At 39.9% G+C, this 144,179-nt stretch overlaps 1 protein-coding gene and 1 long non-coding RNA gene across 9 annotated transcripts; one reads left to right on the top strand and one right to left on the bottom strand.

The window, feature by feature from the left end:
• Nucleotides 1-31,644: 31,644 nt before the first annotated feature.
• Nucleotides 31,645-122,333, bottom strand: EMSY (EMSY transcriptional repressor, BRCA2 interacting). 8 transcript variants are annotated; one of them, XR_002325120.2, is made up of 23 exons: nt 122,121-122,333; nt 119,243-119,351; nt 114,212-114,311; nt 108,761-108,835; nt 107,309-107,350; nt 103,038-103,213; nt 101,288-101,440; nt 99,397-99,656; nt 93,963-94,239; nt 85,108-85,362; nt 82,702-82,851; nt 79,653-79,826; nt 71,862-71,998; nt 64,806-64,979; nt 61,249-61,447; nt 49,266-49,430; nt 46,160-46,315; nt 44,882-44,923; nt 41,647-41,801; nt 38,233-38,805; nt 36,785-37,282; nt 36,082-36,154; nt 33,262-33,349 (listed from the first exon to the last, which is right to left on the bottom strand). XR_002325120.2 is itself a non-coding variant. In XM_020989525.2 (22 exons), the coding sequence occupies exons 2-22, from the start codon at nt 119,310-119,312 to the stop codon at nt 33,155-33,157; spliced, it is 4,026 nt and encodes a 1,341-aa protein (XP_020845184.1). In that variant the 5' UTR covers nt 119,313-119,351; nt 122,121-122,333; the 3' UTR covers nt 31,645-33,154. The 8 variants fall into 8 exon arrangements, 7 of the variants coding, with proteins under 7 accessions (XP_020845184.1, XP_020845185.1, XP_020845189.1 ...); XM_020989525.2 differs by lacking the exon at nt 36,082-36,154 and having other exon boundaries at nt 31,645-33,349; XM_020989526.2 differs by lacking the exon at nt 36,082-36,154 and having other exon boundaries at nt 31,645-33,349; nt 101,288-101,437.
• Nucleotides 122,334-122,739: 406 nt separating this feature from the next.
• Nucleotides 122,740-135,252, top strand: LOC144458213 (uncharacterized). The gene is made up of 2 exons (XR_013487790.1): nt 122,740-122,851; nt 134,702-135,252. It is a non-coding gene; the product is annotated as an uncharacterized LOC144458213 (long non-coding RNA).
• The last annotated feature ends 8,927 nt before the right edge of the window (nt 135,253-144,179 follow it).

Below are 144,179 nucleotides of genomic sequence, written 5' to 3'. Positions count from 1 at the left end.
AAAAATCTACTTTTTTTAAGTCTCATGACCATTCACTAGGACATAGTCTAGTGTAGAGAATGAGCACAGGATTAGGAATCAGTGAATCCAGGAAAATTCAGGCTCAGATTTGGAAAGGTGGAGGAAGGGAAAAAAAGAGGAAGGGAAGAGGAAAGAAAAGAGAAGGAGGGAAAAGGAAGGAAAGAAGAGAGAGGAGGGAGGAAGGAAGGACAAATAGAAGAGAGGGAGGGTGGAAGGAAAAAGGGAGGGAAGAAGGAAGAAAAGAAGAGAGGGAGGGAGGAATGAAAGAGAGAGAGAAGGAAGGAAGAAGGGGAGGAGGGAGTGAGAAAAGAAGGAAGGAAGGAGGGAGAAAAGATAATTTAATAAAACATTTGGAAAGTATATAGAATAAAGGAAGACAAAGATGGCACAGTAATCAGGGAGCTACCTATGGAGCCAGGAAGACCAGGGTTCGAATCCTGCCTCTGATATGTACTGATGGTGATTCTGGGAGAGTCACTTACATTCTCAGCAAGACAATGCCAACCTGCATGGTTCTATCAATGAAATCACAGCTTGATCTCTATCCCTACATAAGAAAACAAAAAGAAATTTAGAAGGGGACACAAACAAATGATAATTTTATCAACACCAGAGTAGATTTAATACATACTTTACAAAAACCTACGTAACAGATATTGGTTTCATATACAATCTTTTTTTCCCTCTATGTATACTGAAATATTCATGGTTGTGAATGAGTATTACATTCATGATTTTAAAAAATTAACTTTTGAAAAAGGTGAAGGGGTTGCATTAAATGATCTCTAAGGTCCATTCCAGCTCCAAACCCTATGATCTGTAGTGGCTGAACCTGAGCTAGAAGGTCTCCTGGCTTCCAGGCCAATGATCTTTCAACACCTCCAAAAATCTTAGGAGCAGAACTCTCTAGAGCTGGGAGGCCAGCAAAGTCCACCTCACCCCCCATTTTAAAGATGATGAAGCCCTAGGATCAGGGTAGGAGGTTTGATGATGTTTGTTCAGTTGTGCCTGTTAGAAAGTTATTTATATCCTGTTGAAACCTTCCTGTTTGTAACCACACCCAAACACACACACACACACACACACCACACACACACACACACACCCTACTGCCACTGCCATTGCCACCACCCCTGCTGCCATCACTGAATCCTGGTTCTGCCCTCTGGGACCAAGCAGGACAAGATGGTTCCTACTGTCCCTGCCCAACAATTTGGATCTTTTCTTGACCTAAGATGTCATTTAATCCAAGGCTGTCTGGGATGGTGATGTATGAATCCCTTTCCTACAATATTCCCTACAGGTTGTATTGGTATTCTCAAGGCAGTCTGTTCAATCAGAAAACCAGTTCTACAGCCACATTTTGAGGAACATTGACAAACCAGAGGCTTTCAAGAGGAGTAATGCCAGGAGGAAGAGTCAATGGGAAGCCAATCCATACAGTTGAAGAAACTCAGAATGTCTACCTGGAAAAGAGAAGACTTATGGAAGGATCACTGTTTTTGAGTAGTTAAACAAGGATTACATTATGAATATTTCCCCTACACCCCTTGTCCTCCAAACTTCCCCATTTTTATTGACAGTGTCACCATCTTTCTAGCACCATCCCAGCTTACAACCTTGTGATTGTCTTTGACTTCTTCCCTCACCCTCAAATTCCACATCTGATCAGTTGCCCAGTCTCGTCATCCCTACTTGTACAATATCCCTCATATCCACACACTTAGTATTTTTCTTTATAAAATGGGGATTATAATACTTACATTACACAGAGTTGTTGTGAGGAAAATGCTTTGCAAAACTCAAAGTGTCATAAATATGTTTCTTAAAGTCTAAGTTCCTTTTGAACTCTGATATTCAATGTTTTAATGTCCTTCCCAACTTCAACATTCTATGTGCTAAGGGCCCTTCCAACTCTTTCACCTTCTATGCTCTATTATCCCTCAAGATGTCAAGGACTGGTCTTTGCCAATCTAGAGTTCTGGCTATTTTTAATTATCCCTGAGTTTTGAAATTATTGGGCCAAGGAGAGTGGGGAAGAGGAGGGAGGGATAAAGGGAGAGGGAGAGAGGGGGAAGTAGGGAGAGAAAGAGAGAGAGAGAGAGAATGAGGGAGGAAGGGGAGTGAGAGAGAAAGAAAGAACAAGATGGAGAGGAGGGAAGGAAGAGGAGAGAGAGAAACAGAGAGAAAAAGATAAAGAGGGAGGAAAGGGGAGAGAAAGAAGGAAGGAAGTAGGGAAAGGGAGGGGGAGAGGGAGAGGGAGAGAGGGAGAGAGAGAAAGAGAGAGAGAGAGAGAGAGAGAGAGAGAGAGAGAGAGAGAGAGAGAGTGTGTGTGTGTGTGTGTGTGTGTGTGTGTGTGTTAGTTGTATGGAAGGGGAATGGAGAAGGAATAGTGATGATGAAATTCTTTGGAATAAGGGAGAGTCCTTGAATTTAAGGAGTTTATAATAAGATTTGGGACAAAGAACCCACATAAAGAAGCATCTCAGATTCAACATGTCCAAAACAGAACTCATTCTGTCCCACCCTACCCTCCAGTCTCCCAGACCCATCATCCTCATTTTCGCTCACCCTGCATATCCAATCCATGGCCACATCTTGTCCTTCCCACCTTCACAACAACTCATATAAATCCACTTGTCTCTACTCACAGCCAACACCTTAAATTCAGGCCCTTATCACCTCTCTCCTGGACTATTGCAAGGACCTTCAAATCTGTCCCCCTGTTACAAGCTTCTTCTCACTCCAATCCACCCTCCATTCATTCTACTGTCAAGGTGAAGGTCGACCCATGTCACTCTCCTCATCCCCCACAACCCCAACGAGCTGCTAATCCTTCCAGGATCAAACACAAGTCCTTCTGTTTGGCGTTTAAAGCCTTTCATAACCTGGCCACTTTCCACCTTTCCAATCTTTCTACGCTTTGTTCTCCTCCATGTCCCCTGCAATCCATCTACATGGGCTTACTTGCTTCTTTCAAATCCGTCATTATGTCTCCCATCTCCTTGCTTTTGCACTGGCTATCCCTCATGCCTGTAATTCTCTGCTCTCACCTTACCCTTTTAATTTCCCCGATTCCTTTCAAGACTCAGCTCAAATCTCACCTTCTGCAAAAGGCCTTTCCCAGCCTCCCTGACCCTCCCCCTCCCATCTCCATCTCTCCCCTCTCAGATTGCCTTCCATTTACTCTGTTTATATCTTGTATGTAACTATTTATTTACATGTTTTCTCTCTCATTCTCCTTGAGGTCAGAAACTGCTTTTGCCTTTCTTGATATCCTCAGAGTTAAATACAGCGCCTGGAATATATAGTAAGTGTTAAATAAATGCTTGTTGAAAGACTGGCTAACTGCAGGGCTATCAAGGTTTTGTCCCAGTGTGCCAAAGTTTAAAGGGCATTGGCATGACTTGTACTCCTTCAGTAGGTTGAAATAAGTGAGCTTAGCACAAAGTTAAAATTAATTAGAAGCCACCACCAGATGATTAAGCACCTCCTCTGTCTGCTGCAGCATCGCAGTGAGCTCCTGCTCTCCTATCTCCTCCATTGGTGACGAGCACTGGAGCCCTGGGAGCCAGAATGGCAACTTACCAACCTGGCTCTGCCTCCATGCCTGAAATACTCTCCTAGCTGGGCCAGGCAAGCCATGCTATGTAACTACCAGATGGCTGAAAGTGCTGGAGATTAGGGCAGGAAGTTCCTCTCACTGAGAGTATCTCCTTTCCACCTGCTGAAATCCTCATCCTTCAAAGCTCAGGTGGTCACCACCTCCAAGGAGTCTTCCCTAGTGTCTCCTGTCCTGAGTAATCTCTCCCTCTACGAGCAAAGGAGGGTCGGGAGAGGATAATTTTTGATGTTGCTTAAGACTGAGACTAGTTATTGGACATTGCAGATTAACATATCTGACCAGTCCATGAACATTAGAGTCCTGCCTCTAACCACCTTCTGTCTGGATTATTGCAAGAGTCTCCTAACCGGCATTCCAAATTCCACTCTCTGCCTCCTCTAATCCCTCTCTCATATGGCTACCAGCATCATTTTTTTTTAACGTGTAAATATGATCACATTACTCTTCTACTCCAAAGTCTTCAGCGGACCCTTATTGTCTACTAAATAAAGTTCAGATACATTAGCCTGGCATCCAAGGACCTTTCCATTTGGGCAGTACCTTTTCAGCTTCAGTTCTTTATTTCCCTCTTTATTCTCTACCTTCCACCCCCTACTATACTCTAACCAAACTGGCCTCTAGCATGTCCCGAGCACTCCAGCTTCCAGCCCTTTGTTTTCAGGGCTTGGAACATGCCCCTTCCTTATTATCCTCTGTCGAATTCCTCCACAGCCTGTAAAGCCCAGCTGAAATGTGCTCTCTCCCAGGGGTCCTCACCCTCTGAGACTCATGTCCTGAACACACATTACTGACTCTATAATCACATGGGTGGAAAGCTAGCACATCCTCATGGGCTGGGGGTTTAATATGGCTTGCACCAGTGAAATAAAGCCCAAGGTCAGATTCTAGACAGAGCCAAAGCCAGGGCTCAAGGTACCAGGAAAGAGAACTCATCCAGAAGGGAAGGACCACACAGAACAAATATCAATAGGGTTCTAGGGGCTTTGTGAGATAACAGAAAATGGCCATAAAGAGTTAGGCCGGATTCACTGGGGAAAGAGTGAAAAAAATTGATGTTTATAGATGCTATATGAAATAATATTACTGGGCCATAAAAACAACAAATATGAGGAATTAAGAAAAAATGGAGAGGCTTATATGAACTGTGGAAGAGTGAAGAAAGCATTGCTAGGACAACAATATACACAATTACCATTATTATATAAATGGAAAAAAAAAACTTAAGGCATCAGAACTAAGATTAAGGGGTAGAATGGTGGACATGGAGTTTGGAAGACCTGAGTTCATATCCAGCTTCAGAAACTTCACTATCTGTGTGACCCTGGGCAAGTCACTTTATCTCCATAGGCCTCTGTTTCTGCAACTATAAAATGGGATAATAGCGCCTACTTTCCAAGGTTGTTGTGAGGATCAAAGAAGATATTTGTAAAGTTTGCAAACCTTAATGCGTCATGTAAATGCTAGCTGTTATTATTATTAGCTATTAAATGCAATGTCCCATCTTGGTTCCAGAGGATAGAAAATGAAATCCTTCCCTCCCCTATGTAGATAAGGTGGGGTACTAGGGGTGTAGAATGTTGAATACATATTCAGATTCAATTGCTGTGTTGGTAGTTTTAACTGTTTGTCTTTGTTACAAGGGAAGATTCAAAAGGGAAGGAGCATAGTGGGAAGCGGCTTGTAAAAAAAAAAAAAGACCTTAATAATTTTTCTTGTTTAAAAGATCCAGGATGGCTACGTGGCTTATTAAGATTGAGAGCCGGAACCAGGAGAACTGGGCTCAAATCTGAGCTCTGCTATTTACTACTCAAATGATTTTGGACAAGATTCTTACTCTTTAGAAGCTCAATTTCCCCCTCCATAAAATGAGGGGGCTGGGCTCAATGATCAAAGGGTCCTTTGAGCCGGAGGTGTTATGAGGTTAAAATGAGATAACAGATATAAAAGACTTTGCAAATCTTAAAGCTTTACATGAATTTCAGTTATTGTTATTCAATCACCAGGCCTTCTGTCTAATGACCTGACCCTTCTCTTACATTCCTGTTGACCTAAAGCAATGTTCATAGAGCCACACCCTGATGTACATGAGGCAGCCAGGTGGCTCAGTGGATAGAGCACTAGGCCAGGAGTCAGGAAGACCTGAGTTCAAATTCAGCCTCAGACAATCATTAGCTGTGTGACCCTGGGCAAGTCACTTAACCTCTCTTTACTGTAATCCACTGGAGAAGGAAATGGCAAACCATTCCAGTATCTTTGCCAAGAAAACTTCATAGATACTACGGTCCATGGGGACATGAAGAGTCAAATGTGACTAAACAACTGAAGAAGAAGATGGGTGTGCTAGTAAATGTTTAACAACCAGGCTCTCTGGTGGGGGGGGAATGTATGCACATACACTTTTAAATTTAATTTGCATGATTAACATTTTCTCTATCATTTTCTAAAGCCTAGATAATCCATAACACTGTAAATCAAGCTTTGACTTGTAGTGATTGGTCATTTCTGAGACATAAATACTCACACTGAAAATTTAACAAATGGCTTTCCTCTACCCATCAGAGCTGATCGCAGTACTTAAACCTACCAGCTTCCAGCTCTTAAAATTATGTGCTCTATGTTCTAACACGTTCCAAAGTCCTTCTAGCTGTGACATTTTGTGCTCCCTATTCTCAGGTTCCTTATCGCTCAACATTCCCACGACTTAAGGTCAGTTTGTCCAAGGCAGAATTTACAGGTGGTGTGAAAGAAAGGGCCCTGATCTCAGCCACTGGTTGATGCTGCCTAAATCATCGTGATAACAATGTGACTAATACAATTACCATTCCTGCAGCACACTGAGGTCTGCAAAATGCTTTACTCAAAACAACCTTGGTATAGAAGGAAGTACAAGTGTTATTACTCCCATTTTACAGGTGAGGAAAATGAGTGTCAGAAATAAAGTGACTTCCCCAAGATCCCAGCAGATCATAAATGCCAAGGCCTGCCCTTGAACCCACCTCTCTTGATATCAAGGTTAGTGTACTTTCCTACCCTATTGCAAAATGAGGAGGTTGGACAAGATAAAAGGTTTGTAGCCTTGGGCCTATAAACGTGTTTGTTTGTTTTTAATATAGTTAGACAACTGTATTTCAATATAATTGAGTCTCCTTTGCAATCCTCTATGTTTTGTTTTAGGCATTTCAAAGCAGGATTCTGAGAAGGGGTCCCCAGGCTTCACCAATTATCAAAGAGGGCTGAGACAAAAATAGGTGATGGATGAACCCCTGAACTAAACGATCTCCTTGATTCCTTGCAGCTCTAACATTCTGTGATTCCATTAGCATTCTGTTCCATGGGCTCTGTAGAGATGGATTCCCTTTAGAACTTCAGAGATCAGGTGTTTGAGCAGTGTCATCAGGTCATACCCCACTAGTCTGTGCCCTGCCTCCCCCCACCTCCCACTCCACTACTGAGTAGCAAGCTTCATAAGTTGCTGTGGTTGGGAAAAATATCATCCCCATTGGCATCCAACCCTCTGGTACTTGGCTAGGCTAGACCTTGGATACAGACACAGAGTCTGGTGGGGGTGCCTCCAGCTGGGTAGAGCCTTCCAGACATCTTTGAGCGCTTAGGGTCCCCTCCACACCGTCATGAGACATCCAAGAATGACGTCAGGGAAGGAGCGGAAAACATTATGATTTCCTTTTTTACAAATTGGGGATAATAGCGAGGGATGGAGCCAATCAGGGTGGCATCACTGGAGGTCTTTCACGGAGCACATGAGTACAATAGCTCCCAGCTCTAGAGCGGTTTGTGGCTTAAAGCATTTTCCCTTCAGAACAGCTTTGGCCCTGTTTCACAGATGAGGACACTGAAGCTCAGAAAGGTTGGGCGACTTGTCCACAAGTCACACTGGGCTGAGACTTGAAGGCCAGTGTGTTTTCTATTCAATTATGCTGCCTTTCACAGTGATGTAAAGTTGCTTCTTCTTCCTACAAATAAACAATGTTTAAGCACTTTTGGTTGGCTTGGGGGGTAGATAAAGAGAAATAAGGAGCTGCCATAAGCTTCTGAGTGTCAAGGGAAGGTTAGGAGATGTCTTAGACTAGGAACCAGAAAACAAAGGAGAACTCTGACCTTGGAAATGATTAGCGATTGAGCCTGAGGGGGATAAAAGCCCTGGGCAGATTGTTCCCATCCGGGCTAGGTCTAGGGGCACTACCCTGCCCAAGGGGGAAAAAAGAGTCTTCAAGGCTATAGATGAAGAGTGGGGAGGGAATTCAGAGATCACATCCTAGTCCAACTCCACTTGTTTTACGGATGAGGAAACTGAGGCCCAGGCCCTCTGGCTTCATAGCCAGCATTCCTTCCCCTTCAATGTGCCTCTAATCTAATAGCACCCTCCTTTACATCACCATCATTTCCCACACTTTAACCCTTTCCCACACATTGCTTATACTTGTCCTTGTGTATTTGTGCCCATGTTCTATCTTCTCCCTCCAACTAGACTGTGAGCTCCTTGAGGACAGGGACTCAGTGCTTCATTCATCTTTGCACCCTCCTTGATGCCTCAGCCTGGGCCCTGTACATACCACAGTGAGGGCTTAGATGTTTGTTGTTGCTTTTAACTAATGCAGCCAGGAAAGGCTTCCTGGAGGAGGGGGCAGTTGAGTTGGACCTCCACGAGCAGGTGAGATGTGTATCCATTGAGGGTAGAACTTGCTGAGAGAGACCATGGTTCAGTGGAATGATGACTAGGGAGACAATCAGAGGACTAGGGAGTGTTAGACCTGGCAACCTCCTCATCGTATAACTGAAGCCCCAAAAGGGAAAGCGATTTGGTCAGGGTCACACAAGTAATAGGGGCCAGACTGGGACTAAAACCCAAATACTATGACTTCAAGACTAATGCCCTTTCCCTTAGACCTGGGTTCAAATCCTAGCTCCACCACTTTTCTTGGGTCCTTTAAAATCTCCGGGCCTCAGTTTCCTCCTGTGTACATTAAGAAGGTTGGATTCACCCTAAATGTATGCCCCAAATAGCTACGATCCTACGTTCTTGTTGAGGGGCTACCCCACCTCACCAGTCCTGGATGGAGGCCCTCTGAGGCCCCGACACCAAATCCCCGGCCTTCCTGGACAGGGTGGGGTTTCAAAGCTCCATTCTACCCTCCATTCTACCACCTTGGCTGTGACTGTTTCTGACAGGTGTGGGGAGGGCTCACTTAACGCTTACAATGAGGGCCTGGGTCCTGGAGACACGGTATTGTTGACTGCCTAGGAGTCACTTTTGTTCTCAGGTGGGTTCTGGATAGAAGAGGCTGGATGAGGTAATCAGTGGACAGATGCCAGGACCCAAACTCAGGCCTCCTGCCTTCAAGTCCTGTCCTCCATTTTACTGTACCTTGCTGTCTGAGACATACCATAACTCACTAAACGGATGTTTGTTGAGGGCCTATTGTGTGCTTGGGGCTTTGAGAAAAACAGAGATGAAGCGCAAGCACCCAAACGGAGGACCTGTACTGACTAGAGACCCTCCAGCCATCAGTCAGAGCCCATGGATATGCTTTACACATAGTCCTAACAGGCTTCATTATTTAGGTTTCCAGCTCACAGAAAATTAAAAAAGAGATGGAAGGGAAATGAGAAGTGATGGTGGATGGTTTGGAACCAAGTGCAGAGACAGGAAAACACCAAAAAGCAGACCCGAGTCCTCAAAAAGCCTGGCTACATCAATTCAGGGGAAAGTAGTACTAACACCTCAGTAATAATGATAATAATGATAATAATAGCTAACAGCTAATGGTGGCTACTATGTGCTAGGCACTGTGCTAAAAGCTTTACAATTATTATCTTATTTGATCCTCACAACCCTGGAAGGGAGGTGCTATTATTATCCCCATTTTACAGATTAGAAAACTGAGGCAGACAGAGGTTGAAGTGCCTTGCCCAGGAGCACATAGCTAGTAAGTATCTGAGACTGGATTTGAAATTCAGGCCTCCTTGACTCCACGTCTAGAGCACTAGCCACTGTGTCACCTAGCTTCCTCTAAAAGAGGTGACATATACAACATCTGCCTCATTCTGCATATTCAGTCCACTATCTCTCTAACAAAAAGATGGAGAGATGCTTGAGAACCAGGCCTCTTATGTCAACATTGGCCTCTGAATTGACCAGAGGTCAGATGTCTTTTGATGCTGTTTTCCTTCAAATCATCACCAACCCCTTCACTTTGACAGAGAACTGAAGGAAGGCCCAGAGCAGGGATAGAGACATGTCTTACTTAAAGTCACACAGGTAGTAAAGTGTGGTGCCAGGACCCAAACTCAGGCCTCCTGCCTTCAAGTCCTGTCCTTCATTTACTGTACCTTGCTGTCTGAGACATACCATAACTCACTAAACGGATGTTTGTTGAGGGCCTACTGTGTGCTTGGAGCTTTGAGAAAAACAGAGATGAAGAAGACATGGTTCTTGTCCCGAAAGAACCCAAACCAAGCCTCGAATAGATATGAATACAAATAACTCGAAACCATGTACAGTGTGATTGCCCCAAAGGTACCAACACAAGACTGTGAGAGGTCAGAGGAGATAGAAATCACTTTCTACTGAGGACATTCTGGAATCATCTCTGGAGAACACAATGTTACAGCTGGTCCTTGAAGGGTGGGTAGAACATCAATGGCACGAAATAGGAATGGGGGCAGCTAGGTGGTGCAGTGGATAGAGCGCCGGCCAGGGAGTCAAGAGGACCTGAGTTCAAATCCAGCCTCACATACTTGACACCTACTAGCTGTGTTACCTCGGGCAAGTCACTTGACCCCATTGCCTAGCAAAAAGAAAAAGAAATAGGAGGGAGGACATTCTAGGCCTAGGAAATAGCATAAGCAAAAGCTCATGGCACATTGGGAACATATGGACATGATAATAATAATACTTCCTATTTCTATAGTGCTCTTGAGGAGGGAGTGCAAGAATTATTATCTGCATTCTATAGAGGAGGCAGCTGAGGCTGAGAAGGATGTGGAGGCTTATCCTAGGTGACACAGCCAGTAAGCAGCAGATAGGAGTTGAACGGATCCACGTCTTCTGGCTCCAATTTCCAGTCGTTTTTTTTTTTTAACTACCCAGGTTTTTCCTGTGCCTGAAAAGACTAAAAGAAAGAATGAGTGATGGGCAGAGTTGACTGAGTCAAGAATTACTAACATGTCCAAGCAACTTTCATGTCTCAAATGAAGACGCTGCTTTTGCAGGCGGCTTGGGAGGGTGGGGGTTAGTCACAAAGGGGGAGCACCTGTGTGCAGATGCAGGCTCTGTGCTTCGGGACACACCCAGGTGGACAGATAGTCATGCTCCCTTTCTCTGGATGGGGGATGGGGAGAAGCAGGAGGATGAACCGTAACTTAAACAAGTGTATTCTGCAGCTGGAGGCACTGAGGTAGAGACAGGGGATGTGATTTGCCCCAAATCACATAGTGAGTTAGTGTGAGAGGGAGGACTGGATGTTAGGACATATGCCTCCTCATACAAGGCTCTTTCTAGGATGCTTTTCTATATCAGACAGAAATAATATATTGTGGAGAGAGCCTGGGGTTCAAATCCTGCTCAGCCACTTATTATGACCTCCACATGCAATGTATTATAGTCATGGTGTGTGTCCGACCCTCTTATAAGGCTGTGTGCTCCATGAAGCCAGGGACCTTGTCTTATCTAACCTTTGTATTGCCCCCAGAACTTAGCTCGGTGCTCTGTATTTGGGAAATATTTGTAGCACTGAATTGAATTGCCCTACAGTTGGATATTTTACTTTGATCTTTAGTTTCCTCTTATGAAAAAGGGAAATGACACCTCCCAGGGATGTCCTGGGTCCAAAGAGATAATGGCCATCAAAGTACTTGACAAAGCAAAACACAGGCTCCATAGTGGGAGCATTGTTCCCCCCAAAGTATCAGACAGGCAGTCATTAGAAAGCCGCAGTGGGCTCATTCTATTTGGATTTTTCCCCTCTCCATAGCCCCACCCCAGCTCCTTGGCAGCATCCAATCAGCTGTCTCGTCAATTCTACGTCATTGTCCCTCGTATCTCCCATTCTCTGACACATATGCCCAATCAATAGCAGAGTTCTGGTTCTCATGCCCTCTCACCTGGACTACTAATAATATGCCCCTAAATGTTCTCTTTGCCTCCAATCTCTTCCAATTTTAATCCATCCTTGAGACCCTTCCCACCAAAATGGAAGCTTATCCTTCATATGTCTGCCAAAATAATTTTTCTTTTACTCAGGTTTGACCATGCCACAGCCCTGCTAAAAAAATTTTGGTTGTTCCCTGTTGCCTTTCAGATAAACTACAAACTCCTCCTTTTGGCACATGAGGCCTTCCACATTCTGATTCCAATCTGCCTTTCCATGTTTATTTCATATGATCCCCCATGATTTAACCGGGGAAAGAGTAGCAGGCTGATCTTGCCAGCTTCACAACAGCTGGTAAGGAAGGGCAAAGATGACTAATTTCATTTTATAGAGAAGAAAACTGAAAAAAACAGCCTGCTCAAGGTGACACAGCAGTTGTCAGAGGCCTGACTAGGACTTCCCCAGGCTTTCTGACCCTTAGGTTTAGTTTTTTTTTTTAGGCAATTGGGATTAAGTGACTTGCCCAGGGTCACACAGCTAGTAAGTGTCAAGTGATTGGTCTGAGTCTGGATTTGAACTCAGGTCCTCCTGACTTCAGGGCCAGTGCTCTATCCACTGCACCACCCAGCTGCCCGATGACCCTTGATTTTGTACTCCTCCTATCTCACAACTAGCTCTTTTCGAATTCAACCTGCCATCTCCACCTCTGAGAACTGAGACCTACTTATTTCTGGTATCTAGATGGTTCACTCCCCTCATTCGTGCCTGTCAGAGTCTTTCAATTCTTTCAAGGCTCAGCTCAAGGGTGACTTCCTCCAAGAAGTCTTTTTTCTTCCCATAGCTGAAAATATTCTCCCCTTCAAATTTTCCTATAGCACTTTGTTCAAATCTTCCTTTTGTCCTCCTCACACTCCACCTTGTATGGGACTTATCCATGCACATGTTTTATCCTTGCTAGTAAAATGTAAGCTCCCCAAGGGCAGGGGTTGTTAATTTTATCTTTGTATTCCCAGCACTGAGCACAAAGTAGCTAGTAAAGCAAATTCCTTAAATTTCCTAAACCTGTTTATTCTATTTTCAAATGGTGGTAATAACACTTGCACCAGTCACCTCAGAGGGATGTGAGCTGTTATTATTATATAAACAGGAGGTGCTATGATTATCGTTCTGAGGCAGGACTTATTTTGGTGGAAAGTGAGTTATTAAGAGTAACAAATGCTTAAATATTGGCTAAAAAGCAGGCCCTTAATAAATACTTGTCTAATTAAATTGAACATGGGACAAAGAACAAATTGCCTGGGGCAAGGGGGGGTGTCAGGGATGGAGAGGGAGAGAATGGAAAGATCTCAGCTCTGTATAAGGGCAGACTTTCAAATGACAGTTGTCTATATGTCTCCTCCTCTCCACTCACACAGTTGCCACCTTGATGCAGGCCTTCATCACTTATTCCTATACTATTACAACAGCCTGTCTGGCAGATCCACCTGCCTAGAGTATTTCCTGACCCCAATCCATCCTCTACCTGGCTGCCATTGTGATCTTGAAGACAGACAGGAAGATCTATTTTCTCAACTCTTCTCCAAGACCAAATTGGGTCATTATTATTGTATGGCCTTCAAGTTCACTTCATTGTTTTTCATACTTTTATGGTCATCTTGTACGTGTATAATTTTTGGTTCTTCATATGACATCTTTCCACACTCCTCTGAATCCTTCATATTCATTGTTACTGAAGACAGATTAATAGTCCAGTAATATACCACTATAATCTATTTGGTCATTTCAAAATTAATGGATAGCTACTTTTTCCTAGTTCCTTGCTACCATGAAATTGCTGCTATGAATATTTTGGTATACATGTGACCTTTCTTTCTATCTTTGATCTAGCAATGGGATGGATCAATGGATATGGACATTCTAGTTACTCCCCCCCCCCCAATATCATGTCAATTCAACAAACACTTATCAAACACTATGTGCTAGGCACTGTACTAAGCACTTGGAATACAACGACAAAAAAAAAAATTCCCTGCTTTCAAGGAGCATCACTCTAAATTCCTTTCCAGATGTAACTAGACTGATTCCTGGTTCCACTAATGGCGTATTAATGTGCCTGTTTCCTCATAATCTCCTGCTCTCTGCCAACATCAATTACTTATGTGCTTGTCATCTTTGCCAATTTTGTAGATGACAGGTAAAACCTCAGCTATAACTGATTTGCTTGTCTCTTAGTGATTTGAAGCAATCTTTCATATGATTATTAAATAGTGTATAATTCTTAGGAAAGAATCTCCTATTTGATAAGAACTGCTGGGAAAACTAGAAAGCAGATGGGCAGAAATTAGGCTCAGATCAACATCTTACACCATATTCCATAATACATTCAAATTGGATATATGACTTGAAAATTCAAGATCACTCCATAAAAAAAAAAATTAGAAGAGATGTAGATCCTTTCAGAACTATGGATAGGGGATGAATCCTAAACCTAATCCTAAACAAGGGATAGAAGCAATTACAAAAGATAAAACAGATAATTTTGATCGCAAGAAATTGAAAAGCTTTGTACAACCAAAATCAACACATTTAGAATAAGAATCAGCAGTCACCTGGGGGAAAATATTTGTATAAAATATAAGGGTTTGATAGCTAAGATATACAAACAATTAACAGAAACATGTGACCAAAAGTCATTCCTCAGTAAAGAAATGGTCAAAGAATAAGAACAAACAGTTTCTCAAAAGAATTCCAAACTACTAACAACCACAAAAAGGAATGCTGCAAATCACTAATAATAAGAAAAATGCAAATCCAAACAACCCTGATACTTTAAAAACCGGCAAAGATGATAAAAAAAAAAACAGGAACTATCAATATTGGAGAAGTTGTAGAGAAATCAGTCCACTAATGAGTTACTGATAGAGCTGTGAATTGGTATAAATATTTTGGAAAGTATTTTGGAATTATGCAAATAAAATTACTAAAATGTTCATAAACCTTTAACCCAGGGATTCCACTGCTAGAAATGTACTCCAAAGAAGTCACTGACAGAGAGGCTCTATATACACCAAAATATTTGACAAGCATGGAAAAACTTTCATGAACTGATGTAAATGAAATAAGCAGGATTAGAAAACAATATATACAATAACTGCAACAGTGAAAATAAAAAGATCAACCACTTACAAGCAATGGAGACTGGATATAACAAAATTATAATGACTATGCTTGACCCTCAAAGAAATGTTATGAAAAGATATCTTCCTGGCCCAGCTATACCAGATCTCAAATTATATTACAGAGTGGTAATCTTCAAAACAACCTGGCTAAGAAATAAAGTGGTAAATCAATGGAATAGATTAGGTACAAGATACACAGTAATAAAGGACCATAGTAACCTAGTGTTAGATAAACCCAAAGATCCAAGTTTTTAGGACAAGATCTCACTATTCAGCAAAACTGCTGGGAAAACTGGAAACTAGTTTGGCAGAATATAGGCATAGCCCAACATCTCACACCACATATCAAGATAAGGTTAAAATGGATACATGATTTAGACCAAGGATGATGCCATAAGCAAATTAGGGAAGCATGGAATAGTTTACTACATAGTCAGATCTAAAAATAAGGGAAGAATTTGGGACCAAACAAGAGCTAGAGAACATTGTGAGGTATAAAAATGGATAATTTTGATTATATGAAATTAAAAAGGTTTTGCACAAGCAAAACCAATGCAGCCAAGATTAGAAGGAAAGCAGAAAGTTGGGAAAAAAATATTTACAGCAAGTATCTCTGATAAAGGCCTCATTTCTCAAATATGTAGAGAACTGAGTCACATGTATAAGATATGAGTCATTTCCCAATTGATAAATCATCAAAGAATATGAATATGAAATTTTCAGATGAAGAAATCAAAGCTATCTACTCTTGGTTAGGGAAATGCAAATTAAAAGAATTCTGAAATACCATCTCACATCAATCAGATTGGCTAATATGACATAAAAGGAAAATGATAAATGTTGAAGAGAATATGGGGAAGTTGGCACTGTTGGTGGAGTTGTGAACTGATCCAACCATTCTAGAGAGCAATTTGGAATTATGCCCAAAGGGCAACCAAATTGTGCATGCCCTTTGATCCAGCAATACCATTACTAGGTCTGTATCACAAAGAGATCATAAAAAGGGGAAAAGGACCTACTTGTGCAAAAATATTTATAGCAGCCTTATTTGTGGTGGCAAAATATTGGAAATCCAAGAGGTACCCATCAATTGGAGAATGGCTGAACAAGCTGTGGTATATGAATGTAATGGAATACTATTGTGCTATAAGAAATGATGAACAGGTTGATGTCAGAAAAACCTGGAAAGACTTGAACAAAATAATGCAAAGTGAAATGAGCAGAACCAGGAAAACACTGTACACAACCATGAGCCACATTGTGTGATGATCAACTGTTACTCAGCTTTTCTCAGCAACACACTGATCCAAGACAAGTACAAAGGATTCACAAAGGAAAATGCTTTCCATATCCAGATAAAGAATGGATGGACTCTGAATGCAGATCGAAGCTTATTTTTTTCTCTTTATTCTTTCTCATGTTTTTTTTCCTTTTAATCTGTTTCTTTTTCCACAACTGTGACAAACATGGAAATGTTTTACCTGATAGCACATGTATAAACTATATCAACTGTCTACTATTTTCAGGGGAGGGCAGGGGAGGAAGAAAAATTTGAAACTCAAAATCTTGTAAAAATAAATGCTAAAAATTTTCTTAACATGTAATTGAGGGAGAAAAATAAAATACTGTTTAAAAAAATTTCTTAAGGTTTTACATAAGCAAAACCAATGCAGCCAAGATTAGAAGGAAAGCAGAAAGCTGGGAAAAATATTTACAGCAAGTGTCTCTGTTATAGGCTTCATTTCGGCTTAGATTCTTAAAATCTAACCACTGCTCAGATTCTTATAATATAGCTAATAGCTCACTAATGCAGACTCCTAAAGAGTCTACCCAATATGACGGATGTTCTAATAAACCTTATCTTTGGCTGAAAGAAGACTTGAGTTGAATGCTTTGGGATAGGATCCACATGTTGTGATTTTGGGTCCCAGCAACCCTAAACCCCCAAACCTTAACATTTTGGTGGCCCATACGGGGAAACTGGCTAACCCCAAGTTCTTCTCCAGCCAAGACTGGAAGGTATGTAAGTCTCCCTCCCTTCCCTTTTTTGCTCTGCAGTTAGGGTCATTCTCCAAGCACCAAGGCTTGGAGGTGCTTTTCAGGCAGACAGTTATGAGGCTGTCTCACACTCAGCATAGAGGACAAGGACAGACTCCCTATCTGGAAGTGTATGCCCAATTCTATCAATTCTCTCAGTGCTAGGGAATTGGGGAAAACTGCAGTTGCTTTTTGGCTCCCTGAGGCTTATTTACTCCCTTCCCTCTACACCCCTGAATCCTCCTTCATGGAGGTTACAAAGAAAAGTCAGAACAGCTAAAAATATCTTGGCAGAATCTGGAGGTTTTGTGATTAAAGAGTTTTGAAACTCTTCCTTACAACCCTGGTCACTCCTTTCTCCCACTCCCTTCCCTTGAGTCAAGAGGGTATCTGTTAACCTCTCATAGGAGAAGAGAGTTTCACCCTTTACTCCTCACCTTTGATTTCTCCCTTCCCCCACCTGGGAAAGGAAGGAGGGGGGAGCGGCATCAGCTACAGCATGGGCCCCCCTGGCAATGGCCTTGGATCCTAGGGCAACTTTTGCCTGGAAGCATCACCCAGGTTCAGCACATCCTGCTCAAAGTAAAGAAGCTAGCCTCCGAAGTCAAGTAAGCATGCTTTTTGAAAGTTGTAGTTTTAACTGTTAATAAGATGTTGATTCTCTGTGTAAAGTAATCTGGAAACGCATTTAACAAAATTGAAGTCACTTGATTGGTAATGGGTTTGTTTCAAGTTTTTCTATCAGTTATGTCAAGCAACTTTTCATAATTTGGTGATCGCTAAAATAATTTGGCTATTGCTGGTTGTCGTAATGTGTAAACTTGCCAAAAAGCTTGTTTGGGTTTTGTTTTGCTGAGAATTTGCAAGTATATAGAAATAATCTCTAACGATTGGATTTTTACACCAGGACAAATTTAAATTTTAGATGTAAATCCTGGAAAAGTTTTTCCTAAGCTGTGATTAGTGAAACTTGTTATGTAAGGTAAAAGCTCATAGGATTTTATTTTGAGTTGTCTGATGGATCATAATAATACATCGATAATCAATAATCCACCATCTGAGAGAAATTCCACAAACTACTCAGAGAATGTGATACTGGTGGGAAGTCAGCATCAGGAAAAGCTGAGAGGACAATTTTGGCCTCAGTCAAAGATGCAATCCTGACTCAGTTTCCCCATCATGTTCCTTTTGAAAGAGAATATTACCCACCTGGCTATTCTGAATCCAAACAGAGTTAAGGATGTTTTATCCTGTTATCTGGGCCCTGCAGTCTTTTCTGTCAGATTTGTGTCTTCCAGACTATAGGCTATTCACCTATAGTTGATAGCAAACAATGGGTACCAGCCAATGTCCCCTCATCATTCCCTGGTTGCAGGGACAGCTCTACGCCCCTTGCCAGCAGGAAGCAGTTTCAGAAGCCAAGACTTTTGTCCCTTACCCCAAAAGAATTTGGGTCCCATTTGTTTGAGGGGGGAATGATGAGGATGGCATCTAGACCCCAAAAATGAAAAACCCTGGACTTTCCCACATGGCCAAATCTCTGGTGTTCCCATCAACTATAATCCCATCAACTAGCCTTTCATTGTGGTTACGCCCAACCAATTCTCCATTACCCTTACCTAGACTAGCCCTCCATTGTCTTAGCTCCCTATGGCCACTTCCCACCCTTAATCCTATCTAGGTTCCATTATCCCCTGGCCAAATGGTCCAGGTTGGTCCCTGGCATACTATTACCTCATAGTCTTCCCCCTCTCCCCCTCCCCCCTAAGACTATTTGGCCACTCTTAGATCCCTCCCATAGTCTTTCTGTATATAAGGCCCATCTTGTCTCCATTAAGGTATTTAGATTCTTAAAATCTAGCCACTGCTCAGATTCTTATAATCTAGCCAATAGCTCACTAATGTTCAGACTCTTTAAGAGTCTGCCCAATATGATGGATGTTCTAGTAAACTTTGTCTTCGTCTGAAAAAAAAAAAGGCTTCATTTATCAAACATGTAGAGAACTGAGTCAAAGTTATGAGTCATTCCCCAACTGATAGTCAAAGGATATGAACATGAAATTTTCAGATGAAGAAATCAAAGCCATCTATAATCATATAAAAAAATGCTCTAAATCACTATTGATTAGGAAAATGCAAATTAAAACAATTCTGAGGTACTACCTCACACCTACCAGATTGGCCAATATGACAGAAAAGGAACATGACAGATGTTGGAGGGGATGTGGGAAAATTGGGACACTAATTCACAGCTGGTGGAGTTGTGAACTGATCCAACTCTTCTGGAGAGCAATTTGGAACTAATCCCAAAGGGTTATAAATCTGTGCACACCCTTTGACCCAGTGATACCACTACTAGGTCTGTATCCCAAAAAGATTTTTAAAAAGAAAGAAAAGGACTTACTTGTACAAAGATATTTATGGCAGCCTTTTTTTTTTGTGGCTGCAAAGAATTAGAAATTGAGGAGATATCCATCAACTGGAGAATGGCTGAATAAGAAGTGGCATATGATTGTAATGAAATACTATTGTGTTATAAGAAATGACAAGCAGGATGCTTTCAATAAAACCTGGAAAGACTTACGTGAACTGATGCAGCCTGAAGGGGGCAGAACCAGAACACTATACACAGCAACAGCAATATTGTATGATGACAATCTGTGAATGCCTTAGCTCAGGTTGGGGAACCTGAAGCCTCTAGGTCCTCAAATGTGACCCTTTGACTGGGTCCAAATTTTGCAGAACAAATCCTTCAACTAAGAGGATTTGTTCTGTGAAGTTTGGATTCAAGGCTGCAGTTTCCCCATCCCTACCTTAACTGTTTTCAGCAATACAATGATCCAAGATAATTCCAAAGGACTTACAATGAAAAATGCTATCCATTTCCAGAGAAAGAACTAGTGGAGTCTGAATGCAGATTGAAGCATATTATTTTTCACTTTCTTTAATTTTTCGGTCTGTGTTTTCTTTCAAAATCTGACTAATATGGAAATGTTTTGCATGGTAGCACATGTATAACCTATATTAAATTGCTTGCCTTCCCAATGAGGAGGGAGGGGAGAGAGAGAGGGAGGGAATTTGAAACTCAAAATTATAATAAATGAATGTTAAAAATTGTTTTTACATGTAATTGGGAAAAATGAAATTTTATTTAATATTAAAAGAGAAAGTTTTACTTCTTGTCCTAGTTGCACTGGTTTTGTTTATACAAATGCTTTTAATTTCATTTAATCAAATTTATCTATTTTATCTTTTGTCACATTCTTAACTCTTGTTTAAGAATTCCTTCTCCTAGATGCAGTTATGAAGGATATTTTTAAACATTTTCCTCCAACTTTTTTATGCTAACCTTTTTTTTTTATTAAGTCAAGTATTCATTTGGAATTTATTGCAGTATGTAATTTAACATGCTAGTCTAATTGTATATTTTACCATGTTGCTTTCTAATATTCCTCATTTTTGCCAGATAGGGATTTCTTCCTCAAGTAGTTTACATTCTTGGGTTTATCTAACACTGCTATTGAGTTCAATTGTTTCTAATTCTTGCTTATCTAGTTTGTTCCACTAATATACTTTTCTATTTTTAACCAGTACTAAATAATTTTGATGATTACTACTTCATGAGGTCTGGAAGTACCAGTCTCCTTTCTTTTCAGTTTTTTCTTTTCATTATTTAAGATTCAAGATCTTTTGTTCCTCCATATGAATTTTGCTGTATTTTGTGTAGCTCTATAAAGTACCTGATATAAAGTTTAATTGGTAAAGTATTAAACTTATAGATTAATTTAGATAGTATTATAAGTGTTATTATACCAGGACACATATAGGTTGGCAGTCACTTCAAGATGAAGTTCAGTTATATCTTTCTGACATTAAGGAAATTTTAACATTGGTTAGGTCACTGTTCTGTGGGACACACCTGTACATTTTAGAAAGATTCTCACAAGTTTTTCACATTTAGAATAAGGTCTTATGCACAGCGGGCACTCAATAAATGTTTTGGTATTTATTAGCTGAGAAGTAGACTGGGAAAGGTTGGAGGGCTGGCCTTTGAGACGGGAAGATTAGAATTCAAGTCCTAGTTCTGACTCTATGGACAAGTCTAGTGCCGCAAGGAGCTCTTTTTGAATTATTGGTAGACTACAGTGTTCCATAACGCAGCCATGGTTGGTTGTTGTCCTTTGTTCTCAAAGAGTACCAAAACGACATCATTACGTTGGGGTCAAGGTCCAATGTGTTCAACTTGGCTGATGAGACTAACACAAGCTCAGAGGACTCTACCACAGGTAGAAATATCCATACGAACATTTGGAGTGGAGATGTCTCTAAATTTGCACATCTCACATTTCTTTTGAGCTACCAACATTCTGCTTAGCTCAAAGAGTGTGGCACCTTCTTTGATGCTGGCATGCCATGCTGGATGCTCTTGTGTCAGTGTCTCCCATGTTTCACAACTGATTCCAAAGTTCTTCAGAGAGATCTGGACAGTGTCCTTGTTTCATTTCTTCTGACCTCCTTGTGAGTGCTTGCCTTGTGTTAGTTCTCAGTAAAACAGTCTTTTAGGCAAACATAACATTTGGCATTCAAATAACATGGTCAGCCTATCTGAGTTGAGCTCTGCAGTAGTTTGAATGCCTGGCAATTGAGCTTGAGAAAGGGCCCATCGTCCCATACCTTACCTGGCTAGGTGATCTCCAGAATCTTCCTAAGACAATTCAAATGGAAGCAATTCAGTTTCTTGGCATGGCACTGGTAGACTGTCCAGGTTTCACAGGCATACAACAATGAGGTCAGCACAAAGGCTCTGTAGACCTTCAGTTTGGTAGGCAGTTTAATAGCTCTTCTCTCCCACACTTTCCTTTGGAGCCTCCCAAATAATGATCTAGCTCTCTCAATGTGTGCGTCAATCTCTATGACGTATACTGCCAAGTATACTGGAAAATATACTGCCAAGATAAGTAAATTTATCCACAGCATTCAAAATTTCTCCATTTCTTGTACCAATGATTCCACATATGGATGGTGTGGTACTGGTGGAGAACCTGTGGGGTTTTTTTGGGAGGTGTGTGTTAATTGTTAGGCTAATATTAGCATAAGCAACAGAGAATCCATACTTCGTTGAATCTCAGTCTCAGAGGCTGCAAAACTTCTTCAGTTGGAAGTTCGGTTAGAGGGGGACTGACTTCAACCTGAGGTTGAATGGCTTAAGCATTGATTGAGGATGGTCTGTTGAGAACACCATCAAAATGTTATGCCAATCTCTCCAGGATCATATCCTTATCACTAATCAATGTGGCTCCATCAGCACTGAGTAGCTCAGATGCACCATAGGTCTTTGACCCACAAATAGCCTTTAGAGCATCATAAAAGTACTTTGAATTGTAACTATCAGTGTAAAACTGAGTTTCATCTGCCTTTTTACTGAGCATCTCTCTAAGCTTCACTTGCACTTTACTTTTGATGGAGTTCCTTCTTAGAGATGGATGAATTATCCTGTTGGTAAATCCTGTGGAGTTCTCATTTTTCATTTAGCAACTTCTGAATTTTCCCATCATTTCCATCAAACCAATTTTGATGTTTGTGAGCGTTCTGGCCCAGATGAGTAAATGTGATGCTGTACACCAAATCTCTTGAAAGTTGCCTGTTCCTTTTCTGCTCCACTGTTGCCAACCATGCATTGGCTCAGCTTTCCCTCCAAGTTAGCAACAAACTACTCACTCTTAGAAAAACACTCTAATCTGTTGACATTAAGTCTTCTAGTAGTCATCTTACCTTGGAGCCACCATTTTTGTTGAATGTCAATGTTTAACTTGGAGAGGATAAGTCTATGATTGGTCCAGCATTCTGCACCATACATTGCCTTCATGACTCTCACATCCTGTCTCTCTTCTTCTTACAATAACACAGTCTATTAAATGCCAATGTTTGCCGCAAGGGTGCATTCATCAAATTTTATTGCATTTATGCAAACAGAAGACAGTGTTGGTGATGAGAAGGTCATGAGATACACAATTCTTCAGTGGTGACTGCTGCTGTTGCTGTTTCTGACTCCATTCCTCCCAAGGACTCCCTTGACATATCTGATAGTTTTTGCCTACTCTGGCATTTAAGTCACTCCAAATTATAAGCTTTTGGCACACTGCTGATGAGGGTCTCTAGGTCTTCATAAAATTTTTCTTTGACCTCCTCAAGGTGCTTCATGGTGGGAGCATACATAATGCATTGATAGTGGCACAGCACTTTCCTACAAGTGGCAATCACATTGTCATGAGTCTGTCATTCACTCCTTTTGGCAGGCATATAAGCTTGCTGACTAGATTCATTTTGATTGCAAACCTACACCAGCTTCCCCATCACTGTGGCCACTCCAGAAAAACATACATCTAGCTCTGACTTTGGTAAGTTGGCCTTTGTTTGCCAGCCTTCTTTCACTCAGAGTTGCTATATGGATGCAATAACTTCTGAGTTCTCTCACAATAAGAGCTGTTCACCTTTTAGGTCTACCAGATTTCCTGTTGTCCATAAGTATAAGCATATTCCATATACTGATAGAATGGAATCATCTTCACAAAAACTTTTTGTACATTTGTGTATGTGTGTGTGTGTGTGTGTGTGTGTGTGTGTGTGTGTGTGTTTCTACCATAGGGTGGATCCCTGTGTGCCACAGTAAGCAGGCCAGGGTTGGGTGAATGAGAATTTGTAGGGTAACTTTTCTAGCCCCTTCCTCATGTCAGAAGGTGAATAGTGAAGTCCTTTAAAAAGGCTGCTCAGACACCCAGGGGGCTACCGAATCCCACTGCTGCTTCAGTCCATGGAGAAGACAAAGCTATGTTGTGGGTTGCTTGTGTGCAGGGTTGAGACTATAGCTCCCAGAGTACTTGTACCCGCTGCTTCATCACTTGCCTGTTGCCACAGGACTTTGAAGTAGGTAAAAATGGTAAAATGGCATGGATGATGTCTTTTGACTCACAGTACACAAATTAGATTTAAGTGAGGCAGAGTTGCATGAAGTCATTGGTCTCACTCTTCTAAAGTCATCAGAGTTCAGTGGGAAGACAAAAATCAAGATGCCTGGTGATGACTCAGGATGCAGTGGATGATGCTGGCATCTAACATCTAACCAAGATCTCTGCACTCCACAGTGCCTACTTCAGCCACCTTCATGGCCATTAGAACAAATTGTTGTTCTCACCTGCCCATTCTGCTGGAGGAAATCTTCACATACTTGGTGTAGACATCCCAGTAACTCACTAATGGGTTTGAGATCCTTTGGTTACCCTCAACCTGGTTTAGCTTATCTGCCAAAATGGTTTGCTTGGGTGTGGTCACTGCACATGCTACAGCTTCTTAGAGCCACAGGTGAAAGTTGGGTGAATCTCATGGACACCCAAAGTGGAAAGCAGCCCTGAAAAAGGCTCAGGCAGCCCTCATACCAGAGGGCTTTAATCTTTCACCTTTTTCACCCTTTTATCTTTTGCCTTTAATGTAGCCATACAACATCAATGAAAGAATATTGGTTTAGAAGGATGGGCCCTTGTTTCAAAGAGAAACTCAAGATTATTTTAAAAATTTGGAAACTTCCCAAATGCAATCTGACTAATGGTGTTCAGTCATTCTCCTATTTGGGGCCCAATTCTTTTTTCAGTGTCCTGTTTTTAGTGTCCAAGAGATATTTTCTGATGGAGAAGCTCTAAAGGTTATTTATTCAACTGCCTATCATTCTGGACAACAGGTATTCTTCATCCACTTGGTTCTTCCTGTATGGATAACTCAGACTTTCAGAATGATTACTGATCTCAATTAAGATGAGATGATCACAATTTTACCTTGGAATGAAGAGGTATATCACACTTGAAGTGCATCACCTACAGAGAAACAAAGGAGCATCTAGTTGGCAAATATGTTTAGTTAAAATAATGAGCTGCCAACCAGGATAACTTCTCCACTTCTTCATCTTAAGCCCCAACTCTCAGTGGAGTGGCCTCCCAGCAGCATCTCCAATCAAGTATCTTTGGGTCTGTCTCCTCTGTAGCTCAATTAAGGGTATATTTTGTGTCACTTACCCTGGGGACAAAAACTCCTACCTTTCCAGTTATAGCTCTGACAAGGTCTTCCCCACTCATCTTCTATAGTTCCACATGCTTGCAATGACCAATACCCCATCTCCCCCTCCACACACTCCTGTCAGGTTCCAACCATCTCAACCAACTCAACACAGCTATTTGAGTTATAAAGCACTTCCTTATCAATAACCCTATAAAGCAGGAAGCACAGGTATTATCTCCATTTTACAGATGAAGAAACTAAGACTCTGAGAAGATGAGTTATTTGCCCATAATCACACAACAGGAGGATTTGAATTCAGGTCTCCTGACTCTGGGCAGAACACAATGTTATTTGATCCCTCCCTCCTGGCATTTTTTACTCCTTTGGGCACTTACCATATTTCAATTTGAATTTGAGCCTAGTAAGTAGGTTGATGACAGGACATGGAATCAAGAGAAATGAGTTTAAATTCTCTATCAGATACCAACTAGTTGTGTGATAATCAATAAGTCATTTAGCCCTCCAGGGTCTGTTTTCTCATGTGTTAAATGGGGATAATAATGCTTGCACCTGGGGGCAGCTAGGTGGTGCAGTGGATAGAGCATAGGTCCTGGAGTCATGAGGATTTGAGCTCAAATTTGACCTCAGACACATGATACTCACTAGCTGTGTGACCCTGGGTAAGTTACTTAACCCCGACTGTCTCACCAAAAACAAAACAAAACATAATTGATTTGGGGCAGCTAGGTGATGCAGTGGATAGAGCACCAGCCCTGGAGTCAGTAGGACCTGAGTTCAAATCCAGCCTCAGACACTTGACACTTAATAACTGTGTGACCCTGGGCAAGTCACTTAACCCCACTGCCTAGCCAAACAAAACAACAACAAAAAACCCCCAAAATAATGCTTGCACCAAGTGCTTTGTAAAACTCAGCATTCTAGATTTGAGTTGCTCTATTTATTCATATCTTATCTTCCTTTCTTAATGATAAACTCCTTGAGAACAAAGGCTTAGCCAAGTATAGTCCTTTCTTGCAGCATCCGCACTTATTTTTCTGTGTGCTGTCATCTTAAGAGTCTTGGACTTAGAAGAATCAGGAGGTTGGGGTCCAAGACTCACTTAGCTCAGATACTTGCAAGATTTGTGATCCTGGACAAATTTTCTATCTCTCTGAGCCCATTTCTCATCTGTAAAATAAAAGTTATTGCAATGAAATTATTTTGTAAACCTTAAAGCACTCGACAAGTGGGAGTTTGCATTATTATCTCTATCTTCCTATAGTGCCTAGCATGGGGCTCTGTATATGATAGATGCTTAACAAATGTTGAATGAACAGTGCACTTATTATTTAGATGTCAAATTCTCTTTTTGAATAACCACGTGGGAAATCAAGCAATAACTTTTTTTTAAAAATCTCATCAGAATCTTTGTTGTTGGTTAAACACCTTCTTTTCCTAATTCACTGTAATTTCCTTTTACAACTTAAGAATCCCCAGAGACTTAGCTTTATTTACTAAGAGGAAAACAAGGAAGAGACTTCCCGATTTAGTAAGGATCAGACTCTGAGTTCAGCTGGGTGGAGCAATGCATAAAGCACACTGGACCAGAAGTGAGGAAGACCCAAGTTCTAATCTAGTCTTATTTACTTGCTATGTGACTTTGAGCAAGTCACCTGACCTCTGTTTGCCTCAGTTTCCTCTACTGTAAAATAGGGATAATGATAGCACTTATTTCAGAGTTGTTGTGATGACTTAATGAGACAATATTGGTAAAGTGCTTAACAGAGTGACTGGTACATAGTCAGTGCTAAACAATTCCCTTCCAATTCTGAGATTCTCTAAGTCTGTGGTCTATCTCTTCCTAGGCACATGACAGAAAAAACTAAGAACATCACTAGGAGAAAATAACATATTCAAATTCCACCTGTCACAAAGCACACTTACCATCTGGCTGTCCCCCATGCCTGGAATTCTCTCTCCTCCACTCCCAACTCCTGACCTCACTGGCTTCCTTTAAGTCCCAACTAAAATCCCACCTTCTACAGGAAGCCTTTCCCAACCCCTCTAAATTCCACTGTCTTCCCTCTGTTAATGATTCCTATTTATCCTGTATTATAGCTTGCCTTGTATATATTTGTTTGCATGTTGTATCCCACATTAGACTGTAAACTCCTTGAGGGTTTTTGCCTTTTTTTTTTATCCCCAGCACTTAGCACAGTGCCTGTGTATGTAATACATACATACATGCAGTAGGTGCTTAATAAATTGTTGATTGAGCATCCTTCCCCCCATACCTATTTTTCTTCACTTGTTTCTACTGATGGCACTGCCCAGTTACACAAGACTTCCATCTCTCATCTTTGACTCTTCTCTCTCTCTCTCTCTGTCCCTCTCTCTCTTTCCCTCCCTCCTCCCCAATCAGATTCCAAATCCTGTCAACTCTACCTTCCACAGTATCTCTCACACCCACTGCCCCCCTCCATTCACAAACCCACCCCTGTACTCTTCATGCCCTTATCACTCCTCTCCTAGACTGCTCTTGCCAGCCTCTCAGTATCCAGTCTCCCGTCTTCAATCCATCCTGGGCACATTGCCAATAATGCCGCTTAATGCACAGACAGCACTAATCACACCACAGCCCTACTCAAAAGCCTCCAATAGCTCCCCCTGGGTCTACATATCAAGTCCGAACTCATTATCCTGGCATTTGAAGCCTTCTCCAAGATAGAAGTGTGATAGAGTGGAGAGATCACTGGACTTAGACTGAGAACCGGGGTTTGACACCTGGCTATTTTCTTCTGGGGTGACCATGTAATTCACTTTCCATCTTTGAACCTGTTTTCTCACTTGTCACACTGAGGTGGAAGGGGGTAGATTGGTTCTAAGGGCCCTTACAGCTCTAAATTCTAGGATCTTGACTTTTGTTGTCTTATCACACATTGCTCCTTTTCATAAGCTCCATCCAAATGTGACTTCTCTACTTTCCAAATACACCCAGTGCTTTCCATCTCTGAAGCTCATGCCATTTCCCAGGAATGGAAAACCCTCTTCTTCTAACTCTATCTGCTGAAATCCTAGCCATCTCTCAAAGGCTGATTTATCTGTAAAATGAGGGTTTTAGACTAGAGGATCTTTAAGATAACTCCTAGGTTTAAATGGATCATATGATCAGTTAGAGTGGGAAGGAATCTTAACCAACATGCTCTACAGTTGAGGAAAGTAAAGTCTAGGTTAGGTGAAGTGACTTACCCAAGATCACACAAGCAGATCTGGGATTAGAACCCAGGCTCTGACTCCAAAACCAGCACCCTATTCTTTTCACTACACCACCCAATGCTATGAGCCTAGGAAAAAAATAGAAATAGAGTAGTGAAAGCAGCACTATTGTGCTAAGTACAAATATCTTTCATAAAAGTTTCCCAATCAAGTGATGGGGGTTTTGTTCTTCCTAAGGACAGACTCAAAACAGGTCCTTAATTCATAGTGGGGTGGAGGGAGTGGGAGGAAAGTAACATGAAATAAAGAAAAAAAACAACAATCTTCTAATTTGCAGCAACTTCTTATACAAAGCAAGACTCTCTCCACGATACACTTCTCAGAAAATCCTTAGGTACAGTCAAAACCCATCTGGAGTACTGCATACACTTCTGGGACCAAATTTTAGGAAGAGAAGGTGGGGAAAGTCCAGAGGATAACCAGGTAGGGAAGTAGAGGGGCTGTGAAACCATAAGGTTCAGTTGAAGGAAAAGAGAATGATAAGTCTACAAAGAATGACAGGAATAAAATTGCTGTTTTCAAATAACTAGAGGGCTGCTATGGGGCAAGAAGAGCAGATATTTGTTCTGTGCAACTCAGAGGGCAGAATTAGGAACAATGTGGGGGGCAGGGAGGTGAGGTGAGATGATAGGGAAACATAGTTCTGCTCCATATAAGGAAAAGTTTCCTAATAATCAGGGATGTCCAAATATGGAAGGGGTTGCTTCAGGAAGTAGTAAGTTCCCCTTCAGTAGATGTGGTCAAGTAAGGCCGAATGATCACTTGTTGGGATGCTACTGAGAGGACTGATCCATTGGATAGAAAGTTGGATGAAATACCCTCTGAGATCCTCTCTGATCTAGGATTCTATGAGAAACATGAGACCACATGGTAAAAAATGATAAATCAACACAAATATGTACTCAACTCAAAAAATTGGGGGGGGGTAAGTTTTGAATTGTAGGGAAAAAAACAGAAAAGCCAAACTCAAGGCAAAGTTTAACCAGAAACACTTTTATATGACTTAAGCAACTGGCTGTCCATTTATGGGTTAGTACTAAAAATAACCTAGTTACTTCCTTTTCCATAGCCTTGAAAACGGGAAGAAACTACTTGGTTAAGTCACCTAGAAGATGACCTTAGAGAAGTGGGTAGAGGGCATAACATAGGACAAACACTATTTCTGAATTTGAATTTTGACATAACCTACCTCAAATGCTTGTGAGAACCGAATGAGATAATGTATGTAAAGAACTTCATGCAGAAAAAGTACCATATAAATGTAACATATATGTATATGTGTGGATAAATGTATACATACATATATACACACATATATATGTTACGTTTCCGTATGGACCCTTGAGTTCATTAGAAAAGGAATTCCCAGTGCGCAAACTCCTTTGCCCAATGGAGATATTCAACTTTTTTCTAATTTATAGTCTTAGTTACCTGAGGTCCTGAGAATATAAATGACTTGTCATTGGTCACATAGCTAGTTAAATATAACTGAGGCAGGATTTGAATACATTCCTGACTCCAAGTCCAGCATTCTAACCTCTACTCCACAGTACCCCTTTAACAGCATGTAGAAGTAAAAAACCCTGGACTGACAGTCAGAAAACTTGAATTTTGGTTCTAACTTTGTCACTGACTCTAATGACTATAACTTTAGGCAAGGGTTTCCTTATCTATGAGTAAAGGGATGACACCTAGATGCACCTTAGTGGCCATCTAGCATAACCTGTACATGAAAACAAACCCCTTCTATAACACCCAGACAAGCGATCATCCAAACTTTGATTAAAGACTTTCAGCAAGGAGAAATCTGCTCCTTCTTAAGGCACCCATTCCACTTTGGGACAACTCTAATTGTTAACAAGTTGTCTCCTATATCGAGCCTAAAAATGATATTGCAATTTCTACTGACTACTCTTTGTTTTAGGGGCAGTAGGTGGCACAACAGATAGAGTGCTGGGCCTGGAGTCAGGAAAACTCAACTTCGTGAGTTCACATTTGATCTCAGATACTAACTATGTGACCCTGGGCAGGTCACTTAACTCCATTTGCCTCAGTATTCTCATCTATAAAATGATCTGGAAAAGGAAATGGTAGCAGCACCTAGGTGGCACAGTGGATAGAACACCGGCACTGGAGTAAGGAGGACCTGAGTTCAAATCCAGCCTCCGGCACATGATACTCACGAGCTGTGTGACTCTAGGCAAGTCACTTAATCCTGATTGCCTCACCAAAAAAAGAAAAAAAAAGGAAATGGCAAACCACTCCAGTGTCTCTACCAAGAAAACCCCAAATGGGGTCACAGAGAATCAAAAACGACTTAACAAAAATAAAATAACTCTTTGTTTTGCCTTCTGAGGCCAAAGAGTGCAAATCTAATCTTTCTTCTATATGACTGCCTTTCAAGAAAGTCTCACGTCTCCCCTATCCCCAGCCTTCTCCTCCAGGCTAAAGATCCCCATTTCCTTCAGCCAATAACTTGTATGGCATAGACTTGAAGCTCTTCACTTTCCTGGTTACCCTCTGGCTTATCTATGCTTTCCACAAATGTGGTGCCAGGAACTCAAACACAGAGTTCCACACATGCTCTTACCAGGGTAAAGAACAACAGGACTGTCCCCCAGAGTCCAAAGTTATATAAGCTCTCTTGGATGTCACATCTGCTAGGGACTCATCACCTCATATTTGAGAAACTGACTTCATAGCTGTAAAACTTTACATTGATCCTTACTAAATTTCATCTTCAATTCAGTCAAACGTCTGAGCCTGTCAACATTTTCTTAAATAATGTCTGAGGTTAGCATTCGTGCTAGTATCATCATCTGAAAATCTGAGAAGTATGCTATCCATACCTTTATTCTCTTCCATGGTTCTGATAAAAATACCAAACATATTCCTTTCAGCATTAACATTAGGTGTTCTAAGGTCCCTTCTAGCTCTGATAATCCATATCCTAAGGTCTCTTCAAGTTTTAAGGTTCTATGACTCTAATTTGACAATATCAGTATTAAAAAATAGAAACTATGGCCCACAGTAGGTCCATTTGGCACAACAATTCAAAATCTATTAAGGCTAAACTCTAAGTAGGAGATAATGTTAGAGCATATTAATTCTTTAGAACACTATGATGTTGCTTGTAATTGAGATCTAAACATGGTATAGTAGAAAGAGCCCTGGATTGGTACTCAGAGGATCTAAATTCTTTTTCCACTTATTAGAACCAGAGTTTCAAAGACTTTTATGACTAGTGTCAACAGATTTAAATGATATACAATAGCTCCATCTATAGGTTACTCAGTCAAATTATTACTTAATTAGAAATAGCTACAATCACCAAAAAACCAACAAAACAGTATATCTTCTGAATTCTTGTATTTGAATCCTCAGTGTTCCTTTAGTTGGAATTTATTAACTACAATATCACAGTTTAAAAAAAATGTAGACGCAAAAATTAGGAGACTGCTGATGAATTCTACTTACAGTACTTCAGCACCAAAAAATTGGGCAGTTATGCTGATACATGTATATACAGGTCAACAATGTGTCAAAGTCTTAAAATGCTTATTTATAGTGAAATCTATATAAAACCATTAAAAACTTATTTTATTTACATTATTTTAAAAAATGAAAAGTACTGTCTCCTTTTCCACAACTTGTCAAAACTGACTCTCTAACCCTCCAGTCCATTTCCCTTCCCCTCCCACCCCCTTTCTATCTGTGACATACAGTGATCACAAGACCCAAACATATTGCTTGAATAGACTGTGCCCTAAGAAGGTAGAACACCTTTAAAACATAGTAAGCTTAGAATAGCAACTGAACATTGGTACATTCACAAGGGAGTAGACGACAACATGAAAGAGGTGAGTGTGTGAGTATACATATGTATGTGTGTTTTCCCAAAGCCTAGATTCAATATAAATGTGCAATTTCACAGTAAGAACTCATCCTGTAAATGATTATGATTTTTCCTAATTTGAACAAACATTTTCTTTAGGCTCAAGAAGTTTCTTTCCCTCTACATCACAGTGAAACATTCTCTCAGGTGTCTTCAAAAAATGTGTTCCTAGTTAAAAGGAATATGTCAAAAGGGGCAAGGCCTGTTTTGAAATCTTTACATTTAAACAGAAAGTGAATAGTGCTGCTTGTGGCTTTAAGAATATTGTTTTGTAAATAAATTAGCATACAACTTGTGAAAGTACACAAGCCTCAAAGACAGCCACCAAATCCACATGTGAACAACTGAACCTCTTTTAAGGATCCCAAAAGAAATTTAGCGCTAATATTTTTCTAACTTTTTTAGTAATTCAATATGAATTGGGCCAAGTGCAAAATCATCACCAGCTCAACATTTCCTGGGGCTTTGCAAAAAAAAAAAAAGAGAGAGAGAGAGACAGAGAAAGAGAGAGAGAGATTTAAAACTGTCCCTGGTGTGCTTTTCCAAAAACACAATGTCCATTCAACAGTCCTTTCCAATGATGTTTTGTTTAGCAGATGCCAACTGAGAAACAAAAACAGGAAAAGTCTCTCTTCACTGCTGGACAAAGTTTTGTATCTGGTTATAGTCCAAGAGAAGTTCAGACATCAGGACTCAAATTGTTGCAGATCTGAATTTTTTTTCCTTTTCCTTTTCTTTTTTTTATTTTCTTTTATTCTTTTTTTAAAAAAGACATTCCACCCTTGTGAGCTTCAACTCAAGTTTTAAAATGGTGCTTTGGCAGCAACATCTTGGTGAAATGCACCTGTCATTTCAGGATCCACGGCATAACTAACTGCAAAGTGCTCTCTATACATCAAAATACAAGGGATTCCCACCTGGGAAGGGTACCCAGCAGGTTTTAAAGTGCACTCTGGTGTCCAAAACACTAGGACCGTTCGGCTGAATTCTGGGAAGGGCTGGGTTCTGTCCCCTCCTCTGTGCTGCTGTCCAAGTCCTGCTCCAGTACTGTCTCATCTTCATCCAGCTGTTGACTAGTGAAGTTATTGAGTTCCAGAAACCCACTGGGCTCTACCACCACATTGGAGCTGGAGTGACAAGGAATGGAATACTGAGGGATGGTCTGTAACAGAAGACACACATGACAAGGTTTTAACTTCTGCAATAGCCCAGGGGATGGGGTGGGGTGGGGTAGGGGTCTTGAGGAGTAAAGACTAAAGAGATGGTGGCCTCAATAGGAGACCAGCATGGGGACTGGATGATGAATGTTTTTCAGAGGCATCTTCTAGAGGTTATTAATCAAGGCAGCCTGGTATGGCAGAAAAGGCACAAGACTAGAAGACAGGAAAGAGCTGGAGATGCAGTTCTGATCTTACAATCACAGAATCTTAGAGCTGGAGGTGACTTTGGAGATCATCTAGTCTGACAGTCTCATTCTATAGATGAAGATGAAGAAATTGAGGCCTACAGGGGGAAAATGTCTCACCTGTCATACAGTGAGATGATGGCAGAGACATACTAGATTAGATGTTCTCCAAGATCCCTTCCAGGGCCAGAATTATATTTTATACTTTATATATGTGTGTGTGTGTTATGAGCATCAAATCTTAAAACTGAGGCCAGGGCTACTGTGTTTAACTAAAGAACTATATGTAAATAATCTTTAAAAAACATTACTATAATAGCACTTATACTAAGATATACTGCCTTAGCTGACTCTTTTAGTTCATATTTATTGATAAGGGTAAAAAACAACAGATGTTTAAAGTCAAAAAGCCAAACCTGAAATATGCAGACTGCTATTCTAAGGAGCCAGAGACAATTCAAGATATAAGAAAATATATATTAGATACAAGTGAATTATGTACTAGATCATATTCTGATGGCAACTCAACACACTCAAGTGCTGGTTCTGCTTTATCTTATATTCTCTGTGGCCAAAGACACTGGAAAAAGTCTAGTGCTAGAGAATTATCACCTGCCTGGGAGTCAGGTTATCTTACTAACTCAATGCAGGAACTTACAAGGGCTAACCCCCTCTCTCAGGGTCTCAGTTATTCCATATATAAAATGAGGTGATTGTGCTAGCTTAATTAAAAGGCCCTTTAAAGTTCTAAACTATTATTTATGTTCAGACTGCCTACATATTCATAAGATGGCAACATGCCCTTTTAAACTTATGAAAATGCTATTCCTCCTAAATATGTAGTAACACCACATATTGTCTAAGTAGCACTTTCAAATGAGATAATATATATAAAGCACTTTGCAAACCTTAGAATACTATAAAAATACCAGCTACTACTATTATTATTCCCTTAGAGAAAGCAAAGTGCTTTTATAAATATCTTTCATTAATCCTCAAGGACCTTTTACTGAATTCTAAATTGGCGATTCTACTGCTTAACAGAAAATATAAGTATGTGCCACCAATATCCCTGTGAAAACTGAAGCCAATTCATGGACTGGTTGTTAAGAGTTGAAAGGGACCTCAGAGATCACCTAGTTAAATCCATTCCTTTTAAAGGTGAATAGACAGAGGAGCCAAGTGGGGAAGGGACTTGCCCAGTATGAGCAGCAGGGCAGAAGCAGTGCCAGAACTAAAGCCTAAGTCTTAACTCCCAGCATAGTCCTCTTTCTGCTACATAAAGCTTCTTAAACATCTGCTATTACAAAGCACAGTGTGGACAATTCAAATCACTTCTACTTAGTTTTGGAATACATTTTGAGTCCTGTTTTTCCCCATGGTCCATTTACCCACTTAGTTACATTTTTCTTGAGCTAACATTAATTAGTATTCTCACAAATGGTGATGGGCAGGAGGGCACAGACCAGAAGAACAGTAAGCAGCAGGGAAAGGACTGAAATTACAATGTCATCAAAGAGGATGACTCAGAGTGAGTGATTATGGCTCACTTTACTCTAAAACCTTAATTAACTGGAATCCATTTAACCCAATCTTTGACTGAGACACCCCTAGACTCTTACCTACTCCATGCCCTCTGAGAGCAATGGTTTTGGAGTTAGAGGACCCGGATTCAAATATCAGCTCTGCCACTTACTGACTGGCTTCCCCTTTCTGAGACTTCATGAGTTTTCTCATTTGTAAAATGATCATTGAGGTCTCTTTCAATCTTAAATCCAATGAACCAATGCGCCCTTGGTATTCTAGTTTAAGAACCAGAAAGTTGCAAATCAAAAGAAAACAAAAAGTAACATCAAGAATTCAGATTGCTTCCTCCCATCCCCACCTATACACTTACCCCTACACACGCACACACTTTCTCTCAGACAGACACACACACAACTATACATCTTCAGTCATTTCTATTTCTCTTAAATCTGCAATCATTGTATAATGACAAATGACGTCTAAAGCAAAGAAACAAAGAAACTGCAAGATTGCCATCCAAGAATAATACTCATTAGCCTATGTTTACCAGGGCAAGAAACAGAATGAGGACATATTGGAAGCTAATCCAACAATGAGAACTGAAACAAAAATATTTTGTGGCTAGCGCTAGGTGTAACAGAAAATTACATGAGTTAAAATTGGGGTCCAATCAAAGGAGGTAGGCCAGAATGGGGAGGGCACTTAAAATCATCTCATGTGAGAAACAGCTAAAGGAATAGGGTGGGGATTCATTAGAAGACAAGCTGGAGGCGGGCAAAGGAGATAACACAACAGCTGTCTTCCCATCTCTGACAGGATGTCCTAGGGCAGTGCAGACACATTCTGGTAAGAGCCAGAGGGCAAACTATGAGCAAGAGAAGCTATTCCAGGGAAGGGAGTTTTAGCTCCAGAAAAGGAGGAACATTCTAATGACAGCAGCTAGCCAAAAAAGAATTGGCTACCTTCAGAGGCAGCGTCTCGTCACAGATCGTATCACAGGCAGCATCTAGTCCTTCATCACTGAAGGTGGGCACACTAAAGTTAAAGGATCAACAGTCAAAGAAATTGTATAAGAACATCCATGCATTGGTAAAGGATTAGACTAGATAAACGCTGAGGTAGTTTCTGATTCTGGAATTCTAGAATCCTACTCATCCATTCTCCAAATCAGTCAAATGAGGTTTTTGCTGCATAACGAAATGTAAAACAGCCAAGAATGACAGTAGTGGTTCAAGTAGGGAGCTACTTGAAAATGCAAATAATTTAGCTCTCATGGAAAAGATTAGGGGACCACCTAAAAGGGCCCTAGAGACCAGGGCTCTTTTGGCTGATGTTAGTGCCAACTTGCTGAAATGACAGCAGACAAGTGTGGTGGTTGAGTGTCTAATCATATGAAACAGAGTCCTGAGCTCCCAAGAGTACTGTGGGAATTAGGCAACAACTACAAATATTTTTGATCCTCTTCAAAGGAAGAGAATTTATAACTAAATGATGCCATCTTCACTGTCATCCTAAAAACCAAATTCATCCCATAATTTTTTTAAAAAGCACCTCTTTTCTCCTTGCTGCCACAGATTTAAAAGGTAGCTCTGTAACTTCCTAATACACACGCACAACCATTCTTCCAGCATTCCCAGGCTTTCTCATTTTCCTGCCAACTCTTACCTGGATAATAATTTCTGCAGGGCTCTCTTCAGCTTTCTTTTGGCCTATGTTCTGAATACGTATGAACTGGCCTGTTGTGGGTACTCCTGGTGCTTCCATTTTCCGTGTTAAAGATGGACCAACAGCAGAAGGACTTGAACAGGACTCTCTACATTTCTGTTGCTGAGGAGTGGAAGTTGCCAGCCCTACTGCCACCACCTGGGTAGAGGGTGACGAGTCTGCTTCACCAGGGAGTTTATTAGTGGCAATAGTTTTGTTGGGGGAATCCACTACCATATGTTCTACATTTGTGTCAATCTGAGCTTCCATCATAGACATTTTCAAAATGTCTGAGACTGCTGTCTTCTCAGATGCCTGCATGGGAGATATGCCTGTCACTGGCACCGCCAGCTTAGGCACAGAATTGCCACCAGTTATCTTTGTAACAGTGGGAGGCTGCCGCCCCTCAAAGGTTATCTTTGTAACAGAGGATCCTTGAGTTATAACTGGCTGCTCCACCTGAAAATCAAATTTGGGTTTTGTGTGTTACAGCTAGGTCTCTTTGATTTAAACCTAATCAATATCACCTCGACAAAATGGCAAAATAAACATTTGTGACACTAGGAAGACAGTTTGAAGCTCAGTGTTTTAAATAAGGATAACATTTTTTTTAAATAAAAAAGGAGGCTGGAAAAGGAGGAAGGGGTTGAAATACCCCTTGAACAGCCAGCCAAGGTTCCTAGCAAGAAAAAGTCATAGCAGCCTCGTTTTCCTTTGGGATTTACACCCCTACATGGAACATTATTGTTCCCTTTCAAAATAATCACATATATGTTTATATATGTACACACTCTTGCCTTTTCAAATAAAGGGCATGAGAGTTAATTTTTTATTTTGCCTTTTTTTAAAAAGATAAATAGATAAAATCATTCCAAAGTCATTGATTTTCCTCAGTCTATTTTTTTGATTGCCCATACATAAGATTGCATTTCTTCAAAATAGGAGATCAATATAACTAGATGGTGATGTAAACTACAAAGGAAGACGGACAATGGGATTCTTAGGAGACTGCAGTATACTCAGCTTTATTGCCACAGAAATAAAAATTTATGGGCATGGAAATGAATAATATTTTATACCCAAAAAAACAAAAATAAAAATAATTAGGAACATGGATGCCATGCACTGTTGGTCAATGTTGAAGTAATTTCATAAAAACCAAAAACAAAAACTGAAAAAATCAAGTTCTGTGCACTACCAATTTTTTTTCTTCCTATATTAATGAGTACATTTCTTTCCTACTTCCAACCTCCGGGCAGGACAAGCATTACCAGCGCAATGAGGTTGTGCGTTTTTTTTTTTCCTCTTGCCAGGAGAAAGCCCCGCTACCATGCTTGGGCCGTGCGTGGTGTTTTCATTTTTTCCTTGAAAGAGCAGGCTAACTTTGCATGCTATCAATATTCTGTTACCTGGCTCGCCGGCTGTTTCTCGGAAGCTGCGGGGAGTTGCAGGGGGCCCTGAGGGGGCGGGGGCTGGGGCTGCACGTAGATTTTTGGCTGATTCGGTGCCTGCTGGAGTTTGGGGAGCTGCTGCTGCTGCTGCTGTGTGGTTTTCACGGCCAGAACTTGTACTACAGTCTGTTGGGGCTGTGCCATTAGTGTGGGCAGCTGTCTTTCTTTGGCCCCTGGGTGATGCTGGGTGTGCTGCACCTCGGCCTTGATCTGTGCTTGCTCTGGCTGAAGGGGGGTGAGCTTTTGGTGTCTGATGGAAAGCTGGGGCATCTGTGGGAGTTTATGTTGGAGCTGATCGGCCTGCAGGTGGATGGTCTGCTTCTGTTTAGTCTGGAAGCACTGAAGGGTTTTCACTTGGAGTTGAGTTGGCTCTAGCTGGGGCTTCTGTGGTTTGGGGGCTTGTGACTGAGTCAAAGCCGATCTGTAAAACAGACCTGTCTGAGGGTCTAAAGTGTCCATCTCTTCCACCTCACCTTCCTCAGTTCCAAGCTCCTCACTGTGTTTGGTAAAAGCTGTATGACTGCTTAATGCCTAGGGGGAAGGGAGAGGAACAAATTAGAAGCATCAAAAACACCAGCACTGCCACTTCTTCAACTTCAAAAAAGCAGTGATTTCATCATTATGGATCTTCCTCTGCTGATGCAGACAGCAACCCTTCAGAAGCCTTTTGGGCAGTCTTGTGAGTTGCTATGGCCAAAAAGATTCATCTTCTGCTGGCCAACCCTCTGGTGAAGAGCCTTCTACACTCAGCTAGGCTTGTTCCTCCAACAACAGACACAGGATGTCAGTGGGCTCATACTCAAAGCTTTTCCAGCTTGGTGAGAACCTGCCAGAGACTGAACACCACTGGCATCATCGCTGAGAGCCCAAGAGCCCCTGCACCCTTTTTAAAGGCATAGAAGAGTCCTTTTGTGTAAGCTGCATTACTATGCAACCTAAAAGTCCTCAAATTAGGGCATTAAGAGAGTCACTCAAAATTTATTCAAGATTTGAGATCTTCAGAAGTCATAAAATGTTCCCTCAAAAAATGTATGGTTTTAGAAGGAAATTGTCCCAGTTACATCAGAAGAATCATAATTTCTGCTGGGATCAGCCTATTCTCTTTACTTCAAGGTGTATCCTCTACTGTATTTAACTGAAATGCATATCTTTGCCAGTGTGAAATTGGGATGCCATACTTTAGAAGGACAGTGACAAGCTGGAGACTGTAGATGATCAGGGTGGGGAGGGAACTAGCAATTATGCCCTAGGATCAGCTGGAGGACCTGGGAACGTTTACTATAGAGAAAAGAAAACTAGGAGGGAGGGCATAAGGGCTGTCTTCAAGCATTTTAAGGGTTCTCATGGAGAAAAGGGATTAGATTTGTTCTGTCTGGCCCCAGAGGGAAGAAATAGGAAAAATAAGCAGAAGTTGCAGAGAGATAGATTTAGGATTCATGTTAGAAAACCTTACAATAATCAGAGCTATTTTTAAGTGTGATGGGTTGCCTCAAGATGTAGTGGATTTCACCATGACTGGAGTCATTCAAGCAGAGGTTGGATACCAACTAGTCAGGGATGTTGTAGAAGGCATTACTATTCAAGCAAGAACTATGCAACCTCTGAGGCCCCTTTCAACTCTGTGATTTTGTGACTTTTCCTTTCTGAAGCTTCTCTCTCCTCTGCAAAAAGGGAGGGATTGACTAGAGGGTTTCTAAGATCCACTTCAGCACTGACATTAATCTAGGGATTATATGCTGTTATCACTTTGACAATACAGTTTCAAGTCCAAGGCTTCTTCTTTATTTCTTCTAAGGTAGTTAATTTATTTTTTCCTTCTCTGGGGTAGCTTCTTTGCAATTATGATATCATTCTGTGATCCTAACAAGAAGACACCTACCAAGATCTTACATTCAGGTTAGAACAATGGATGCTGCAGTATAGGACACCAATGCCAGGTAGCACAATGTAGTAGAAAAAGCAATGGATTTGAAATAAGGAAACTTTGATCTGAATGCTTACTAAGAGCCCTTAGACAAATCATTCCCCCTCTTTGAGCCTCAGTTTCCTTATCTGAAAGTGGGGATAATAATTTTTGGAGTACCAACCTCAAGGATTGGACACAATAAAGAACTCTGCAAACAATAAAGCATCTGTCAATTATTTTCTCAAGAATTAATTTATTATTCAAATAAAAATGGAATATTCCATCTGAAAAACTGACACTTATAATTAGTCCCTTCTTTGCTTGATTTTAGGTCACTTCTTCCCTAATGGTCACCTGACTGAGCTTGACAATGCTTTCTTTATCTAAAAGACTGGGTCTCCCTATCACGTCCAAGAAGTTCAGCAGCTTATCATGTACCTCGTTCCAGCACCAATCAATACAAGAGCCCTACCCTGCTCCAATCCTGATCCGGGCTGGATCACCTCTCTTTATACAACCTCACTCTTGGGAGCTCATTAGATTGATGCTAGATTTAGTGCAGTGACAAGATTGATCAGCTCAGCTCAGTGCAGCTCAGAACTCCTCAGCTAAAGAGATCTAGGAGCCTCAACCTCCCTGGCAGGTAGCTAGCATGATAGGCACACTCCACCTTTGTGTTATAAGGAAGAACTGCCAATTTCAAACAAAACAGCTAGAGTATCAGATAAACCAAATGCTATTATGTTTTAGAACTTAACTCACCTCTAAGTTCCCTAACAGTAAAATAAATATAAAGTTGTCAGTCAAATGTAGGACATCAGAATGGGCTTCACGAAAACAAGAAAGATTTATTAAGACAGCAACAGTGCTTTAAAATATGAGAGCTCATTGCTAGCCGAGAATATTCTTAATCTACTAATTATTTTCAGGTATTTATTTTCAGGAAGGTCAACTCTTCCATCACTCCTCCCTTATGAAAAGAATATCATTCTCTAAGTTACAGACATCACTGAATCATTTATACTTACAAAACAGAATCACAGATGTAAAGCTACGGGAGAGTTACAGCATCATAGATTTAGAGCTGAACAGGATCCCAGAGGTCATCTTGTCCTGTTTCCCCACCCCCCTAAACACAAGCCCCAACAACAACATCCCTGACAAGATGCCTCTGTCTGGTCAGCTTCCAGTAACAAGACATTTACTACCCCAGGAGTCAGCTTATTCCAATTTTGCACAGCTCTAATTATTAGGAAGTTTTCCCTTACACTGAGTTGCCCTCCACCTTCCACACACTGCTCCTAGTGCTGCTTTCCTGTGCTAAGTAGAGTAAGTTGATCCGTCTTTCAGAAAACAACTTCTCAGATATATGAAGACAGTGATCATAAAGCAGGATGAAATCTTAAAACAGGGAAGGATTAGTCGTAGATGGTATGGAAGAGAAGGAATAAGGGGGTAGTTACAACCTGCTGCATGATGTGGGTAATGGCGCCTGTAGATGATGCAGGGATGGACTTGACCACCACCGAAGTCTGTGTAGCTGTTTGAGACTGGGCCACATGCTGAAGCAGAGTCCGCTGGGGCTGTGAGGACTGCTGATGGGGCTGGGAACGATGGCTAACTGCAAATACAGTAGGCAATGGTATTTCTTCAGAAATAACCACAGTATCTGAAACCACTTGTAGTTTTAAGCAAATGTACATGAGATTACATGGCAAAGGAAAGAAGGCCCTTAGTGTTCTTAGCCTGGGAGAATAGATGTTTGAATGATCATTCCTCCTCTTCTGCAATAAGGCTTGTTCCATTCATCTTATTGAGAACATCAACTGCTAAGCATTTGCTAAACTGAATGTTTCCAAGACTAGTGTGAAGTTACATGAGCTTTAACTTCCTCAATACTCGCTCCAAATTTAACTCCAAAATAGTTGGAAGTTTTTCAAAGCTGACTGCAGTATAGCACTGCTTGGCATTCTCAAAGCTCTTAAAGAAGTGAGATGTCATCATAGTGTAGTGGATAGAACAGTGAACTTAAAGAGTCAGATCTGGTTTTAGATACAGGATCAGGGGATTTAGATCTGAAATGGACTTTAGAGATCATCTAGTCCAAGCCCCTTGTCTTACAGAGGGGAAAACAGAACTCCAGAGAAGGGAAGTAATGTGCCCAAGGCCACAAAAAGAGTAAGTGAAAGAGCTAGGATTCCAACCCAGACCCTTGGATTCCCAATCTTAGGCTCTTTTCAGAGTCCTGGCTTGCCCACTTAACCAATGAAGTGGCCTAGCCCTGTCACTTAGTGTCTGGGAGCCTCAGTTTCCCCCTCTACAGAGGACAGGAATAACTAATGATGCGTGCCCTGACTCCTTTAAAGAGCTGTTGTGAGGAGCAAATGAGAAAACGGGCATTAAAGAACTCTGGAAACTGGAAAGCAGTAATACACAAATAGGGAAAAATAAATGAGATGTGAAATAGCAGCAAATGAACTGTTTTTTCTTCTGACCCAGACAAAACTCATCTGAAAATATAGGTTAAAGAAAAGAAGTTTGTTAAAGCTGTAGCAGGAATAAGTTAAAAGTTCACATCAAAAGATGTTAATCTATTTTCTTTTATCGGCTTTGATTTAAAAATTTGAAAATGACTGGTAATATCTGATGCCTGTTTTTCTACAGGGTTTTAGAAATGTTTCATAAGGTATGGGAAAAGTGCTCTGAATCAGCCAGGAGACAGAATGGGCCAAGGGTGAGCTACAGAACTTCTGTATAGCAAAAGCCCATAATTTTTTCTACCTCATCTATATTCTTATCATTGGAGTGCCCAGATGACTGACTGACTGACTGATGGACTGACTATCTATCAATCTATCTGTCTGTATATATGTGTGTGTGTGTGTGTGTGTGTGTGTGTGTTTCACACACACACACACACACACGCACAAATTTAGAAGCACTGATTTTATTCTTAGAAAGGTCATGCTGGTATATCTAGGAGGGAGACAAACATAAAGGAAATTACTGCAGAAAATCCCATTCTTACAACATTAAGATTGAAATCTGAAACCCCTTAAAAATTGTCAGCCTACACGATTACTGCTTTTACATTTCCCATTTTAATAAACATAGCAGAATTTTACTATATTTCACTGTGATGTACACATATTTTTAAACTTATGTAATTTAACCAAAACTGTCACAGCCATATATTCTCAACCCAAACTAAACATCTGGGTTAGAGTTCGCATGAAGAAAAAAAATTCTTCTAGAATACTACTAGAGAGGAAATATCACAAATGATGTTAAAATAAGCAACCTACCCTAGCAAAATTCTCTAACGAAACATCAGGAGACATTAAAGGAAATGGGAAAAAAATAGAGTATACTTCTGATAAAACCATAAAATATAAAATATGGAATGCATGTCTGTGTCTTCATAGGTATTAGTTTATTTAAAACTCTTTGATTAATAAAAAAATTTTGATTTAACAAAAATCTCTAAAACTGGGGCTGTAACCATAATGATCACCATCCAAAACACTGCTGACCCCTTCCAAAATAACTCCTTGTGTACGTGTGGCAGGGGAGACAAAGAAAATCAGCACCAATGGCTAGGAAGTACATGGAAGCAGATAAAGAAAGGCAGCTCAGTGTAGTGGCAATGGCACTAGATTCAGAGTTCTTTAGAAGATCTGGTTTCTAATCCTAGCTTTGACACTTGCTAGTAGGTGACATGGACAAATCATTTCCCCTCTTCTGTGCTTCAGGATCTCTGTATCTAACAGAGTTGTGGAGAAGAAAGACTCATGTAAACTTTAAATGCCACAGAATCGTGAGCCAGTACAAGAAGCTCAGTGGAAAGAGGTGGATTCTAGTCCTGACACTTAGTAGCTGTGTGAAAGGAGAGCTAATGCTTATAGAGTACTTTAAAGTCTGCACAGCACTTCACAGATGTTAACTCATTGAATACTCACAACAACTGTGGGAGGGAGGTGCTACTATTATCTCCATTTCAGAGTTCAGGAATATGAGGCAGACAGAGGTTAAGTGACTTGCCTACAGCCATATAGCTAGTAAATGTTTGAGTCAGGATTTAAATTCAAGTCTTTCTGACTCCAGGCCCAGAATTTTACCTACTACATCACCCAGCTGTCTCAAAAATCTATTAACTTCTCTAAGCTTCAGATGCCTCATTTGTAAAAATGTGCTAATAACCTCAAAATGTTGTTGTGTGGGAAGTGTTTTGTAAACTGTTAAGCATAACATAAACACAAACTAACATTATACAAATTTAAACTATTACTATTATTACTAGATACTTTTAGTTTATAAGAAATCTTATTTTGGCCATGGCTGACAAAGGGGAAAGTGAAAAAGATTACAGTGTAGAAACAAGAAGAGGAAATTACAGTGATCTTAACCGAGCCTTGTAGATGGCTTAATCTGTTAATTAACATGCATTTATTAAATGTCTACTATCTCTAGCCACTGTGATTATTGCTTCTTTACATAACCCTTATCTTCTCGTAATGGGCAATGCTCATTTTTGAAAATGTCTTCTACTTTTTTATTCACTGTATGTCGTGCCCCACTTTATCATTTATTATTTTATTCTTCCTCTAGCCAATCAAAGTAGATACAGTGTTTCTATATAAAGTATCTACTCTGACGCCACAACTTTTCATCTATAACTACAGAGAGAAGTACACCACTTACCTAGAAGGGGAAAAGCAACCTCTGTTCCCTCATCAGTGCGTTCTGAAAGGATAAAAAAAAAATCACCAGTCTTTTCTATCTTTACTATTATGTTATCTAGTCCACCCCCAAGCAGTTAATATCGATCCTCAAGCATGCCTGCTACTGCTTTCTCAAGCCTTCTGTTAAATGTCTCCAAAAAGTAGGCTTTAAAAAAATCATCTTTCCCTTTATGCTTAGCCTATACTCTTTTCATTATTTATTTACTTTATTTTTTTAAAGCAAAGGTTTTTTTTTTTTACTAGATTTTCTCCTTCAGGCAATTTCAGTCCATTATTCTTAATTATGGCTTCTGGAATAATGCCAACTAATTCCTTTCCTTCTTTGGTATTAACATCCTTCAAATATTTGGAAGCTTATGTTCTCCCTTAATCATCACTTAAGAAAACCATACAGACTCGACTCTTTAAATATTGCCTCATAAGTCATTCCTCCTTGCCCCTTAATTATTCACATTGCTGTTCTCTGAACTCCCTCCAGTTTGTACAAACCTTTTGGGTAATGAAGTGTTCAGAACAGAAAGCAGTATTCCAGGTGTGGTCTCAACAGAGAAGGGGAAAGAGAAGCTATATTATCTTTCCTGTTTAACATTTCTGTATATGCCATCCAAAAACATCATTAGCTTTTCTGCTGCCAAAATGCATTTTAAACAAATATCTCATTTGCTTTCCAGGTATTTAGGGGGATTTATAGCTATCCAGATTTCTCCTTTATATTAAATAACTGTGCTAGGATTTATTTGTTTATTTTTAAACAGCTACATCAAAATATTTCACTCAAAGATGAACCTCATTTTGCCATTTTTTCTGCACCTGTGACCCTATCTACAGGGATGTGTTTATGATCCTCTCACAGTCTTATATAATACTCACAAACTATGTTAACATACTATCTGTACTTTCCAGATGTTAATGATAGGGCATACTCCCAAAATGATGTGAATTAGCACTGGAATTTTACTGGAAAGAATAGATAAATATTTATCCTTTCTTTCCTCTTGAATAATCATTAATACCATGAATTCAAAAATACAATTAAACAAACATTTTAGTGTTGACTATGTGTATGGTACTGGGGATATAAATGTAGATGCAAGATAGACCCTGTTCTTGAGGAACTTCTAGTCCAATGAGAGCTAAAAACCTATTTCCACATAGCTATGGTAAAAGAGAACATGAGGCAGGTTCAAAGAGAACAGGTGCTTTTCCAGCCTTGGGGCATGACTTTTTTGTCACTCACCAGTGGTGATATACTCAGTGACAAGCTCTGACTCCACCACAGCGATTGACGGACTCTCGGGAGAGCGCCGCTTTTCTTGGGCCATTTGAATAGGAACTGCCATTTGACTCAAGTCAATAGTGGCTTGTCTTGGTTTGGATTCCAATTTCTCCTTCACTGTTCAAGAGAGTTAGAAGGAATTTCATTTGCAGTTCAGACAAATACCCAAACTAGAGTAGCACCTGGGGATATGGAACAAAAATTTTCTGGAGGAAAGTCCTGGAAGCTACTCAGGCAATGGATAAAATAGGGAAAGATGACTTCCAGTGAAAAGAATAAAAAAGGCCTCCTCTCCCTTCTTCCCTGCTACTACCTATTAAGCAAAGCATGTTGAAGGAACTGGGCCATTTAGTCTAGAGGAGAGAAAATTTAGGGAGAATATGAACCTGATTCAAGTATTTAAACAGAGTCATAGGAAAAAGAGATAACATTTATTCCAACTGACTCCAAAGGCTATAAAGAAGACAAGTTATAAAGTTATAAAGAGGCAGACATAGTCTCAACATAATGAAAAACTTCCTAATAACCTAAGAGTAAGTGCTATCCAAAAATGGAATGGGCTGACAGGGAGGTAAAAGGGGCTCCCCTCTGATGACAGATTCAGGGATCATTTTGTCCAACACCCTCATTTTACAGATGAGGAAAGTGAGGCTCAGAGAGGTTAAGTTACTTGGCCAATGTCATAGAGGCAGGAGTTCAACCTAGGTCCTCTGATCACAAATGCAAAGCTCTTTTATTATACTTACACTTAACTCTTTGGGTAGGGGCTGGAAGGCTATTTGTTAGGGATATTACAGAGTGGATTCCTACTTAAGGTACAATTTGAACAAGATAACTCGGAAATCTACTCCAACTCTAAGAGTGTATGGGATTGCTTCTGGCTTTCACAAGTACTCCTCATGACATAATCTGTTATGAGTTTCTTCCTTTTTAGGTCTTCCTCAGATATCTGTTCTTGATTGTATTTGGCTAAAATGCTAGGGAATAAATAGGTGAAATTTACCTCAGGCCACAGCTTTTTGGGATAGCCTTAACCTAGACTTACCATTTTGGTTTGTTCTCCTAAAACATAAAAACCAGCCTCAAAAACAAACAAATAATAAGTCAATTTTTCACATAATAGTATGTGTCAATGAATAAAAACATATGACAATACGAGTAACAAGTGTCTCTGTCCTGCAGAAAGTTTTGTAGATGCAGCTAGAACCAGGAAAGAAATGAAGCAGAAGAAGGCCTCAGTGGGTAGAGGTATGTTCCCCTCTACCCAGGCCTATCCACTGGGCTTTGTGTAACAGGAAAGCAAAGCAAGGGAAGGAGCCAGGAGAGCTGAGTCTGAGTCTCAGCTCTGCTCCTAAGTAGCTGTTTATTTAGTTTCTCTGGGAATAATAATGTTCACACTACATCATGAGTTTGTGGTGAGGATCAGATTATATAAAGGTAACAAGGTATTCTGTGGGCATACAGCATTATACAAATGTAAGTTACTTTTATTATTTTAAATCTGTGCTTAGGAACTTGGACTAGGAATGGTGTAGGGCTAGAAAAGGTGAGGAGAAATCAATAAACTGGTGAAAGGGATTGTGTGAGGCAGGGTCATCCCTTATAAAGTCTTGTTCTAGGCAAGGAATTTGGAGCCAATCTGTACACAGGTGGTACTCAACAACTAGTAAACAATTAAATGACATGGCCACTCTTGGGGTTTCCTCAGTGACTACTCCCTGTGCTGACCAGAATACAGCACTCTAAAGCTCCGAAGACCATCTCTGTGAAGTGCTGTGGCCAAATACAAACTCCTTAACATACCCAGTCTATTGTCAGGCTCACATTCCCTGTCTTTCTAACTTGGCAGGCCTGTAAGAAACTCGTGGATCATGGGCACAGCCTTCAAGAAGACAGGATGGCCCACTGTGCCACAAGGAGGCATCAGGAGACTCTGTGGAGGCCCAAGAATACAACATATATTAAATTAAACTAACCTCACAGAATTCTAATCCAAAGGACTTGTTGGATGCTTAGTGAAGACAGAGAATCCTCTCTATAATAAGACTCAATAGACAGGATTCAACATAACCTGATGCTACACTAAAACCTTTAGTAATTGAACAATGCTTCACTACTCAAACTACTAGAAGGCCCTCCTTTGTCAGAGTTCTACTGCATGGTTCCAGAAGAGTGTTTATAGCAATAATACAATTTCTCTGCCACAGACAAACTGGAGTCTGACAACTAAAAAGTTAGTATGTACAAAAGAGGGATTAGAATTACTCTGCTTAATCTTAGAGGGAAGTACTAGAACCAATGGGGGAAATTAAATCAGCCAATCAACAAGCATTTATGAATCAACAAGCCCTCACTATGCACTGGATGCTGCCCACAAAGACCAAGATGAAACAGTCCCTGCACCCTCAACGAGTTCATACTCTACAAGGAAGAGAGAGGAAGGCAGATTTCAGTTCAATATAAGGAACAATGTTTCAGCAATCAGAACTGTCCACCAAGGGAATCAGTGACCTTGGCAAGAACGGAAGTAGCTTATGCTTGAGGTCTTCAAGTGGAAACCATCAATCAAATAGGCTTTGCAAATCTCAGGAAGGGGTAGGGCTAACCTCTGCAGTGCCTCTCCACCATGAGCCTAGGCTGTGAGGCAGAGGCTGCCATGGATGCAATTTTAAGGCTTCAAAATGGCTCAGCTAACATCAGAAAAGAGGGGAGGAGACCCTCTATTCCAACTTCTCTGTTCCTCTTGATTGAAAATAACAACTGTCCTAAATCCAATGCCCACAGTAGACAGGTTCTTCAGTGTTTTGGAATATAATAGGGTTGTCATGTTGAGCAAGAAGGGGAGAGAAGAGTTTTACTTTTTCCTTTCCTCTGTCAATAATTTTGTTCTTTGTTCCTTTAGAGAACCTGCACGTGCTAGAGACAAACAGGTTGGATCAATGATGACAGGTGAGTACAGGGGAATGAAATTTGTCCAAGATGCAACAATGAAAATATGGAATTAGTAACATGTGAAGATAACCAATGAAGAGATGATGTTCATTCAAGGTAGCATGTGGATTCATACCTGTTGTCTGCTGAAGTTCTAAGAGAGCTTTGATTGTTGAAGTAGCTGACTGTGATTCACTGGATACATCCTGATAAATTATGGTAGGGCTAGTCTCCATTGCAATTTCATGTTCTGACCAATCCTGACGCCGGGAAGCAATTACATGAACTACAGGCTGGGAATCTGTTTTATATTAAGTTATAAAAACAAAACAAAAAAATCTTCATAAACAAAGATTTTTGTATAAAATTATTGGATTTTTAAACATTTTTTGTTCTACCTTGATATTAGATACAAATAACACAGAACAGATATTCAATATTATAAATTATAAAGCTAACTTAGGGTTCACTAATTTTACCTCATACTATATATGTGTATGTATGCATGTGTGTGTGTGTCTGATTATATATACATATATATATATAGAAATATGTGTACAACAAATTATTTTTATATTACTAAAATCTTTTCCTGTTTCTGAAAATGACTTGTGCTTGAGAAGCAATGAAAGACGTTATTAGGATATGTCTGGCCAAAAAAGGAGGTCTGATCATGTAATGACAAAACAATAGTTGGCCTAAGTGAGAAAATGGCACTCTGAAGATACTAAAAGAACCAGAAGAAGGAATCAGCAGATTATAGGGATGCTCTATGGAAGATTTAACAATGAGAGCTATCTGGCAGGAAGCATATGGACAAGAGTTGAACAGAATGAGGTAAAGGGAAAGGTTATTAGAAGTGAAATTATAAATCCATTAAAATATTGAAAATTTTTACTGAATAGATATCAAAATTAATCAACAGTTCTTAATTAAATGTTTCTTCTGGGGGAAGTAGAAAGAACACAGGACTGGGGCTCTACCACTAATGAGTTACAAGACCATTAGCAAGTCACTTACTTCTGTGCCTCAAGACATCTCTAAAATGAAGGGACAGGACTAAACGATCATTAAAGTTTCTTTTAAGATTGAAAATTATGTGATGTAAGAGATGAAAGTACTGGGCTAAATAAGCTGTAAGGCCCCTTTGGGCTATAACATTTTACAGTTCTATAATTCTGTACTATGTATAAGGCACCAGGCTATATTAAACATAGAAAAGTGCAATGCATATCTCTTGACCCTTGGGAATGCAATTCCTCCTCAACTGTGCCCCAAGGACTACCACATAAGGGCACCACAAAGTTTTCAACATCTGTCAGACACTGAGTGAACAACTAGTTGGAAGAAGTTCATAATTTTAACATTAGATTATACTATGTTCCTTTCAATGATATTTTTGAGTGAGATATGTTTTCATTTACTCGTACTTTTGCTATGTCAATAACTTCTCAAACTTTCTTATTTGCTACATCATATCTTCGTGAAGCTGGGTTTTTAGCAGCTGTTGTGATAAAAAGCAAGCACTGCATGAAATTAATGAGGAACAGAAAACGAGGGTGTGATGTTCAATCTGATTCCAAGGTTTAAGGAGTTGAGCAACGTCCGACAGATGCCCATATCCCAGTAGTAATCGTGTTTAAGAATGAAAGAAAAATATTATTTTTCTTTCAATTTCTGTGCATTTTTTTTTCAAAGAGTTACTGAATTGTTAGGACATAAATATTTACTAAGTTGTCTGGCCCCAAGTACTTAATAAATGAAACATTCATTTCTTTTGGCCTAGGGGCATTGTAAAAAAATTACCAAAACACTAAAGGGAGCCAGAAACCAAGAAAGTTTGGGAATTTCTGCTCTAGGAACTTACAGCATAGTAGAGAAGATAAAACATGCACACATAAGGATACCTAAAACTACATGACATCAAGTGGTAATCAGTCAGTTAACATTTATTGAGTGCCTATATGCTAGGCACTGTTTCAAGTGCTAGGGATACAAGGAAAAGAAAAAGATAATCCTTGCTCCCAAGGGGCTTTCAGTATGATGGGAGAGTCAATATGTAAATAACAATGTAAGCTATATATAGGTTAAATTGCAGATAATCAACAGAAACAAGATACTAGCATTAAAGGGGATTGGGAAACGTTTCCCATAGAAGATGGGCTTTTAGCTAGGACTTTGAAGCAAACCAGAGAAGACAGGAGGCAGAAATGAAGAGGGAGGAAATTCCAGGCATTCATTTATTCACTAACTGAGGCAGTAAGGTGTCATATAGTTGCTAAAACGCTGAACTTGGAATCAGGAAGACCTGAATTCAAATTCTGACACAAACACTTACTTAACTGTGTTGTTCTGGGCAAATCACTTAATATTACTAAGTCTCAGTTTCCTCATCTGGAAAATGAGGGTAATAATTACACCTATTCCCAGGATTGCTGGGGAGGAATAATTGATAGCATATGTAAAGTACTTTGAACATCTTAAAGTGCTCTATATAAATGCCTGTTTGTTGTACTTGTTCTTATATGCAAAATACTATGTTATCCTCTAGGGGAGTTAAGAGTTTTGATAAGACTTAGTCCTTGCCTTCCAAAGAGTCAAACAAGATATAAGATACAAACACAGATAACTAGAATGCTAAATATCACATGCTAGATACATAGAGTTGCAAACAAATTGCCATGTGAAGTCCTAAGAAGAAGGGTCCAAAGGGGTCACCCACAGTGTGATGTAATTAAAACTATGAACTTCTTCCAACTAGTTGTTCACTCAGTGTCTGACAGATGTTGAAAACTTTGCAGTGCCCTTATGTGGCAGCCCTTGGGGCACAGATGAGGAAAAACTGCATTCCCAAGGGGCAGGAGATATGTATTGCACTTTTCTGTATTTGATGTAGCATGGTGCTTTACACGTAGTACAGAATTATAAAACTATAGAATGTTATAGCCATAAGGGGCCTTACAGCTTATCTAGACCAATACTTTCATCTTATAGATCACCTAATTTTAAGAGAGGGCATCATGTTAAAAAAAGAAAAGTAATATTTTAGTTGATCTTGAAAGGATGCATAGGAATCCAATAAGCAAAGGGAAGGAGAGAAAATATTCCCAGTACAGGGACAGGATAGTTTGAGCACAGAGGTAGGACAGGGCACTAAATGTTTGCAGGGCAGGGGTAAGGGGTGGAAGTAGCAAATAGCAGAATGAATCAGTGATATTCCATTCAGCACACTTAGATGGTGAATCTCAAATTGGCACAGAAGTATTATTCTGAAGTGGAAATGCCATTCTCATTGGCAGCCATGATGAAGCCAGAAGTTCTAAACCTCAAAAGAAAAATGAACTGGGTTCAATCCAGAGAATAGTTGCTAAAGATAAGAGTGTAGAAGCTAAGCATCACTGGGATTGGGTAGTGAGAGAGAGAGAGAGAGAGAGAGAGAGAGGGAGGGAGGGAGGGAGAGAGAGAGAGAGAGAGAGAGAGAGAGAGAGAGAGAGAGAGAGAGAGAGAGAGAGAGAGACAGAAAGAGAGAGAGAGAGAGAGAGAGAGAGAAGAGAGAGAGAGAGAGAGAGAGAGAGAGAGAAAGAGAGAGAGAGAGAGAGAGATTTCCTCTGGCATATTATTTCTGAGTTCATATATTTACTTTTTCCTTAAAATGAACCCTAGAAATGTACTCTCATTGTTTAGATTGTGCAGAAATGAGAGAAGAAAGAAAAGAGGGAACAGATTTCTGATTTGGGCATCTGGTTACGATGAAAAGATGAAAGAACAGGGAATTAGGAATCTGGTGCAGCAGTTCTCTGAACCCAGGGAACCAAATCTCTGGGGTCAGAAGGTTTGGGGATGAGAAATCTGAGAAGATTCAGAAATTAGTGAAGGAGAAAGCACTGGGACCTGGGGCAAGGACCCATGAATGGTTCCAAGAAGGAAGTAGAATCCCTGGGAAATTCAATTATACCATCAAGACCTAAGGGGGAAGGGGTGAATGAGAGATGGGCCTTGAAGGAATCACGGGATTCAGATAAGCAGAGAGGAGACAGATAAATTAGCTCTATCCCACATGAGATGACTTTAGAATCAGGTCACGGGGTGGAATATTAAAAAAAAAAAAGAAAAAAAGAAAAGAATGGCAAACTTTCAATCCTCTAAATACCGTTTATTTCTGAAAGCCACAAAGTTCCCAAAAGAGGGAAAGAGGAGGTAGAAAGACACTGAAAAATTAAACAAAATCAATACATAATGGGGTCTGGAAAATGTAATTATGGTTTTGAGAGAGTTCTTTCTTATTTAAAGAATGTATTTTTTTACCTTAATACTCAAATATCACATACTCTCCTCTGAGGACACACAACTTTCCTTTATTTGCAATTTTGAAATTATGTGCCAATAGAGGAGAATGAAGTTTACAATCAATGCTAATGGTCAGTTCTGAGTTCCATGTACAAAATATAATTCATATCAATTCTTCTAAGTAAACTGAATATACAAAATTCCAAAGAGAGAACCAATAATATAGGGATCATAGGCTTTATATCTATAACTTTACTCACAGATCTACTAATTCAATTCTTGGATTTTACAAATGGAAAATTGAGACCTGAGCTTGAGTGACTTGCTCAACAATATCTATTAAGTAGCAATCAATATTCAAACATAGATCCTTTCACTTTAAATCCTGGGCCCTTTTTTAACTACACCATGGCTACTTCTTTTCATATAAGTCTAAAATCTCCAACCACCGGAATGTTCTGACTAAAGTACTTAATGTATTTCATGGCAGTACATGGTGATACCAATTAGCAAAGGGTGAGATTATAATCCAACTGGAGAAGATGCTATAAATACCCAAACAGAAGGAAATGGAAGGAGAACTGGATCAGTAGTGAAACAGTGGGAGAGAAGAAAAGGATAGGCAATTTCCACATCAAAAAATATTTTAAAAAAGATCATAATGTCAAAATGAAATCTGGCATTCTTTTCCTCAGCAAATGCTGAATTACAAAGAATACACAGAGAATACTATAACCAACTCAAGAGTCACATGTTAAAAGTCATTACTTTTCTCTGAACATATACCATCTTGTCAGTGAGAATTATGAAGGGATTTGGAACTATGTCAAAAGAGATCTTACTGGGGGCAGCTAGGTGGCGCGGTGGATAGAGCACCGGTCCTGAAGTAAGGAGGACCTAAGTTCAAATCCGGCCTCAGACCAAACACCTGACACTAGCTATGTGACCCTGGGCAAGTCACTTAACCCCAATTGCCTTAAAAAAAAAGAGAGATCTTACTGAAGGGACTATGGATGGGTGTCTAAAGAAGAGCACACTGAGGGGAGACAGAATCGCTACTTTCAAATATCTTAAGATCTGTCATGACGAAGAGGAATCAGACTTGTTCTGCTTAGCAATGGAAGAAAATGGAGAAGAGGGAGAAGTTACACAGAAATAGATTTCAGCTCAATACCACCAGCACATACTTCCTAAGAACTAAAAGTTCTCAAAAAATAGAATGGGCTGCCTCAGGGATAAGTTTCCTATTGCAAGAAGTTTTCAAATAGCCACTGGAATACTGCTTGTCAGAGGTATCATAGACAGGACTTGTGTTTCAAGTCGGAGTATCACTAGATGAGCCTGAGGTTCCATCTAACTCTAAGATCCTCCCTGTCACTGTTCAGTACAGTAGATGGTTATACAAGATGGGAAAGCAAGAACTAAAATATTTCTGGCATTGTTCAATTATAAGCTCCATTAAAGCAGAAAGGCAGTTTATTTAACTTTATTTAAAATCCCAGAGTTTAATAGGGGACCTCACAATAGGCAATTAATCAATGTCTACTGAACTGAAAGGAAACAATAAAAAGTCACAAACTCATCTGCCTGCCATAATGCACATTTTCATTATTTTCTCAGAGGGTCAGTTATGGTAAGGCCCAATCAGCATCTCCTGCGTGGCCTACTGGTGAGACTTTTATGTATTTCCTAAGTGTATAGGTAAGCTTAGCACTGATTAAAGCTGGTGGCTATTTGAAAGAGCACCCTGACTAGAAAAAACACACCTGGACTGTATTCCTAGCTGCCTCTGCTAACATAGCTGCCTCCTATTTGGGAGCCTCAAGGGAAACCCTTCTGGAGATGGTCCTACCTCACTGAGCTCAGCACCTGTTTCTTTACATTGTTTACACAATTATGAGAGTCTTCCTTTGCTCTGCCTTCTCAGGGTCACTGACTCTTGCTTTGGTTCTTCATGTTAATCAGTCTCCTCTGTCAGGACCCACTGCTTGCTACCTTCATGCCAACAACTTCAGCACACCAACCTTTTACTTCTAAGCACCCCCCAAATTCTATGCTGACCATGCTTTTGCTGAATGCTCCACAAACCCCAATTCCTGAACTATCCTAGCCCTGCTGCCACACAGTTGGTCCTAAATTTGTATGGATCCCCAAATGCCATAAAATGCTTAAGTCCACACCCTTGAAGACTCACAGGCACCCCACACTATACCACAGCAGGACCAGATCAAACTGAACACCACCCAAGTCCCTCCTTCTAATCTTACTTACTTTTCATTCTTTATTCTCTTGACTGAAGGCAGACTTAGGATTCTCTGCATAAGAGAATGCCCTATAATATAGGGAGCTAAACACACATTTTCCTTGCTAGTACATCAAAAGAGAAGCAAGAGATTTTAAAGGCAGAAGGAACCCTAGACATCGTCTATTTTAACTCCTTCATTTTATAGATGCGGAAACTGAGGGCCCAAGAAACAAAAAGACTTGGTCAAGGCTACAGAGGCAGTAAAACCCAGGTCTCTATCATCTTCTCATGTATTCCTATCTAGCTTAAGGCTAATCTCCCATTAGTAATTCTCTTATTTAGAGAATATTAAGATTACCTCAGTGCAGAAAATTGGAGTACTGACAGTAGGGCAAGCCTATTCTGAGTGCTCATAAGACACCTCAGACCCATGTTTTACAAGTATAAACCCCTGTCATGAAAGGAAAGAACAAGCTCTCTCTCTAATAAGAGTTTATTCTTGTTCAATAATAACAGCAGCAACTGTTTTCTATAGTGTTTCCCCCATAAAACCATGTAAGGTAGGTAAATGAAATATTATTACCCCCATTTTACAAATGAGCATACTGAAGCTCAGAGCTGAAATGACTTTGGCAAAGTCATAAAGTTAGTATCAGAATCAAGATTCAAACTCCAGGTTTTCCTGACTCCATGTCCAGTATTCTTTCCTTACACCTCAGAACCAGGTTATGCCCTAGTCCATGCTACACAAGGGCACTAAGGGATATATAGTTAACCAAGCCTAAATATAACACAATAGTCAAAGAAGGAAAGCCAAATGTAGCTTCAGACAGGAGAAATGGGTCTTCAGCCTCATCATGAATCACAGCTATTTGGTTATTCTTTTAACAGTCAGGTACCATTACTGAATCTCAAGAAATAATCCAGGAGTAAGCCTTAAATTCTTCTTCTCTTTTGACCCACAAGAGCAGTCACTAACATTCTGGAATGTGTATGGAAAATTAAGGGATAGGCAGGCATGGGAAAAATTCTTATGGTCTTGGAGCAATGATGGGCTCTTTAGAGAAGGGAAAATCCTGGGGTCCAGAAAATTTGCAAAAGAAAATAATTGTTTCGAATGAAAACTCAACTACTTGGTGAATATAACTCCTGCCAGATGTGATTTTATTGGTACAATACTTAATCTTCTATAGGACTGCCAGCCATCATAGGATCATATGATCTAAAGTTGGACTTCAGAGAAACACCTGGTCCAATCCCTTTCATTTGACAAAAGAGGAAACTGAGACCCATGGAAGGAAAGTGATTTGCTCAGGGTCACACAGGTATATTAAGTAGCAGAGCCAAGATTTAAACCCTGGTTCCTCAACTCCAGATCTAGTGTTCTTTCCATTGTATTACGTTGTATCCCTTTCTCAAATTAAAAATATAATCTCCTTTTTACCCTACCCTTTCTGCCCCAAAGAAAAAAATAGTAGAATGAACATAGGATTATCAGTCAAAAGACTCTGGTCCTATCACTTACTAGTTAAGTGATCATAACCAAGGGCATATACATCAGTACACCTCTATTTCTTCATCCATAAAGTGAGGATAACAATCCCTGTTCTTCCCAATTCAAAGTATTATAGTTATAAAGATAAGGAAACTAGGAACCAGAGGTAAAAGGACTTGCCCAAGATCACATAAGGTGAGTTTAGTAGACCCTGAAAAAATTGTTAAGAATAAAATTGATTAATACATATGAATGTTATTTATATGAGCACTATTCAAGTGTAAGTATTATCATCTAAGAAAATTGGTTTGACAGCCCACTTTGCTGGAATACACTGCCTATCATTCAGAATGCTTATGCACTCTTCTGCACAGTGAAGAATTACCTTAGGAAGGTTTCAAAAGTGGGAGATATGGGTTATGTTCCAGAGGGTTTATGATCTGATGAAAATAATGGGAAAAACAAACCATCTCAATGAAGTAATCTATTACAGAATCACAATGTCAGGGCTAGAAGGCACTTCAGCCAACACCTCCAGTTTACAGATGGAGAAAATGAAGCCAAAGAAAAGGTAACACGGATGCCTAAGGTTGCACAACAAACTGATGGCAAATCTAAAAAAGAATAAGAAAAATCACTAACTCAGCATTTTGAAATGCCATGACTGCAAAAAATGAGAGATGTTTTCCCAATGTGTAGAAGAGTTATCTGTAAACGAGAAATCTGTGTATTTGAAAATCGTTTGAGTATGGCATGAACCAACAACTCAAAAGGCTGAGATTATATAGTATGTGGATGCAGGCACAATTCTCCTTTTTATTCCCATGTGAGAAATCTAAAATTTAATTTTATCTGCAGAAGAAGAGCTTCTATTATAAAGGCAAACTGGTTTCTTACCAAAGATTCTATAGTGAGTTCTGTCTAACTAAAGGTCTTTAAGATATCCACCTATTGGTGAAGCCAAAGGGATAGCCACACTTCAGGTAGGGTTTGGATTAACTCACTTCTAAGGTCCCTTCCAATGCTAAGATTCTCCAACTATGATTCTCTAATTAAAAAATAAAATATAGGGAATATAAAAAATAAAATAAAAAATAAATAAAATAAGAAAAAAGCTTGTCTGCTAGTCAAGTTAACAAGAACTTATTAAATGCTTACTATGTACAAAGTGCTGGGGATATAAAGGAAGACAAAAGATAGTCCCCGATCTCAAAGATTTCACCATCTAATGGGGGAGACAATATGCATACAACTACGTAAGACAAGATATATAGAGGATAAGTTGGAGATAATCACCAGAGGAAAGGTACTAGCATTAAGAGGAATTGAAAAGGCTTCTTGAAAAAGCTGAGATTTTAGCTGGGACTTGAAGGAAGCCAGGAAAGCCAAAAGGCAGGGAAGAGGAGGGAGAGAATTCTAGGCATGAGGCACAACCAATAAAAATGCAAAGGGTAAGGAGACGGAGTGTCATGTTCAAGAACAGTAAGGAGGTCAGCGTCACCACTGGCTGAAAAGGTGGAAAAGGAGTGAAGTTATGAAGGGTTTTAAAAGCCAAACAGTTGACAATAAGAATGTAATTTCCAAATATCAGCATATAACAAAGTCTAGAAGTTATTTGCTGGATTATCAACATTCTATTATATATCACATAAAACAAGTATACAACCAATTGCAGCTGGGAATAGGTGATAAAATAATAGTGAAGCCAGGGAGAGATAATCCTGGAAGACTTAATATGCCAGAAACTACTCAGCAGTGGTTTGAAGGAAGGGGTTATGTATGGTTTGGAAAAGAGAAGAGGTGGGAAGACACAATGGGGTTGAAAGTGATGTTTCAAAGAGAAAAAGGAATGAGTAGAGTGAAGCAGATCCAAAAAGTCCCATTTTCTAGAATGATTTAAGGTTTACAAGTACATTTCTTACAACAACCCTATGAAGTAGGCAGTGGAAGGATGTGGAAGGAATGATGCAACTTGTAGAAAGTGTTAGGGGTAAGATTCAATTCCAGTTCTTCTGACTCCACTGCCAGTACACTTCCCACTAAACCATTAGGATTATATAATGCAAAGCTAGAAGGGACCTTAGAGATCATCTAATCCAGTGGTGTCAAACTCAAATAGAAATGGTGGCCATTAATCTGTCCATAAGGATCCCTGCAGGCCGCATACTGATTTAGTTTTTACATTGAATATTATCTATGTTTTATTATATTTTATTTATTTTGTTAAACATTGTCCCAATTACATTTTAATTTGGTTTGTGGCATACTTGAGTGTTGTGGGCCATAAGTTTGACACTTTTGATCTAGTCCACCAAGAGAGTGGAACTGATTGCCCAAAGCAAGTGGCAGAGCTGAGATTCAAACTCAATTTCCAGACTCTTAAGCTTAGTGTCCTTTGTTCACTACATCACTGCATACCTGGAGCAGAGGATCTAAACATGGGCACAGTAGAGCTGGGAGGACTTTGGTAATTAGCAGACTTGAATAAGAAGTGAGAGGCTGGTAAAGGGTTTTGAGGTTATGATTAGGAGTTTAATTTGATTCAAGAGGCAAGTTGGAGTCAATATAGACTTCTAATATTTTAAGATGTACATTTCTATTGTCAAACATTTGCCTCCCTCACTCCTCACCTAAGGTCAAGTTTATCTCTCCTCAAATCCAGGAATAAGGATTTCAAATAGTATTAGATTCCATCTACTCATGTCCTTCTCTTTAACTACCCAAAATAGGTGAGAAAACAGATTTAACACTAATCACTTGGGAATCATGGCTCTAAACAGATATGAAATACCTGTCAAAAATATGGCCTAAAATTTCACAGTTCCTTGACAAGCATTGCCATGCAGGACAGGAAAAAATATTTTATTAAATTCATGATACATCACATAAATTATTTCTAGCTCTGTGACCTTGAGTAAGTCCGTTCCCTTCTCTGGGATGTAGTTTCTTCATCCATAATGAGGAGTAGACTAGATGATCTCTTAAGGCTCCTTTCCAACTCTCAACATATGATCTTGCCTCTTATCAAACATTTAGACATGCTGAATAGACTGAGTTCCCCCTACCCCACCTCCCAAAACTCAAAATCTCTAAGAAACAGTTTTAATTACTTAAGTAAAAACTATGATAACATAATAGTAAAATAAAGGCTAAGACCAGTTTACACCGTTGGACAAGAGGCCAGGACTAGGAGACAGGAAACCTGGGTTCTAATCCCGTCTCTGTCACTAAATTATAATATTACCTTGAGTAAATCTCTGAGTCTCAGTTTCCCATCTGTAAAATGAAGAGGTTGGACTCAGTAAATTACCTCCTAGCTCTATCAATCTATGAATTCAGCTCAATTCAGTTAGCTGACAAGAATATATTAAGGGCTTATTATGTGGCAGGCGCTGTGCTAAGCATTATGGAGAGAAAGACAAACAAAAACCTGTTCCTGTCCTCAAGGAGTTTCCACCTCTCTGGAAGCCAGTCATCAAGTTGCTCTCAGGCTTTTGGTTTAATGGAAAGACTGGACAAGTAGTGCAAGACCTAGGTTCTAGTCCTAGCTCAACCAAGGAGTCTTAAAAGCCAACACAATAACAACAGATCATTTTGGTGGCCATTAAATATTCACAGAAGGCTTTCCTCCAAATGGCTCTAAGGGGTGGATTGTGTCAAGTTTTCTATCTCTATTGAACCAGAGGATAAAATGAGGTTCAGTGAAAGGGCATGACTAGCCCATGGCCAGACAGTTCCCAAGTCTAAGAGCCAGGCTCCTAGCAATACTCTCAGTCACCTCCTTTCTCTGAAATGGAGACTCATCTCTAAAAGGAGGAAAATGGACTATGTGCTCTCTATGGTTTTTTTTCCCAGCTTTAATACTGTATGCATTTATTTTGAGTAGTAGAAGCCAATTTTGTTTATCATCTAACACTTTAAAAAACTGCAAGTGGCTTTCATTAGTATGTACAGTAGTACTTCATTTTGGTCTTCACAAGCTTTTGAGGTGGGGAGAGAAAGCAGTAATTCCACTTTATAACTGAGGAAGCTGAAGCTCACTAAGAATAAGAAAATTAAAAAAGAAGAAATTGCAAGTGAAATAGCTTTTACCTTGGGAGCTTTGGGAGGATTCGGTAGAAGAGGAGCTACTGTCTGTATAGCTCTGTGGTTCTTCTTTCACCTCCTGAACAGACGTAGCCCCAGCCTCAGCAACCCTGGAAGCTTGCTGTAAGGTTTCCGTTACAAGCTGTCTTGTTTGCTCACTAACAACTGTGGCTTGAAATGTCACTGGTTTTGGTTTGATGAGAACCTGAAAGAAAAGTAAAAATCTGTCCAGCTGCAATTTTAGAGCCATTTAAAGAGCTAAGCTCATATTTAAGAAGTCTGAGCATGCTTTGAATTTTTTTTTGCATAAAACTAAAACAATATAAACCACATACTTAATGTGTTTTGTGTATAATTCATACAAAACTATGAGAATGTAACTTACTCTGTATTTCAAATATAGAAAAAACCCATGTCCAGCTTACCAAGTAGCACATCTCTTATTTAAAAAAAAAAGCCAAGATTCCCAATAGCATGCTCAAGGAATAATATGACAGGCTTGAACTACAAAGGATTAGTTTTAAGACAAGCAGGGTAAGGAACCAATAAATCATCAGAAACCCAACCAACATTAGACGGATTATTACAATTTGTACCTACCATCCATCCAGCATGAACACATTCACAGTAAACAGAAAGGGAGCACAGACATTTGGGCTGCAGCCAATTTAGTGCAGGAGAGCTGTGAGCTGGTAGTTAGCAGGACTAGAAGTTTACAGCCTGCTCCCTTTGGCTGAGTCAGGATCATCTTCTTGACAAGACTCATGGCAGTGATGAGAGATAGTTTTGCTCCTCCTCAGCTGACACTTGGATGTGATTCTCCCACTAACCACTATGTGACCAAGGGCCAGTAAGATCCCCTTTGTTTCCTTGCATGTCAAATGACAAGGTTGGATGATCTTGACTGCTCAGTGTTCCAAGAGCTCTGCTTGTATCAATGCACCATTTCACAAGATTCCTTCTAGTTGCAACACTATTTGTTCTAAGGTCCATCTAGCTCTAGGCTTCTGATGTTCTAAGATTGCTTTCCAGCTCTAACATTCTATGTTCTTTTTCCTAAGGTCTCTTCCTGTTCAAATATTATATGAATTTATGAATATAAAGATGAAATACTAGAAGGAATAAGTAACCAGAAGACTGAAGAGTAGGAAGAAAATTTTTGGGAAAATGATGGGATGCTTATAAATTTCATGAAAAGGATGGGCATGTCACTTTTTGATTAAATGAGAAGATAAACATCTTACGAAGGGGAGGGAGAAAATTTGGAATTCAAAATTTTATTAAAAAATCAATGTTAAAAAGGGGGGGGCCACAGCTAGGTGGCGCAGTACATAGAGCACCGGCCCTGGAGTTAGGAGGACCTGAGTTCAAATCTGGCCTTGGACACATAACACTCACTAGCTGTGTGACTCTGAGAAAGTCACTTAACCCCAACTGCCTCACCAAAAAAAAAAAAAACAAAGCCCACACACACACATTAAAAACTGCCATTAAATGTAATTGGAAAAAATCAAATACTCTTTAAATGAAAAAAAAAATAAGAGGACGAGAAAATATACATTAAAAATTAAGTTTTGGGGAAAAAGTATACAATCTAGCAACATACAAAAAAGTTACAAAACTAAAACTACTCCTTAATCCAGCAATCCTACTTCTTGGACCATAGCCTAAAGATGTTACGGTAGGAGGAAAAAGGACCTATCACTGACAAAATATTTGTAATTGTTTTATTTTTAAAAGTTAAAAATTGAATCAACCTACATGACAAACAACTGGTGAGTGGCTGAATAAACTGTAGTACTTAAATGTTAATGGAATACTAAGTGCCTTTAAAAAAAATAAGCAAATATGAATACAAAGAAAGATGTAGATACACAGACTGATGCAAAGCAAAACCAGCAGAATTCAAAGTACATACCCACATATACACCCACCCACACTCCAATGTATCTTTTTAAACAGAATGGCAACAAATCTTTACAAATACATAAATGGAAGCAATCAGAAGAGAAACACTCAAACTGTGATTGTTATTATTTTATCAAATTCTAGGGGAAGGAGACTGGACCTAAGATTTCACTGCCATAGTGAACTTCGATGAAGAAACGCCTTCTACTAATGCAGGCTGGCCCCTTCTCTGCCACTTAGGGTCTTAGAGAGTGGCCTGGGGCCCTGAAATTAAGCAGTCTGTCCTAGGTCACACAGCCAGTACATATGTGAGACAGAACATAATCCCAAGTCTTCCTAACTTCAAGGCTGTTTTCTCCTGTCACATGTGAATATACATATACACATAGGCCCAGAGGCAAATATATGTATGTATGTATGCATATTTATATACACATACATATGTATGTGTGTGTGTGTATGTAGATGTAACTTCTCACAAAGTTACACACACAGGTAGATACTAAATTACTATGTGTACAAAGTGTACATACATGCCACAGAGGCACACACAATCTATATGTACATATAAATGTATATCAAGTAATTATTTCCCTCATCTTCTTCAAGTAAAAATATAAAGAGCTGAGGTTTTATTTGGGTTCACACGCATAATCTATTTGCAAGCGTTAAGAATAGCTAGCATTACCTACCTCACTCACTGAGTGGTGGTGAGGTTCAAATGAAATAACATAAAAAAAAAAGATTTGTAAACTGTAAAGTGCTATGTAAATGTCACTTGCTATGCTTCTCTTGACCCAGTTCTGATAGTGTTCTTTTCAAATTTGCCTTTGAAACTTTCCAGATATCTTGAAATCAATTTTAGATTTGGCAAAATTTGTATTCATTAATATGCCTTCCTTGAAAAAAAAAAAGTATCATCTTCTAATGTACTGAAGGGACTTGCTTCGATTACTGGCCAAACAGTTGATGGTGTCTGTCAGGGGAGGATCGGCCTAGCTCTGTGAAGAAAGGATAACCACTGGTAGGTGAACTGACAGTGCATATATCTGGTCACAGTAACCCAGGATGACTATCTAGAAAGACTGTGGAGATATGGTTCTTAGGTCAAAATTAAGATGCAAAGAATTTACTCTGGGGGTGCTGAAGATCTGTACTCTCATCACCACCAGCCCAACCACCAGCAAAGTTGGTTCCAAAGGGATGAGACCCCTTCCCCTTTTCCAGTCAATGGCACATCCCCGAAAAAACAAATCTCTAAAGATATGTGGGCCAACCTAAAGGGCTGAGACATACCAGCCTTAAGAAAATAAATAATTCTATGTGGATTTTAGTGGGCCCAACCATAATTTAAAGTAATTTGTTTTTATTTTGGATAGAAGATTTAGAACTGGAAAGGATCTCAGAGGTCATTTAGTTCAACCTGTTCACTTTACCGATGAGGAAACTAGGGCACAGAAAAGTGAATGGCTCAATGATACAAAGTAGCAGACCAAGAATTAGAACTGCAGTGTTCTGATGACAATTCCAGTGTTCTTTTCACTATGATACAGATGTTGGAATACTGGATATGATGGCAACTTTTGAGTTCTTGGATATCTCTGACCCCAAAAGAGAAAACACAGAAATGAAATCATAGTATTTGACCCATATACCTGTGTTTTGCCTTGCTGCCCATAAACAATTTTTGTTGGGATGATTTTAGCAGCTGGCTGAACCGTAGAGCCTATTCCTTTTGGCTGAGTCACAATCATTTTCGTGATAGGTCTCGTAGCAGTGATGATAGCTGGTTTTGCTCCTGCCGGCACTGCCTGAATGGTCTTTTCCCCCTAAAGCAAAGCCGAAGTTTGCATATTAGATTTGAACCTTTATAGGGGAAGCAAGGGAAAAGACAAAATATTATGAGGCACAGTGCAATGTTTTACAATGACATTAAAGGCTTTCCATAATCTGGTCCCAACCTACCTGTTGAGCCTTTATTTCACACAGTTCCTTGCCATGCGCTATACAACATTCAGTTTGACTGATGATTAATCCTCGGAAGCAGGATCTGGGCCATATATATCTTTGTATACCCAGGGCCTACCACAGGATCTTGCACATAGTAGGTGCTCAAAAATGCTAAATGAGTTGAATTGAATTTGAACTGCACCAGAGCTTTTGAGGTGTTCTGTACAGACTCAGAGCACTGTTGGAACAGAGCTCAGCAGGTATCTAGGCTCCCTCGCCACCCCCTTGACTTGCACAGGTATCCCTTTTATAGCATCTCCAAAAAGCAGTCATCCAGCCTCTGCCTGAAGACCTCTGGTGAAGTGAGCCTACTCCACATTTGGACAACTCTGTTAGGAGTCAGTCTTCCTCTCTGTAACTCCCACCCATTGCTCCCAGTCCTGTCCTGTGGAGCCAATCAGGACAACTCTAATCCTTCTTCCACAGGACAATCCTTCAAATGCTTGAAGATAGTTATCATGTGCCCCTTAAGTTGTGTCTTCTCCAGATCAAACATTCTCAGTGCCTTCAACTGATTTTTCTATGTCATGGTCTTGAGTCCTTTGATCACCCTAGACACCTTTCTCTGGATGTACTCTAGTTTATCAATGTCTTTTCTAAAGCACTAAGACTGACGATGCTCTACACATACCTCTACAAATTTTGCCTCATTTCTAACCCAAACCTTTGCTCAACTCCCTATATCCCATGTCTTAGTTCCATTTCAACCTGCTGAAATCTTACCATTCCCTGCTTGAATACTACCTTTTCAAAGAAGACTTTCTTAATGCTTTTGATAAAAGCATTCCTTCTCTCCTAAAGACTTCCTGCATCTTGCTTGCATGTCTATTACATACTAAAAGATTGTTCTGAATGATGGTAATTTGCACATAAAATCTCAAGTATTAGAACGTAAGCTCCTTAAGGACAGAGGCTGTCTTGGATTCACCTTTGCATCTTTGCATCCCAGCACCAAGGTATAGGTCTTGCACACAACAGGCACTCAGCCATTTGTCGGAAGTTGAATGAATAAATACTCAGGATAAGAGAATCTTGTCAGAAAGGACCTTATTATTAATAACTACTCCTCATATCTCTAGAGCTCTAAGGTTTATAGAGCACTTTTTTCCTAACTCTTATAGCAATGCAGTAAAAAGAACACTGATTAGAGTCAGGAGATCTGGATATAATGCCTAGCTCTGCACTTCCTAACCATGGAGTGTTGGCCAAGTACCTTCACTTCACTGAGATCATGTCCTTAACCTGAAAGTGAAAGTTGGATCAGGTGACATATGTCCATTGTCATATCTAGCTCTAAATCTTAGGATATTAAGATATCTAATCCAACCCCCCATGCAAGGAAAGAATCTTTCAACCCCTGACAGTCTTCCTTTATTTGGATGATAGAATATAAGCTTCTTGAAGATAGAGACAATTTCTTTAGGGTATTTGTATCCCCAGTGGTTAGCACAATACATAATAATATACATATACTAATACATGGAAATCTCATCACAGACCTCAAAGCATTATACAGGGTATCTCAGAAGTCTCAGTGTAACATTAAGCTATTAAAGTTATTAAAGAGTAAAACTGCACTAAAATTTATGGGGTACCCAATTTAGTACTTTGAGGTCTGCAAAGATATAGATATAGATATATAAAATCTCATTTGATCATCACAACAACCTTGTGGAGTTAGATACCATTATCATTCCCATTTTAAAGATGTGTAACTTAAGTCTAAAAGAAGTTAGGTGACTCGTCCAGGATCATAAAACTAGTAAGTATCTGAAGCAGGATTTGAACTCAACCCAATTCCAAGTCTGGTACGCTATCCACCCATATGGGGTCGTGACCCACAGTTTAAGAAGTGCTGAAGGGGTCATGAGTGGAAAAAATTTAAGAAGCCCTACATTATATCACCTAGCTGCTCATTTTTAAGGTGCTTAATAAATGCTTGTTGACTGATGGATGAATTCATAATAAGAGTATCATCGCTTACATTCATATAACACTTAACAATTTTCAAAATAGTTGTATGTGCATTGACTCATCTGATCCTCACCACAACCCTGTTAGACAAGCTGGACAAGTATTATTATCCTCATTTAAGAGATGAAGAGACTGGAACTGAAAGAGGTTAAACTATCTGCCCATATTCCCACAGCCAATAAATGGCAAAGCTGGGATGACAACTCAGGTTTTCTGTGCTCATAATATTTCCCCACACTGAAAGGAATCCCATTGTATAACATGCCTAAGTGATGTGTCCAAAATTATCCATAGCCCAATTAATAGGCTCAATTTAATATAAAAAGAAAAACAAATTCCTCACTTTCTCATTAGTAATTAAAATACACTACACAATATACTCTATAGTATGCCAAGAATAAAGTGCATTAGACACCAACCAAATCCCTGCCTAAATGTTCCCCATAAGGGGAAAATACACTTAAGAGATAATGGATAGTTATCATTGGAGTGCTACAATGAAGGAAGGAAAGGAAGGAAACAAGCATTTATTAAGCACCTATTAAGTGTCAGGCACTGTACTAAGTGCTTTACAAATAATGATAGCTAATAGCAATAATAATAATAATATTAATAACATTTATATAGTGCTTATTATGTGCCCAGTGGTGTGTTAAGCACTTTAAAATTATTATCTCATATGATCCTCACAACAACCCTGTGAGGTAGGTGCTATTTATTATCCCCATTTTACTGGTGAGGAGACTGAGACAGGTGGAGGTGAAGTGAGTTGCTCTGAGTCACACGGCTAGGAAGTGTCTGAGGCTGGATTTGAATTCTGGTCTTCCTGACTCCAGGTCTGGTGTTTCATCTACTGTGCCACCTAGTGGCTACTAATGAACAGCAAATCAATCACTATAACACCTGAAAGTCTATAGTGTTTTTCTCATAATATTCCTGAAGAAAGCAGCGCATTTTTTATTTTTGTAAACAGAGGCCAGAGCTGGGGTCTGAACCTCAGTCTTGTGGCTCTATGTCTACTAAACCTTTCTGCTATATCCCTTGCCTCTCCAAGTCTCTAGAAGTGATAGAAGTATGAGTTGATTGATAGAGTAAGACAGCCTTCCTGCTCTTCTGAGGCCACATAAAATCATAATGAGCTGTAAGCAGGCTGTCTGGATAGAACAGAGTAGTACAAAAAATGAACAGGAGCAGATGTACAACTATCCTTCCAGGTTAGAACCCTGGAAGAAGGAGTCCAAGGGAAAACTCAAGGCGCTTCCTTTGTGTGACTGCAAGGGAGTCACCAGCACCTTCTAAGTTTGAGTTTACCAATATCTTCTTGTCACCATTTTCCTCTCCATGGACCGAAGCCAAGTGTATTTCAATGTTATGCACATCTTCAGTGACATTCCACTTAGACTTCAGTGCAGGAAAATCACACCAAACTAGTTTCATACTCGAAAATTTAAAAACCTGAAAAATGTGAAATCACAGGTCATATTTGTCTTTACTTTGTCTTAACTTTTGCCTTCATTTTTTAACTTTACTTCTTTGTTCTTAATTTGCAAACATGGGAACTAAAACTGCTGTTTTGATAAAAAAAAATCTGTAAGATCCCTGAATGAACTGGCACAAAGCAATCAGAGGGTGTTTATTGAATAGAGGATTTAAAAGTCAGAAATGACATTAAGAGATCAACTGGCCTAATCATCTAAACTTAAAAAGGGGAAAACTGAGGCCAAGAAAGAGCCTGGAGATTTGCCCAAAGTCATACAAATAATTAGTGGTAGATGTGGAACTAGAACTCTGGTTTCCACGCTCCCAAGAGAGGGTTCTTTCCACTATACCATGCTGCACAATTAAAGGTTAACAAAAACAATGTGCTTGAGCATGAGGCTCAAAAGCACTGCCTGGTTGCTAGAGTTATTTTAAAAATATGCAAAGTTTTTGCCATGCATTTCCACCCCCTACCTCCAACCTCTCCCTGTCCCTCACACATACACACATATACATAGACCAATCTTTATAGAAACAGCTTTGGGCAAATATGATATAGTCCATATGTAGATATCTACTCATTTGCAGATGAGTACACTTACCTATTGATGGCCAGGGTGGTCTTGCCCAAATATGGAGTCATTTACAACCACTCAAAGCCAACTTGCAGGATGTGTAGTGGAAAGCCTGTTATACATGGATGCTAGTCTCATTCCTCCCAAGTCATTTGTTAAATTAGTATTTCTAACAGCAGCCTGTCAGTATGGCGATCAAGCGACTACTACAGACAGGCCTGGAAATCACAGGACTCACAAAGAGCTCTCAGACCTATGGTGCCCCCCATATCTTAGCGGGATCCAGAGACCAAGCCTCACATTACCAACGTCTGGATCCACGTAACTACAAAAGCTACATTATATTAGGCTATAAGCAACTTGTTATCAGGGCCTGTGTCAAATGTATCTTCCTAATCCCCTATACTCAACAGGCCCTGTGTGCACACAGTAGAGACTCAGTCACTATTTGTAGAGTGAAGGAATGAGTATTTTGTTAAGCATCCCTCCCAGATTATTTTAAATTTTCAAAAAGGATTGATGCATTTCCTCAAGTGTTCAACTGAGGCAGATAAACACAGATGTGCCAGGGATCTCAGAGGCATGTGTAGTGTAACCTCTACCTGAGGAGGAGTTCACTCTACATTCTCTATGGCGGTTAGCCAGCTTCCACCATAAGGCCTCCAGGGATGGGGAAACTCACTACCTTTTGAGGCAGGCCATTCCATTTTAGGACAGTTATAATTATGAATAAGTTTCTCCTTTTATCATATCAAGTAGAAATCTCTTGGCAACTTCCATCTACTGCTTCTAATTTTGCATTCTAGAGCCAGGTAAGACAAATCTAATCCCTCCGTTGCATGAAAGCCGTCCAACTACTTGACAGTGATCATGTCTTCCCTGAGTCTTCTCTTCTCCAGGACAAATATCCTTAGTTCCTTCAGTGCTCCTCTCATAGTGTTGGTTTTCCAGTCCCCTAACCATCCTGGTCACCTTCCTCTGGATGAAATCTAGATTGCCACTGCCCTTCCTTATGTGTGGGCTAGAACTGAACACAAGACTCCTTATCCTGGACATGCTTCGTTAATGTCTTCTAACATCACGTTAGCTTTATTGGCTAACTAATTAAACTGCTGACTCATTTTAAGCTTTCAGTACTCTAAAATTCCCAAGAATTTCTCATAGAAACTATTATCTATCCATGCCTCCCCTTTCTGTTCTGTACCGATACAGTTTTTTTGTTTTGTTTTTGTTGTTGTTGTTGTCATTTTTTAAGCCCAAGCTTTAGGCATAAGACCAGTCTGGCTACCATGAAAATCTGAACATCCAGAATAAGTAAGACAGAATAGCAGATCAAGTACTGGCTAGGTTCTGACTCTCCTTAAATGCTGGGAGACCTCAGACAAATCACAACCTTAGTGTCCTTGGATATAAAATAAGGTTAATTCCTGACTGCAAGTTGTCTCACTTGAGATTAATGTTATGCCTGAGAAACTCTTTATTTTCCATTTAAAGAAGCTGTCACCTTCTACTTTCTACCTATGGTTCATAAGCATTGTCTCAAGGCTAAAACCTTTAAGCCCAGCTCTTTATATCAAGCTAGAACTCACTCTGTTATTTACTTGACCTTTTGGATTAGCTCAAAAAGGTAAATAATAATAAGATGGAATCAAATCTCCCCTAGTTAATTAAATCTTGGAATCACAGACTGTAAGAGCTGACCTCAGAGATCATCCAGTCCAAACCTGAGGAGAAATCTTCTCCCATATTCCCAATGGTTGTCCAGCAGCCTCTACTTGAAGACCTCCAGTGTTACCTCCTAAGAAAACCAATTCCATTGTCAAAAACTGATCTAATATGGTGTCCAGAACTGAACATAATTCCCCAGATGTGGTCTGACCAGGACAAAGCACTGTAAGACTATCATCTCCCTTAATCTGGATACTAGCTGTCACAAAGCCTAAGATTGCATTAGCTCTTCCAGTATTACACACACGAACTAGCATGAGTCCCTATGAAGGATTAATAAAGAACTGTGACTGCTAAAATATAGCAAAGGCACAGGGAGGCCTGAGTCCTATGCTCAAAGTCGATGTGGTCTCAGGCCCAGCCAGGGCTGCCTCCTCACGGCTCTCCCCTTTGCTGGACTGTGTCTCTCTTTCCTGTACGTATTTTTCTCCTTTCTGAGGCTGTGTCTGTCTATCTCTCGATAGCTCTCTGCATCTCTGTCCCTCTTTGATCTCTTGTTTCTGCGTTTCTTCTAGCCTCTGTCATTCAAGAATTCCATTTTCCCCAGCCTAGGCCCTGCTTCCTCCTCCGCCTGGGCCCATACGCTGAAACCTGCATCCATTGATCACACATAGGCACAGTTATGCCCTCTGAGAACAGTTCCTATGCTGTTAAGCCAGTGAGACTCTCCATCTGGAAGCAAGCTAAGCCTGTGAAACAAGGACCCATGCTTCACAATCTAGCAGACTGCTGCAGAGCCACCATAGCAATATTCAATGGGTTTTAGAAATTACTATGAAAAATGGCATCCGTAGGTGGTGTCTTTATAGTTATTACAGCACAGCAGTGGTAAATCAAAAGTTCAAGCCATCGTGGGGTTTTGACTTCTTTAAGCAAATATTTGGATAGCTGGCCCTTTAAGATTCTCGGTGGACTGCTGAGCCTGCAGGTCAAGCTCTTACTTACTCCAGCGTTTAGCAATGTTGTGACAACGTTTTTGCCCGGGAGGCCTTGAATGGTCGTTCCTTTTCCTGTGGTCTTTTGTACAACAATCACATTGGGCTTGGAAGTCATTGGGATGGTGGTGATTTTGGTGGTCGTTCCTTAGAGAAGGGGGAAGAAAAGGAGGCCCACGTTAAGAGTGATGATGTTGGATCAATTCTACTTAGGTTGCACACAATTCATACCCTTAATCATGTGTCTCCTTTGTATGAAGACAAAGGCTTCAAATATCTTACAGATCCAACTACAGTCATCAATTTTTACCCCAAAATTTGGCTCATGATAAACCTGATATGATTTAATTCAATTCAACAAACATTTCTTAAGCATCTTCTACATGCAAGGCACTATGCTGATTTTCGGTTGAATGGGACCAGGACTACCTAACTCTCTCACTTAATAGAAAAGGAAATGGTGGCTCAGAGAGCTTGCTGAAATCAAACCTAGAGTAAGTGGAAGACCTGAGACTTGCACTGAGGTCCTCCAAATGCTCCTTCCATTGTACCATGCTTCCTATGGACTACATACTTCAATATTCCCACAATCCATTATTTCTGTATCAGCGCTCCCACTACCAACTTAGATCCAACACCTCCATGCCTTAGCAGAAAGTCTTCATGAGTTGCTGTGAATGAAAACATTCATTAGCCTTAACCTTCTCCATATTTGCTGACGCTAATCTTTAGGCAATAGCTATTGAGTCTATTTCTAGCCAAGTATAAATATAGCCTATAATTGGTGTCATTTTTCAGTATATACTTAGTTATACTTTTTTCCTTCAAAGAAATAATAATAGCTCACATTTACATAGTAATTTAAGATTTACAAAACATTTCCCAAACAATCCTGTGAGGAAAGAAGATAGTCAGTACAAGTATTATTATCCATATTTTACAGATGAGGAAACTGAGGCACAGACTTGGTGAAGTGACCTGCTCAAGGCAGAATGAATAGCAGCAGAACTGGGATGTGAACTCAGGTCTTTTCATTTCAAGACCCTTTCTATTACAACATGCTAGGTTTTTTTCTCTAATTTTAGACACACAGCTTATATTCAAGTACAGTCTATCTTTGGAACAATTCAGTACTAAGAAAAAAGTCTTTCCATCATGGTAAGATATGAAAAGTTAATTGTCAAAGCAATCACACTGACTGGAGTCTACAGGCCAAGGCATTTGCTATAGAATCTAAAAATATGACTTGCAACAATGTATCCCTTTCACCAACAATTTTTTTCTTATTATCATTAAGTGATAAATCATTATATAAATGCTAATTAGCAAAGTCCCACCAAATCTAGTTTTATAGCTACAAAACTTCAGCCAGATGAGGAAACTGCTGTTACCAATGATAATGATGATGATAATGATAATAATAGCACACACTTACACAGTGTTTTAGAATTATAAAGCACCTTACGCACATTCTCTCATTTGACTGTTACAGGAGCCCTGTGAGGTAAGCAGTAGAAGGAGTATTAACCTCTCTGGGCCCCAATTATCTCATCTGTAAAATGGGATAAATGATTTACCAAGGTATTATAGTTAATAAGAGACAAATCTTAGACTCAAACTTAGATTTTCTGACTCCTAGTCCATGAATCTCTTATATAAATTGGTGACAAAGGTATTTAGGAGATTAGTGATATTGTATAATCTATATAAAAGGATCATATTCTGGACCAGGGGTTTATAACCTTTATTATATCATGGACTCTCTGGCAGTCTGGTAAATAAGGGACCCCCTTCTCAGAATGTTTTTAAATACACAGAATTACAAAGAAAACCTATTATGTTGAAATACAACTATCAAAATTTTTAAAAAAAATTTCAGTAACTTCAAGTTAAGAACCCTTCTTCTAGAACAGCCGAATTCTCTGTAAAAAAGGGACCAAATGGAGAAATCAGTAACTATTTATCCAGGATATACCATAAAAGTTTTCTCTGGTGCCTCACTGAGAAGTGGAAGTAACTCTGGGTTTTCAAAATCTATTCCAGATTGATTTTCAAAGCACTTCAAATTCTAGCCCCCAATTAAATAATTCCACCTTATTCCTACTGCCCTCTAACATATACCCTCCACTTTCATCAAAATAGTCTCTTCTCTGTTCCATAAACATGTTTGTTCCTGCCCTTGCTTATACACCTCCCTGCTTAAAATACCCTCTCTCTGGCTGAGATGCTAGATTCTGCCTAAACTAATTCCACCTGTACTTCAAAGCTTATCTTTAGTTCTATGAGCTGAAACTTTATGAAATGTTTCCCGGCTCTTCCAGGCCATTCTATTCCCTCCCCGCTCCAAATCCATAAGCCACAACACAGTTCTGTAATACAGTTGTTATTTCATGTGTCAACTCCATTACTCAATATGAAGTCTAGCAAAGAGATGAAACTACTATGCACACCCTCCCTAGCTCCCAAAGTCCAAAGGATGATGCTGGCACAAAGGCATTCAATGACACTTATGGACTGGTACTTTACTTTCATAATGTTTAACTAACTAAACAAATGCCAATATTTCCAGTGTTTCCAACATCCCTATTAGCTGGCACCTTCTGAATAAGTACAGATGTTCTCAGCATCTGTTTATTAATTCAGTGGACAATCATTGAATATTTACGTGCAAGGCTCTAACTAATAATCCTTGAATAGTTTTTATCGCTTTGTACAATTTTTAAAAATAGTTTTCAAATAATTTTTCCCATTTAGGAACACTCAGAGAATCACAGAATTTCAAGAGGCAGAAGAGACATCAAAGGCCATCTGGTCCAGTTCATCCCTCATGAAGTGGTCCTCCAGAATCTACAGAATGTTTCCCAGTTTCACTAACAAATCAGCTGAGATGCTAGTGATCGAACCCCAGTGACGTTAACTCCTTTGAGCGCGAAACTGTGTGGTATAATGGAGAAAGTGCTCTATTTGGAGTAAAAGGAACCGAGATTCAAACACTAGCTCCACCATGAGTTATTGCCAGTGTGACCTTCGCAAAGTCACTTTCCCTCTCTAGGGTCTTAGTCTGTTTCTCTATAAAAGGAAGGAGTTAAACTGGATGATTTCTAGGTTTCCTTTTCAGCTTTACCAGGGGAAGACTTCCTAGCTCCCTAATACCTACTCCAATAAAACACTGAAGTTCATACCACATTCAATAATGATTGAGAAATCCAATGAGAAACTATGTGACATCTTCCACCCCAGAACTACATTTAAAAAAAAAATCGATAGAAGCCCATGGGAAGTATCAACATGACCAGAGACCACGAACCTACAAGGCTCTGTGACCAGAAGCAACAAAGGCAGAGGGTTCCCCTGAGAAAGCCTCAGGGTGGGGACCTCAGAAGCCCAGAAGAACAGCAACATAACCAGAGATTAGTGAGACAGTGCTGCAGAGCTCAAACCTAGATCAGGACTGATAGTCTCAAGGGTTCTAAGTTCCCTAACACTGAGACACTAGAATAGCCCTGAAGATCCAGCATTCTGAGCCTCAAAGATCCAGGTAGGGCAAATAATAGGAGGCAGAGGTCATCACAAGGACCCAGGGGACCCAGAGCAAGACTAAGCAGGAGTAACCACACCACCCAAATATACAGCAAAGGACAGAACCTGGCCCTAACATAAAGCCCCAGTTCAATAACTAAAACTTGAGAGTTGAGTAAATAAAACACTTGCATGTACCAAAAATTACTGTAAAACCAACTCTATAATGACAAGCAATAACTCAAAGGAAAAGTAGATTTTCCAGCAAGATGACATGAAAACTCTGAAGAAATAAAAAAATGAAATAAAAGCTCTCAGTGGAAAGTACGAGAAGACTAATTAGCTTAGAAGAGAAAGTAGACTGGTTCTGTTGTGAGGGTTGAAGAGAGGAAAGAGAAGAGAGGGCAAAAACAGGAATATATATAGAAAGGAAGAAGAACAGGGTAGAACTTGCTATTTCCCAAAATTAGGGTGAGAAGAATACACAAACATGGAGGAAGTGGGGAGAGCACATATCAGATGAACCTCTCTCTGTTTGTTTTTGAGATTGAATCTCCCTCTCACCTAAGCCTTTCGGAAAGTACAGCAGCCACTCATAGGCCTGATGCCACTGGTGATCAGTACAGAAGCTTTGAGTTGCTCCATTTCCAACCTGGGCCAGTTCAACCCTCTGTTGAACTGTGGGCCCACCACTCCTGAAGGCTCACCATATTGGTGCAGGACTTAGTGTGGACATCCAATCAATTTTCACCCCACTGCAGTTCAGAACTCCTGAACTCAATCTTCCAAGCTCATCCTCCCCAGGAACAGGGAATACAGGTGTATGCCATCACACCTGCTGAACCTCACTCACAAAGTGTAGGCTGAATACAAACACACCCACTTCAGAGTTTGGTGTCAAAACACGTCAAACACAACAGGGAAAAAAAGCAGGGATGGGGAGAGGGGAAAAAAACAAACCTTCTGATCCCAAAGGGGCAATTAAAAAGGGAGGAAAAAGAAAAGAACTACATTCTAAGGGGATGCCTTAGATTGCCTCTTACACAAATGGAGAAAGGCTGAACAAATCATGGAATATGAATGTAATAGTAAAAAATGACAAAAGAGACAATTTCAGGAAATCCTGATAGTAAGAACTGATGCAAAGTGAAATGAGCAGAACTAGAGGAACAATTTATACAAGGACAACATTGCAAAGAAAAACTCTGAAAGACTTTAAAAACTGATGAAAACAATGACCAACACCACCTCCAAGAAACCTCTGATAATCACATCTCCAAGCTCCTGACAGAGAGGTGGCAGACAAGGTGTAGACACACATTTTTGGATTTGTCTGTTGTATGTTGTTTGACTATATTTATTACAAGTTTTTTTTCCCCTTTACTTTCAACTAACAGGGGACAGAAGGTGTTGAGGAAGAAAAGGCATTAGCAATAGTGATGCCTGAAAAAAAGGGCCACTGAAACATTTTTTAAATGCACAAAAGGGAACAGAAGGAAGTTCTGAAGGAAGCCCAGATAAGCAGATCAGTTTTGAAAATACCATGTAGAATTTATTACATATTTTTTTTAAAAAGCAACTAGTGCAAAGCGAAGAATAAGTTTCAAACAGGACAATTTTTTGTGTTCTATTGTACGTACGGAAATGTTTTGTTTTGTTTTTGGCGGGGAGGCAATCAGGGTTAAATGACTTGCCCAGAGTCACAAACCTAGCAAGTATCAAGTGTCTGAAGCTAAATTTGAACTCAGACACTCCTGACTCCAGGGCTGGTGCTCTATCCATTGTACTACCTAGCTGCCCTGAAATATTCTTTTTTTTATATTTAAGTTCAGAATAAAATTTTAAGTAGAAGCAAGAGAACAATATACACAAATGCCATAACAACGTAGAGGAAAACACCAATAAAAGATATCAGAATTCAGATCAATGCAATAGCCAATCTTGACTCCAGAGGCCTCAAGAAAAAACATACACCCCTCTTCTCATGAGAGGTAGTGGACTAGAGGTACAGAATGTGGCATATATTGTTAGAAACAGTCAATGAGCCAACGTGTTCGACTGTTTTGTTTAACTGTACTTGTTTGTAACTAAGTAGATTCTATTTTGAGGAGTAGGTATCAAGATGTCACATCAATATGAAAAAAAAAAGCACCAATAAAAAAAGTAAAGAAAAAAGTGTCCTATCTAATATCTACACCACCCAAACAAGCTTTCTTAGCAATTTTAACATGACTGATGATGTGAAATACAATACTGCCAAAAGCTAACTACAACAGGGGAACGTTATCAAGCTTTATTCATCCAAGGGCTTAAAACAATTAGAACTGCCTAAATACGGAAGAATAGAGAGACCCCACTGCTACCCATTAACCCAACTACAATACAAAAAACAGAAATGAGAGAATTTTTTGTTTTATTTTTAAAACAGGACTGTCAGAAAAGTTTGAGGCCCAGACAAAATGTGTATGTATGTGTACAAAATAACGAAAAGGACTGTAGGTTATCAATTAGTCTTTTTGGTCTCACATACACTCACACACACAAAAAGAGCAATATACTATCAACTGCTTTACCTTCAAATATCAAGGCCAAGGAAATATACACACATATTATGTGCACTAAAACACCTCTCTTCCTCTAAAAAACGTAGTTATTTTGCTCTACTATAGTCAAACAGAGGCTCTGTCAAAGTCTTTTCCCAATGCTTCACCCTAAGAACGGAAAGGAACCCAAATTGTTGAAGGATACATCACTGGAGCACGAATACATATTCTGGCAACTCCTACCATACCTGAAAAGGCCCATAGACAGACTATGGCTGAGGAATAACCTAGTTATATGCAAAGCTATAAACCATAATAGATACTAAGAGGCTTATCATCAGAGGACTGGCCATTGAGTGATGACTTATTTCAGCAACAGTAAGTCATGAAGACCATCTAAGGTGTGGAGAAATTGTAATCTGCATTAGTACAGGGAGTACTTACACCAAAAAATTAAGTATCCTTGAAGTAAGCAAGAGATTTGGCACAACTGAATCAGGCACAACATGGGAAAAGAGATCTATATTACCTTAGAATATTTCTTTTAATCGTCTAAGAATTCCAAGAATTTATATCTCAAAATTTATAAGAATTTATAACTCAAAAAATTAAAACCATTAAGGTCTTAAAAAGTTACATACAAAGGCAAGAGATATTATGAGGTGGGAAAGGTGTTTTTAAATGGAATAAAATCGTTGCACTATTTCATGTTTTAAAGGCATTATCAAGCAATATATTATACATTGAATTTTAACAGATATTTATAATTTCTTCTTAAAAGCTAGAATAAGATGAACTCCTTCAAAATCTGACCCTCGTCAATTTGACAAAAATTAAATGTTCTAATACTTATAATCAAGCCAAAATTCACAGCTTAGAATATGGTGCCTTATGCCAACTCTATGCTTTTCATTTCTGCCCTCCAGTTGTAAAGTGGCAATCCAGTGCCAGGAATCACATTTCCTGACTTTACCAGGTTAGAGCCGTCCACCAAGGGTACAGAAAACACTCCTCACCTGCAAAAGTGAAATCAATGTGGGCTGCCTGATCAGAGATGATTTGTCATTTTAATTAAAAAACAATAATTGACGGAAATGGCTTTCATGAAAACATTCTACTTCAGAGGCTGTAACCCAAACTTAGCAGCATTACATAAGCCAAAAGAAACCAGAGATAATTCCAAAAGATTTTTTAAAAGTAGAATAGTAATTTTTATGTCTCAGTAAATTTCAAAATAGGAAGAAGCCAGCATAAATAAGGGAATATAAATAGGATTTTCTAATGCTTTGATTTTTAATAATCTAAAGTGATATTACTAATTGAGAACAGATGAATAATGTCCTTTCAGCATTAACAAAAAAGCTGCATGTACTTTTTTTTTAAATCAAAAGTTTAACATAGATGAAGTACTAATTGGTCTCTGTGTCAGAATTAAGGCCAAAAAATGGACTTAGTCATTCAAAGCAGAGACTAGAAACCAAGCTTTGGATTTCTACACTGATGTACAAGCAGAAGTTACAACAATTATGTCACAGTTAGAGTTAGAAGGGTATTTTTAGCTCATCTACTACAACCTCCCCTTATTTTACAGAGAAGGAAGCTAATGCTCAAAGAGCAGGGTCCTGCCCAAGGTCATACAATGAACTATTGACCAGACTCAATCTAGTCACATGAAAACAATGTGCTTTTGTTTATCCTGTGTAAATATACCCACGTCATAACGTAGAATATATACCTACCAGAGACTATGTTACTGCTAATTATCTTGCCCCCCAGAGTAGCTAATGATTTGGGTACTACTGTAATGATGCTACCGCTGGTTGTTTTCACATAGGTGGCAGCTCCAGGGGTGGCAGTCATTCGAGCCCCTAATGAAGGACTGACCGTTGGTCGAGTGTAGGTTGCCTGTGTGCCTAAATAAAGAGAAAAACAGAAACCAAAACCCGCCATTATTTACAAAGAAATTATGTGTACTATTCAAACACACTAGATTCTAACTAAACTAAACTACTGTTCCTGAATTTCATCCTGTGTTCACATCTCTGTGCACTTGGCACAGGGTCTCTCTCATATTCTAGACAAACATCTTCCCTCTTTCTACTTTATGATACTTTGCTTTTTTTTGGGGGGGGGTAAATGCAAGGCCACTCCTCCATGAAGCCTTCCCTTAATTTCTTCTTACTCCTAAAATTTTCTTAGAGCATTTTGTCTGCATCCTTCTTTGCTACTACCACTTTCTACCTTCAGTTACACATACCATGTTCCGCCACCGCACCTGATTAGATTTTAAGCTCTATCCAGCTAAGATTCCAGAGCACTGATGGTAAAGCTTGCTATCTACCTCTTGACAGAGAAGAAAAAGACTAGAGGTGCAATAGAAGACATACATTTTTCCAACATGGCCAACATAGGAATTAATTTTGCTAGAGTATATATATTTATTGTAAGGGCTTTACTTTTACTTTTTTCCAGTGGAGTAGGTGTGACATAGCGGGGAAAGACAGTGATAGGACAGCCAAAAAAAAAAAAGAAAAGAGGTTCATGGAGGCATCTTTTTAAAATGCACAGAAAAGACAGAATGCCAGAAAAAAGCACCAACAAGAAGGAGAGCTCTGAAAACTACAGGTTAAACTTATATACTTAAAAGAAAATCAAGCTTTATATGATAGAGGCCTGAAGTCTCATGTACAAATCTCTTTCTGTTCTACTGTCTAAATGGAAATACTCAATTATTTGATTTTTTTGCATTCAGAATGAAAAATAAACAAAGATTTTAGACTCTGAGGGTATGGACTATGGTTTGTCATCTTTTTACCTCAAATGTATGGAGTTGGCACTTAATAAATATTGGTTTAATTTAATTTAATTGGTTTAATAAGGTTGTAGTATGTCAAATCATTAATTTGTAGTTTTACAGTACACACAGGAATCATAGCTACCTCAATCCAAATTTCTCAGAGAGAAGAGGGTACTAAGATTAAGGAAGCTTGTGAAAGGTTCTAGAAGAAAGTGGGACTTTAGCTAAGACTTGAAGGAAACCATGGAAGCTAGGAGAAGGAGATGAGGAAAGAGAGTATTCTAGGCATGTGGGACGTCCAGAAAATGCTTAGAACTGGGAGAGGGAGTGTTGTGTGTGTGTGTGAGGAACAGCAAAGAGGCAAGTGTCCCTGGATCACAGAGTACTTAGAAGGGCAAATCTAACGTCACCTCTGAACAAATTATGCAGGACTATTTACCTAAAGTTGTCATAAACATTTAATGTTTATCTTCTATTATGCTCTAAATAGGTTCAACAATTTTAATAACTATTTTATAACATTAGTCATTTACCCAGCAAAAGTTTATTGAATGGCAATGTGTTTTGTGTGACTTCTCATGTAGTACTGATGTCACCTTGCCTGTCTTCTCAATGGATTGGGGAGGAGCTGGAGGAAGGGAGAGAATTTGGAACTCAAAAAAAAATGTTAAAAATATATGTATTTTTACATGGAGGCTATAGTCAAGTAGGGGAAATGAAACATGTATAAATAACTCAATAAAAGGCAGGATGTGAAAGTGCATTTAATATGAGAAGTAAGATATTCCTGAGGGTCAGGAAAGTAGGGCTGCATTTCTGGAGAAGACAGTGTTAAGACTAGGCCTTGAAGGATATGTTAGAATTTGACAGAGGCAAGACAGAGATGTTGAGAAAAGAGGAACGATCTTTTTGATCTTTCAAGGTAAAGTGAATAAGATTCAGGGATAGAGGTAGGAAAAGGTTTCATGGGCTGTGTACAAAAAAAGAGAAATTAGCTGGGTCTGACTAAAGGCTGCCCAGCAAGAAATGCTGGGAATACAAAAAGATACCCCCTCAACATAATTCCTTAACTGACTTGATAGGACATTTTTGTTCATATGTATCTTAAGGTTTTCTTTGATATTTCAATATCTCTTATGTTTTTAAAAACCTATTGTACAAGGATTTAGAGTCAATGAGGTCTGCTTAATATAGATTCTTGCCAACCCAACATGTAATAACTAATATTTTTAAGGTTAAATATATAAACAAGGGTATTAACTATAATTTTTACTTTTAAAAAAGAAAATTGGTTAGATGGACCCAATGAAAGATTTTAGCACAAAATTAAATTAGTTCCTATCAAATTTAAATGAAGTTTTAAATGTAGGCATCAGGATTAAATATCACCAAACAATTTGACAAATCAAACTCTAAAATGGAAGTGAAACATTAGGGCAGATGGAAGGATTTAGAGAGGATTTTTTTTTCACCATTTGAAATAAACAATGATTTATGATGACTCATGAATTATATACCCCAGAAGGAGGTTCAAATATATCTCTTTCTAGAGACATATTTGCTCTTTCTAAAAGTGTCATTTGTGTCAATTGAAAGAAGGGGAGTAGGGATATAAGATGAGAGATTGTTCAATACTTAAGATGAGACAACTATAATTTCACATTACTTCTACTAAGAGAACCACATAGGCAACGTTTCTACTCCAACATTTATAGAAAGTTAGAGCTTAGAGACAACCTAGCCCAATTCCATCATATTACAGAGAAGGGGGCTGAGGCCCAAAGGGTGAAGTGATTTGTTCAAAGTCACAAAGATGGAAAATGGCAAAGGCAAACCTCAGACTGATGTCCCTCATTTGGGTTTAGTGCGCCTCTTATCACACTAAACCACCTCTTGCTAGCAGCAGAGTTCATATACACTCAATATATTTAATTTCCTAATGAGATAAACAATGCACATAAGAGATCTTTGAAGACAGACTCAAGACTTACCAGTAGGAGTGGTAACCAGTTTAGTTGTCATAATCGCCCCATTGCTGCTCACCACCATGATGGGTGAATTGCTACTGGTGGGCAGTGTTGCTGTGACTGGTTTAGGGAGGATTTTACTTGGTTGAACCTGCTGAGTGATGATTTTAACACCTGTGAAAGAAGAAACATATACAAAAATCATGGATTTTTTAAAAATTCTGAAACATACCCTTCACATGGACCTAAGAGGGCAGTAGTTTCACATATCTGTTTTAACTTTAATTAAGCATATCATGTCAACCCCTTAATACCTCCTCCCCTAAATTTACATAATTCTACAACTTCTCTTCTTCAGATCCCATGTCCAAGAAAAAAGCTGCTAAGTATTTAAGCAAAGGAGAAACAATTTTTCCCTTCACTCCTGCCCTAAGTTACTCAAGTCTTCTTACTGAGATCAAATGAAAGAGCCAGTTAACCACTAGAAATGGCTTTTCCAGAGGAATAATCTGTAGACAATTATTTTATGTAACATGTTCCACACAAAAGGTCTGGGATAGGAAAACCGTGATGAGCAGTCAAGAACAAAGTTAAAGAGAAGGGGGTTTTTACAGATTTCCAACACTTTCTTTTATTGAAACACTATCATCAATCTCTTTATCACTGAAATAAACAGCTTCAAAAAATCACTTTAAATATTCCATTTTATAAGTGTTAGCCTGTCAACTCCAGCACTAGAAAGATTCCTCTTCCACAGTCTGACTCTGGTGCCTTCTTATGTTATGCAGGTAGCCTTATCTTCTCCAGGGTTAGGCCCACAAAGCACAAACTCTGCTGAGGTGGAAAGGTTTCAAGTGGAAACCAATGATAGCCTGGCATTCCTGTAGTCTGAGGATTTGCCTATCTAAGGTTTGAGAAGCAGTAGGTGCACTGCATTTTTGCAAGGAGTGACACACAGGGAAATCAAAGAGCTTTTGAAGTATCTTAGTAAATATACTTATTGAATGTTTATATTCAATGCTTAAAAAATATTGAATCTTGAGGCAGATTGCAACCCCTCATATCTTAGTAGAAGGTCTCTGAGAATCGGCACAAAATAAAAATTCCTTCCCTTACAGCCAACTCTGAACTGAGCTAGTCTGGTCCCCAGTCAGTAGATATATAATCGATTACTGATGCCATACCCTAAGCCTTTCTTTCTAGTCTGGTAGAATTTGCCAGATCCAGTATTATAGCTTTAAAAACTAGGGGGCAGCTAGGTGGTACAGTGGATAGAGCTCTGGCCTTGGAGTCAGGAGGACCTGAGTTCAAATCTGACCATAGACACTTGACACTTACTAGCTGTGTGACCCCAGACAAGTCACTTAACTCCACTGCCTCACAAAAAAAAAAAGGCAAAAATAAATTATAAATAAAGTAAAAACTTACGAGCCACCTTGATGAGAAATGCAGGCCATAAAGGAGGGCTTCAGTGAAGTCAAATTTAAAACTGACTGAGGGGAATCTTATTTATAATAATGTATATTAGTTATAAAATTAATCATTACCAAAACTAAATGAGAATGAAATTATTGTTAGGATCTATTCCACAGACATCAAAATCATAAAAGGAATACATTACTGTGGAAGGTAAGAAGTACATTACTTTTTAAGGGTAAATGAGGTTGACTAAATAGGAAGGAAGGAACCTCCACTTATTTAATAGTATTAAATCATTTCACCTCACTGTAAACAAGTGATGTTAAAATTTTACACACCATCTAAGAATTCCAGATTCAGTCTTCTTCACTTGACAGAAAAACTAATACAACAAGGTTATAGAAAACAATCATCTTTTGATATTATCTCATGGATGAGTTGCAGATATGGTTTAGCAAAAACATCTCCAAACCAAACCTTAACAACTGCAGTACTGCAGAAATAGGAAGCATTACTCATTAACCAAACATATGGATACTATGATCTCTCTTCACCAATCAAAAGATAATCATTTCAAATGTGCTTTAACACATTCAAAGATATAAAGTTAAAAGCTCCAGTATTGCCTCTAACTGTTCCATCCGAGGAAGCGTGAAAAGCTGTTTTATTTCAAACATTTAATCCACAGGACAGTAGGACAAAACTAACACTCCAAAGGATATTTGTAGGTTGTTATAAAACCACTGGCTTTTCCTCCATGGAATCTGGGGAGCACTGCTATGCCCTGCCAACCTCTTTCCACAACTGCAAACCATAAGCTCTCTAGAATATTCTTTAGCAGTAAAACATGCACTCACTACTACATTCTTTGGCAGTAAGACTTAACAAGTGTTCTCATTAGAATTTGGAGACTACCACTGGCTTCCAAAACAACAAGGACTAATTTTAAAAGGTAAATTCTGGTCCCTGCCTTGGGTTTGCATTATTATCTCACAACTGTTCTCCAGTTACCTGATTCCTGTTTGATCTGGATGGTGGGCTTGATGCCAGGTGGTAACTGAGATTGCTGGGGCTGTTGCTGATGAGACACCGCTGTGGGCTGGGCCAATTGCTGCTGGGTCTGTTGCTGCACTTGATGAAGTTGCTGTTTTGGGGACTGTTGATGTTGTTTAGGGAATTGTGCTAGAATCTGGGTGGGCGTGGCCACCAAGCTTTTAGGGGAAGGAAGTCTGGTTGATGCCACCTTAATTGCTGATGTGGATACACCTATAAAAGTGCAAGAGGGAGAAAAAAAAAGGATTTAAGAATAAAAAAGGTGAAAATTATCATTGGGTATGGCAATATGGAAAACATTTGCTGTGGATTCAGTAAATCAAAAAAGGAACAAGCAAAATATCAGACAGATGTTTCAGTCACCTTTATTTTTTGTGTGTGTTTGTATTAGAAAGCGAAAAGCAATCATGAAATTCACAGACTTTCATTATTAGAAGTTAGATTATATAACATCTCAGATCCATTTCATCCAGTATGAGTTCCTCTACATCTCCCTGAAGTAGTATTCGGGTGTCTGAGGAAATCGATAAACATTTAAGCACCTACCACATGCAAGGCACTGTGCTAAAAACTGAGGACACAAAAAGAGGCAAAAAGATAGTCCCCATTCTCAAGGACCTCATAGTTTAATAGGGGAGACAACATACAAATATTTGCAAACAAGCGACATACAGGATAAATAGGAAGTAATTTAAAAAGAAAAAGTGCTAGAATTAAGAAAGGTTGAGGAAGGCTTCCTGCAGAAATGGGATTTTAGTTGAGACTTAAAGGAAGCCAAGAGGGAGAGCATTCCAGGCATGGAAAACAGCCAGAGAAAATGCCTGAGTCAGGGGCAGCTAGGTGGCACAGTGGATAGAGCACCAGCCCTGAAGTCAGGAGGACCTGAGTTCAAATCCGGCCTCAGACCAAACACTTGACACTTACTAGCTGTGTGACCCTGGGCAAGTCACTTAACCCAAATTGCCTAACAAACAAAAAAGAAAATGCCTGAGTCTGGAGATGGAGAGAACAGCAAGTAGGAGAGTGTCATTAGACCAAAGAGTACACAGCAGGGAGTAAGGTGTAAGAAGAATGGAAAGATGTTGGGGCAGCTAGGCTATAAGTGGCTTTGAACATCAAAAAATAAGATTTTGTATTAGATCCTTGAGATGACAGGGAGACACTGGAATTTACTGAGTAGGAGGATGACATGGTTGGACCTAAGCTTTGGCAAAATCACTTGGGAAGCTGAGTGGAGAATGGATTGCAGCGTGGAGAGACCTGAGGCTGGCAGACCCATCAGCAGGCTCTTGCAATAGTCTAGGACTGAGGTTATGAGGGCCTGAATCAGGTGGGGTGGCAGTGTCAGAGAGAAGGGGATTTATTCTAGAGATATTGCAAAGATGAAACTGATAGGCCTTGGAAACAGAGTAGATATGGGGGGTGAGAGGTAGTGAAAAGTCAAGGATGAAACCTAGGTTTTGAGCCTGAGGGATGCCCTCAACAGTAATAGGGAAGGTAGGAGAAGGAAAGATATTAAGTTCGGTTTTGGAATCTTGAGTTTCTACTGGACAAGATGTCTAAAAGACAGTTAGAGATTCAAGCCTGGAGGTCAGCAGACAGCCTAGGGCAGAATAGGTAGACCTGAGAATCATTAGCCTCTGCTTCCACATCTCCAAGGAATAAATATTTGAAGGGGGAACTCACTATATCATGAGACAGCCTATTCCATAAGTAGACAGTTCTCAGTGTTAGAAAGTTCTTGCATACACTGAGACCAAATCAGTTACCTTGTCCATTCCCTGCTCCCGAGGCAGACCTTCAAATATATGTTGAGTATATGCTTTTATACTGGCTACCTCCCCTACTTAGAATGCTCTCCTTTCTCACTTCTGCCTCATAAGATCCCTCACTTTAAGACCCAGCACAAGCTTCCACATGAAGCCTTTCCCGGTTTCTGCAATGTTGGTACCCTCCCACCCTACTCTGTATTTACATTTTATATGCATGTGTTTTGTCTTCCCCAATAGACTAGATATACTTATTTCCCCAGTGCCTAATACAATGCCTGGCATATTGTAGGCGACTAATTAATGCTTGTTGATTATGATCATCTCCCTCTACCATACACATATATACACACATGAGCAGAGAGATTTTCTCCTTCAGGTTTTTTGTTTAATCATTTCAATCATGTCTGATCCTTTGTGACCCCATTTGGGATTTTCTTGGCAGAGATACTGGAATGGTTTGCCATCATTCTCTAGCTCATTTTACAGATAAGGAAACTGAGACAAACAGGGTTATGTGACTTGCTCAGAATCACATAGCTAGTAAGTGTCTAAGGCTGGATTTGAACTCAGAAAGTTGAATCTTCAGGCTCAGCACTCTATCCACTGCGCCACCTAGCCACCAGGCTAAACGGTCCCAAACCTTCCACTGGTCTTCCTCTTAAATGGTTTCCAGTTCCCCTCACACTGGTTCCCTGGATGTACTTCTGGGTGTGTATCAACGCACTTCTTAAAATGTGATCCCCAAACAGAACACCATGAGGTCTGGCCACAGCAATATGTAATGAAATCAATATCCTTTGTATCCTCTCTGTTTGTAACCCAAGAAGGCATTAGCTTTTAGTCTTTGTCATACTAAGAGCTTATGCTGGGGTGGGGGGGGGAGAGGAGGAAGATCTGTGCCTTTCATTTCAATGGCTTAGGAAGTTCTTGAGAAGGAAAGTCTCTACCAACACAAGACTGAAACTGGTCTGCAACTTAGGACCTTGGAGAGAATCCCATGAGCCCAAAGACATTAAGTGGCTTGCTTTGGGTCACGTGGTCAGTCAAAGGCAGGATCTAGCCCAGATCACTGTGACTCTGGAGCCAGCCTTCTACCCACTATACAATTAATTGCCTTAGTGGTTGATGTGGATAGTTTAACAGCAAAAGGGGGGAAAAAAGGAATTTACAAGTACAAACTGATAAAAAGTACAATTAAGTAACAAATAAAATAGTGAGATCTTCCTCATACTGACTACCAGCAAACCACAAGTGTATTTTTTTCATTTCCCTCAATACAACACCAAAGCAGACTGTCGAATTTAAGGCACTATAGATCTCATGTTTGGGTCCCACTGTGAATGTATATTATGAAATATTACACTTTCAGGTTTCAAAAAGACAATTTTTAATCTGTATCAAGTAAATACTACAAAGTTCTATTTGAACATTTATTCTACTGTGTTTTCTTTATGGCTCTTAAGTTTTAATGAAAAATTTTATTAAAAGTCTCATTCATATAAAATTTTTTCATAGGATTAACAAAGGAGGATTGTTAAATGTATACCTCAAATGTAAAGAAAGCAGCTAGAGTCAAGCTAGTTTAAAATGAACAAGCAGTATAGAGAGAAGAACAGGTAAAAACAGAAATTAGAACATTAGAAAGCCTAGCAAATGATACAGTTTCAAAATCCGACTGGCTTCTCTCTATGTGCTACAGAGCCAAACAGATTCAGTCCACATCCGTTGGGATAACACTTCTTGGTAAAGGGGTAGCTTTAGATACGTCTGAAATTTTTTGTTTTAGACTACTGAGTATAGTGAAAGAACGGACATGAATGCAGCAAAACAAGAAAAAAAACCTTCTTCATGAAAGCAAATATTAAGCACAAAATAATTATTTAACTGAATTAGAAAAAAAACCTCAGTCTATGAAAGTAGTCTACTACTGATAGAGTTCCTGGTACTTAAGCAGTTCACAAAATCAAAAAAGCTATACTGTCAAACCGAAGATCAAAGGGTTTATCACCCAGTCTCTTGGATTTGACAACCATACAGCTAACCACACTGATTTAAGAATTCCTACCCGTCCTTTAAAGCTAAGAAAACAAGAAGAAGAAAGATTGTCTCAGAGACAGATAGCTTAGAGCAGGGAGCAGGAACAAATAAGAGGAGATGAGTCCAACCTGAATCAAAGTAAGCCACAGAATAAAATATGCTGAAAGCAGAATGGTAGAAACTAAAGAGAGGATGACATGAAGTTAATAATGAATGCTAGTGCTAGGCAGAAAGGGAAAAACATAGGAATGTGGAGGCTTACAAGAAATATGTAGGAAACCACCAAAAATTTCAGGGAAAAGGATGAAAAAACAGAATCACAAAGGTGAAAGACAAAGGCAACATGAATTTAACTGAGAAGCAAATTTAATAGAGAGGAGAGGTTTTGGTCATCATGGTTAGAAATAACTCAAGAATAAATTCTTTCAACAAAGAACAGAAGTGGAGTCAGGGTTTAGATCTAACAATGGAGTTAAGATATCTAATTCTACATGGGTAGTCTGGAGAAAAAGGAAGCAATCAAATAACTGTAAAACATATTCTCCAGGTACTATACTTCCTCCTCTGATGGCTCACTGTGGTTAAGGGATGACACTAAATCATTCCTAATGATTGGGGGTTTGTTTTTGTTTTTGTTTTTCTGAAAATTCCAATCACTGGGTTTTAAAAGGTTATGCCAACAGTGTTGAGAAGTCCGGGAAGGTCTTACCAAGCCAGAAAGACTTCAGTTATGAACACCCAGCTCTGGACTGTGCATCTGTTGTTTAAGGAGAAGCTTGGCTAGGTGTTGAAAAGTTCATTATCAGAGTTTTGGCTATAAAGGGATGAAATTGTCGGCCGCAACTACTAATATGCCATATAATTACTGTAAAAGTAAAAGAAGGGTGAGGAATTTGCAATCCGTATCAGTGGAGAATTATGGTTCCCTGAATACTCAAGTGGGCTTATGAAATATGATGCTTTTAGAATGAGGATTAGATAATTTCCCCCAGCATCTTTTCACTATATAATAGAGTCCAAAGCATTCTTTTATGTATCAAAATGTTCCAAGTATTAGACATTGTTAGGGTTCACCAAACACATTAAATACCAGGATATCAAAATAAAAATTGCAGTGCTTCTCCAAAAGCCTACACATATTGTTTTAGGTTGCAGCATAATAAGAAAGACTAAATAGTGACATCCAGTCATTCTAAAGATTGTTGAGATACAGGGGCATTTAGAATAAGAATTAAAGGAGGAAGACAGAGATGAGTTGGGAATTCCCAGGAGTCCCTAGAGAGATCTGAATCGCTAACTCTTTCTTGGCAAAATACAAATGAAAAATAAAGGCATGGAATGTGCAATTCTCTACCATGAGAGTATACCATAAATACCTTATAAAAACCACCTGCTAGAGCCAAAAGAATAGTATCATTTTTGGAAGAAGCATAATACAGATAGTGTTTCCTTTCTTTCTAATAGATGACCATATTTTAGAAAACTGTGATGAAAACTGGAGAAAGGAAAAATGTCCCAATAAATGACAGTTCACATTAAGAATAATACTAGAGATGGCCAGGTGGGGAATCAGTTACATTTTTTTGCCCCTTCACAATCAATTCTAAGAAATCAAACTTGAAGTATACTCCTAACAGAAAACAATGGAAGAATATTCAACTGATGTCTTTTCCTTAAAATAGGTTATGTAGAACAGTGTCTTTTTTTTAGCATATTAATTATGGGTCAAATTAGCAAGGGTAGTTGTTTCTCCCTTTATTTGTTCAGAGCACAGAAAGGACTAGGTTAGAAGTATTTCAAAAGAACGATTAAGGTCTGACACTTCTGACACTAATTGAGATATTTGGTAGAATTTAGAGGCAATTAATGACAGATGCCCTCAAAAAACTGCACAGAGATTGCAGATGAAGGAAGCATTACATTATTACCAGCTTCCTTTCTAAGACCGTTCTGCTAGTCACTGAGTGTTAATGAAGCCATTCTCAAAATAGTTGTACTTTCCTAATTAATAGCCTAAGCAGAAATCGACCCTAACATCTTCCCTTTCTCTGACAGCTGACTTCCTATCCACCCTTTCAAGCCCAATTCAAATGTTACCCTGTTCACAAAGCCTTCCTTTGTCTCCCATCAGAGTTCCATACAGCGGTAAGTGTAATATACTTGCTGATGGGGACCTGCACTCAGATGCTGGTGCAGCCACTTACTAAATGTATGTAACCTTGGGCAAGTGATTTACAACCTTCTCTGCACCATAGTCCCTTCATCTGTAAGAGGAGGAGCTAGAACATATGAGCAGTAAGTCTATGTTCCTATGGTCCCTTAGACCACACATATCACTTGTTTTGCAGTTCAATAAACATTTAAGTTCCCACTAAGTGTCAGGTGCTAGGGACACAACAATTTATTTAAATGGTATTCTCAACCTTAAAAAGTTACCATTCTACCAGGGGAGGAGGGGGAACAACATGTATTTAAGTACAACATAAAGTAGATTAGGAAAGAAGCAGAGGAGAGATTCCCATAAAAAGTTCAAGAAAACCTGAAAAAAGAGAACACATTTAGCTAGGGGAATCAGGTAATCATTCACAGAGGTGATGGTGCCCAAGTTAAGCTGGCAAGGATTCTGAAAAGCAGAGGTGATGAGTGAGTTCTTTATAGGAATGGGAAACAGACGCTACATGGGGAAAGGAGAAAAAAGACTCAAGGATAGGACAATATATTATTGAACTGGTTAGCTAAGTAAGTCTAAAATCTATGAAGTACAGAAAGAGAAACCAGAACATGAATGATAGACTGGGAAAATAACATCTAATATTGTCTATTTTCATTTTCTGTGCTTTTCCACGTACTAGACTAGAAGATGAATTAGGGTAAAGAACACAACTTATCTAAAGCTGACACAGCCATCATAGTCTTTTATACACAGTACACATCAACTCAAAGGTAATTGAGTGAAAGTTATTAAACTAAATACATGCGGCTGTGTAAGTCAAACCCTAGGTCAATAAAATCTCCAAATTAAAAAAAAAAACTTAGAAGTCTTTGCCCACTAATTTCAAACAGTATCTCACGCAGGTGAAGTTTCATTAAATCTAACGCTCTTCCAAATAAGTGTTCTTATTCAATTCTATAAACCTATACTGAGCACCTATTATGCTCAAACCACTGAGAATAAAAAAACAAAAGCTAAATAGTATCTGTCCCAAAGATTCTTACAATCTACTGAAGGGATACAATATAGGCAAAAATAAGTAATAACAAGATAATTTTGAGGACAGACACAGCACTAACAACTGAGAGAATCAGGGAAGGCTTGTCTCAGGAGAAAACAGCAAAGCAGAATAGTGAAGCCGGCACGTGCTTCTCATCACCAGAGGGGAAGAGGTGGTAGGCATCAAGGTCAGCCTTTTGAAGGCACAAAAAGAAGAGCAAGAGTCTAGAGACTATTAGAAGGCCAGTGTAGTTGTAATGTAATAAGCCTGGAAAGGAAGGCTAGAGCCAAACAGGTTTTCATGCCAAGCTGAGGATTTTATCTTCTATCCTTGAGACATTAGGAACCTATCATTAGCAATATGAAAAAATACTCCAAATCACTAATAATTTGAGAAATACAAATTAAAATAACTTTGAGGCTCTCCCTCACACCCATCAGATTGGCAAAGCTGATGAAAAAGTTAGATAAATTTTGGAGGGAGAAAATGGGCACATTAATAACACTATTAGTAGAGCTATAAATTGGTCCAGGCATTCTGGAAAGCAATTTGGAACTAGGCTCCAAAAGGTTTACTAAACTATGAATACCTCTTAACCCAGAAATACCATGAATAGACCTAGACCCTGCAAAAAGAAGAAAAGAGTCCATATGTACAAAAATATTTATAGCAACTCTTCTGGTGGTGGTGAAGAACTAGAAACAAATGGGGCACCCATCAGCTGGGAAAAGGCTGAACAAATGATGGTCTATTAATGTAATGGAATATTATTGTTTTAAGAAATGATAAAAAGGATGGTTTTAAAGAAACCTGGGAAGACTTACATGAACTGCTGTGAATGAAATGAGCAGAACCAAGAAAACAATTTATACTGAAACATTACAAAGAATAATACAAACAAATAACTACTGAAGAATTAAAAACTGTGATTGATGCAATGATCAACCACAATTCCAGAGGACCAATGATTTTGCCACATACCTCCTGACAGAGAGTTGATGGACTCAAGATACAGAATGAGATACATTTTGGACGTGGCCAATACAGGATTTTTTTTTTCTGGATTGACTACAAGGGTTTTGGTTTTTGTTTTTCAATATTAGGGGTAGGGGAGCTGGGAGGTAGAAAAAAAAAGCTTACTAATTGAAACAAAATAAAAGTCATATAAAAAAGACAATAGGGAGTCAAGGGTAGAGAAAGCAAAGATGATCTTGGCAGGGAGGAGTACCGCCCTTTTCTTAGTGACCAGAGCAAAGAAAGAGAAAATAAAGGGGGAAAATGTAGTTTTTAAGCACATAGCAATGGATAACCTCAATTTCCTCTGTAAAGATATGAGGTCTTTTATGGAGAGGGAGATGAGTAGAAAGTTTTGGGTAAACAGGTAATTTCCATGTCCTTCCAGGTGGCCCACATTAATAGTACTTGGTTGATTCTCTTGTGAATTCTGTGTAATATCCAATCCTGAGCTGAACTTATCTTAACTAAGTTGAAGCTGAGATTTTCATTTTTTTTTTCTGTTATCAAACTTAAATGACATCTCCCACCTCTCCCCATATCAAGTTTTTCAACAATCCAATCCATGAAAACTCTCAAACCACCCAATCAGATAAAATACAGAAAAACAAATAGGAAAATGGAAGCTAAAAGGTCAGGATTTAGAAGTGGAAAGGTTCTCAAAGATTAATTAGTCCATTCTCCCATCCACTATGAAAAAAAATCCAAATTCCAAAAAAGTCTTTCTCCCACATCATCACATTCCAGCAGTATGAATGAATATTCAGTTTCCTCTTACCTTGTGCTACTGTTGACATAACCACAGATGGTGTTGAGGACACCACCACTGTTACGGCAATGGTATTAGGAACGGGAGATGGAGTGGAACTACTGCTGCCACTGCTGCTGCTACTGACCAAAGAGGACTGGGAAGCAGTTATGACCACAGGCTGCTTTTGAGTCGTGGAGGCAATGACTGATGTGGGGACGAGTTTAGTGACTGCAGCATAATTATGAGATTTCGAAAGAATGTTGGGTACAAAGGTTGAGCTTGGTGATGTGGTCACAATGATCACCTAAAGAAGAAAAAAAAATTAGTTTTTTTATACACATATTCATCAAACTACATCATAATATGAATTAGCAAATACAGTTTACAAGTCAATTACAAAACCATAGCATTTTATTTTGTGGTGAGCATAATTAATGCTGGGCCAATAACACCCTTGCCTAAGAGCAAGAATGTTTGAGTTCCCTTTCTATTATAAAGTGCTTTGTATCTACTTAGGAAGAGAATCACAGCAAAATCAAAAGACAGACACAGAGAGCCAAATTCCTTTTGGCTTTTAAAGTCAGGTTACCTATAAAATGGCCTAATTCTATAATTCACTGCGTCTGAATTTACTGAATGTGTACACATCTAATAATTCATGTTAGTCAGATAAAACACAGAACAAATATCCACGAAAATGGAAGACGAAAGGTCAGGATTTGGAAGTGGAAAGGTTCCCCAAGATTAATTAGTCCAAACTCTTCACTGTACATGAGGAAACAGGCCCAGAGGAATAAAAGTGACTTGTCCAAGGCCACATCAGTTATATAAGTGGCAGAACCAATATTCAATTCCAATTCGACTGGCTCCAAATCAGGTGTTCTTTCCATTTCAATAATGTGCCTGTCCAAAAGGAGTAGTGTAGCGCAGCCTCCTTTCCCCTAAACTTCAAAGTAATTATTTTTTGCAGTTGATAATTAAAATCACAGAGGCTCAGCATCAGTTTTGTTTCTTCTCCTAAGCCAGCAGCCTTGGAACAAAATTTCTAGTCATATAATAACTCCATCTCCATTAACTCCTTGGGGTCTATCTGCTAACTCTTCTGTGGGTTGCAATACGGTTGATGAAGGGAATTCCCATACTAGAAGCTTCCACACTGAAGAAGTACAGCTTTTCATGTACTCATACAAAATTATAACAAAAGGAGAATCTGAACCATTCCCTAGAGTCTTTCATAATGAAATTTAGCAAATAATTCACAAAAGCCAACTTCCTGGGAGCTTGTGTATCACACAGACATGAACATCTGTCAGCAGGAAGACTGTTAACTATGAGCAGCCAGGAAGGTAAGCTGTGACACTTCAGTGGGAAAGACATCATGTTGGGAGTCAAAAGGCTCAAACTCAGCTCTGATGCTTCTTATCAACTCTCTGAGCCTCTGATCGTCTTCAGTAAAACAGGGCTGAAGGACCAAACAACTCAGAGGCGTCTTCAGGCTCCAAACCTCACATCTGCAAGAGCTCGTACAGCTTTGACGTTTTGTGACTTATCTTAAATCTCTCAATGACAGACCAGAATAATTTATATCATAATATCAACATTACGAAAACGAAACATGTTGAAGACTTTTAGAAACTGATAAAGAATGAAATGATTAGAACTCTGGGAACAATTTATACAACACTGTAAAAACCAAAGCTGTAAGAGCTCTGATGAACACAATGACGTCCATTCATGATTCCAGAGGACAGGGACGATGGATTCAGAGTGCAGAGAAAGACAGTTTTTTTGTTTGTTTTGTTTTGTTTTGTTTTTACCACAGCCAATGAGGGAATTTGCCTTGTCTGATTATGCATATCAGTTACAAGGAATTTGTTTCCCCCTTCCCCTCCACCTCTCAACTGGGTATGGGGGAGAAGAGGGAAAAGAGATTTCTGTTCATTAAGAAAATAAAAAATTTTTTTAAAGGAACTTATAATACTTGTACTGCCAACCTCTAAGTTGTTGTGAAGACAGTGTTTTGTAAATCTTAAAAAGCTATACAATTGTGTGTTATTATATGCAATGCACTAAACGAGTTAGGGAAGGGGGCTATAAAAGAGGTCAATCAATCAATCTATAAGCATTATTAAGTGACTGCTATGTGCCAGGAACTGTGCTAAGGTATGATCCATGCTGTTGTGGAATTTATCATACTCCTCCTTTCTTTACGGTTACCAATATTACCAACTGCTAAATCCAATGCTTTTTTTTTTCACTCAACAACTTCTCTGAAGCTTTTGACCCTTTTTACCATCCCCTCCTCCTGGATACTCTCTCCTCTTTTGGCTTCTGCTCTTACCAGTCTAATCACACCTTCCCAGTCTTCTGCTGGATCCTCCTCTTTCTCTTGCCCACTAAGCATGAACATTCCTCAAGCAAGGCTCTGGACCATGTTCTCTCTGTCCTCCTTTCTCTAAGTGAGCTCATCAGCTTCCATGAGTACCATCTTCAAGAAGATGACTCATAAGTCTATATATCTAGCCACAATTTCTCTCCTGAACTCCAGTCCCATGTTATCAAATGCCTACTAGCAATCTCCAGTTGGATATCCACAAGCATTTCAATCTCATGTCCAAAATAAAACTCGGAATGTCTCCCCAAAATCCATACCTTCAAACTACCTCATTTCGGTCGATGGAACCACAATCCTTCCAGTTACTCAGGTTTGTAACCTTGGTTTCATACTTGACTTCTCCTTCTTACTCAGCCTGTATATTCAATCCATTGTCAAGCCTTGCCAATTGTTCCTCTACGATAGCTCTCACATCTATACCTTGCTCTCCACTCACACCGCCTCTCTCACAGAGTTCAAGTCCTTATCATTTCTAACCTGTATTACCGTACTAAAGTCCTAGTCTCCCTGCCTCTAATCTCTTCCATCTTTAACCCATCCTCTACACAACTAATAAACTGATACTCATAAAACAAAGATCTGATGTCTTCCTTTTACACACAGACACAGACACACACACACACACACACACACACACACACACACACACACACACTCACAAATCCATTCTCCTCTGCCCAAGATCACAAAGCTAAGGAAGAAGTTCATTAGGACTGGAAACTTGTCTTCCGGCTAGACAAGTCCAGTGTTCTCTCCATTACACCACACTGTCTTTAGGGGAATGTTACATTTCTTCAGCCTGTTAAGATTTACAAAGCACTTTTCCCTACAATAATCCTTGAAAGGTACTGTCTCCTCAAAATTTCTCTAATTTTTTTCTATTTTTAATTTACAGAATTACAGAATCTGAGAGTTGAAAGGATGTTCATAGGCCCTCCAACCTAAGCCATACCTGATCAAGCATTCTTCCTATATCATCACTGACAAGTAGTCCCTTGGCTTCTGTTTGAAAACCTTTTTCACTGAAAGTCTGTTTTATGATCCTCATCTCTTTCCAAGTTATTACATTACACAGAATTTTTAGAAAGCTTCCCTTCTTTTCAGGAAACCAGCCCTCCTAGTTTATGTGCTTATTTCCGTGACTTTTTCCTTTAAACACCCAAAAAGGCAGACACACCTTTAGACTTCACTTCTAAATATTCCATCTCCAAGATTCTGAACTTTAAAATTCCCTTTTTGGATCACAATCCTACATCTTCACCACAATCTCACTCCTCATGACCTTCTATTGTGCCCTTATCATAACTCATCAACCCCTTGCTCCTACCCTGTTCTCCTAACCCTTTAAACCGTACTGGTTTCACTTCTCTCCCTTCAAAATTTTGACTATATAGTTAGCCATTCAACAACGCAATACACTTCACTTTTAGATCTCTAACGGTCTTAACCTACATAGGATGAAGGCTACACAGGGTATGGGAAGCTTCAGCCATTCACATCCTACTAATTCTCAACCTCTGTATAACCATCTTCTCTCCTCTCATTTCTGAGTCACTGATTGCTTAGGTTAAAACACAAACAAAAAACCCCACGCTGACTGGATCTAACACAAATTCATGGTAACCCCAGATGTTCTCTCACCACTGTGTACAAATCTTACCCCCATTTTGATGGCTAGCTACTTAAAGGAAAGGACTATTTTTTATCCTTGTATTCCCAGAGATGAACATAGGACCCTGAACATAGCAGATAATTAACAAAAGTGTGGTAAATTAAACTGTTCACAATGTTGAAATGCTAAAACTACAAATAATTAAATGAGGAGTGTATCCTGAGTAATGACATACAAAAAATGCAATTTATTTTTTTTAAACTTCCATCTAAAATGTTTTTTAAAAGTTTTAGAATTTAAAAAAGAGAGATTAATTATCTTCAGTCACAAGAAAATTCACTTTCTAGAAAAACATCATTCCTTGACCATGAGTTGCTGTAAAAAAAAAAACCATCACATGACTCATTAGACTATAATTAGCAGATAAATGGTCTAGAACAGCACAGGTGGTCACGGCTTCTAATCATGAAGAAAAGTGCCACCCATATATGGTCACAGAAAGAATACTGCATCTGGAACCAGGAGCAAATGCCTGCTCTGCCAGTTAATACATAGGCCACCACGGACAAAATAATAATAATTAAATAGCTAGCTTGTATATAATGCTTTAAAGTTTGCCAAGCTCTTTACATGTGTTATCCATTTGACCCTCGCAACAACTCTCTGAAGCCAATAGATATTATTATCCGCATTTTTACAGGAGAAGAAATTGAGGCCTTGCCCAGGGTCTTACAGCTAGACAAGATAACCTCTGATTCTTGATCCTCTGAGCCTGTAAAGGAGGCAGCGCAGTACCACGGCAAGTACAGAACTCCAGATTTCTGACTGTGACCAGTACTTCTGCGTCTTGCTGACCATGGTCAAGAGAGGTTACCAGGAAAGCTGCTAATCATTCATCCATTCTCCACATTAAGTGCCTCCTGACTTCCAGGCCCCATGCCAGCACTGAAGAAGATACAAAGTTTACTGTCCCTGCCTTTTGGAAACTTGCAAACAAAGGCAGGGGATAGGACATGACAAATAAATATGATACAATATAATACATAATAGTACATTGAAAAAGGTTAAACTGATATGGGATGCCAAAGGCAGCTCATTACCAAGTGGGGAGATATCAGGGAAAGTTCTGTGGAGAAAATGACAAGTGCACTGGACTCAAAGGGATGAGGAGTCATTCAAGAGAATAAGTGAAGGAGGCAATGGGGATATCCCCAAAAGAAAAGCAAGGAAAACTCTCCACTTTCAGACGTGTGAACTTTTCGTACAACCTATTCCAATCATTCTGAAAAAACAGATACTGAGATTCTCTGGAACAAGCCCAATGTCTAAAATCATGAGGCTGAAAAATAGACCCATTCTGTGTTCCAAGTTAAAATCACCTTCTACTGCCTGCCTGGAAAAGAATGAGGAATGGTGCCGTGGCAGCGATTGCCACCTTCCACGTACGTACGTACCTTCTGTGTCGTCGTGTTGGTTGTCTGAGTGGAGGGCTTCGTGAAGGTTATTTTTACAGGAGACATGTGGGGGGGTAGGGAGTTGGCGATGCTCTGCATAATGTTGCTCATCTTGGGGCTGCCACTTACAGGCACAGTGATAGTCTTTGAGACAGGAACGACAGCTTTGGGAACTTCCTTTAAAACAACAGGGGATGAGCTAGACGAGTTTGTTCGCCTTCTTTTCCTGGGCTTTTCATCTTCATCTGAACAACTAACACCTAAAAGGGGATCAGATTAGGGTATTAATGTTATCCTAGCCCCAGGTGTTGCCTGTTAATCAGAAAACACCTTCTATGATTCCCAATGACTTTATTTTGTCTAGATCTGTGATTTTATTGGTGAAGGGATCTCCCTAGTGAGGAAATTTCTTTTCCCAAACAAGATCAGCAACTGTTCTTCAATGCAGAGTCTTAACAGATTGGCCTGGCTCCCTGAGGGGTTAAGTAACTTGCCCAGGGTCACACAACCAGCACGTGCCAGAAGCAGAACTTGAACCCAGGATGCCCTAATTCCAAGCCCAGTGCTCTAGCCACTACAACACACTACCTCTCAATGATTGACACTAATCATGCCCCCTGGATGCACAAAGTTTACTCTGAATGATCTAAACTGAAGTGAGTCAGTAATCCTTTATTAGTTTCCTATTTTATACAAATCCTGGTGCTACCTTTGGGGATATAAATACAAAACAAGACACATTCCTGTCCCTGAGACAATTGCGTTCTACCAGGCAACATGAAGCATGGACAGATATCACTATATGTGAACTAGAGCAGTGCACAGGAAGGGCCCAAATAAAATTCAGCAAGAGACTCAAAGACAAAGGGATTGCTTCCAGCTCATGATCTGTGACCGGACTGTTTCTTCTTTATAGACTATGAATATACTATTGGTGAATCGAAAAAATGTTCCAACATAGGTCTTTACACTGAAATGGACTCAATGATCAGAAAGGATAATTTTGCTAACACCACACAAAAAATGAAAATTCAATTCTTGGCCTCTCTTTATTCACTATAAATCACATGTTTTTGCAATGACTTTTTAAAAATTAAAGTAAAAACTATTAAACCCATCTAAGGTATTGCTGTAATGCAAAGACAAAAAATATACATATGTTAATTAGCTCAAGACAAAAATCCTTTAGATCTCCCCCCAACCTTCTCATTTCCATTTGACTAAAACTAACCTAGAATCAGGACCATATAAAGACTGTGATCTCAGCCCCTGAAAGGTTGCCAAAGAGTGATATTCATTAGAATTTTAGTATTGTTTTAAATGAGGAACAACAGAGCAATTATCTGTATCAGTTATTTAAGGCAAAATAGCACATAGTAGCAATTAGAAGCAAATACAACTAAAAATCTAACTACCTTACAAAGTGATAGTAAGTGATTAAAAAATTTTACAGGCAAGTGGAAATAAAATGGTGAATTGACTAGAAAACTGCATTCAATCTTTAAGAATTTAATATAGTTTAACAAATACTAGGGATTATATTAATTGTTGGAAATAAACATTAAGCAAGTCATATAAGGATATTCTTTGTCATTTGTGTATGTGGCAATTCTTAACCATTACATTATTAATGATAAGGCAATTACATACTTGCAGGAAGGCCTTGTTCAAAGGTAGTTCCCCACAGTGAAAACTATGGAAAGAAAGTGATTTCTCTTGCATGAGGACTGACTGAAAAGTTATCACACCTGGTCATACCCCATAAGCATTAACCCTGCTGAAGACTGGACAGCAAGCCAATAATTCACTCCAAGAGGGCCAATCCAACCTCATGCTGTACTTTGCAGGCAAGACGGCCTTGGGCCTCAGCAACACAGCGAGTGTCACTTACTTTTGACATAAACAGTACTTCCACTTGGCAAAACAACTACATTGGAGGCAGGACTGGCAGGTCTTGGTGACTTTACCGTTGCAACGCTGCCACTTGGAACTGGGGTGGAGGTTGGGGTTGACGTGGTACTCGTGTAGGAATAGCAAACCACTACTAAACAAATAATAAGAAAGCAAATCTTGTAAACTTTCACAGCATCTATACAGTTTCCATTTCAACAATTTAACATGACTAAGCTAGAAGTCAATGAAAAGAGCTTATCATCAGTAATTGATACCAAAAGCTAGATAGTAATGCCCTGCCCCTCTGTAGATGTCCTCTGGCCTGAGAAGTCTCAGCCAGCCACCACACCAAGAGGGAGAGAAGGAAAGGGAAAGTAGAATGCAGTAGCATACTTGTGGGCAATACAGGCACTATGATATCATATCATGTAAAGAGCACTGGACTTGAAGTCAGGAGAGAACTGAATTCAAATCCTTGCTCTGCCACTTACTAAATGTGACTGGTTTAAACTCCTCATCTGTAAAATGGAGAGGATAATTTTTGCACTCCCTACCTCACAAAGTTGTGAGGAATGTGCTCATAAGCCTTAGGGCATCACATAAATGCCAGTAGTTATTGTTATCACTATTATTACCTTTTGGTTTTTTTTTAAACTGCATTCCTTTTAGTAGCATTTAGTGGCCTGCCACTGAGGGAACAATGGACAAAGCTTTGAAATGTCCAACCATCAACTAGCAGGCAATGGTAAATGCTTATCTGACAATTAATGGAGAGCTTGGGCCAAGTTTTTTTTACAAGTACCCAGTTCCCTCATACCAGAGAAAGATGATCAGGAAACTCTCAGAACTCAGACCTAATTAGTTTCCACTTTCAACTCCTTTATCATCTGATGAAAAGAATAAATGGAGGCAGCAACAGCAAATCCCAGAGGTGGCTGGCCAAAGAAGTGGATGCGAAAGGACAGACATGGTTATCAGAAAGGTAACATCCCCACCACAAAAAAGAGTAGAAGAAATTGATGGAGGTCTAGTTTAACTGTGGGAAAATGTCACTCCTTGAAAAATGTCTACCGTTAGCCATTAAGCTAAACCCTGGCATGAATATAAAAAATCACCCAGTTCTTTTTCTCAGCTCCACTCAGCTGTCTAAAGTAATCTGGCAACTGCATTTATTTCTGAGGGTCATTCCCACAGGCAAACTGTCATACATGTCTAAATAGGAACACCCAATCTGAGCATCATTACTGGTCATCTGGATTGTTTAAATCACAACTAAAAAGGCCTACTGATCAGAGAGGCTATGCCTAGTGGTCACAAGTAAGACACACTGAGTGAAACAGAGTAGCACACTATTGATTCCAGATTCCAGATTCATTTTGCAAGACCTTTGCCAGTGGCCAATATGACTGTTGTCACCTTTGTTTGTTTTTTAACATTCCCCCTTGAATTCAATAAATAAATCAAATAAATTTCTCACAGGTACACATTGGTTAAAAAAACTCATTGCAAGAAGGGCTTCTGCTATTTAAGTAGCAGATGATTTACTTCTCCTGCCTTTTATTTGGGGAAAGTCTCAACTAAGCAAGATCCCAATGTGCGAATGTTTTCCTAAATCAGAATAGTCCATCATTACATCTTGTAACCTTTAAACATTTGGAGGAAAATACTTAGAAATCAGGATCAGATTTTCATAAAATAAAAAAAACAGTTAAAACCATCTCCTCTGAGAGAAACATTATTCCTCTCACCTTCTTTGCTTCCTGTTTCTGCAGGCACTGGAAGAGACGCATTGTGCTGGATAGCTGCATTGGCAACAGCATTAGCTGTGACAGTGAAGGCAGTTTGGGGAACTAGCCGGGGCATCAGTGGTACTAGTCGACGACCTTCAATAGACCATTCTGAAGAGCTATTGGGTCCAGACATACTAAACAAAAAAGAAGAGGTCACTGCAAGTGTTCTCCATTGCTAAAAAAGCAACTATATATTTTCCCACCAAATATGACTTTTGAGGTAAGACAGTTACTGCATAGCAGAGAGTTGTTTCTAAGGAAGTAATACCAAAACCAACGACCATAATTAGGGTTTCAGGTTATTTCACACTTTACTTAGGAAATGACAAATTTTGTTTTATAAACTAAACTTCAAAATGTCCAGAATGCAAACTATGAACTTTTAAAAAGTCACTCTTCCACATTTATTTCATTTTTTTAAAAAATATTGAGCCTTTAAATTGATTCCAATGATCTTTTTGTTTTATATTTTATTTCATTCATGACAACTGTTTTTTAGGAATTTTTAAACCTTCCTAATATGGTTTAATTTACCAATAAGATGAAAAATCAACTTCCAAATCAGATTTATCAGATATTCATTGCTATTGATAAAAACTAAATTTCCGTTAAGTTTTGTCAAAGTAAGCTTTCCATAGCAAAGGCTAAGGTAGGAGGTTCTTATTTTGGTGTCTATGGATAGATTTTGGGGAAAGGGTGGGGAAAGCTGTCTGTGAACTTGGATAAGAAAAAAATTACATCTTTTCTTTCACTAATATCAATTGTGAATAAAACCCCAAAAGGTTGTATTCACAACACATCTAACTGAAATTTAAAATTTCCTTCAATTATGAATTTGCTAAAAACTTATGATTCTGATAAGCAATCAATAGGTGTCACCAGACTGCCAAAGGGTTCCATGATGCAAATAAAGTTAAGATCCCCTGCCCTAAAGTGGTAACTGAGAGGGTAAGGAACAGAGGGGCACAGAAGGACTGCTATATGTATGCACATATATTATATTATCCTTTTCATGTTCAAAGCTGACTCTAGATAAACTTTAGAGAACTGGAAATAAGCAGAAACCATAATTATTATACACTAAAGATCTTTCTGGCAAATATCTTCCTGGTAACACTCAAACCAAGAGAGGAGGTATCAAATAAAGTTGGGTCACTTCTCTTGACTTGGTTCAACAAGCTGATTTTGAGTACTGGCTAATCTTAAAGTTTAGGGCCCAACCACAATCAATTAATATTAGCTTATGCCTCTTTTCACTGTGCGAGCGCGCACACACACACACACACACACACACACACACACACACACACACACACACACCCCTTTCTGGATACTGTTTAAAAATAGACATTTCACAGACAATAGCCTAAACAAAATCCAAGTCTATGTAAATACGTTGTTTCTTTGATGCCTGATAAAAATGTATAAACACTGAAGTTTTAGAAATGGAAAGTGAAATGTTCCCTTCATTTTAAACAGCTCCTCTCAACTACTGATAGCTCAAAACTATACAACACTCTACTAAAATGAGTTACTATGTACCATCATAACTAGGAACTATATATTTTTAAAATATTAATTTAACTTAGCTTTCAATTTATTCATATTGATTTGGATGTTATCTAATTGGTGTCCACTTTTACAGAACAGAATGAATTACCATACAACATGAGAAGGGCTTAATTTAAATTAAAACTAGGCTTAGGAAAGTACTTCTTGAAAGCAGTTCAACATTCACACTAAGGGAAAGTGTATGAATTTCCTCTGGAACATTTTAAGGTTAGTCCCATCTAGCAAAAATGAAGAAATGAACTTTCAAGTTACAAGTTATGCCTATAAAGTCTAATCTCTATTTGAAGCAAGAGATTTAAAAGGAGAATGAGAGAAGTAAAGAGGGATAAGAATAAGCAATAGATTATTTCTAAAGGAAAAAAATTCAAGGGTCTTCCATTAGATATTTTACTTTTTTTCCTGGTGTTTGAAAAATCTCAATTTGCCACTACTTAGCTATCAATTTTATTAAATTGTCATCTATCCACTGTCTTTTTAAATGTTAGACAACAGCAGATTTTGTTCTTCACTTACCTTTTAAAGCAAGAGATTTCCATCCTGCTAGTCCCTAACTGTATTACTTAAATGATGGCCAATGCCAAAATTTGTGGAAGATTATGAATTCCATGAGCATGAATTCAGAGAAACAACAGTACAGATGGCACTATAACTTGGGCAGAGAATTTATAAATCCTCTAAATATTTCCAACATAGCCAAACAATTGAGACACAGCCAAAAAATCATTTTTCTCCAGAACTGATTTTAGGCAAGTGAAATGTTAAACATACAATGCTTAGACTCATCAAAGAGAAATTCACATTTATTTGGGAATGATGAGTGTAATTTGTATTTAGTTATCTGAGTAATTTATTGGAGGAAAGAATTTTAGGACATTAGAAAATCCGAGATATGAGGGGCTACAGAACATTAATGGAACCCTATATAATGGGGGCGGGGGGGCATGTTTCTGGAATGAAACATTTATCCTGAGAGAAGGCTGATAGAAATCCCTGACCCTTCTTTGTTAGGGAAAAATCCAGAAGACACCTGTCAGGTATGCACCAGAGGCAGTTGGCTTTACTGAGCAAAAGAGCTGAATGTGGCAAGTCACTTAACCTCTTTAAACCTCAATTCCTTCATCTATAAAATGGGATAATAATAACAATACCTGTAGTGTCCACCCCACGGAGCTATTGTCAAGTCAATAATAAGCATTTATTAAGTTCCTACTATGTACCAGGCACTGTGCTAACTGTTTAAAAGAGGTAATGTAAATAAAATAATCGCTAATCTTAAAGAGCTGTTTGAAGTCTCTGCTGGGCCCTGAAACATTAAGAACATTAACAAAATGATCTCCATTCTCAAAAAGTACCTCACATATACCCTGTGCATGCCCAACTCCTGGAGGAAAGAATAGAAATTACAGATTCCTCTCACGCTTCCCTGCTATTCCTAGACTCACAGCTGGCTGGAACTGGTCTTGTTAAAGGACCCTAGCCCCTCAGATTCCGAGTTTTCTACTCATACTACTACAACCCAGCAGGGCCCAGTAAGATGACTGATCTAAAATCCTGTCCCTGCTACTACTTACTATGTAACCTGAAGCAAGTGTCTACACCTCTCTGTCATGCTTCTTTCCTTTATAAAATGAAAGGATAAGACTAGATAGATGATCCCTAAAGTCCTTTCTAGCTCTAAATTTTTACAGGTTCTAAGACAGCCTTTCAATTAAATTCAGTCCAACCACTTATAAACTTTGTAAATGATGAAAGGATAACAATGTAACATTGATGTGCCTAGAGCCACAAATGAAGCTTTTCTTGATTTTAAGAACTCTCCCTATTGAAGTTCTCCCATCTCTCCCTCCTCCCAAACAGTCCGCCTTTTGTGCTTAGTCTTCTCTGGTTTCTCCTCGTCTCTGCTCCATTCCCTCTGGCCTGGGGAGAAGAATCTGGGAATGCAAGTCTCCCCAGCTGCATTCCTTCCCAGCTCTGGTTGTTTTCTCAGGCTCAGGGGGTACAGAGACCTCCTGCAGGTAATCTCAGGAAGAATTGCAGGCGCTACAGTATGCTCCGCTGACACTTCTAAGGAAAGGGGGAGGAGACAGTGGGGGGGCCATTCATCCCTTCCATTCATTAAGAAAGCACATCTGGGCAAGCTAGTATTACAATATAAAACACTAAATTAAAAGTACTAAACACCCATGGGGTTTACACGTATACACTAAAATAGAATCTTTAAAAAGAAAAGTCAAATTTATGTGTAAAAAGAAACCAGAAAGGGAGAAAGAAGAAAAAGGAACAAGGCAGGTAAAAGCCAACTCTCAATTATCCATGCTAATGTAGAGAGGAGGGAAAGGTAGAGGTCAAGCAGATTAAAGAAACCCATGACATTTTGGTAATTAATTTTTACCTCCTCCACCAAACTTTTGCCAGGACTACTGACTAATTTAAATTTCAACTCCTCTCCCTTCCCACCCTCTGACTAAAGATACTCCCAAGCAACAAAGTAGCTAAAAGGTGGGTAGCATAAGGAAGGGGAGAGGAAAGGGAAGAAGGAAAAGCAAGGAGACTGGCTAATTCATACACTGAATGCCCTGAATAATTGAGAGCTATAATTTTGAACTTTTAAATAAAAACAAGTAAAAGCCTGAAATAATAATAACCTATTTGCATACCTGTAACTTGGTCTCTCACCCAAATATAAGGATAAATTCATTCTTTGAGGGGGAAAAAAGGAAAAGGAAACTAAATACATGTTATCCTTTAAGTATGAAATTGACGCATCAACTTAACCACTAGTTGTCCAAGAACAATGCTACCGAGATTCTGCTTTTATTTGATAGCCTTTGAAAGCTATTTTTCATCACTTTATTAACAATAACATCGTCTTCCTATTACCCATTCTCAAACTAGAAGCTAGCTCACTAACCACTGTTTGAAAAGCATTCCAATTCAAAGTTTAATAGCTTTGGAAGGAATGTATTAGTATGTGAAACCATGTCTGTGAGCCAATTAAATGCAAAATGTCTCCAATGAAAACGTTCAAAATTTCTATAGTGCATACTTCTCATGTATCTCAAAGTTCTAGTAAATCCTCAGAGCATTACTATGTAGTAAAGTAGTACCACCCCAAGAATCTAAACCTCAGTTTACCTATCTACAAAATGTGAATCACCATTATGGTTAGGAAAATGAGAAGCAGAAAGTAATATTTCTAACTAATTTAAAACATGCTGTTTAATGGCTCACATCATATTCCATAGTAACAAATTAGTTTTTCTTTCTTTTACACTAAAATTATTAATCAAAAATTAAACACACAGTACACGTATTTCAGTAAGCATTCCTTACTCTTAAAATGGATGTGTCTCTGAAAAGTATGCAAATAAAATTTTTGTATATCACTTTATATTTTTCCACTGCCTTAAATCACCATTACCCAGTGGCCCTACTTTCACTCATGACTCATCTTCAGGTGGCAGCAGCCCCTACAAACCATGCCTAAGCCCTACCCTCACTCCACCCACCCAATACCCTCTTAGCAATAAGTTCAAAATTTAAAAACATGTAAAAGCACAAGGTCAGTTACTTGCTATAACGTTAATTATTTTATGATGTGATTTATCTATTCTACAATTTCTGATTTTCATAAATCCAAGTTCAAATTTCATAAAGCAGAGCACCCCACACCTAACAAATAAGAAAATACATTGACTGCTCATTAGACTCAAATACCAGATAATTTGCATTTCCTACTTATACAATACTATGCAAGTCAAATCCTATTACAGAAAATGAAGGAACCATCTAATTTTGTATGCAATGAAATTCAGCTAAATTGAGCATTATTCCATATAAATGGGCTGTCAGCTAAAGCTTAAAAATCTCAAGTTACATGGAGGTTTTAATGCAGTAGGATTTAACCTGGATATGTTTATTTTCCTGATAAAATATTGATAAACATACTAGTTAAATAACAGTGAAATACAGTTTCAATTCTGTAGTCAGCTTCCCTGAGTAAGTGCAGACATTATCATAAAGATAAAAGACTCAGGTACTTACTATATAATGGGAACACTGTTCCCTAGCTGTTATAAAAATTATGTGTAATATGACTAATAGCTTACTTATGTGCAATTGTTGTTAACCGTTCATCATTTACTGCTCTCCGCACTTCAGCACGGTGGCGTTCTGTTGATATGCTGTCAAAAAAAAAAAAGAGTCACAGAATTCTGCTAAGCTGTTTTTTATTTATATTTATGATTTAAAGCAACAAGTTACCATAGTGGTCAGAACCAAATCCTCTTCCCCTCCCCTACAGTGAGATTTCTCTGCTACAGACAAACAGGACACCAACCTGTTCCCTGATCTTGGCCTACAATTTCTTCTTGTCATTGTGAATTCATACAGGCCATCTGAAATGCAAGCCCCAATCAGCAACATTTGTTGAAATCTTTTTCTCCTTCAAGGTTCTGTTTAGAAATTTCCATAAAGTTTTCCCCAATCTCTAAGTTATCTCTTTCCTTCTCAAACTGTCCGGGAACCTTTTATATGGCCCTCTCTTTTAGGTCTCTGACACTATAATCAATCAACAAACATTTATTAAACAATGTTTCAGGAACTGAGCATACACACATAAAGCAGTAATTCTGTCCGGAAAAAGCTGACATTCCAATGGAGAAGATATCATACACATACAGAGGTATACACTGCATAAGAACAGAGCACAAACAAGGTAACCTTAAGAGGAGAAGGCACTAACTGGCAGCTGGGAAGCCTGGCCAAGGCCTCCTGCAAAAAGTACCATGTAAGCTACTAAAAGAAGCCAGAGAGTCTAAGAGGTGGAGAGAGAAACGAGAGTATTTAGGTACAAATGGCAGCCAGGGCAAAGGCATGGAGAAGTGAAATAGAGGTATGCGTGTGAACAACAACATGGAGACCAGGATGGCTAGACTAGAGAGTGGTGGGAAGAAATAATGTATAAGGGAACAGGAAAGACAGGAAGAGGCCAGGCTGTGAAGAGTTTTAAATGACAAAGGAATTTATATTTGATCCTAGAGGGAACCCAGAGTCACAGGGGCTTATTTGGGAAGATGGGAGAAGAGGAGCAGTCACATGATCATACCAGTGCTTTAGGACAACGACTCTGGCAGCTATGTGAAGGTTGAACCATGGTGAGGAGAAGTTTGAGGCAGGGATACTAAGTAGGAGGCTATCAGTATTAGTATTCCAGACAAGAGATGATAAAGACCTGAATAACAGTAATGGCTGTGTAAGCAGAGACAAAAGAAATGTATTTGAGAAATGTATAAACTGAGCAGACAATGCAGAGTGAGAATGGTAAGTCGAGAATGACACCAAAGTGATGAACCTGGATGTATGATGGTGCCCTCACTAGTAATTTGAAAGCTCTAGGTTTGGAGGGTAAGTTAAAAGTCTTACATTACTCTTATCTGTGTAACTGTATTTACTCCACTAGCTATCGTACATACTCTATATAGCTATTATAAGCTTCCTGAGTGCAAGGACTGTCATTTTTTCCATCTTTCCAACCTTATTTTCTAGAACAGTATTTTCTACATAATAGGTGCTTAATAAATGTTTGCTGAACTCAAGAGCTGAAAAGTGTGTGTGTGTGAGTGTGTTGTGTTTATACACACACCTCTGTGTGTATACACTGGGGGGAAAAGAGCATAGGTTCAATTCAGGTTTTAGACAATTCACATTTGGGGGAAAAAGCAGACTCTACTCTGACCAAATAAGTAAATGATCTAAGCACAAAACAAATAGCAAGTTTATCCTAAAAACAGGAAAAGTTAGCGGTTGCATGAAAAGAATTAGAACCAAAAGAAATTAAAGCAAAGCAGATTTCAACTTAAATTACGGGAAAACTTTCTAATAACTACAGCTTTCCAACAATGGAATGAGCAGCTTCATCAGGTGCTGAGCTCTTCATTGGCAGAAATTTGATGGAAGTTAGAACTGGAAGGAACCTTAGAAACTACCTACTCTGACCCATTTCATAGAGAGGACCCAGAAAGATAAAGGTGGTTTGCGACAAGAGTGAATGAACTATTATGAATTAGAGACTGAGGCTCATTTCCCACATCTGAAACTTAGTAGCTGTGTTGCCCTAGGCAAGTCCCTTCATCTTCTGAAATTTCAATTTTGTTTTTGGTAAAACGGGGATAACAGTAACTGTACTGCCTAAGTGGTAAGGTTGTGATTGGGAAGCACTATAGAAATTAACACGTCACCATCATCATCATCATCACCACCACCACCATCACTATCACCCACAGTTCAGTGGCAGTAACAAAACTCAAGATTTGAACACAGACCCTCCAGCTCCACAAATCCAGTGTGGCTACCTTTACACCACACTGCCTCTTTGCTCAAGGGGAAGGGAGATGATCATCTAGTGGGAAGATTGCGAAGATCCCAACTACTGTAGGTGGGAAGATGGGCCACCAGCTCAGAGAATATTCAGTTCTATACTCAATGAAAGAAAGGATTTGAGAGAGCAAGACACTGTACCTGCGTTTAGTGGTAGGAATCTAATCCAAATGTGGTTCTCTGCTCTCAAAACTGACACGAGGATAACATCTTACTCGACTCAATGGTTATTTATCTTCTGTGCCATATCATATTACTAATAATTTTTTAAATGTCCTACCGATAATGAATAAAGAAATATAAAACCAAGACTGAAAGACTAAACAGATTACATTTCACAAATAGTCTAATAACTAATAACTAGTCCTAAAACTGTCTATTGTTGGCGAGGAGTGAATTAATAATATCCTCAAGTTCATGAAAAATACAAATAAAAGTTATTCTCATTTCCACTGAAGAAACAAGAAAAAAATAGTTATAAATTTTAGAAAGACTTTAGTTAATAGAAAATTTTCTAACAAAGAAATTGGACTATATCAAGATAGGTTATAACAGAATCACCTTCACCATGAATTGTTTAGTTTATCTAAGAATAGTCCAAATAGGATGCAAGGAGACAGACTCTGAACCAAAGAATCTTACTCTCAGGAGCTGAAGCCCTTTTGTCATCTCGGTCAACCAACTTGAGCTGGAACCCTCTTTATAACACCCATTTTCCTTCTTGAGATCTCAAATTTCCTCAACTATAAAAAGAGGGACTGAATTAGATGATATTGAAGATACCTTCACATTCTATACTCTAAGATCTTCAAACAAGTATTCATCTAGACCTAGTCTGAACATCTACCTGAGAGGGAATTCACATCACTACCTGTAACAGCAGCCAGTTTGATTTTCAGAAAACTCTAATTATACAGAAATTCTTGCTTATACTAACCCAAAGTCAGGTTCCCTGAAACTCCCATTGATTAGGTCTAATTCTGCCCCTTAGAGACCCACAGTCTACTTCCTCTTCCAGGTAACAATTCAATTCAACAATTACATACTAAGTGACTATCCTTCCAAAATTTTACATCATGCACTCCACATTACTGACAAACTGACCAACTGGTTGCTACCAAGTTTAAAATGCCATCTCCATCTTTCAGAATTCTAATCTTCCTTCAAGGTTCAACTCAGATACTGCCACCTCCTCTGTGGAATATTCCTTGATCATACCTCATTCTCCCACCACCACCACTAATGCCTGCTAAATTGAATCCTAGCTCTGGAACCATCATCAAATCAATACCACAAGTGCTACTAGAAAGAGTATGACCATGTGGTGGCCCATGCCTGCAACCTCTGCTATGGGAGGCTGAGACTGGCAGATCACCTGAGCTGCAACAGGGTTAAAGCCAGAGGTTTAAAGTCTGTACTAAGTCGAGCATTAGTTTTGTGAGCCTCCAGGGAGCAAGGGTTCACCAGGCTGCCTAAGGAGAGACAAAGTGGCCCATGTCATAAACAAAGCAGACTAAAGCTTCCAGAACAATCAGCAGTGGTACTGGGCCTATGAATGGCTGCTGTACTTCTAGCCTGAACAAGATAGAGAGGAGGAAATAAAGGAGTGAGGGAAGGAAGGAAAAAAAGAAGGAAAGCAGAAAAAGAGGAAGAGAAGGAAAGAGGAAAGAAGGAAAGACTGCATAAACATACTCTTTGATGGATCCACTCACTATCGCTTTGTCTTTCCAAACCAAAACACCATTGCCTATATATGCTATCATCCTTTGTTAGAATGTAAGCTCCTTGAGGACAGGGACCATTCTTTGCTTCTGCATGCTCAGCACTTAGCACAGTGCACTGCACATAGTGAATGCTTAATAAATACTTTCTTGTTTACTTCATTCATGCTTTGCCTACTATGTACACAAGGCACTATGCTAGGTGCTGGGGAGTACTCAACATAGAAATTGTCAGCTTCTGTCTGAGAAGTTAACAACATATGCCTTTTATAATTATTATATTCTTCCAAGTTCTCTACTCCAGGATAAACATCCCTGGGTTCTTCAAATGTTCTTCACTTTGAAATACCAAGCAGCTATGATTAGATATCATTCATCTCTAAATCAAATGTCACAATGCGTTCCAATGAGTAGTCAAAATAGTGCTAGACCTAGAATCAAGAGACCTGAGTTTGAATTCTGGCTCTAACAGTAAACAGCTGCGTCGGAACGTGTATTTTAAACCCTTTGGAACCTCAAGTTTTTTATTTTGTGAAAACAGGGCTAATAATACTTAATCTGCTTCATAGAGTTGTTACAAAGAAAGCACATTGTAAACCTCGAGGCAAAGGACCTAGGCTTGATTACTAGCTCTGCTCCAGGCTACCTACTATGTGATCTTGGGCAAGTCCCTTAATCTCCCAAGGCATCAATTTCCTCATCTATAAAATGAGGGGATTGGACCAGGGTTGGACTAGATAACTTCTAAAGTCTGGTCTACTCCTCAAACTATTATCATATTATCTCCTGATGTTACACATGCTCTTAGTCAAAAACAACCTCTACCGTTTGCAACCAGCTTCCCCCACCTTCTTATCTAGGTTCAGGGACATCTCAGCCCACTAAATGTCCTATGGACCTAAAAAAAACCTGCCTCAATAAAGGCTCTGACTTGGATGCCACAGGCGCATGCTGTAACAGAAAGAGGACCAGATATGGACTCAGAAGTCCTAGGCTGGGCTCTTGGCTAGCACTAGCTGTCTGACCTTAGATTAGTCACTCCCTCTCTCTGGGTGTTTCTTTATCCGTGAGGGGGTTGGACCTGATGATCTCCAAGGTCCCTTCTCGCTCAAAAGTTCTATAATCCCATAACTAATCAACATTCCTACCAGAATGCTGGCCACAAGCCAAGACTAGAATTTGAGACTCCCTTGACAGCACTAATAATGTGAAAACACAAGAATTTATTTCACAAAGTATTTGGGTAGATATTATAATTAGTTATAAAGCTTATCTTATATTATTTTTTTTATATTACTCTGAGTGTGAGCTCCTTGAGAGCAGGAGCTGTCTTTTACCTTTCTTTATATCTCCAAACTTAGCAAAGTGCCTGGCACATAGCAGGCACTTAATAAATGTTTTCTGATGGTAGTGAAATCTGAAAATGAAAATCTGTTTCACATTTAAAATAAAGATATTTACCTAAGAACTTTTGAGAGTTCCCCAAGAAGATCTTTCTTTTCCTTCGTGAGGTCCCCCTGTGCCCGCAGGGCACTGATAACTCCAGCATATGCCTCCAATTCTAGAAGAAGAAGAAACCACCTTTTATCATAAATTTTTAATGTTTTGAATTCAGTAATGTGTCCTATAAAATTTCACTGCAAGAAGCATTCAAATCAGCAACAAAGTCAAAGGAAAGTGTCTTTAAAGTAAAAACCCCCAAATTGCTAAAATATCCTAAATAAACACACAGTACTTCATCTTGTTGCAAATGACTCTTGTTCAAGCCTCAGGCATAAACACACTTTAAGGAATAAATCTGGAAGGAAATATTCCACTTCATACAGATACTGCAGCCAAGACAGCCAAAGTATCAGACTCAATGACTGAGTAACCAGTAAGGCAATTCAATTCAGTACAAACATTTATCAAACATCTATGTCCAAGTCTTTGTACTAGGCACTGGAAACAAAACTGTATGAGATACAGAGAGAAAGGGGGAGAGAGGGACAGAGAGAGAAAGAGACATGGAAAAGTAGGGAAAGGAGAAGATGGAGGGAGAAGAGAGAGAAGAAATTATTTTCAGGGGTTAGGGGAGGTGGGAAGAGAAGGGGCTAGAGAAGACTACCTGGATAAAGTGGCATCTGAGTTGGCCCAAAGGAGGAAAGAGATTTCAACAGAAGGAAAACTGGAAGAGACCATTCCAGATAAGAGGGGAGATCACAGGCAAAGACACAATTGTGAGAGAGGACAGAATGAAAAAGAAACAGAATAATTTAGTATGGCTAGAATAGAGAAGGAGAGTAGCACAAGATAAGGCTGAATGGGTAAACTGAAGCACGGAGAGTCTTGACTGCCAGAGTCAAGAGCTTATATTTTACTTGGCCGGGAATGGAAAAGCACTGAAGCTTTTCAGATGAGGAGCAACATGATGCAAATGGCACAAACGGATATAAGTGAACTGAAGAGGGGACTGGCTATAAGCAAGAAGTTAGGAGACCACTATCGCTGTCTAAGCGAGAAGTAATGAGGGTTCACTGGGGATGAAAAGCAGCTGGATTCAACAGACAGGTCAGAGATGACTTCAGGCTGATAATCCTCAGAGGATGATGGTGCCATTAAGAGACTATGCGTCTGATGCCACAGAATTCCAAAAATTCCAAAAATGTTCTGACAAAACTATGGAAATCTCCTAGGGGCATTCATTCATTCACTGGTCTACCCGCAGATACCTCTCTAAGTCTTGCCTAAAAATGCATTTTTGTGCAGTAGCAAAAGCCCTCAGTAGGTCTGGTCTCTAGATATGGCTTTGCCAGTAATTTGCTGTATGACCTTGGGCAAGGCACTTCTCCTCTCTGGCCCTTAGATTCCCCACTGATAAAATTAGGGGTTGGACTAGACCATCTCTAAAGTTCTTTCCAGGTCTAACAGTCCATGATTCTAAATAATTTCATCCTGTTCTTACTCCCTCTCATCTGATGGCAGAATGAGCACCAAAGAGAGAGACTATACTGCATCCTCTGCTTTTCTCAGATCAGGAGAGCCTGAATAACCCTCCTAGACAAGGTCTGCCAGACCGTAGTGCCAGGCAATTTCATTTTACCATCCTTCCGTAGAATGAAACAGCATAAATTTTCGTATTCTAATTTCATTTCAGAGATGAAAAGGCACTTAATGACCTCCTAGTCCATCCTGTCTATTCCACAAATGGAAAATTGAGGCAGAGGGAGGTAAAGTAGGATACAAACATAAATAACGGTTTGGGGCCTTGAAGATTTTTACATTCTAGTATGAGAGGTAGACATCCACACAGAAAACAATGTACACATAAGTGCCCTAAGAAAAGGTACAAATAGAAAGAGTAATTAGCATGCAATGGGAGCAGAAAGCTTCTGGCTGGAGAATTTAGTTAGTTTTAGAGGGGACAGCATTTGAGTTGAGCCTTGAAGGATGGATAACATTTCAACTAGCAGTGGTAAGGAAAAGTATAATGGAGACAGAAACACAATGTGCAAGCAAAGGTATGCTTTAGGGAATGTCAACAGTTTTGCTGTAGAACATAGTAGCTATAAATGAGGTTGAAAGGTAGGTTGAGCCAGATCTGAGAAGGGTCTGAATGCCAAACTAAGGAGTTTGCATTTTATTTAGTAGTTAATGGAGAGACTAATGAATGCTGAGCAGGAAAATGACATACTCACAGTAAAGAATTATGTAATATTCATGTGTAAGATGAATTGGAAGGATGAGTAGAGTCTGGTAGTATGGAGATTAGAAAGAATCTGTGCAAAGTAATAAAGACCTAAACTACAATGGAATAGAAAGAAGTTGAATTTGAGATACTATGGTGGTTAAAAAAAAGTTAGGTCTTGGCAACTAACTGGAAGTGTGGATACTGGGAGAACAGGAAGAATCAAAGACAACTACAAGGACTGAATTCTAGATGATTGAGAGAATCTGATACAATTAGCAGAAATGGGGGAGTCAGAAAGAAGAGAGTAGAGACAGAGGGCAGATGAATTTAGTTTTGGACATTTTTGAGTATGAGGTGGCTGAGGATCAACAATTCAAAGAGAACAAAAACAGTTAAATGCTGCCAACATTTCCATACGGTTTAATCCTAACTTCATCATCATGCATAGAAGCAGCCTGAGGAACCTCACACAAAGCCAGAATACTAATTTCAGTTAAGTACTCCAAGTCACTCCCTCTTTCTCCTGTGAAAAATTCCAGAAATCTACCTGTACTATAAAGCCTTCCACTGTAACACCATGATTTTTCCCATTTTCCCCCACACTGTTTGGATATGTCTGAGGAGTGCCATTACGGGTACAGCAACCAGGGTACAGTTATCTATTTTCTATTGCTATCATGGCTGCCAAACTATCTCAAAGTGTTACCTCCAAAGACATGTAAGTATTAGTTGGCTCATGAAATCACAGCATAAACACATTATGAACTAAATTGTTATTAGTGTTTATATTACAAAGCCCTAAACATTTTAATTTATACAAATCAACCACTTAATTATACTGTAGCACTGTACAATACTGAGTTTTCTCTCAAGCGTGCTTCTTTGGGTATAGCTTAAAATACATGGATTGGAGAGAGGGGAGAATTTACAACCCCTACAGGTGCAAGAGAAAGAAATTATCTCTCAATTCATTTTAACTGAAGTAAACTTGAATTTATTAGCCTGCATTAAACTTGATTTTAATCAAAGAAAAGAAGGCTTATTTTAAAATTACTGACCATTGACCATTAAAATAGTGCTTTTCTTTTAAAATTTCCAATGGAACCCTAGTATTTGAGAGCAATGCAAAGGTTTTCACTGTTATGATAGTAAGCACAAGAAGGAGGCTGGGGGTAGAAATGGCTTACAAATTCTTGCCAACCTTCACCCTTCCAAAAGCAAAGATCACCTATTTATAAATGACATTGTGCTCTAGGATCTGTTTTCTTTTGTTCAGCCTCTGCTCCACTGTAGCTTTACTGGCACAGCTCTAAGTGTGATTAGGGATAAGTTTAGAGTTAAAGGTCATACTTTTATATTTAATTTTAATCTCTTGATGCAAAGCCAAAAAAAGCCTTTAAATCTCAGTGTGATCTACTGCTGCCATCTCATGTGACAAATTTTTTACTGTAGCTGTTATTTATTCATCATCATTAAATGAAATAAATGAGTATAAATTGTGAAATAACATGTGATTTCCAATGTACACCAAGCCACCACAACATCAATATAGAGCATTTATTAAGTATCTGTGTGCAATGAAGGCTGCTATACCTAGCACTGGGGATGCAAAGATGAAAACTAACAATGTCTGTGCCCTTAAGGGGGCATGAAGAGCAATGCCACAATGCAGTTGTAAAAGAAGGCAGAATAAGATTAAAGAACATCCATAAAGTCCAGTTTGGCTAAAAGGGAGACTGTAGGAAGGGGAAGAGTAGTCATTTAAGCCTAGATTGTGGAAAGTCTTCAATGCCAAACTAAAAAATTTATATTTTATTCTACAGGCAAGATGAAGCCATTGAAAGGTGAAGAGCTGACACACAAGAACAAGTTAAAGGAGTAACAAAAGTAACCAAGAACAAATTTTTATAAGTGCTAGAACAGCATGCTTAGGAACTTAGAGCCAAGAGGGACTTTAGAAGTTATCAAGTCCAAATCCATCATTTTATAGATGTGACAACTGAAGGAAAAGGAATTTAAGTGACTTGTTCAAATTCACACTCAAAAGAAGAAATGCAACTGAAGGCCATGGAATCTTGGATCCCAAACAGGGATCTTCCACTAGACTACATTCCTTTAAACCAAGATCCCAATCCAAAGGTTATCCGAAGAATCATTCCAGGATGACAAAACTAATCACTACTGTTAATTTTTAGTTTAGTGCTAAATACTGACATTAAAATGTGATTACCAAAAGCATCACAACAGCAAGTCTAACAAAATGACAAATACAGTAAAGTCATGACAAACAAGTAGAATGCAAAGAGCACAATAGGTCCCTGAGGCTGAAATTGTTTCTTAGCTAACATCCTCATGTATTATTGTTTATTACAAATATTTGGGTATGTAGCTTATCCTCCTACTAGAATGAAAGCTTCATGAGGTCAGGGATAGTATTTTATATAAACTTCATTATCATTCATTTTCACAGTGCTCTATAGGCATTAGGTATTTAATATTAGTTGAATTGAACTGAGATCTAAGTTCCATTGGTGTTAGCAGAAAAAGCACTAGTGGGTTTTAGTGGGTGAGAAAACCCAGAAGTCCTGACTCAAACAATTAATTCCTCTATGTTCCCAGACAATCCCCACTGGGTTGAATTTCCTCATCTGAAAAATGAAAATACTATCTACCTCTCTTAGTTGTTGTGGGAAAAGTGCTTTGCAAACCTTAAAGTACTCAAGAAAAGGCAGTTATTATGATTAAAACCATCATTAAATGAATAGAATTCCACAAAAACAACATAGCTCAAAAAAATTCAGGGCCCCAAAATGATACTTTACCCAATTTTCGAAGGATCCTTTTGCATTCATCCCTGCTGAGATCCAGAAGCGTTGGCCATACAACAGGCATCCTTGCTCCTGTTTTGCAGCCCCACAGAGCTTATTTTCCCTACAAATAAGGAAAAAACTTAAGTCACCAAAATGTATCCATTAAATTCCCTGGAAGACAACACTCCAGTAAATACACTTTCCCCACTATAGCAGTTTCCCTGACGTTGAGGAATGGGCAAACAAATCTTTCAGGGGTTGCAACAAGTTCTCCATGCTTTCTCTGCCAATTTTAAAAAGGTAAGGATTTGGGTCCCATAGCCCTGGTCAACTATTTGCTGTAATAGTGCCTACCTCTCCTTACCTGGATCCATTGTGATCTCAAATGATGAATGGGCAATTAAATCCAAGTAATAACACAACGACAGAACAGCAGATTTCAAAAGCGGGCAGAACCCAGAGAAAAAACAAGTTTGCTTGCACAACGGTTACGGAAGCAAAGGATACAGCCCCTCTCCAATGCCCCAAAAGAAAGGTACACAAAGACCAGAAGGCTTTACAGCCCAGGAGCATCACCACAGAAACTCTGCTACCTTATTATGCTAAAGAAAAAATCCATTCCAAACACACCATCTCTCCCTCATAAATGTCATCACCCAGAGTCTGCCTCCTCCGTACAACATGCCCAGCCTGACTACCTTTCTCAGCTTCCTTACCCTTTCCCTTTCTCTTCCCCTAAACTCAAGCATTCAGAAACATAAGATGGACACATCCACCTTTACACTCTTCCTCCTTCACTTCCTCCTCTCCTTCCTGCCCCTGCCTCACCCAAACACATGCACCCAAAACCACAGGAGTACCCTACTAAACCATCCAACTCAGACTTTCTTCTTTGCCTCCACTCTACCAAAAACATCACACAGAGTATCACAAGTGGACTTCCTTATCCTTCCCACTCACCCTCTTCCATCTCTACTCTCCCTCTCTCCAAACACAGGCACGCAAGATTATAAAAGGCCACCCATTCTTTCCCACTCCCCCCCAACACACACACAGAGGCACAAAAGGACCCCCCTCCACGTTTCCCACCCGCCAAACATATGCACACAGAATCAGCAACAAGAGTTCGCCCACCCATCCCCCCACCATTTCCAACTTTCCTTATCCTCATCCCTACCTTTCCCACCCCTACACTTTTCAGCCCCTTCTCCTCCAGCCTCATTTTGCCTCCCCTCCCCCAATGTCATTCGAAAGCCCCAGTGCCACAGCAGGACAGCAAATGACAGGGTCTCTGGCCCCACAGAAGCCAATACTAGTTTCCCTACCCCCTGTACCTCCATTCAAAAAATGTCCGAGATAGAAACAGCCAACAAACAGGGAATTTAAGAGCCAGGAAAGAGCACAGGATGTTATAGCTAGGAAGGATCTCAGAACAAAAAGAATACAGAATATTAGAGCTGGAAAGGACTCTAGAACATGAAGAGTATTGGATATTAGAGCTGGGAAGGACCCTAAAACACAGACAGCACAGAAAGTTATCAAGCTGAGAAGGGCCCTAGACCACATAATGTTATGGCTGGAAAGGACCTAGAACATAGACAGCAGAGGATTTTAAAGCTGAAAAGGACTCTAGATTATTGAGATGTTATTAAGGATGTTACTGAGTTGAGAAGGACCCTAGAAAATTTAGAGAATATAAGATGTTAGAACTAGAAAGGATCCTATTACAGAGAGAACACAGAACACTATAACCAGGGTGTTAGAACATAAAGAGCCCGGGATGTTACAGCTGAAAAGGACCTAGAATAGGGACAGCACAGGATGTTATAGAACTGAGAAGGCCTGCAGAATATGGAGAGCATAGGAATGTTAGTGCCGGAAGCACCCTAGAAAATGGACAGCACAGGATGTTATGCCTTGGAAGGACACTACATCATAAGGAGCAGAGGACGCTATGGAGCCCAGAAGGACCCTACAACATGAGAGCATAGGAATGTTGGAGCCAGAAGGACCCTGGAATACAGACAGCCCAGGATGTTAGGGCTGGAAAGGACCCTCAAACAAGGACAGCACGGGATGCTAGAGCTGGGAAGGACGTTCCATCACAGCAAGCGCGGGATGCTATCGAGCCTAGAACATGAGGGAGTAGAGGAATGTTGGAGCCAGTAGGATCCTGGAACACAGAGAGCCCAGGATATTAGGGCTGGAAAGGACCCTCAAACAAGGACAGCATGGGATGCTAGAGCTGGGAAGGACGTTCCATCACAGAGAGCACGGGATGCTATCGTGCCCAGAAGGACCTTAAAATCTGGGAAAACATAGGAATGTTGGAGCCAGAAAGACACAGAGAGCCCAGGACGTTACAGCTGGGAAGGACCGCGGAACCGAGAGCGCGGAATGTCAGAGCTGGATCCTAGAACCTAAGATGTCAGAGTCGGGGAGGGCGGGGGGACACCTTAGAACACGGCATGTCAGAGCAGGAAAGGAGCTGAAATAACGCCGGACGTCAGAGCTGGAAGGGGCCTCGGGGACCATCTGGTGCAAACCAGGGGCTCTGCAGGGGAGGGAGGACAGGGAGGCCAGAGAGGGGCAGGGGCTGCTGCGAGCACAGGCACAGAGAGGGGCAGAAGCAGCAGCGAGCGCCCCGGCGCCCCTCGACCACCCTCCGACCTCGGCTCCAGGCCGGGCCTGCCGGCCTCTCTCTGTCCTCAGATGGACCCGAACCCCAGTCCCCGTCCCCCGCCCCCCCCAATCCCGTTAGAAGACAACGGAGGATGGGCACGGCGGAGGAGGGAGGGGGGGACACCGCGCTCTCCTCAGCGCTGCCAGACCCGGGAGGCTGAGGCCAGCCTGCCACCCCTTCCCGAAGCCTGGCCCCGGGGCGACCCACCTGCCTGGCCTTTCGCGGCTCATCTAAAAGGTTCCTCCGACGAGACCCGGGCCAGCAGGAATTGGGTTTGTTTTGCGGTTCCTCAGAAGGGGGCAAGATGGCGACGGCCGCCAAGGCGCAGGCGCGGCCGCGCGCCGGCGCCTGGGAGTTGTAGTGCCCACTGTGTTCCCGCCTTTCGACGGCGAGAAGGTGGTGGGGACTTCCATGCCTGACTTTCCTACCCTGGGGCAAAGGTACCCTGGCGGGGGCATGCTGCGAATACCCGCCTGAACCTTCGCCCACCGCCCTAAAACCTCACATTGCGCGCAGGAGACTGGGAAGTGTAGTTTTCTTCTCTCCCTGCCCTCCTCCCCTCCGCGCTCTTGGCGCGCCTCGCCTCCTTTTCGCTCCGCCCTGCCAATCAATTGCGCTCGCGGCTACGTGTGCCGTCACACGTAGTGGTCGAGATGGCGTAGGTCGGTTCGAGCCGGAGGCTTGGCAGTCTACTCTCCAAAGGGGCGGAGAGTGAAGGAAAGCGGGACAGTTCGCGGCCGAACGGTCGAATGGATTCGTTTTCCCAGAGGTCTGGACCGAGTCCCGTCAACGGCCAACAGCCTTCCCGCGGCCGGTAGCGGAAGACGGTATGGGTGCCGGCAAGGGACATGCGCAGTCATTCATTCATTCGCCCTTCTTCGACTGCGCGCCAGGTTGAGACAGGTCTCTCTCTCCTTCACCTGATAGGCCCGAGGCAGGTGTGTGCGCGCGCGCCTGTGCGTATGGGTGGGTGTGGTGGAAAGAGGCTTGGGCTTCTTACTGTGAGAGCCTGCCGTGTCAAGGGCGCCTGGTCGTGTGTGCATGTATATATGTATGTATCCATCCGTCCCCGTGTGCGTTCGTGTGTGTTAGACACCGTGCTCGCTGGGCTGAGCCATCCCTGCTTGGAGAAGACAGGCTTCTTCCTTCGTGGAGCTTCTCGAGGATAACAATGCTCACCCTGATTACTAAAGGCGATGGTTGTCCAAGCCCTTCCCAAAGTGACCTACACACGTGAGGAGTCTTAGTGTGGTTCAGTGGGAAAAGCCCCGGCTGCAGCTATATATGGTCAAAAGGATACGACTAGGCAGTTTTCAGAAGAAGACCTCCCATCCGAGGGGCTGTGGGGAGGAGGAAGTGCTCTAAATCAATAACAATTAGAGAAGTTCGAATTAAAACAGCTCTGAGGTTCCACCTCACACCTCTTGGATTGGCAAAGTTGACAAAAAAAAAAAGAAAAATGACAAATGCTGGAGGGGCTGGGGGAAAACAGGCGCATTAATGCCCTGTTGGAGGAACTGTAAACTGTCTGACCATTCTGGAAAGCGATTTGGAGCTATACCCAAAAAGCTGCTAACTAACCTGTGCATACCCTTTGACCCAGGCAAATCAGTACTAGGGATATTCTGCCAAAGAGATCAAAGAAAGAAGAAAAGAAATAATTTACAAAAAATACTGATAGCCCCTCTTTTTGTGAGGGTGGTCAGCAAACTAGCATTTATTCAGTACCAACTAGAAGAATTGGAAACTAAGGGCATTCATCAAGAAGGGGATGGCTGAACAAGTTATAGTATATGAATGTGATGTAATACTGGAATGGTTTCAGAGAAACCTGGGAAGACCTGGATGAACTGATGCAGAGTGGAGTGAGCAGAATGAGGAAAACAAGTTATACAACAATTACACTAAGGCAACAACTATCAAAGACTTAGGAACTGATCAACACATTGACCAACTCCAATTCTAGAGCAGTCTGCTACTCACATAGTGGATAGATTCAGATGTAGTTTGAGACTTTTTTTATATAACCAATGCAGGAATTTGTTTTGTCTGACTATTCATGCTTGTGACAAGGTTTTTGTTTTTGTTTTTGTTGTTTTCTCACTGGGGGAGGGGAAAATGGGAGGTGGATCTTCATGAAAATGTAACTTAAAAAGTTTTGAAAAGGAAAAAGCTCAGGTCTTGTCAGAAGACGTGGCCCAACTATGTGAATTAGGCTAGCCATTTTTTCCTCTCTGAGCTTCAGTTTCTTTGTAAAATGGGTGTGAGGAGAGCTAGCTTTGATAATAATAGCTAACATTTATGTGGCACTTTAAGGTTTGCAAAGCACTTTACATATTATACTCATCTGATCTTCCTAACCTTGGAGGTAAGTGATATTACCATCCCTATTTTACATATGAGGAAACTGAGGCACAAAGCGGTTAAGTGATTTGCCCAAGGTCACACAGCTAGTGTTTGAGGCAGGATTTAAACTCAGGTCTTCCTGATTTCCAAGCTCTGGGCTGTAGCCACTGTACCACCTAGCTACCCCTTGGGGATAGACTGACTTGATAAGACTGACATTCTCACAGTTCTTTTGTGGGAAAAGCATTATATAGCCTTGAAGTACTACAAATGTGGTTTATTATTGACCCAGTACAGGCTTTATAGAGGCAAGGTAGATAAAAAACAGCCTTCCTCCTTGCGTGACGCTGGACAAGTTTGCTAATGAGGCCCCAGGCCACTCTCTAAGAGCAGTGGTAGATCTGCTTTGGTGGAGGGAAGTTCCTCATTGTGAACTCCCTGTGCCAATGAAATCGCAGGTTCCATACATTTTATGAGTCTTGCTCATTACCACAGTCTTGTGGGTTAGGCTCTTAAACCACCATCCCCTTTTATGGATGAAAAAACTAAATGTCTTAGAAGTAAAAAATGACTCTTCAGGTTATAGAGCTAGTAAATGACGGAAGTAGGATCCTCACAACAGCCCTGTAAAGTAGTTAAGGAAATGGCTTGCCCAGAATTACATAATTGGGGCTAATAAACTAACAATAATAATAATGTGAGCTAATAGCTCACAGTAATATAACCCTAGTAAGAGTCAGAAAGAACTCGGACTAGAATCTCAGAATTGGGAAGGATCTCAGCCTTCACTTGGCAGGTGAGGAAACCGAGGCCCAGGAAGGGGAAATGACTTGACCAGCTACATACAGCTACAGAGTATTTGAGCCAAGATTCAAAGTTTCTAACCCCAAATCCCTTTGGCTTGTATATAGTCCCATGCTGCCTCTGTCTAAAGAGACAGAGCTAAGATTTAAACCTGGGTCTGTAACTCCAGTATATGCAAATATAGGAGAATCCTTGATCTGGTTCTGGACAAAATTGCTAGGTTTTTCTGCCAACACTGGTCTTTCATAAAGGGTCCCATTCTTCTTGTCAGCATCCTTACTAAGGTATTAACAGCTGATGATGGTTTAAGATGTGGCTCCTCCAGGGAAGATTTCTTTTTAAAGCAGGACTCAGCCCAAAGGAATTAAGCTATGAATGGCAGGTATAGAACAAGTACACTGTGACCTCATATACCATTCCTTTTGTTCCATCTTTTACCCCTCCTAGCCAAAGCTCAACCCTTCCATTTCTAGCCTTTATTCAATACATTTCCATCCCTTTCTTCCTCTTGCGTCTTTGTTATCTCCTCCACTGCTGATTCCTTTTCTACCCAATTGAGTGTTCTCATCTTAAACAATAGCATTCTTCACTTTGAGCTTTTATCTCCTTGAACTCTTACCCCATTTATCTCCTTTGGATGCTTAACAGTCTGGAACAAGTTACCTCTCCAGTTCTTTGCAGCCTGGCCTCTGGACCTGCTCTCTTGTTGGTCTCCAGTGACTTTCATCCTACCAGATTCAGTAGTATATCTTTAGTCTTTTTCCTCCTTGACCTTTCTGCAATATTTGACACTATTAGCTTACCGTTTTTTCCTTGATGTGCTTCTCCATTGGCTTCCGTGACATCTCTAGACTCTCTTCCTTTTAACCACTCATTTGTTTTCTCCGGGTTCTTCCAGCCCCTCCTTAATGTAAGTATTCCCCAAAGCTCTATCATTGGACCTTTTTCTCTTCACCTTTGTGATCTTGTCCACTCCAATGGCTTCAATTATCACTTCTGTATGAACGGCTCCCAAATCTTAAACCCTCCAGAACTGTCTTTTTGCTATTATTTTATACTACTTCCCCTTTTAGTAGTGTTAGGTGGAGCTATGGATAGAGGCTTAGAGTGAGGAAGACCTAAGTTCAAATCCTGCCTCAGATATTTACTGTGTGACCCTGAGCAAGTCACTTTACTTCTGGCTGCCTCAGTTTCTTCAACTGTAAAACGGGGATAATAATAGGACCTACATCTCAAGGTTGTTGTGAGAATCAAATGAGACAATATCTGTAAAGCACTTAGCATGATACCTGGCATATAATCAGTACTTAATAAATGCTAGTTTCATTCTTTTATTCTTTATAGTTTGGCCAAGATATACTATTTGCCACTACCCAACCACACTACATCTTCTCCCATCTCTTGTTCCTTTGTTCACACCGTCCCCTGAAACTTAAATCCCTCCACCTATCTTTACTTGGTGAAGTCCTACACATCGTTCAAGGTTCAAGTCAGATACTTTCACCTCTGTAAAGCCTTCCTGGATCACTGAAAGTATCTTCCCCTTTCTGTTTTATTAAACAGAATCAAAGAGTTGGGAGGGCCTTCTGAAGCCATCTAGTCCAAGGCATACCTAACCAAGAGTCTCTTCTGCAGTCTCACTTGAAGGTGTGTAATGACAGTCAACATCCTGAGGTGGCCCGTGTTTCTAATTGCTAGGACATTTTTTTTTACATCAAACCTAAATCTCTCTACAACTTGCACTCATTGCTTCTGGCTCTGCCCAACTAGAACAAGTCTGATCCTTCTTCCAAATGACAGTTATTCACATACTTGAAAACAGCTGCACTGTATGCTTCCTCATCTTCTTTCCTCACCTCAGCCTCCCAAGTTCCAGTTAATCCATCAGTTTACCCTTTAGTCCAATCACCATCAAGATTGCCCTTTTCTGGACAGTTTATCCATATCTTCCCTAAAATATAGTGTCCAGAACTGAACACATATTCAGCAAGCATTTATTCAGCTGTGTAAGGTACTATGCTAGTGACTAGCAATATAAAGATAGTTTTTACCTAGATCCTGTTCTTAAGGAATTTTTAATCTAAGGTGGGGGAGAGGGGGATCAGAGCAAAGAGCAAGTACACAAGTAACTATGAAGTAATTTGTCCATGACCACACAGCTGGTAAATGTTGGAGACAGGATTTGAGGCAGGGAATGAGAAAGCAAGGGAGCCAGAGAAGCCTGGCAGATGAAGGAAGCCAAAACCTTCCCACGTGCAGGTTCAAGTCTATCGATCATACTTTGCACTATAGCATTCTGCCCACTGAATATGCCTGTTTTCTTCCAAAAGCATTTATCAAACACGTGACTCTATAGTCCTGCACAGGGAGTTAAATACAGATAAGAATCATAGCATCATTGATTAATAGAATGTTAATACTTAAGGAACCTTTGAGATTTTCTAGTCCAACCCCCTCTTTTCACAGGTAAGTTAAATAAAGCCAAGAAGACAAGTGACTTGCCCAAGGTCATACAGTTTGGTGAAACCAGCACCAGAATTTAAGTCCCTTGAGATCCAGGCCAACAACACACTGCCCTTAGGTTCCCACCCTGGGCAAGCTGACAATATAAATCTGAGAGTGATATAAATACAGCCTTAAGGTTTATCAAGCACTTTAAATTTATCATCTCATTTGAGCCTCACAACAATGTTGTAAGATATGTAATCCAAATATGACAATTTTGTAGATGAGGAAATTGAGGCCCAGAGAGCATAGATGGCACTTAGCCTGAGTTTCACAGCTAGTAAATGACAAATCCAGGACTTCCCAGGTCTTGCCTTCTTTCCATTTCATACAAACTCCAAAAATAGAATTATTAAACTGAGAGTATTGGTGGTGAGGCAAATAAATCTATCAGTCATAGATCCAGGGCAAAGCCCTTTCAAGGCTACAGGGAAAGACATGGAAAGGCAGGGGAAGGAGCACGAGACTTGAAGGTAGGAGACTCAGGCTCAGTTGTAGCTCCACCACATACTTGCTCTGTGATCATGGACACTTCATTCCTCCTTGAGCTTCAGTCTCCATATTCCCAAAATGGGGGCAATAGTATTTGGACGTCCTTCCTAACAGGGTTGTTTGAGCAGATGCTGTTTGAGGTGTCCCTAAAGCTATTAAAGCTTAAAATGGCACTAAGATTTTTAAGATACCCAGCATCAATATATGCTATCGTTACAGAGAAATTGAAAAGGAATTTCTACACTCCAATATCCAGACTACACAACTCAGAAAAATGTTCTAAATCTTCTCAGAGATTCAGGTAGACTTCATGGAGGAGGGGAAGTTCCAGGCTACTTTTTGCCAATTGCTCTAAATATAGATGGGGCAGACACACCTAATTTCTCCCCCTGGTCCCTCTCTTTTTCTCTCCTTCCTCCTCAGAAACTGCACTTGGGAAAAAGAAAGAGGAAGTATGACGTACACCCTTCCACAGAATAGAAGCCAAGGTTCCAAGGATTGGGATGGGAAAAGGGAACTTCTCAGGAAGGAATTAAAAAATAATAATAATGGTAGCATTTATACAGCATGCTTTAAGATTTTCAAAGCACATTACAGATATCTATTATTATCCTCATTTTACAGATAAGAAAACTTGAGGCCAAAAGGGTTAAGTGACTTGCCCAGGGTCATACAGCTCGTAGGTGTCTGAGGCCAGATTTGAACTCAGGTCTTCCCCTGCAGTCCCAGAGCTTTACCCACTGAACCACCTGGCTGCCTCAGAATAGCAATTTATGAGAAGTTAGGGAGAACTCAAGTAGAGATTGGCATGCTAAAACTATAATGAGAAGAAAGAAATGAACAGCTGGCATTGACATAGTGCTTTAATTTTAGTTAGCAAAGCATTTTCCTCACATAGAGTAACTATTATCCCATTTTATAGATGAGGAAACTGAGGCTTAGAAAGGTTAAGTCAGAGCCCAACCTCCTGGCTCCAGGTTAATGCTGTCACATTGCATTTGTTAGAATGGGGGGGGGCTTTAAAAGCAAGACCCACCTCTTTTCTGTTTGTATCTCCTGTATTCTGTATGTAGTTTAGTTTACACGCAATAGATGCTTTGTCCTTCAGTGATTCTTTGTCTTTGTTCGTGGTCTGGGGGGGTGGGGATGGATGTGTTGTGTTGTTTGCTTGTGTGGACTTGAGCAAGCATCAGATTGTTGGAGCTTAGCAGTTCTCTGGCTCAGGCCCCTTGGTTGGCAGGTGAGGAGCCTGAGGCCCAGAGAAAAAATGTTACCCACAGGCACACAATGTGTGGCAGCAGCCCTGAGACTGGAACTTGGGCCTCCCTAGTAGTTGTTCAGTTTTCTTGGCAGAGATACTGGAGTGGTTTGCCATTTCCTTCTCCGGCTCATTTTACAGATGAGGAAACTGAGGCAAGCAGGGTGATGTGACTCAGAAGTGTCTAAGGCCAAATGAGGACTGAGGAAGATGAGTCTTCCTGACTGCAAGCCCCCTAACCGCCCTTTGTGCCACTGGATTCCCTGCAGTGCTTTTCCTGCTATATTACACTGACTCCTTCTTCCCTGTTCTGAAAATACTTCTTCAATGTCCCTCGTATGGTTTGAAGACTCTCTCCTCTGATCCATGCCTCCTTTTAGCCACACAGTTCCCACCCCCCACCCCCACACATACAGCGTGTGTTCCTTTCTTTGTTCTTCCCTCTTTGGTTCAGACCCATGATTTCATTGAGATAGACCACTGCTGATGAGAAAACGACACCTCCCCCGAAACTCCAGGAGTCCCCGAGGCTGCTGAGAGGCTCGCTGATTTGTGACACAGACCCATGGCACTGGAGGTGCGGCTTGAGTCCTTTGGACTCCCCGGTGCTAGCTTGCGGTCCACCCGGCATACTTTTCTAAGAGGCTGAAGTGTCCCTCGGCCAGAATAAACAGAGATCAAGTTCTGGGAGGGAAGGCAGTCCAATGACAGGTCCAGCTAAAAATAGGACATTAAGTACACTTGGTCATGCACACTATGATATGGTGGCAAGAGGACAGGACCTAAAGACCCAGCTTTGACTCTTAGCTTTGTGACAACGGGCAAGTCACTAGTCCTCTCTGAATCTTCATTTCCTCAACTATAAAGTGAAAATATTTTCAATACTGCCCTCCTGGGGTTGTTGTGAGAAAATTTTTATAATCAGAGTATAAAAGAAAAGTGATTTGAACCTTGGGTCAGTTGTTTATCTCTACTATGCTCTCCATCTAGTCCTTCCTCTCTCCCACTGAAGCCCGTAACAATTACAAAGGCCCCTCATTTCTGCTTTTTCTTTTTCTTCCATAGCATCCTGTCTCTGCTCTCTTAAATCCTCCCTCGCTTCCTCATCTGTTATTAGGATTTTCTGCTATAGACTCACGCTGCTTTTTTCTCCATCACCCATGCTCCAATGTATCTGCTAAGATGCCATTCTCCCTTTTCACTATTGCTGTTGGTTGCTTATCTGTTTTAGACCTGCCCTCACATTATTTGTCAAACTCCTGATGCATTACAGAAAGAAAAGTAGAGAGAAACTCCTAGAGTACTTTTAGTTCTGACATTTTCCTCAGCTGCTTATCCCTCTGAGCTACCCTTCTCCTAGGGAATGGGGGACAGGGGGACAGGGTTCAAATGCTGAGAAAAAACAGTCTAAGCTTTGCCTTGGTCCTCTATTAGTGTGGTCCATCTCCCAAGAGAGATCTGTATGGCCATATGGCCTCTGTCAGAATCCATAGACACCAAGGAGGCAGCACCACACTGGGGTGCTGGAGGGACATCAGGTTCACAGAGAATGAACTTGCCACATTGCCCCACATACCTGGAGCAGTAGCAGATTAGGCAGGAGAGAAAGGCCTACAGGCTGCTATCTCTGTCCAGCCTTAATGAGATTAAGAAGCAAGAAAAACAGAACTTTAGTGAGAGAAAAAAAAAAGTAAGGTTCCTTCAGATATACCCAGGTCTCCCACATCCTTAAAATCCTTTCCGTAAACCCTAGAGACACCTCAGGGTATCATCCCATATCCTCCTGTTCTCAGCCAAACCTTTTGAAAAGGCTGGATGTCTCAATGTCTCCACCTTCTCTTTAGTCACTGGTTCTTCAGCCTTTTGCCGTCTGACTTTTGAACTCACCTGTCAACTGAAACTTCTCAGTCCAAAGTTACCAGTAAGCTCTGAATTGCCAAATCTGATGTTCTTTTCTCAGTCCTCATCCTTCTCAGCTTATCTGCTGAATTTGATGTTGTTGACCTCCTTCTTTCCTGGATCTTATCTCCTCTTTGGGTTTTTGTGACACTCTTCTCTCCTGGTTCATTTTCTGACTGACAACCCCTTTGCTGGCCCATCATTCATTTCCTGCCTTCTAACTGGAGGATATTCCCCAAAGTTCTCTCCTAGGACCTCTTCTCCCTCTCTATTCTCTCTCTCTCTCTCTCTCTCTCTCTCTCTCTCTCTCTCTCTCTCTCTCTCTCTCTCTCTCTCTCTCTCTCTCTCTCCCCCCTGTATGTGTGTGTGTGTGTGTGTGTGATCGTCTCTCTCATCTCAGAAGCTCCCACAAGATTAACTATCCCTTCTATACTTGATGACTCGCCATCAGTATTAAACCTATAGGTTTTTCTGAGGTTACCAAGAGTATAAAGGGAGAAGAGAAAAGGACATAGGACTGTTTCCAGTTTCCTATGTTCATAACTTCAGCTGTATTATTGGACAGAGCATTGCACCTGGAGTCAGTAAGATCCGAGTTAAAATCCAGCCACAGACACTTTAAGAGCTGTGTAACCCTGGGCAAGTCACTTAACCTCTACCCACCTCAGTTTTCTCATCTGTAAAATGAAGATAATAATAATACCTTCCTCCTGGGGTTGTTGTGAGAATTGAATGAGGTAATAATATTTGTAAAGCACTCTGCAAACCTTAAAATGCTATCATTACTATCATGTTCAACTCTTTATGTTCCCTCACCCCACATTTCCGGTCATTTGCCAAATCTTGTCATTTCTTCCTTCACAATGTCTCCCACCTGTGATCCCTTCTCTCATCCTCAGCTCAGGCTGTCATCACCTCTGGTTTAGGTTATTGTAACAGCCTCCTAATTGACCTCCCTTCCTCAGGTCTCTCACTATTCCAGTCTGTTCTGCCTAAGCAGTTTCCTTAGGCTCAGATTTGACCATGTTATTCCCTACGCAGTGAACTCCTATGGCTTTCTTTTGCCTATAGGATGAAATGTAAACTCCATTGTTTAGTTTGTTTTGTTTTCTTTTGAGATTGGTCTTCCTATGTCACTCAGGCTACTGAGCAATGGCTTGTGGGTGAGCCGAGGGCCCTTTTCAGGAAAGCAAAATGAGCTAGATACTGACATTCTCAGGGTTTCTCTGGGTGGAAATGTGAGCCAGAGGATTTATTTTTTTTGAGAAGTACAAGCCTAATCCTGGTATTTCTAGTATTCCTCCCTCTGGCAGGAGTCACAAAGGTTTTATGAGAAAAGTCCCCAAAATTGTGTCCAGGTCTGATCCCACTGCTGATCAGCTTGGAAGCTTTGCCATGCTCCATTTCCAGCCGGGGCTGCTGTGCCCCTCCTCGGGCAGCCTCTCCCGCTTCAGCACTCACTGTGTTGATGCCATACTGAGTTGGGTTGCCTGATTGCCTTGGGCCTCCACTGCAGCTCATTTCAGAACTCCTGAGCTCAGGTGATCACCAGCTTTATCTGCTTCCCTCCCCTTCCCAATAGCAAGGATTGCATGAATGCACCACCTCTCTGTTTAAAGCCCTACATAACCTGGCTCTGACCTCATTGGACATTATTCCCTTTCCCACACTCTGGCATCCAGCCAAATTGGTCTCTCTGTTCCTCATCTCAGAAGTTCCATCTCCCATCTTTGTGACTGCATTTGCCACTCTCTCCCTCCTTATCCCTGCCTCACAATCTACCTTTCTTCCTTAAAGTTGCAGCTCAGGAAGCATTGGAAGGCTTTCCTGACCCCTCACCCCAACTGTTAGTGCCCACCCTCCCAAGCTACCTTGTATCTAACTACTTTGTATATCTTAGTATTTAGTCACTTTATAGTTATTCTTTATATATTTATATACAGTGTATACTTGTTGCCTTCTCATTGGAATTTAAGACCCTTGCAAGTAATGACTGTTTCATTTCATTCTTTGTACTTAGGTTTCCAGTGCTTAGTCCGATGCCCAGCACAGATAAATACTGATTGCTTGCTTAATTGATAGACTATTGACTCAGAGAATTACAACATGTCAGAGAGAGAGGGGCAGATGAAGTATTAAGCCACAGGTGCTGAGGAACAAGAAAGCTTAGAGCCACAATGTGCAGGGGCAAACACAAAACTTACCTCTTGCTGGTAGTATAAATCCTGTGGACAGGGCAGCCCCAAGAGAAAGATGAACTATCTAGCATCCTGAGTTCTTTCCTCATAGAGAAAGTGAAGCTCTGAAGGTCCCACCAACCCTGAGCCACATAGTGTAGTCCAATAAGTCAGAAGGACTTCTTAGGGCCCTGCGAGAAGGGTGGTAGAAAATTGTTTTTTTTCCCTTTGTCTAAGGGCTCCCGTGTAAGATTTATCAGTTAAGACAAATGTCTCATTAGTCTGAATGCTTGTAGGGCAGCTGAGGGCCCTTTTTGGGAGAGCAAAATGAGCCAGATACTGACATTATCAGGTTTTCTCTGGGCTTGGATATGAGCCAAAGTATTTCATTTCATTTTATTTTATTTTATTTTATTTTATTTTATTTTATTTTATTTGGTGAGAGATACAAGCCTAAATACTAATATTGCTAGTATTCCTCTTTCTGGCAGAAGCCAGAAAAACTTTATGAGAAAGGTCCCCAAAATTGTATCCAAATTGTTATGTCAGGCAGTAGGACCCAACTGACACACAGGTTCCTCATGAGAATTGTTAGGGTTTTTGTTGTCAGAATTTTTTCTTGAAAGCTAATAGAACCTTTGATGGTGGGATCTGTTCAATCCTTTCTCTGAACTCTTTGAAATCAGCACTCCCCAAATCCAAATGTCAGAATATGTCCCACCATTTGCTCCTCTTCATCTATGGAAAACTCCAATATGATGTGACCACTTCTTCCCAGTCATTTCTGTTTCAATCATAAGTTTCTCCTTATTGTTCAGAATTATGTCCAAAATAATTGTTCCAATTGTTGCCTCTTCTACCTTTTGTAGAAAAATCAACAAGATAGGTTTAAAAAAAATATGTAAGATCTGCTCTGATTTTAGCAGAGAGAAAATTCCAACAGAGGTCTGGATAGTTCCCTAGATCATGATTCCTTCCTGGCTTTGTGATAGCCTTCCAAAGACTCGTCATCCATCCCTTCCTCGGACTGAGTGCTTTGTCATATACTCCCATAACATTATTTCTGTTTCTTTGCTGATGGATCCTCATGTGTTCATATTATAATTATTTGTGTACATGTCATATCTTCTGCTATGGGAAAGTTAATTTAGGTGGCAGTGACAGGAGCTCTGTGAATGAAGGGAATGCAGGAGAATCAGGGGGTGGGGCCACTGTGTGCAGCTTGTCTCGAGTCATCAGTGGAACAGCATGTGTGAAAATGCCATTTTCTATGCCCATCCTAATACTCTATTTGTGCCCAATAACAGATGTTTGGCCTCCTGCCTGCCTCCCTATACTCAGCTGTACTACTGGTTTTGAACGTTCCTCCTCTTTAGAAATCACTGTTGCCTCAGGCTCATTCTGCTTCACAGCTGGCGATGCCAGGTATCAAGTTCGACTTCTACTTCAGACATTACCACTGCCCAGTGGCTCTTTCAGTTTCAAGACCTGTAATCCCACCATTGACCTCTGTTTGCTTATATGATGATTCTGCCCAGTGTCTCACCCCACTGCTAGCTGCTGGAACATTCTGACTGAAGCCTCAATACCAAGTGCACTCTTCACAGGAAGGATTCAGTCAGCACCATGAAGTGTGCCACAGGCCCCCACCAGCTTCCAGAATGGGCTCTCCCATGCTACAGGATCAAGGGAAACAAGACACATCTTCCCTACAAGACTTCGAGCTTCATGAGGGCAAAGAATATCTCTTAGCTAAGCTGTTTATCTTCTCTCAAAGCTTAGGACTGTGCTCTGCACACAGTAAGTGTTTAATAAGTGTTTGCTGAATCACATTAAAGTAAATTGCATTTTAGACTCCTCCAGGAGCTCACAGTGTAATGGGGAAGACAAGCAGATACATTTGTATAGTCAAGCTATGCGGAGGATAAATAGGAAATAATCAAGAGAGGGAAGGCACTAGAATTGAGGGGCTGGGAAAGGCTTCCTGTGGAAGATGGAATTTTAGCTGGGACTTAAAGGAAGCCAGGGAAGCCACAAGGAGTGAGACCTTTCCAGGCATAGGAGATAGCCAGAGTGAATGCTGGAGCCAAGGGAGCTCAGCAGAGCAAGTGTTATTATCCCCTTTTGGAGATAAAAAAGCAAGATTTGAGAGGTCATATGACTTACCCACTGTGACACTGCTGGTTTGTCTTAGGTCATATTCAAACCCAGATCTCCCAACTCTGTGCCCCACCACGCAGCCCTCCTCTCACTATGTTAGACTTGCTCATCGAGGTGATCATTTAAGATATGAGTAGAGGTGAACTTGGAGGAACAGGACTGGCTTCAGATCCTGCCACTTGCTGGACATTGGTCAAATCACATCGCCTTTCTGGGGGGTGGGAATGGATATATAAGTTTATAAATCTGTCCATTTCTGAGGTATAGATGCTTCGCAGTGAAAATGTAATAATTAGCGTGTAGATGTAGTAAGAAAAGGAGATAAAGCCATCCTCTAGTGGCCCTAGCATATCTCCTGGAGCCAGCTCTAATTTATTTTTTAAGCCAGGTCTTCCTGTCTTTCCTGGGCTAGAAGTACAGAGGTTACTCACAGGCTCAGTCCCATTCTGAACTTCTCCATTTCTGACTGAGACCAACTTGATCCTCCATAGGCAGCCTGGTCACTTCCTGTATTGGGGGCTCACTATACTGATGCCAAACTTACTTAGTTCAGACCCCATCAGCATCGATCACCCCACCCACCTCAACTCAGAACTCTCAATCTCCATTGATTCACCAGCCTTAGCCTCCCCAGTAACTAGGATTACAGGTCTGTACCACTATGCCCAAGCTTGGACCACATAAAGCCCAGTTCTCGGCTTGTGTTCTGTTTTTGTGATCGTCCAGTTCTCCTAAAAATGAAGGGTATTCAAAATAAGTGTCTTTATAAAAGTCATATTAAAAAGTAGTCCTCGGGAGCAGCTAAGTGGCACAGTGGATAGAGCACCAGCCCTGGAATCAAGAGGACCTGAGTTCAAATCTGGCCTCAGACACTTGATACTTACTAGCTGTGTGACTCTGGGCAAGTCACTTAACCCCATTGCCTAGCCAAAAAATGAAAAACAAACAAAAAAAGTAGTCCTCGTGTTTTCCTTCCTCCTTCCTTCCCCGTCTCCCTAATACTAATAATAGCCTAGTGTATTTTGCCTTAAGTAGCTGTGATGATTGCCATTCAGGAGCCACATAGACCTAGCCCTTGCCATGAAGAACAGAGGGGCCACAGAGTTCTCCAGCTGAACGAATTGCAGAAGAAACTGGACAGCATCAAAACATGCCCATGGTCACAGGCTTATGGATTACAGCTCATTGAGATAACGCACTACTGACTGACTAACTGGCCCCCAGTACAGAATGACCTCAGCCTTAGATTTCACATTTCTCTTGCCTCCCTATAAGGTATTATGGCAGTTCCTATATCTGACTCTGCTTTTACTTCAGAGACCATCCTTTCTCTTTTGCTTTCCATGCTATGATTCATTTGCCCCATCCCAGCATGAGGGAGGCGATACTCCCAATAGACTCTGGCCTGCTTCGACCACATTTGGAGTATTAGGTTTAGTTCTGGGTGAGAGAGAAGACAGAGAAACCAAAGCATCTGTGGAGGGCAACAAGAATTGTGCAGAGATGACAACCACTACATACAAGGATGGTGGATGGCATCAGACACTGAATCAAGGGTGGAGGTGAGGTGGGAGGGGGCATTGCTTGGAGGAGATGAAGGAGGACACTATAGCTGTCTCCAAGTGTTTGAAAGACTCTTCTCAAAAGAGGATTAGACCAAGATGATTCCAAAAGGCTCATGATAGAGGACACTCTCCACACCCAAAGAAAGAACTGATGGAGTCTGAATGCAGATTGGGAGTATACTCCTTTCACTTTCTTTGGGGGCTTTTTGGGTGTGTTTTTTTTCTATCTGTTCTGCCTTTTCTTTCACAACGTGACTGATGTGGAAATATGTTTAACGTGCTTATAGATGTTTAACCTATATTAAATTGCTTGCTGTCTTGGGGAGGGAGAAAAATTTGGAACTCAAAATCTTATTTAAAAAATGAATGTTGACAACGATCTTTACATGTAACTGAAAAAAAATAAAATACTATTTACATGAAAAAATAAATAAAAAGGGAATTCGACTTGTCCTGTTTGTCCACCTTCACACACACACACACTGCCCAGCAAAACCAGAAGCAATGGATGGGATATAGAGGCAGATTTCAGCTTGATCTAAGGAAACACTTTACAAATGAAACCATATTTGTAAAAGCACTCAACACAGTGCCTGACATAGAATGGGTGCTATATAAATGCTTCTTCCCTCCCGTCTCCTTTCTTCCCCTGCCCTTCGCTTCCCCTGATGATTAGGACTGTCGAAAGGAGATAGACTGCCTCCATCTTGGCCTAGAGTCAGGAAGACTTGCGTTCAGACATTTACTAGCTGTGTGACCCTGGGCGAACCACCTAACACTCTGTTTGCCTCAGTTTCCTCATCTGTAAAATGACGGTAATCACAGTACCTACCACCCAGGGCTGTGATGAGGATCAAACAAGATAATAATTGTAAAGCACTTAGCCCAGTGCCTGGCATATAGTAAGTGCTATATAAATGTTAGCTATTATTATAATTATTATCATGAGTGAATCTCCCATCACTTGAGATTTGCAAGCAGAGGCTGGATAATAAAGCTGATACTTCTAGAAGCTTTGAGGCTGGCAAAGCCCTTTACATGCATTATCTTGCAGAAGCCTCCCAAAAATGTCTCTGTGACACAGATACCATCATTATCACCATTTTAGAGATTAAGAATCAGATATCCAGAGAGATTAAGTGATTTACACATCTTCACACAACTACTTAGGATTTGAGGTAGGATTCAAACCCAGTTCTTCCTGGCTCCAAACAGAGGGCTGTATCCATTGTACCACTTCTCAGAAACACTGTACCAGGGATTTCTGTTCAGATGCTGGTTATACTGTGTGTTCTTTGAGGTTCCTTCCTCAAGGAAGGATCAGAGTCCTAAGACTCTCTGACCATTCAAGTATTGACCAATAATTATTAAATGCCTACTATATACCAGGCACTATGCTAGGTGCTGTGGATACAAAGAGAAGGAAAAAAAGAACAACATAATTCCGTGCCCTGAAGGCCCTTGCATTCTTATTGTGTGGTCTTGGTTTCTTTGGGTTCTACCTGCACAAGAACTTCCCAGCCATAGAACTTCCTGAGCTATGAGATCTCCAAACCAAAGAAGGTTAAATGAGCCTCATGAATATTGCTTCCTCATAGCCACTGATGGGACCAGTGAGAGCAGTATATTGCCTTACCCCCAGTCCCAGCACTGTGTCTAATGCACTTATAATTTCACTCAAGTAAATCTGATTGTGAAAACATAACTTCAGGTTGACCTGAAGTTTATAGAAGTTCACAGAATCATAAAGCATCAAAGGCACCAGCTGACCATGACATATGGTTAAGTTGACTGATCATAACTTTTATAGGGCTAAGAATATAAAAATAATTTAAAAAAATAAAATCACAGGCCTGTGGCTTCTGCATGCTTGTACATCTTTCCCCACAGGCAGCTAAATGAATAGAATACAGAAGGAACATCTTGGCTAAAAAAAGAGAAAGGATGGAAGGCTCTACTACCCTTTCTCTGGGCCTCAGTTTCTTCATCTGCAAAATGAAGACCTTGGGCCAGATGATCTCTTCCAGCCCTGAAATTCCTTGATTCTCTGATTACATCATTACCACAGTTAGAGATGCCAAAAGGCAAGAACACATGTTCTTACTGCTTAAATAATGGGGAATAAGTGTTGACCCAAAAAGACAAAACAAGCTTTCCATGAGCTAAACAATGAGTTGGCACCGATGAATGCCATAGTCATTAGCCAAAAGTGCAATGCAAACAAAAATAAAATACACAGTTCCTCACATGTACAGTTCTCCTATTTATTTACTTATATTAACAGCTTTCAGGTTCACCTAAGTGCTAAGAAACTTCAGATGATGGACTGATGATAATCAGTAATTATTCAAGGTGAGATCCAGGATAGTTCCTCAAGGTGGAAATAATAACCCCCATAGAAATGGGAATAAACTCTATTGTGGGGGATGGGAGAAAAGGAGTTGTAAATCCAAACACACCATCTAACTTGTCTTCACCTCCAAGAGTTTCCAGCTGTTTATTAAGTTCTGCTAAGATCTGCCAAGTATGAACCCTGATTTCATTTTGACTGCTAGAAAAAACTAGTATTAAATACAACAAGATGAACTAGTGGCCTCATTCACTTTCAATGTGTTGAACACTTTGGACATTCTCTTCATTTCAAATGAATGTCCTTTTCCTTGAATCCCCAAAGTGGATCGTTTTCATTTTTATTTTCTTCACTGGCATAATGATGTCGGACCCAAGGAGTCCTGCCTTGGGTTAAAAAGGCACATATGGAAAAACAAGATGGTGCCCTAGAGCTTTAGTTTGTCACTTCTAGGAAAGCAGTTCAAATCCTTGACCTATTGAAAGCAAAAGTAATAAGGAAATCATTGCACATATTAAGGGTATGGATGGAACACCTAGAGAAGATGGGATCATTCAGAAATGATCATGTGGAGAGGCATGTGAAATGATGCTTCTGGAACTCTGACTATAAGCATTGGGTAGTGCAATAGATTTAGCGGTGAGGAAGACTTACATTTAAAATTTGGCGTTATCAATCATTCAATCAAGATGTGCCTACTACATGCCAGGCACTACTAGGCTTTAGGTGTATAAGCATGGACAAATCCCTGTATTTCCCTGGAACTCCATTCTCCCGCCTGGAAAAACAGAAATAAGACTTGTGCTGCAGACCTCAAAGGAATGCTGTGGAGAAAATACTGAAAAGCCAATTTAAAAACCAGGACTTGTGAGGAATGTAGGCATAGAGACCAGGTAGGTACCCTTTGTGGTAATCTATGTCAGAAACAGGCAGCATGGTCTAGTGGATAGCTGCCTTTGGAGTCTGGAAGACCTGGGTTTAAGAACCACTTTTCCCACCTACTGGCTTTTTGAACCTGGGGAAATTTAGCCCATCAGTGTCCCAGGCAACTCTCTAAGACTATAGGTTGCAGAACAGTTACCTGTCTGCATTGTTAGAAGCAATTTTCTGACCAGGAGTTCCCTGAACTATTGAAATCATTTTTTTTTAATGTTAAAGGTAATAAAGGCCTAAATCAGGATAGTGATAGAGGAAAAAAGGAGAAAAGAGAGATGTGAGGGACATTTCAATAGAATGATGGCCTTTAAGATCTCTTTGATCTTTAAATCTATAATCTTGTGATGTGATGACTGGATGAAGGGCACAGGAGAGGGAGGAGTCCAAAGTCACCAAAGATCTTTAGTGAAGGGCTGTTGGTAAATGTTTAACTGACTGGGATAAGTGGGGAAGTATGCAGGACATCCTTAAAGTTTAATCTGAATTATTAATGTTTTTCACCATCACTTTCTTGAGTCTTGATGATCAAAGACAGTAAATCAAGCCCTGATTTGTAACCTTAGCCAATTTCCAAAGTGTGGATGCTCACATTGAAAATTCAATAATAGACTCCCCTGGGCCAGTATCAGTTAGCTCCAGGATACCCCTGGAAGCCTGGCAGACAGTATGATATCACTGACAAAGAATAGGCTAGTCAGGGGAGGGACCCAGTTTAGTTAGGAGATCTATTTTAGGCATGTTGAGTTTGAAGTGTCAGTGGGGCATCCCAAAGAAGGAGTCAAACAGAAGGTTGGAAGTTCAGGTCTGACCTCACTAGAGAGGTCAGGACTAGAATAGATATTTGGTCTTCTGGTTATCATAATTTTCAATCCAGAAGCAGTCCTTGAGATAATCTAGTCCAACCCTCTGAATTTGCAGATGTGGAACCTGAAGCTGTCTCCTAGCCTCACTTCTATAAAGCCAAAGTGAATTCAGTTTTATTTATAAATTCAGAATTCAAGTTGGTATTTGAATTTGAATTTTTCATAATGCCAAAGTGAATTCAGAATTTAGTCTTCACAGAATAGGAGAACCTGAGAGTGAGAGGGGATCTCAGTCATCATCCAGTCCAATCTAGACCTGTTTTCTTTCTGCATCAGTGGTGTCAAACTCAAATAGAAATGTATATCGACTTTTAAGAAAAATCACAAATTAGCATTACCTATTTTGTATCATATTCTTGGGCAGCTAGGTGTCACAGTGGATAAAGTGTTGGGCCTGGAGTCAGGAACTCATGTTCCTGAGGTGAAATCTGACTTCAGACATTTACAAGATGTGTGATCCTGGGCAAGTCACTTAACCCTGTTTACCCCAATTTCCTCATCTATAAAATGAGCTGGAAAATGGGAAACCGCTCCAGTGTCTCTGCCAAGAAAATCCCAAATGGGGTCACAAAGAGTCAAGCACAACTGAAAACAACATAACAAAAACAAATTACACTTTTATTTACTTTTTTTTATATTTCCCAATCACATTTTTCCATCTATCAGTTATAAGACATGATCCAGTCTCAACCTGAAGACCTCAAGGAATAGCAAACTCATGACTTCATGAGGCAGCCCATGCCCCTTTAGGGAAGCCCTTGTTCTTAGGGAGTTTTTTAAATCAAGCTGCAAAAGACCACTGCCCAACTCCCTCCCATTGTTTCTGGTTCTTTCCTCTTAAAGCCAAGTAAAACGAGTCTAATTTTTCTTTCCCAATGGCAGCCCTTCAGATAGTTAAAGACAATGGTATGGGGAGAGTAGATAAGATGCTGGATTTAGTTAGAGAGACCTAAGTTCAAATTTTGCCTGTGATAATAGCCGTGTGACCATGAATAAGTCATTTCTTCTAAGCCTCAAAATGGGGATAATAACCCCTGTAAGACCCACCTCCCTGGTTTCTTGTGACAGGCTCAAGTGGGATAATGCAGGGTACCCCAAAAGTCTTCATGCAATCCTAAGCTTTTAACAGCACTAAGACTTTTGAGATACCTTGTATATATTAAAAACATTGAAAACTTTAATGTGCAATTAAAAACATAGCTCAGGGTTGTCATGACACCTCTGCTCTCAAATATGATCTGCTGTCTGCCTCCCTGTCTAATATTCTACAAAGTCCTTATTATTATCTTTTGCTTATTACATACCCATGTGTTCATGTACTTTCTTTTTAAAATTTATTATTTATTTATTTTAAACATTCTTTTCTTTTTTAAATTTTGAGTTTCAAATTCTCTCACACCTTCCCACACCCACAGAAAAGGCAAACAACATTATATCAGTTATACATGTGGAATCATGCAAAACATTTCCATGTTAGCCATATTGCGCCCCCCCAAAAAAAAAACAGAGAAAATTATACTTCAGTTTGCACTCAAAGTTCATCAGTTCTCTCTCTGGAGGTGGATACCATTTTTTCACCATGAGTCCTTTGGAATTGTCTTCAATCACTATATTAATCAGAGTAGCCAAGTCTTTCACAGTTAATCATCATTACAACATTGCTGTTACAATCCACAATAATCCCCCCAGTTCTTCTCACTTCACTTTGCATCAGTTCACATAGGTCTTGCCATGCTTTTTCTGAAACTGCTCCACTCGTCATTTCTTATAGCACAATAGTACTCCATCACAATCATATGTCACAACTTGTTCAGCCATTCCCCAATTAATGGGCATCCCCGCATCCCCTCAGTTTCCAATTCTTTGCCACCACAAAAAGAGCTCTATAAATATTTTGGTACATATAGGTCTTTTTCCTTTTTCTTTTATCTCTTCGGAATACAGACCTAGAAGTGGTGTTGCTGGATCAAAGGGTATACACAGTTTTATAGCCCTTTGGACATAGTTCCAAATTGTTCTCCAGAATAGTTGGACCAGTTCACAACTCCACCAAAAGTTCCTTAGTATACTTATTTTCCCATATCCCTTCTAGAATTTGTCATTACTGATAGGTATGAGGTGATACCTCAGAGTTGTTTTAATTTGCCTTTCTCTAATCAATAATGATTTAGAGCATTTTTTCTTTCTCTTTCTTTCTTTCTTTCTTTCTTTCTTTCTTTCTTTCTTTCTTTCTTTCTTTCTTTTTTGCATTCAAACTCCACAGTTCTTTCTTTGAATGTGGATAGCATTTTCCATCATGAGGCCTTTGGACATGCATTCAGACTCCCATCAGTTCTTTCTCTGGATGTGAATAGCATTTTCCATCATGAGTCTCCTGGGATTGTCATAGACATTGTATTGCTGAGAATTCACAGTTGATCATCATACAATGTTGCCCTTACTGTGTATAATGTTCTCCTGGTTCTGCTCACTCCACTTTTCATCAATTCATGTAAGCCTTTCCAGGTTTTTCTGAAATCCACCTGCTAGTCTTTGACCACTTCAACACTTCTGGTCACAGAGGAAACATGCCTGAAAAATGGTCTTCCATCCTTGGCTTGAAGACCTCCAGGGAGGGGCATCCACTAGGGAGGGGAAGGGAAAAGGAAGAAAATAAGCATTTATCTAGCACCTAGATAGATGTGTAGGCATTGTGCTAAGCACTTTTTAACAAATATTATCTCATTTGATCTCCCTCCCAAGACAGCCCATTCCATGTTTGGATATTTGTTATCAAGCTTTTCCTTACTTCAGGATCAAATCAGCCTCTGCAGTTTTCCCCCATTAGGCCTAATTCTTCCCTCTAAAACCAGAAGAGTCTGATTCCTCTTCATGTGACAGTCCTTCAGAGACTTAGAAGACTACAAGGTGG

This window comes from Phascolarctos cinereus, unplaced genomic scaffold, assembly GCF_003287225.1.
Source record: "Phascolarctos cinereus isolate Bilbo 61053 unplaced genomic scaffold, phaCin_HiC Scaffold_726;HRSCAF=1367, whole genome shotgun sequence".
Classification (NCBI taxonomy): Eukaryota; Metazoa; Chordata; class Mammalia; order Diprotodontia; family Phascolarctidae; genus Phascolarctos; species Phascolarctos cinereus.
This window is presented reverse-complemented; position numbering and strand designations above follow the sequence as displayed.

Excerpts from the sequence above, each read along its gene's own strand:
- EMSY (XM_020989525.2), bottom strand. The coding sequence starts at position 119,312 with ATGCCTGTTGTATGGCCAACGCTTCTGGATCTCAGCAGGGATGAATGC. Across the intron at positions 85,363-93,962 it reads TATGTCAACAGTAGCACAAG|GTGTATCCACATCAGCAATT; the intron begins GTAAGAGGAAAC and ends GCACTTTTATAG. Across the intron at positions 41,802-44,881 it reads GGTTGCTTTTCCCCTTCTAG|TTAGCCATCGTTCCCAGCCC; the intron begins GTAAGTGGTGTA and ends CTGTATTTGCAG.